General features: G+C 32.7%; 4 protein-coding genes across 9 annotated transcripts; all 4 read left to right on the top strand.

The window, feature by feature from the left end:
• The first annotated feature begins 51431 nt into the window (after nt 1–51431).
• LOC139512177 (DNA ligase 1-like) lies at nt 51432–74768 on the top strand. Of its 6 annotated transcripts, none has more exons than XM_071299590.1 (11): nt 51432–51505; nt 53390–53437; nt 57141–58254; nt 60023–60355; nt 61396–61598; nt 62200–62392; nt 63698–63824; nt 65557–65676; nt 68044–68131; nt 70145–70268; nt 73840–74768. In XM_071299590.1, exons 2-11 carry the CDS (start codon nt 53405–53407, stop codon nt 74766–74768), a joined length of 3264 nt encoding a protein of 1087 aa, XP_071155691.1. In that variant the 5' UTR covers nt 51432–51505; nt 53390–53404. The 6 variants fall into 6 exon arrangements, with proteins under 6 accessions (XP_071155691.1, XP_071155694.1, XP_071155695.1 ...); XM_071299593.1 differs by having other exon boundaries at nt 70145–70249; nt 73840–74334; XM_071299594.1 differs by having other exon boundaries at nt 70145–70311; nt 73840–74334.
• Nucleotides 74769–74932: 164 nt separating this feature from the next.
• LOC139510853 (dentin sialophosphoprotein-like) lies at nt 74933–76189 on the top strand. The gene has a single exon (XM_071297392.1). The coding sequence runs from the start codon at nt 74933–74935 to the stop codon at nt 76187–76189; it is 1257 nt and encodes a 418-aa protein (XP_071153493.1).
• A 7842-nt stretch (nt 76190–84031) lies between these two features.
• LOC139512176 (uncharacterized) lies at nt 84032–94010 on the top strand. Its single transcript, XM_071299588.1, has 10 exons — nt 84032–84406; nt 85287–85569; nt 86757–87091; nt 87435–87557; nt 87967–88078; nt 88766–88863; nt 89310–89532; nt 90093–90182; nt 92348–92596; nt 93369–94010. The coding sequence occupies exons 1-10, from the start codon at nt 84164–84166 to the stop codon at nt 93797–93799; spliced, it is 2187 nt and encodes a 728-aa protein (XP_071155689.1). The 5' UTR covers nt 84032–84163; the 3' UTR covers nt 93800–94010.
• A 4790-nt stretch (nt 94011–98800) lies between these two features.
• On the top strand, nt 98801–110984 carry LOC139512175 (beta-lactamase domain-containing protein 2-like). Its single transcript, XM_071299587.1, has 8 exons — nt 98801–98966; nt 101614–101808; nt 102158–102257; nt 103110–103215; nt 104353–104475; nt 106838–107022; nt 107425–107664; nt 110605–110984. Exons 1-8 carry the CDS (start codon nt 98833–98835, stop codon nt 110827–110829), a joined length of 1308 nt encoding a protein of 435 aa, XP_071155688.1. The 5' UTR covers nt 98801–98832; the 3' UTR covers nt 110830–110984.
• The last annotated feature ends 23548 nt before the right edge of the window (nt 110985–134532 follow it).

The following is a 134532-nucleotide window of genomic DNA, read 5'->3' as shown; positions in this document are numbered from 1 at the left end:
ACGTGTCTTGTGACTTCATTTCATGTTTAAGCAGTTCCGAATTAGTAAATTCTTGAGTATAAGCCAAGACGAGCATCATCTTTTCAACTTTTGTTTCCTTTTGAAGACTGTGTACCTCAAATGTTTTATCTGAATAAAATGTCTTTACTGAGAACCCCAGAGCTGAAACGTGCACACGTCAGTTTAGCAGGGACAATACTCTGTACCCCTGTTTTTGTCATTTTTGCACATGGAATCTTTACAGACACTGTCAGTGGTGAAGAGTAGTGCATGTCAACGACATGTCTAATAAGATAGTGAATGCAGCATTCGAATAGGGACTGTTCGATTCATTCTCAGAAATTTTGCAATCGTCGAAAATAGAAAACACCCTTTTTTATTCAATATAGATATTCTACATTATAAGGTGTCGACCTTAAGTTAGTAATGGAACTTGAAAAACTTTTTAAAAAAAAGTTGAAATTGGTACAAGACTTTAACAAGAAGGTTGCCACATATGTAAAATGATGGACACACCAACCTTCAAAAATAAGTCCCTTAATCCCATGTTGCTATCATCTTTTCATCCCATTAAAACTTTTAAATTTTAATCATTCCTGTTAAATAGTTTGCAAATGATGAAAATAATATTTCCTTTAAATTCTTCCATTCATATAGGTATTACAAAGTTGCAAAGATGAAGAGTTTGTTCAGCGGCACATATTACAGTCATGTCCAGATTCATCATTATACGATGCTGGAAAATCTCTATCGTCAAATTCAAATTAATATCGCCTTGTTTAACATAAATAAGATTTGTGTGTAAAACGTCTGAAATATACAATGATTGATTTATTCATTGTTGGCCTTTAACGCCACTTTAATCATTTGTTTGTTATTTCATGGCGGCAAGCTTTTTTATTGTGAAAGAAAGCTGGAGCGCTCGGACAGAGCCACTTACCGTCGGCTGGGAAACTGTCAAACATAGTTTTAGAGTCGAACTAAGATACCACGTGTACATGTAGGGTTTGAACCCTGAAATAAGCAATGGAGCAATTATTTGTACTAATGACACAAGATTTTTCTCATTTGATACAGTTTTCGTTTGATCGATAGTTTTTGTCTTTTTGAAATATAAATTGAATATAGCAAGACGTTTAAAAACGAATTGAAGAAAAAAAACGGTAACTGAAGGCATAGTTCTTTAAAAGATATTTTTGTCATTGAGATGCTGTCTCGTTGAGAGAAACTAAATGTATATATCTTGCTTACACTCAAACCAAGCATATATCCTTGATTATTAATGTTGCTAGGTTGCTGTCTAATTGGCGTTTACTTCATATTGTCACATTGATGCACAATACACAAGTATATATTTTAAATAAAACATGAAGTTAAGATGTTATGTCATGCATAATTAAGTGCAGAAAAAAAAGCAAAAAAAAAGAGACTCAAAGAACTAAATTAAAAAAAAAAGACGAAATGATCTGATTTTCAAAAGTGACCTGTTTGGTCGCTCGTAATCGGTTGTCTACAAATATAGTTCCTGGCATTGTGTATGTATCTAATCTTTAAGTACTGTGTTTTTTTACATATAAAAATCAAATGCTAAAAGTAATGGTAATGTTATTTCTTCTATAGTGAACTTGATGATATTTTTTTATTATAATTATGGTTTATATCATTGGGGCATTGTTGGACTATGTGTCAAATTGTATGATGGGCAACTCTGCCTATTCAAGCAGTGACGATTCGCACGTGTCTTGTGACTTCATTTCATGTTTAAGCAGTTCCGAATTAGTAAATTCTTGAGTATAAGGCCAAGACGAGCATCATCTTTTCAACTTTTGTTTCCTTTTGAAGACTGTGTACCTCAAATGTTTTATCTGAATAAAATGTCTTTACTGGGAACCCCAGAGCTGAAACGTGCACACGTCAGTTTAGCAGGGACAATACTCTGTACCCCTGTTTTTGTCATTTTTGCACATGGAATCTTTACAGACACTGTCAGTGGTGAAGAGTAGTGCATGTCAACGACATGTCTAATAAGATAGTGAATGCAGCATTCGAATAGGGACTGTTCGATTCATTCTCAGAAATTTTGCAATCGTCGAAAATAGAAAACACCCTTTTTTATTCAATATAGATATTCTACATTATAAGGTGTCGACCTTAAGTTAGTAATGGAACTTGAAAAACTTTTTAAAAAAAAGTTGAAATTGGTACAAGACTTTAACAAGAAGGTTGCCACATATGTAAAATGATGGACACACCAACCTTCAAAAATAAGTCCCTTAATCCCATGTTGCTATCATCTTTTCATCCCATTAAAACTTTTAAATTTTAATCATTCCTGTTAAATAGTTTGCAAATGATGAAAATAATATTTCCTTTAAATTCTTCCATTCATATAGGTATTACAAAGTTGCAAAGATGAAGAGTTTGTTCAGCGGCACATATTACAGTCATGTCCAGATTCATCATTATACGATGCTGGAAAATCTCTATCGTCAAATTCAAATTAATATCGCCTTGTTTAACATAAATAAGATTTGTGTGTAAAACGTCTGAAATATACAATGATTGATTTATTCATTGTTGGCCTTTAACGCCACTTTAATCATTTGTTTGTTATTTCATGGCGGCAAGCTTTTTTATTGTGAAAGAAAGCTGGAGCGCTCGGACAGAGCCACTTACCGTCGGCTGGGAAACTGTCAAACATAGTTTTAGAGTCGAACTAAGATACCACGTGTACATGTAGGGTTTGAACCCTGAAATAAGCAATGGAGCAATTATTTGTACTAATGACACAAGATTTTTCTCATTTGATACAGTTTTCGTTTGATCGATAGTTTTTGTCTTTTTGAAATATAAATTGAATATAGCAAGACGTTTAAAAACGAATTGAAGAAAAAAAACGGTAACTGAAGGCATAGTTCTTTAAAAGATATTTTTGTCATTGAGATGCTGTCTCGTTGAGAGAAACTAAATGTATATATCTTGCTTACACTCAAACCAAGCATATATCCTTGATTATTAATGTTGCTAGGTTGCTGTCTAATTGGCGTTTACTTCATATTGTCACATTGATGCACAATACACAAGTATATATTTTAAATAAAACATGAAGTTAAGATGTTATGTCATGCATAATTAAGTGCAGAAAAAAAAGCAAAAAAAAGAGACTCAAAGAACTAAATTAAAAAAAAAAGACGAAATGATCTGATTTTCAAAAGTGACCTGTTTGGTCGCTCGTAATCGGTTGTCTACAAATATAGTTCCTGGCATTGTGTATGTATCTAATCTTTAAGTACTGTGTTTTTTTACATATAAAAATCAAATGCTAAAAGTAATGGTAATGTTATTTCTTCTATAGTGAACTTGATGATATTTTTTTATTATAATTATGGTTTATATCATTGGGGCATTGTTGGACTATGTGTCAAATTGTATGATGGGCAACTCTGCCTATTCAAGCAGTGACGATTCGCACGTGTCTTGTGACTTCATTTCATGTTTAAGCAGTTCCGAATTAGTAAATTCTTGAGTATAAGGCCAAGACGAGCATCATCTTTTCAACTTTTGTTTCCTTTTGAAGACTGTGTACCTCAAATGTTTTATCTGAATAAAATGTCTTTACTGGGAACCCCAGAGCTGAAACGTGCACACGTCAGTTTAGCAGGGACAATACTCTGTACCCCTGTTTTTGTCATTTTTGCACATGGAATCTTTACAGACACTGTCAGTGGTGAAGAGTAGTGCATGTCAACGACATGTCTAATAAGATAGTGAATGCAGCATTCGAATAGGGACTGTTCGATTCATTCTCAGAAATTTTGCAATCGTCGAAAATAGAAAACACCCTTTTTTATTCAATATAGATATTCTACATTATAAGGTGTCGACCTTAAGTTAGTAATGGAACTTGAAAAACTTTTTAAAAAAAAGTTGAAATTGGTACAAGACTTTAACAAGAAGGTTGCCACATATGTAAAATGATGGACACACCAACCTTCAAAAATAAGTCCCTTAATCCCATGTTGCTATCATCTTTTCATCCCATTAAAACTTTTAAATTTTAATCATTCCTGTTAAATAGTTTGCAAATGATGAAAATAATATTTCCTTTAAATTCTTCCATTCATATAGGTATTACAAAGTTGCAAAGATGAAGAGTTTGTTCAGCGGCACATATTACAGTCATGTCCAGATTCATCATTATACGATGCTGGAAAATCTCTATCGTCAAATTCAAATTAATATCGCCTTGTTTAACATAAATAAGATTTGTGTGTAAAACGTCTGAAATATACAATGATTGATTTATTCATTGTTGGCCTTTAACGCCACTTTAATCATTTGTTTGTTATTTCATGGCGGCAAGCTTTTTTATTGTGAAAGAAAGCTGGAGCGCTCGGACAGAGCCACTTACCGTCGGCTGGGAAACTGTCAAACATAGTTTTAGAGTCGAACTAAGATACCACGTGTACATGTAGGGTTTGAACCCTGAAATAAGCAATGGAGCAATTATTTGTACTAATGACACAAGATTTTTCTCATTTGATACAGTTTTCGTTTGATCGATAGTTTTTGTCTTTTTGAAATATAAATTGAATATAGCAAGACGTTTAAAAACGAATTGAAGAAAAAAAACGGTAACTGAAGGCATAGTTCTTTAAAAGATATTTTTGTCATTGAGATGCTGTCTCGTTGAGAGAAACTAAATGTATATATCTTGCTTACACTCAAACCAAGCATATATCCTTGATTATTAATGTTGCTAGGTTGCTGTCTAATTGGCGTTTACTTCATATTGTCACATTGATGCACAATACACAAGTATATATTTTAAATAAAACATGAAGTTAAGATGTTATGTCATGCATAATTAAGTGCAGAAAAAAAAGCAAAAAAAAGAGACTCAAAGAACTAAATTAAAAAAAAAAGACGAAATGATCTGATTTTCAAAAGTGACCTGTTTGGTCGCTCGTAATCGGTTGTCTACAAATATAGTTCCTGGCATTGTGTATGTATCTAATCTTTAAGTACTGTGTTTTTTTACATATAAAAATCAAATGCTAAAAGTAATGGTAATGTTATTTCTTCTATAGTGAACTTGATGATATTTTTTTATTATAATTATGGTTTATATCATTGGGGCATTGTTGGACTATGTGTCAAATTGTATGATGGGCAACTCTGCCTATTCAAGCAGTGACGATTCGCACGTGTCTTGTGACTTCATTTCATGTTTAAGCAGTTCCGAATTAGTAAATTCTTGAGTATAAGCCAAGACGAGCATCATCTTTTCAACTTTTGTTTCCTTTTGAAGACTGTGTACCTCAAATGTTTTATCTGAATAAAATGTCTTTACTGGGAACCCCAGAGCTGAAACGTGCACACGTCAGTTTAGCAGGGACAATACTCTGTACCCCTGTTTTTGTCATTTTTGCACATGGAATCTTTACAGACACTGTCAGTGGTGAAGAGTAGTGCATGTCAACGACATGTCTAATAAGATAGTGAATGCAGCATTCGAATAGGGACTGTTCGATTCATTCTCAGAAATTTTGCAATCGTCGAAAATAGAAAACACCCTTTTTTATTCAATATAGATATTCTACATTATAAGGTGTCGACCTTAAGTTAGTAATGGAACTTGAAAAACTTTTTAAAAAAAAGTTGAAATTGGTACAAGACTTTAACAAGAAGGTTGCCACATATGTAAAATGATGGACACACCAACCTTCAAAAATAAGTCCCTTAATCCCATGTTGCTATCATCTTTTCATCCCATTAAAACTTTTAAATTTTAATCATTCCTGTTAAATAGTTTGCAAATGATGAAAATAATATTTCCTTTAAATTCTTCCATTCATATAGGTATTACAAAGTTGCAAAGATGAAGAGTTTGTTCAGCGGCACATATTACAGTCATGTCCAGATTCATCATTATACGATGCTGGAAAATCTCTATCGTCAAATTCAAATTAATATCGCCTTGTTTAACATAAATAAGATTTGTGTGTAAAACGTCTGAAATATACAATGATTGATTTATTCATTGTTGGCCTTTAACGCCACTTTAATCATTTGTTTGTTATTTCATGGCGGCAAGCTTTTTTATTGTGAAAGAAAGCTGGAGCGCTCGGACAGAGCCACTTACCGTCGGCTGGGAAACTGTCAAACATAGTTTTAGAGTCGAACTAAGATACCACGTGTACATGTAGGGTTTGAACCCTGAAATAAGCAATGGAGCAATTATTTGTACTAATGACACAAGATTTTTCTCATTTGATACAGTTTTCGTTTGATCGATAGTTTTTGTCTTTTTGAAATATAAATTGAATATAGCAAGACGTTTAAAAACGAATTGAAGAAAAAAAACGGTAACTGAAGGCATAGTTCTTTAAAAGATATTTTTGTCATTGAGATGCTGTCTCGTTGAGAGAAACTAAATGTATATATCTTGCTTACACTCAAACCAAGCATATATCCTTGATTATTAATGTTGCTAGGTTGCTGTCTAATTGGCGTTTACTTCATATTGTCACATTGATGCACAATACACAAGTATATATTTTAAATAAAACATGAAGTTAAGATGTTATGTCATGCATAATTAAGTGCAGAAAAAAAAGCAAAAAAAAGAGACTCAAAGAACTAAATTAAAAAAAAAAGACGAAATGATCTGATTTTCAAAAGTGACCTGTTTGGTCGCTCGTAATCGGTTGTCTACAAATATAGTTCCTGGCATTGTGTATGTATCTAATCTTTAAGTACTGTGTTTTTTTACATATAAAAATCAAATGCTAAAAGTAATGGTAATGTTATTTCTTCTATAGTGAACTTGATGATATTTTTTTATTATAATTATGGTTTATATCATTGGGGCATTGTTGGACTATGTGTCAAATTGTATGATGGGCAACTCTGCCTATTCAAGCAGTGACGATTCGCACGTGTCTTGTGACTTCATTTCATGTTTAAGCAGTTCCGAATTAGTAAATTCTTGAGTATAAGCCAAGACGAGCATCATCTTTTCAACTTTTGTTTCCTTTTGAAGACTGTGTACCTCAAATGTTTTATCTGAATAAAATGTCTTTACTGGGAACCCCAGAGCTGAAACGTGCACACGTCAGTTTAGCAGGGACAATACTCTGTACCCCTGTTTTTGTCATTTTTGCACATGGAATCTTTACAGACACTGTCAGTGGTGAAGAGTAGTGCATGTCAACGACATGTCTAATAAGATAGTGAATGCAGCATTCGAATAGGGACTGTTCGATTCATTCTCAGAAATTTTGCAATCGTCGAAAATAGAAAACACCCTTTTTTATTCAATATAGATATTCTACATTATAAGGTGTCGACCTTAAGTTAGTAATGGAACTTGAAAAACTTTTTAAAAAAAAGTTGAAATTGGTACAAGACTTTAACAAGAAGGTTGCCACATATGTAAAATGATGGACACACCAACCTTCAAAAATAAGTCCCTTAATCCCATGTTGCTATCATCTTTTCATCCCATTAAAACTTTTAAATTTTAATCATTCCTGTTAAATAGTTTGCAAATGATGAAAATAATATTTCCTTTAAATTCTTCCATTCATATAGGTATTACAAAGTTGCAAAGATGAAGAGTTTGTTCAGCGGCACATATTACAGTCATGTCCAGATTCATCATTATACGATGCTGGAAAATCTCTATCGTCAAATTCAAATTAATATCGCCTTGTTTAACATAAATAAGATTTGTGTGTAAAACGTCTGAAATATACAATGATTGATTTATTCATTGTTGGCCTTTAACGCCACTTTAATCATTTGTTTGTTATTTCATGGCGGCAAGCTTTTTTATTGTGAAAGAAAGCTGGAGCGCTCGGACAGAGCCACTTACCGTCGGCTGGGAAACTGTCAAACATAGTTTTAGAGTCGAACTAAGATACCACGTGTACATGTAGGGTTTGAACCCTGAAATAAGCAATGGAGCAATTATTTGTACTAATGACACAAGATTTTTCTCATTTGATACAGTTTTCGTTTGATCGATAGTTTTTGTCTTTTTGAAATATAAATTGAATATAGCAAGACGTTTAAAAACGAATTGAAGAAAAAAAACGGTAACTGAAGGCATAGTTCTTTAAAAGATATTTTTGTCATTGAGATGCTGTCTCGTTGAGAGAAACTAAATGTATATATCTTGCTTACACTCAAACCAAGCATATATCCTTGATTATTAATGTTGCTAGGTTGCTGTCTAATTGGCGTTTACTTCATATTGTCACATTGATGCACAATACACAAGTATATATTTTAAATAAAACATGAAGTTAAGATGTTATGTCATGCATAATTAAGTGCAGAAAAAAAAGCAAAAAAAAGAGACTCAAAGAACTAAATTAAAAAAAAAAGACGAAATGATCTGATTTTCAAAAGTGACCTGTTTGGTCGCTCGTAATCGGTTGTCTACAAATATAGTTCCTGGCATTGTGTATGTATCTAATCTTTAAGTACTGTGTTTTTTTACATATAAAAATCAAATGCTAAAAGTAATGGTAATGTTATTTCTTCTATAGTGAACTTGATGATATTTTTTTATTATAATTATGGTTTATATCATTGGGGCATTGTTGGACTATGTGTCAAATTGTATGATGGGCAACTCTGCCTATTCAAGCAGTGACGATTCGCACGTGTCTTGTGACTTCATTTCATGTTTAAGCAGTTCCGAATTAGTAAATTCTTGAGTATAAGCCAAGACGAGCATCATCTTTTCAACTTTTGTTTCCTTTTGAAGACTGTGTACCTCAAATGTTTTATCTGAATAAAATGTCTTTACTGGGAACCCCAGAGCTGAAACGTGCACACGTCAGTTTAGCAGGGACAATACTCTGTACCCCTGTTTTTGTCATTTTTGCACATGGAATCTTTACAGACACTGTCAGTGGTGAAGAGTAGTGCATGTCAACGACATGTCTAATAAGATAGTGAATGCAGCATTCGAATAGGGACTGTTCGATTCATTCTCAGAAATTTTGCAATCGTCGAAAATAGAAAACACCCTTTTTTATTCAATATAGATATTCTACATTATAAGGTGTCGACCTTAAGTTAGTAATGGAACTTGAAAAACTTTTTAAAAAAAAGTTGAAATTGGTACAAGACTTTAACAAGAAGGTTGCCACATATGTAAAATGATGGACACACCAACCTTCAAAAATAAGTCCCTTAATCCCATGTTGCTATCATCTTTTCATCCCATTAAAACTTTTAAATTTTAATCATTCCTGTTAAATAGTTTGCAAATGATGAAAATAATATTTCCTTTAAATTCTTCCATTCATATAGGTATTACAAAGTTGCAAAGATGAAGAGTTTGTTCAGCGGCACATATTACAGTCATGTCCAGATTCATCATTATACGATGCTGGAAAATCTCTATCGTCAAATTCAAATTAATATCGCCTTGTTTAACATAAATAAGATTTGTGTGTAAAACGTCTGAAATATACAATGATTGATTTATTCATTGTTGGCCTTTAACGCCACTTTAATCATTTGTTTGTTATTTCATGGCGGCAAGCTTTTTTATTGTGAAAGAAAGCTGGAGCGCTCGGACAGAGCCACTTACCGTCGGCTGGGAAACTGTCAAACATAGTTTTAGAGTCGAACTAAGATACCACGTGTACATGTAGGGTTTGAACCCTGAAATAAGCAATGGAGCAATTATTTGTACTAATGACACAAGATTTTTCTCATTTGATACAGTTTTCGTTTGATCGATAGTTTTTGTCTTTTTGAAATATAAATTGAATATAGCAAGACGTTTAAAAACGAATTGAAGAAAAAAAACGGTAACTGAAGGCATAGTTCTTTAAAAGATATTTTTGTCATTGAGATGCTGTCTCGTTGAGAGAAACTAAATGTATATATCTTGCTTACACTCAAACCAAGCATATATCCTTGATTATTAATGTTGCTAGGTTGCTGTCTAATTGGCGTTTACTTCATATTGTCACATTGATGCACAATACACAAGTATATATTTTAAATAAAACATGAAGTTAAGATGTTATGTCATGCATAATTAAGTGCAGAAAAAAAAGCAAAAAAAAGAGACTCAAAGAACTAAATTAAAAAAAAAAGACGAAATGATCTGATTTTCAAAAGTGACCTGTTTGGTAGCTCGTAATCGGTTGTCTACAAATATAGTTCCTGGCATTGTGTATGTATCTAATCTTTAAGTACTGTGTTTTTTTACATATAAAAATCAAATGCTAAAAGTAATGGTAATGTTATTTCTTCTATAGTGAACTTGATGATATTTTTTTATTATAATTATGGTTTATATCATTGGGGCATTGTTGGACTATGTGTCAAATTGTATGATGGGCAACTCTGCCTATTCAAGCAGTGACGATTCGCACGTGTCTTGTGACTTCATTTCATGTTTAAGCAGTTCCGAATTAGTAAATTCTTGAGTATAAGCCAAGACGAGCATCATCTTTTCAACTTTTGTTTCCTTTTGAAGACTGTGTACCTCAAATGTTTTATCTGAATAAAATGTCTTTACTGGGAACCCCAGAGCTGAAACGTGCACACGTCAGTTTAGCAGGGACAATACTCTGTACCCCTGTTTTTGTCATTTTTGCACATGGAATCTTTACAGACACTGTCAGTGGTGAAGAGTAGTGCATGTCAACGACATGTCTAATAAGATAGTGAATGCAGCATTCGAATAGGGACTGTTCGATTCATTCTCAGAAATTTTGCAATCGTCGAAAATAGAAAACACCCTTTTTTATTCAATATAGATATTCTACATTATAAGGTGTCGACCTTAAGTTAGTAATGGAACTTGAAAAACTTTTTAAAAAAAAGTTGAAATTGGTACAAGACTTTAACAAGAAGGTTGCCACATATATAAAATGATGGACACACCAACCTTCAAAAATAAGTCCCTTAATCCCATGTTGCTATCATCTTTTCATCCCATTAAAACTTTTAAATTTTAATCATTCCTGTTAAATAGTTTGCAAATGATGAAAATAATATTTCCTTTAAATTCTTCCATTCATATAGGTATTACAAAGTTGCAAAGATGAAGAGTTTGTTCAGCGGCACATATTACAGTCATGTCCAGATTCATCATTATACGATGCTGGAAAATCTCTATCGTCAAATTCAAATTAATATCGCCTTGTTTAACATAAATAAGATTTGTGTGTAAAACGTCTGAAATATACAATGATTGATTTATTCATTGTTGGCCTTTAACGCCACTTTAATCATTTGTTTGTTATTTCATGGCGGCAAGCTTTTTTATTGTGAAAGAAAGCTGGAGCGCTCGGACAGAGCCACTTACCGTCGGCTGGGAAACTGTCAAACATAGTTTTAGAGTCGAACTAAGATACCACGTGTACATGTAGGGTTTGAACCCTGAAATAAGCAATGGAGCAATTATTTGTACTAATGACACAAGATTTTTCTCATTTGATACAGTTTTCGTTTGATCGATAGTTTTTGTCTTTTTGAAATATAAATTGAATATAGCAAGACGTTTAAAAACGAATTGAAGAAAAAAAACGGTAACTGAAGGCATAGTTCTTTAAAAGATATTTTTGTCATTGAGATGCTGTCTCGTTGAGAGAAACTAAATGTATATATCTTGCTTACACTCAAACCAAGCATATATCCTTGATTATTAATGTTGCTAGGTTGCTGTCTAATTGGCGTTTACTTCATATTGTCACATTGATGCACAATACACAAGTATATATTTTAAATAAAACATGAAGTTAAGATGTTATGTCATGCATAATTAAGTGCAGAAAAAAAAGCAAAAAAAAGAGACTCAAAGAACTAAATTAAAAAAAAAAGACGAAATGATCTGATTTTCAAAAGTGACCTGTTTGGTCGCTCGTAATCGGTTGTCTACAAATATAGTTCCTGGCATTGTGTATGTATCTAATCTTTAAGTACTGTGTTTTTTTACATATAAAAATCAAATGCTAAAAGTAATGGTAATGTTATTTCTTCTATAGTGAACTTGATGATATTTTTTTATTATAATTATGGTTTATATCATTGGGGCATTGTTGGACTATGTGTCAAATTGTATGATGGGCAACTCTGCCTATTCAAGCAGTGACGATTCGCACGTGTCTTGTGACTTCATTTCATGTTTAAGCAGTTCCGAATTAGTAAATTCTTGAGTATAAGCCAAGACGAGCATCATCTTTTCAACTTTTGTTTCCTTTTGAAGACTGTGTACCTCAAATGTTTTATCTGAATAAAATGTCTTTACTGGGAACCCCAGAGCTGAAACGTGCACACGTCAGTTTAGCAGGGACAATACTCTGTACCCCTGTTTTTGTCATTTTTGCACATGGAATCTTTACAGACACTGTCAGTGGTGAAGAGTAGTGCATGTCAACGACATGTCTAATAAGATAGTGAATGCAGCATTCGAATAGGGACTGTTCGATTCATTCTCAGAAATTTTGCAATCGTCGAAAATAGAAAACACCCTTTTTTATTCAATATAGATATTCTACATTATAAGGTGTCGACCTTAAGTTAGTAATGGAACTTGAAAAACTTTTTAAAAAAAAGTTGAAATTGGTACAAGACTTTAACAAGAAGGTTGCCACATATGTAAAATGATGGACACACCAACCTTCAAAAATAAGTCCCTTAATCCCATGTTGCTATCATCTTTTCATCCCATTAAAACTTTTAAATTTTAATCATTCCTGTTAAATAGTTTGCAAATGATGAAAATAATATTTCCTTTAAATTCTTCCATTCATATAGGTATTACAAAGTTGCAAAGATGAAGAGTTTGTTCAGCGGCACATATTACAGTCATGTCCAGATTCATCATTATACGATGCTGGAAAATCTCTATCGTCAAATTCAAATTAATATCGCCTTGTTTAACATAAATAAGATTTGTGTGTAAAACGTCTGAAATATACAATGATTGATTTATTCATTGTTGGCCTTTAACGCCACTTTAATCATTTGTTTCTTATTTCATGGCGGCAAGCTTTTTTATTGTGAAAGAAAGCTGGAGCGCTCGGACAGAGCCACTTACCGTCGGCTGGGAAACTGTCAAACATAGTTTTAGAGTCGAACTAAGATACCACGTGTACATGTAGGGTTTGAACCCTGAAATAAGCAATGGAGCAATTATTTGTACTAATGACACAAGATTTTTCTCATTTGATACAGTTTTCGTTTGATCGATAGTTTTTGTCTTTTTGAAATATAAATTGAATATAGCAAGACGTTTAAAAACGAATTGAAGAAAAAAAACGGTAACTGAAGGCATAGTTCTTTAAAAGATATTTTTGTCATTGAGATGCTGTCTCGTTGAGAGAAACTAAATGTATATATCTTGCTTACACTCAAACCAAGCATATATCCTTGATTATTAATGTTGCTAGGTTGCTGTCTAATTGGCGTTTACTTCATATTGTCACATTGATGCACAATACACAAGTATATATTTTAAATAAAACATGAAGTTAAGATGTTATGTCATGCATAATTAAGTGCAGAAAAAAAAGCAAAAAAAAGAGACTCAAAGAACTAAATTAAAAAAAAAAGACGAAATGATCTGATTTTCAAAAGTGACCTGTTTGGTCGCTCGTAATCGGTTGTCTACAAATATAGTTCCTGGCATTGTGTATGTATCTAATCTTTAAGTACTGTGTTTTTTTACATATAAAAATCAAATGCTAAAAGTAATGGTAATGTTATTTCTTCTATAGTGAACTTGATGATATTTTTTTATTATAATTATGGTTTATATCATTGGGGCATTGTTGGACTATGTGTCAAATTGTATGATGGGCAACTCTGCCTATTCAAGCAGTGACGATTCGCACGTGTCTTGTGACTTCATTTCATGTTTAAGCAGTTCCGAATTAGTAAATTCTTGAGTATAAGCCAAGACGAGCATCATCTTTTCAACTTTTGTTTCCTTTTGAAGACTGTGTACCTCAAATGTTTTATCTGAATAAAATGTCTTTACTGGGAACCCCAGAGCTGAAACGTGCACACGTCAGTTTAGCAGGGACAATACTCTGTACCCCTGTTTTTGTCATTTTTGCACATGGAATCTTTACAGACACTGTCAGTGGTGAAGAGTAGTGCATGTCAACGACATGTCTAATAAGATAGTGAATGCAGCATTCGAATAGGGACTGTTCGATTCATTCTCAGAAATTTTGCAATCGTCGAAAATAGAAAACACCCTTTTTTATTCAATATAGATATTCTACATTATAAGGTGTCGACCTTAAGTTAGTAATGGAACTTGAAAAACTTTTTTAAAAAAAAGTTGAAATTGGTACAAGACTTTAACAAGAAGGTTGCCACATATGTAAAATGATGGACACACCAACCTTCAAAAATAAGTCCCTTAATCCCATGTTGCTATCATCTTTTCATCCCATTAAAACTTTTAAATTTTAATCATTCCTGTTAAATAGTTTGCAAATGATGAAAATAATATTTCCTTTAAATTCTTCCATTCATATAGGTATTACAAAGTTGCAAAGATGAAGAGTTTGTTCAGCGGCACATATTACAGTCATGTCCAGATTCATCATTATACGATGCTGGAAAATCTCTATCGTCAAATTCAAATTAATATCGCCTTGTTTAACATAAATAAGATTTGTGTGTAAAACGTCTGAAATATACAATGATTGATTTATTCATTGTTGGCCTTTAACGCCACTTTAATCATTTGTTTGTTATTTCATGGCGGCAAGCTTTTTTATTGTGAAAGAAAGCTGGAGCGCTCGGACAGAGCCACTTACCGTCGGCTGGGAAACTGTCAAACATAGTTTTAGAGTCGAACTAAGATACCACGTGTACATGTAGGGTTTGAACCCTGAAATAAGCAATGGAGCAATTATTTGTACTAATGACACAAGATTTTTCTCATTTGATACAGTTTTCGTTTGATCGATAGTTTTTGTCTTTTTGAAATATAAATTGAATATAGCAAGACGTTTAAAAACGAATTGAAGAAAAAAAACGGTAACTGAAGGCATAGTTCTTTAAAAGATATTTTTGTCATTGAGATGCTGTCTCGTTGAGAGAAACTAAATGTATATATCTTGCTTACACTCAAACCAAGCATATATCCTTGATTATTAATGTTGCTAGGTTGCTGTCTAATTGGCGTTTACTTCATATTGTCACATTGATGCACAATACACAAGTATATATTTTAAATAAAACATGAAGTTAAGATGTTATGTCATGCATAATTAAGTGCAGAAAAAAAAGCAAAAAAAAGAGACTCAAAGAACTAAATTAAAAAAAAAAGACGAAATGATCTGATTTTCAAAAGTGACCTGTTTGGTCGCTCGTAATCGGTTGTCTACAAATATAGTTCCTGGCATTGTGTATGTATCTAATCTTTAAGTACTGTGTTTTTTTACATATAAAAATCAAATGCTAAAAGTAATGGTAATGTTATTTCTTCTATAGTGAACTTGATGATATTTTTTTATTATAATTATGGTTTATATCATTGGGGCATTGTTGGACTATGTGTCAAATTGTATGATGGGCAACTCTGCCTATTCAAGCAGTGACGATTCGCACGTGTCTTGTGACTTCATTTCATGTTTAAGCAGTTCCGAATTAGTAAATTCTTGAGTATAAGCCAAGACGAGCATCATCTTTTCAACTTTTGTTTCCTTTTGAAGACTGTGTACCTCAAATGTTTTATCTGAATAAAATGTCTTTACTGGGAACCCCAGAGCTGAAACGTGCACACGTCAGTTTAGCAGGGACAATACTCTGTACCCCTGTTTTTGTCATTTTTGCACATGGAATCTTTACAGACACTGTCAGTGGTGAAGAGTAGTGCATGTCAACGACATGTCTAATAAGATAGTGAATGCAGCATTCGAATAGGGACTGTTCGATTCATTCTCAGAAATTTTGCAATCGTCGAAAATAGAAAACACCCTTTTTTATTCAATATAGATATTCTACATTATAAGGTGTCGACCTTAAGTTAGTAATGGAACTTGAAAAACTTTTTTAAAAAAAAGTTGAAATTGGTACAAGACTTTAACAAGAAGGTTGCCACATATGTAAAATGATGGACACACCAACCTTCAAAAATAAGTCCCTTAATCCCATGTTGCTATCATCTTTTCATCCCATTAAAACTTTTAAATTTTAATCATTCCTGTTAAATAGTTTGCAAATGATGAAAATAATATTTCCTTTAAATTCTTCCATTCATATAGGTATTACAAAGTTGCAAAGATGAAGAGTTTGTTCAGCGGCACATATTACAGTCATGTCCAGATTCATCATTATACGATGCTGGAAAATCTCTATCGTCAAATTCAAATTAATATCGCCTTGTTTAACATAAATAAGATTTGTGTGTAAAACGTCTGAAATATACAATGATTGATTTATTCATTGTTGGCCTTTAACGCCACTTTAATCATTTGTTTGTTATTTCATGGCGGCAAGCTTTTTTATTGTGAAAGAAAGCTGGAGCGCTCGGACAGAGCCACTTACCGTCGGCTGGGAAACTGTCAAACATAGTTTTAGAGTCGAACTAAGATACCACGTGTACATGTAGGGTTTGAACCCTGAAATAAGCAATGGAGCAATTATTTGTACTAATGACACAAGATTTTTCTCATTTGATACAGTTTTCGTTTGATCGATAGTTTTTGTCTTTTTGAAATATAAATTGAATATAGCAAGACGTTTAAAAACGAATTGAAGAAAAAAAACGGTAACTGAAGGCATAGTTCTTTAAAAGATATTTTTGTCATTGAGATGCTGTCTCGTTGAGAGAAACTAAATGTATATATCTTGCTTACACTCAAACCAAGCATATATCCTTGATTATTAATGTTGCTAGGTTGCTGTCTAATTGGCGTTTACTTCATATTGTCACATTGATGCACAATACACAAGTATATATTTTAAATAAAACATGAAGTTAAGATGTTATGTCATGCATAATTAAGTGCAGAAAAAAAAGCAAAAAAAAGAGACTCAAAGAACTAAATTAAAAAAAAAAGACGAAATGATCTGATTTTCAAAAGTGACCTGTTTGGTCGCTCGTAATCGGTTGTCTACAAATATAGTTCCTGGCATTGTGTATGTATCTAATCTTTAAGTACTGTGTTTTTTTACATATAAAAATCAAATGCTAAAAGTAATGGTAATGTTATTTCTTCTATAGTGAACTTGATGATATTTTTTTATTATAATTATGGTTTATATCATTGGGGCATTGTTGGACTATGTGTCAAATTGTATGATGGGCAACTCTGCCTATTCAAGCAGTGACGATTCGCACGTGTCTTGTGACTTCATTTCATGTTTAAGCAGTTCCGAATTAGTAAATTCTTGAGTATAAGCCAAGACGAGCATCATCTTTTCAACTTTTGTTTCCTTTTGAAGACTGTGTACCTCAAATGTTTTATCTGAATAAAATGTCTTTACTGGGAACCCCAGAGCTGAAACGTGCACACGTCAGTTTAGCAGGGACAATACTCTGTACCCCTGTTTTTGTCATTTTTGCACATGGAATCTTTACAGACACTGTCAGTGGTGAAGAGTAGTGCATGTCAACGACATGTCTAATAAGATAGTGAATGCAGCATTCGAATAGGGACTGTTCGATTCATTCTCAGAAATTTTGCAATCGTCGAAAATAGAAAACACCCTTTTTTATTCAATATAGATATTCTACATTATAAGGTGTCGACCTTAAGTTAGTAATGGAACTTGAAAAACTTTTTAAAAAAAAGTTGAAATTGGTACAAGACTTTAACAAGAAGGTTGCCACATATGTAAAATGATGGACACACCAACCTTCAAAAATAAGTCCCTTAATCCCATGTTGCTATCATCTTTTCATCCCATTAAAACTTTTAAATTTTAATCATTCCTGTTAAATAGTTTGCAAATGATGAAAATAATATTTCCTTTAAATTCTTCCATTCATATAGGTATTACAAAGTTGCAAAGATGAAGAGTTTGTTCAGCGGCACATATTACAGTCATGTCCAGATTCATCATTATACGATGCTGGAAAATCTCTATCGTCAAATTCAAATTAATATCGCCTTGTTTAACATAAATAAGATTTGTGTGTAAAACGTCTGAAATATACAATGATTGATTTATTCATTGTTGGCCTTTAACGCCACTTTAATCATTTGTTTCTTATTTCATGGCGGCAAGCTTTTTTATTGTGAAAGAAAGCTGGAGCGCTCGGACAGAGCCACTTACCGTCGGCTGGGAAACTGTCAAACATAGTTTTAGAGTCGAACTAAGATACCACGTGTACATGTAGGGTTTGAACCCTGAAATAAGCAATGGAGCAATTATTTGTACTAATGACACAAGATTTTTCTCATTTGATACAGTTTTCGTTTGATCGATAGTTTTTGTCTTTTTGAAATATAAATTGAATATAGCAAGACGTTTAAAAACGAATTGAAGAAAAAAAACGGTAACTGAAGGCATAGTTCTTTAAAAGATATTTTTGTCATTGAGATGCTGTCTCGTTGAGAGAAACTAAATGTATATATCTTGCTTACACTCAAACCAAGCATATATCCTTGATTATTAATGTTGCTAGGTTGCTGTCTAATTGGCGTTTACTTCATATTGTCACATTGATGCACAATACACAAGTATATATTTTAAATAAAACATGAAGTTAAGATGTTATGTCATGCATAATTAAGTGCAGAAAAAAAAGCAAAAAAAAGAGACTCAAAGAACTAAATTAAAAAAAAAAGACGAAATGATCTGATTTTCAAAAGTGACCTGTTTGGTCGCTCGTAATCGGTTGTCTACAAATATAGTTCCTGGCATTGTGTATGTATCTAATCTTTAAGTACTGTGTTTTTTTACATATAAAAATCAAATGCTAAAAGTAATGGTAATGTTATTTCTTCTATAGTGAACTTGATGATATTTTTTTATTATAATTATGGTTTATATCATTGGGGCATTGTTGGACTATGTGTCAAATTGTATGATGGGCAACTCTGCCTATTCAAGCAGTGACGATTCGCACGTGTCTTGTGACTTCATTTCATGTTTAAGCAGTTCCGAATTAGTAAATTCTTGAGTATAAGCCAAGACGAGCATCATCTTTTCAACTTTTGTTTCCTTTTGAAGACTGTGTACCTCAAATGTTTTATCTGAATAAAATGTCTTTACTGGGAACCCCAGAGCTGAAACGTGCACACGTCAGTTTAGCAGGGACAATACTCTGTACCCCTGTTTTTGTCATTTTTGCACATGGAATCTTTACAGACACTGTCAGTGGTGAAGAGTAGTGCATGTCAACGACATGTCTAATAAGATAGTGAATGCAGCATTCGAATAGGGACTGTTCGATTCATTCTCAGAAATTTTGCAATCGTCGAAAATAGAAAACACCCTTTTTTATTCAATATAGATATTCTACATTATAAGGTGTCGACCTTAAGTTAGTAATGGAACTTGAAAAACTTTTTAAAAAAAAGTTGAAATTGGTACAAGACTTTAACAAGAAGGTTGCCACATATGTAAAATGATGGACACACCAACCTTCAAAAATAAGTCCCTTAATCCCATGTTGCTATCATCTTTTCATCCCATTAAAACTTTTAAATTTTAATCATTCCTGTTAAATAGTTTGCAAATGATGAAAATAATATTTCCTTTAAATTCTTCCATTCATATAGGTATTACAAAGTTGCAAAGATGAAGAGTTTGTTCAGCGGCACATATTACAGTCATGTCCAGATTCATCATTATACGATGCTGGAAAATCTCTATCGTCAAATTCAAATTAATATCGCCTTGTTTAACATAAATAAGATTTGTGTGTAAAACGTCTGAAATATACAATGATTGATTTATTCATTGTTGGCCTTTAACGCCACTTTAATCATTTGTTTCTTATTTCATGGCGGCAAGCTTTTTTATTGTGAAAGAAAGCTGGAGCGCTCGGACAGAGCCACTTACCGTCGGCTGGGAAACTGTCAAACATAGTTTTAGAGTCGAACTAAGATACCACGTGTACATGTAGGGTTTGAACCCTGAAATAAGCAATGGAGCAATTATTTGTACTAATGACACAAGATTTTTCTCATTTGATACAGTTTTCGTTTGATCGATAGTTTTTGTCTTTTTGAAATATAAATTGAATATAGCAAGACGTTTAAAAACGAATTGAAGAAAAAAAACGGTAACTGAAGGCATAGTTCTTTAAAAGATATTTTTGTCATTGAGATGCTGTCTCGTTGAGAGAAACTAAATGTATATATCTTGCTTACACTCAAACCAAGCATATATCCTTGATTATTAATGTTGCTAGGTTGCTGTCTAATTGGCGTTTACTTCATATTGTCACATTGATGCACAATACACAAGTATATATTTTAAATAAAACATGAAGTTAAGATGTTATGTCATGCATAATTAAGTGCAGAAAAAAAAGCAAAAAAAAGAGACTCAAAGAACTAAATTAAAAAAAAAAGACGAAATGATCTGATTTTCAAAAGTGACCTGTTTGGTCGCTCGTAATCGGTTGTCTACAAATATAGTTCCTGGCATTGTGTATGTATCTAATCTTTAAGTACTGTGTTTTTTTACATATAAAAATCAAATGCTAAAAGTAATGGTAATGTTATTTCTTCTATAGTGAACTTGATGATATTTTTTTATTATAATTATGGTTTATATCATTGGGGCATTGTTGGACTATGTGTCAAATTGTATGATGGGCAACTCTGCCTATTCAAGCAGTGACGATTCGCACGTGTCTTGTGACTTCATTTCATGTTTAAGCAGTTCCGAATTAGTAAATTCTTGAGTATAAGCCAAGACGAGCATCATCTTTTCAACTTTTGTTTCCTTTTGAAGACTGTGTACCTCAAATGTTTTATCTGAATAAAATGTCTTTACTGGGAACCCCAGAGCTGAAACGTGCACACGTCAGTTTAGCAGGGACAATACTCTGTACCCCTGTTTTTGTCATTTTTGCACATGGAATCTTTACAGACACTGTCAGTGGTGAAGAGTAGTGCATGTCAACGACATGTCTAATAAGATAGTGAATGCAGCATTCGAATAGGGACTGTTCGATTCATTCTCAGAAATTTTGCAATCGTCGAAAATAGAAAACACCCTTTTTTATTCAATATAGATATTCTACATTATAAGGTGTCGACCTTAAGTTAGTAATGGAACTTGAAAAACTTTTTTAAAAAAAAGTTGAAATTGGTACAAGACTTTAACAAGAAGGTTGCCACATATGTAAAATGATGGACACACCAACCTTCAAAAATAAGTCCCTTAATCCCATGTTGCTATCATCTTTTCATCCCATTAAAACTTTTAAATTTTAATCATTCCTGTTAAATAGTTTGCAAATGATGAAAATAATATTTCCTTTAAATTCTTCCATTCATATAGGTATTACAAAGTTGCAAAGATGAAGAGTTTGTTCAGCGGCACATATTACAGTCATGTCCAGATTCATCATTATACGATGCTGGAAAATCTCTATCGTCAAATTCAAATTAATATCGCCTTGTTTAACATAAATAAGATTTGTGTGTAAAACGTCTGAAATATACAATGATTGATTTATTCATTGTTGGCCTTTAACGCCACTTTAATCATTTGTTTGTTATTTCATGGCGGCAAGCTTTTTTATTGTGAAAGAAAGCTGGAGCGCTCGGACAGAGCCACTTACCGTCGGCTGGGAAACTGTCAAACATAGTTTTAGAGTCGAACTAAGATACCACGTGTACATGTAGGGTTTGAACCCTGAAATAAGCAATGGAGCAATTATTTGTACTAATGACACAAGATTTTTCTCATTTGATACAGTTTTCGTTTGATCGATAGTTTTTGTCTTTTTGAAATATAAATTGAATATAGCAAGACGTTTAAAAACGAATTGAAGAAAAAAAACGGTAACTGAAGGCATAGTTCTTTAAAAGATATTTTTGTCATTGAGATGCTGTCTCGTTGAGAGAAACTAAATGTATATATCTTGCTTACACTCAAACCAAGCATATATCCTTGATTATTAATGTTGCTAGGTTGCTGTCTAATTGGCGTTTACTTCATATTGTCACATTGATGCACAATACACAAGTATATATTTTAAATAAAACATGAAGTTAAGATGTTATGTCATGCATAATTAAGTGCAGAAAAAAAAGCAAAAAAAAGAGACTCAAAGAACTAAATTAAAAAAAAAAGACGAAATGATCTGATTTTCAAAAGTGACCTGTTTGGTCGCTCGTAATCGGTTGTCTACAAATATAGTTCCTGGCATTGTGTATGTATCTAATCTTTAAGTACTGTGTTTTTTTACATATAAAAATCAAATGCTAAAAGTAATGGTAATGTTATTTCTTCTATAGTGAACTTGATGATATTTTTTTATTATAATTATGGTTTATATCATTGGGGCATTGTTGGACTATGTGTCAAATTGTATGATGGGCAACTCTGCCTATTCAAGCAGTGACGATTCGCACGTGTCTTGTGACTTCATTTCATGTTTAAGCAGTTCCGAATTAGTAAATTCTTGAGTATAAGCCAAGACGAGCATCATCTTTTCAACTTTTGTTTCCTTTTGAAGACTGTGTACCTCAAATGTTTTATCTGAATAAAATGTCTTTACTGGGAACCCCAGAGCTGAAACGTGCACACGTCAGTTTAGCAGGGACAATACTCTGTACCCCTGTTTTTGTCATTTTTGCACATGGAATCTTTACAGACACTGTCAGTGGTGAAGAGTAGTGCATGTCAACGACATGTCTAATAAGATAGTGAATGCAGCATTCGAATAGGGACTGTTCGATTCATTCTCAGAAATTTTGCAATCGTCGAAAATAGAAAACACCCTTTTTTATTCAATATAGATATTCTACATTATAAGGTGTCGACCTTAAGTTAGTAATGGAACTTGAAAAACTTTTTAAAAAAAAGTTGAAATTGGTACAAGACTTTAACAAGAAGGTTGCCACATATGTAAAATGATGGACACACCAACCTTCAAAAATAAGTCCCTTAATCCCATGTTGCTATCATCTTTTCATCCCATTAAAACTTTTAAATTTTAATCATTCCTGTTAAATAGTTTGCAAATGATGAAAATAATATTTCCTTTAAATTCTTCCATTCATATAGGTATTACAAAGTTGCAAAGATGAAGAGTTTGTTCAGCGGCACATATTACAGTCATGTCCAGATTCATCATTATACGATGCTGGAAAATCTCTATCGTCAAATTCAAATTAATATCGCCTTGTTTAACATAAATAAGATTTGTGTGTAAAACGTCTGAAATATACAATGATTGATTTATTCATTGTTGGCCTTTAACGCCACTTTAATCATTTGTTTCTTATTTCATGGCGGCAAGCTTTTTTATTGTGAAAGAAAGCTGGAGCGCTCGGACAGAGCCACTTACCGTCGGCTGGGAAACTGTCAAACATAGTTTTAGAGTCGAACTAAGATACCACGTGTACATGTAGGGTTTGAACCCTGAAATAAGCAATGGAGCAATTATTTGTACTAATGACACAAGATTTTTCTCATTTGATACAGTTTTCGTTTGATCGATAGTTTTTGTCTTTTTGAAATATAAATTGAATATAGCAAGACGTTTAAAAACGAATTGAAGAAAAAAAACGGTAACTGAAGGCATAGTTCTTTAAAAGATATTTTTGTCATTGAGATGCTGTCTCGTTGAGAGAAACTAAATGTATATATCTTGCTTACACTCAAACCAAGCATATATCCTTGATTATTAATGTTGCTAGGTTGCTGTCTAATTGGCGTTTACTTCATATTGTCACATTGATGCACAATACACAAGTATATATTTTAAATAAAACATGAAGTTAAGATGTTATGTCATGCATAATTAAGTGCAGAAAAAAAAGCAAAAAAAAGAGACTCAAAGAACTAAATTAAAAAAAAAAGACGAAATGATCTGATTTTCAAAAGTGACCTGTTTGGTAGCTCGTAATCGGTTGTCTACAAATATAGTTCCTGGCATTGTGTATGTATCTAATCTTTAAGTACTGTGTTTTTTTACATATAAAAATCAAATGCTAAAAGTAATGGTAATGTTATTTCTTCTATAGTGAACTTGATGATATTTTTTTATTATAATTATGGTTTATATCATTGGGGCATTGTTGGACTATGTGTCAAATTGTATGATGGGCAACTCTGCCTATTCAAGCAGTGACGATTCGCACGTGTCTTGTGACTTCATTTCATGTTTAAGCAGTTCCGAATTAGTAAATTCTTGAGTATAAGCCAAGACGAGCATCATCTTTTCAACTTTTGTTTCCTTTTGAAGACTGTGTACCTCAAATGTTTTATCTGAATAAAATGTCTTTACTGGGAACCCCAGAGCTGAAACGTGCACACGTCAGTTTAGCAGGGACAATACTCTGTACCCCTGTTTTTGTCATTTTTGCACATGGAATCTTTACAGACACTGTCAGTGGTGAAGAGTAGTGCATGTCAACGACATGTCTAATAAGATAGTGAATGCAGCATTCGAATAGGGACTGTTCGATTCATTCTCAGAAATTTTGCAATCGTCGAAAATAGAAAACACCCTTTTTTATTCAATATAGATATTCTACATTATAAGGTGTCGACCTTAAGTTAGTAATGGAACTTGAAAAACTTTTTAAAAAAAAGTTGAAATTGGTACAAGACTTTAACAAGAAGGTTGCCACATATGTAAAATGATGGACACACCAACCTTCAAAAATAAGTCCCTTAATCCCATGTTGCTATCATCTTTTCATCCCATTAAAACTTTTAAATTTTAATCATTCCTGTTAAATAGTTTGCAAATGATGAAAATAATATTTCCTTTAAATTCTTCCATTCATATAGGTATTACAAAGTTGCAAAGATGAAGAGTTTGTTCAGCGGCACATATTACAGTCATGTCCAGATTCATCATTATACGATGCTGGAAAATCTCTATCGTCAAATTCAAATTAATATCGCCTTGTTTAACATAAATAAGATTTGTGTGTAAAACGTCTGAAATATACAATGATTGATTTATTCATTGTTGGCCTTTAACGCCACTTTAATCATTTGTTTGTTATTTCATGGCGGCAAGCTTTTTTATTGTGAAAGAAAGCTGGAGCGCTCGGACAGAGCCACTTACCGTCGGCTGGGAAACTGTCAAACATAGTTTTAGAGTCGAACTAAGATACCACGTGTACATGTAGGGTTTGAACCCTGAAATAAGCAATGGAGCAATTATTTGTACTAATGACACAAGATTTTTCTCATTTGATACAGTTTTCGTTTGATCGATAGTTTTTGTCTTTTTGAAATATAAATTGAATATAGCAAGACGTTTAAAAACGAATTGAAGAAAAAAAACGGTAACTGAAGGCATAGTTCTTTAAAAGATATTTTTGTCATTGAGATGCTGTCTCGTTGAGAGAAACTAAATGTATATATCTTGCTTACACTCAAACCAAGCATATATCCTTGATTATTAATGTTGCTAGGTTGCTGTCTAATTGGCGTTTACTTCATATTGTCACATTGATGCACAATACACAAGTATATATTTTAAATAAAACATGAAGTTAAGATGTTATGTCATGCATAATTAAGTGCAGAAAAAAAAGCAAAAAAAAGAGACTCAAAGAACTAAATTAAAAAAAAAAGACGAAATGATCTGATTTTCAAAAGTGACCTGTTTGGTCGCTCGTAATCGGTTGTCTACAAATATAGTTCCTGGCATTGTGTATGTATCTAGTCTTTAAGTACTGTGTTTTTTTACATATAAAAATCAAATGCTAAAAGTAATGGTAATGTTATTTCTTCTATAGTGAACTTGATGATATTTTTTTATTATAATTATGGTTTATATCATTGGGGCATTGTTGGACTATGTGTCAAATTGTATGATGGGCAACTCTGCCTATTCAAGCAGTGACGATTCGCACGTGTCTTGTGACTTCATTTCATGTTTAAGCAGTTCCGAATTAGTAAATTCTTGAGTATAAGCCAAGACGAGCATCATCTTTTCAACTTTTGTTTCCTTTTGAAGACTGTGTACCTCAAATGTTTTATCTGAATAAAATGTCTTTACTGGGAACCCCAGAGCTGAAACGTGCACACGTCAGTTTAGCAGGGACAATACTCTGTACCCCTGTTTTTGTCATTTTTGCACATGGAATCTTTACAGACACTGTCAGTGGTGAAGAGTAGTGCATGTCAACGACATGTCTAATAAGATAGTGAATGCAGCATTCGAATAGGGACTGTTCGATTCATTCTCAGAAATTTTGCAATCGTCGAAAATAGAAAACACCCTTTTTTATTCAATATAGATATTCTACATTATAAGGTGTCGACCTTAAGTTAGTAATGGAACTTGAAAAACTTTTTAAAAAAAAGTTGAAATTGGTACAAGACTTTAACAAGAAGGTTGCCACATATGTAAAATGATGGACACACCAACCTTCAAAAATAAGTCCCTTAATCCCATGTTGCTATCATCTTTTCATCCCATTAAAACTTTTAAATTTTAATCATTCCTGTTAAATAGTTTGCAAATGATGAAAATAATATTTCCTTTAAATTCTTCCATTCATATAGGTATTACAAAGTTGCAAAGATGAAGAGTTTGTTCAGCGGCACATATTACAGTCATGTCCAGATTCATCATTATACGATGCTGGAAAATCTCTATCGTCAAATTCAAATTAATATCGCCTTGTTTAACATAAATAAGATTTGTGTGTAAAACGTCTGAAATATACAATGATTGATTTATTCATTGTTGGCCTTTAACGCCACTTTAATCATTTGTTTCTTATTTCATGGCGGCAAGCTTTTTTATTGTGAAAGAAAGCTGGAGCGCTCGGACAGAGCCACTTACCGTCGGCTGGGAAACTGTCAAACATAGTTTTAGAGTCGAACTAAGATACCACGTGTACATGTAGGGTTTGAACCCTGAAATAAGCAATGGAGCAATTATTTGTACTAATGACACAAGATTTTTCTCATTTGATACAGTTTTCGTTTGATCGATAGTTTTTGTCTTTTTGAAATATAAATTGAATATAGCAAGACGTTTAAAAACGAATTGAAGAAAAAAAACGGTAACTGAAGGCATAGTTCTTTAAAAGATATTTTTGTCATTGAGATGCTGTCTCGTTGAGAGAAACTAAATGTATATATCTTGCTTACACTCAAACCAAGCATATATCCTTGATTATTAATGTTGCTAGGTTGCTGTCTAATTGGCGTTTACTTCATATTGTCACATTGATGCACAATACACAAGTATATATTTTAAATAAAACATGAAGTTAAGATGTTATGTCATGCATAATTAAGTGCAGAAAAAAAAGCAAAAAAAAGAGACTCAAAGAACTAAATTAAAAAAAAAAGACGAAATGATCTGATTTTCAAAAGTGACCTGTTTGGTAGCTCGTAATCGGTTGTCTACAAATATAGTTCCTGGCATTGTGTATGTATCTAATCTTTAAGTACTGTGTTTTTTTACATATAAAAATCAAATGCTAAAAGTAATGGTAATGTTATTTCTTCTATAGTGAACTTGATGATATTTTTTTATTATAATTATGGTTTATATCATTGGGGCATTGTTGGACTATGTGTCAAATTGTATGATGGGCAACTCTGCCTATTCAAGCAGTGACGATTCGCACGTGTCTTGTGACTTCATTTCATGTTTAAGCAGTTCCGAATTAGTAAATTCTTGAGTATAAGCCAAGACGAGCATCATCTTTTCAACTTTTGTTTCCTTTTGAAGACTGTGTACCTCAAATGTTTTATCTGAATAAAATGTCTTTACTGGGAACCCCAGAGCTGAAACGTGCACACGTCAGTTTAGCAGGGACAATACTCTGTACCCCTGTTTTTGTCATTTTTGCACATGGAATCTTTACAGACACTGTCAGTGGTGAAGAGTAGTGCATGTCAACGACATGTCTAATAAGATAGTGAATGCAGCATTCGAATAGGGACTGTTCGATTCATTCTCAGAAATTTTGCAATCGTCGAAAATAGAAAACACCCTTTTTTATTCAATATAGATATTCTACATTATAAGGTGTCGACCTTAAGTTAGTAATGGAACTTGAAAAACTTTTTAAAAAAAAGTTGAAATTGGTACAAGACTTTAACAAGAAGGTTGCCACATATGTAAAATGATGGACACACCAACCTTCAAAAATAAGTCCCTCAATCCCATGTTGCTATCATCTTTTCATCCCATTAAAACTTTTAAATTTTAATCATTCCTGTTAAATAGTTTGCAAATGATGAAAATAATATTTCCTTTAAATTCTTCCATTCATATAGGTATTACAAAGTTGCAAAGATGAAGAGTTTGTTCAGCGGCACATATTACAGTCATGTCCAGATTCATCATTATACGATGCTGGAAAATCTCTATCGTCAAATTCAAATTAATATCGCCTTGTTTAACATAAATAAGATTTGTGTGTAAAACGTCTGAAATATACAATGATTGATTTATTCATTGTTGGCCTTTAACGCCACTTTAATCATTTGTTTGTTATTTCATGGCGGCAAGCTTTTTTATTGTGAAAGAAAGCTGGAGCGCTCGGACAGAGCCACTTACCGTCGGCTGGGAAACTGTCAAACATAGTTTTAGAGTCGAACTAAGATACCACGTGTACATGTAGGGTTTGAACCCTGAAATAAGCAATGGAGCAATTATTTGTACTAATGACACAAGATTTTTCTCATTTGATACAGTTTTCGTTTGATCGATAGTTTTTGTCTTTTTGAAATATAAATTGAATATAGCAAGACGTTTAAAAACGAATTGAAGAAAAAAAACGGTAACTGAAGGCATAGTTCTTTAAAAGATATTTTTGTCATTGAGATGCTGTCTCGTTGAGAGAAACTAAATGTATATATCTTGCTTACACTCAAACCAAGCATATATCCTTGATTATTAATGTTGCTAGGTTGCTGTCTAATTGGCGTTTACTTCATATTGTCACATTGATGCACAATACACAAGTATATATTTTAAATAAAACATGAAGTTAAGATGTTATGTCATGCATAATTAAGTGCAGAAAAAAAAGCAAAAAAAAGAGACTCAAAGAACTAAATTAAAAAAAAAAGACGAAATGATCTGATTTTCAAAAGTGACCTGTTTGGTAGCTCGTAATCGGTTGTCTACAAATATAGTTCCTGGCATTGTGTATGTATCTAATCTTTAAGTACTGTGTTTTTTTACATATAAAAATCAAATGCTAAAAGTAATGGTAATGTTATTTCTTCTATAGTGAACTTGATGATATTTTTTTATTATAATTATGGTTTATATCATTGGGGCATTGTTGGACTATGTGTCAAATTGTATGATGGGCAACTCTGCCTATTCAAGCAGTGACGATTCGCACGTGTCTTGTGACTTCATTTCATGTTTAAGCAGTTCCGAATTAGTAAATTCTTGAGTATAAGCCAAGACGAGCATCATCTTTTCAACTTTTGTTTCCTTTTGAAGACTGTGTACCTCAAATGTTTTATCTGAATAAAATGTCTTTACTGGGAACCCCAGAGCTGAAACGTGCACACGTCAGTTTAGCAGGGACAATACTCTGTACCCCTGTTTTTGTCATTTTTGCACATGGAATCTTTACAGACACTGTCAGTGGTGAAGAGTAGTGCATGTCAACGACATGTCTAATAAGATAGTGAATGCAGCATTCGAATAGGGACTGTTCGATTCATTCTCAGAAATTTTGCAATCGTCGAAAATAGAAAACACCCTTTTTTATTCAATATAGATATTCTACATTATAAGGTGTCGACCTTAAGTTAGTAATGGAACTTGAAAAACTTTTTAAAAAAAAGTTGAAATTGGTACAAGACTTTAACAAGAAGGTTGCCACATATGTAAAATGATGGACACACCAACCTTCAAAAATAAGTCCCTTAATCCCATGTTGCTATCATCTTTTCATCCCATTAAAACTTTTAAATTTTAATCATTCCTGTTAAATAGTTTGCAAATGATGAAAATAATATTTCCTTTAAATTCTTCCATTCATATAGGTATTACAAAGTTGCAAAGATGAAGAGTTTGTTCAGCGGCACATATTACAGTCATGTCCAGATTCATCATTATACGATGCTGGAAAATCTCTATCGTCAAATTCAAATTAATATCGCCTTGTTTAACATAAATAAGATTTGTGTGTAAAACGTCTGAAATATACAATGATTGATTTATTCATTGTTGGCCTTTAACGCCACTTTAATCATTTGTTTGTTATTTCATGGCGGCAAGCTTTTTTATTGTGAAAGAAAGCTGGAGCGCTCGGACAGAGCCACTTACCGTCGGCTGGGAAACTGTCAAACATAGTTTTAGAGTCGAACTAAGATACCACGTGTACATGTAGGGTTTGAACCCTGAAATAAGCAATGGAGCAATTATTTGTACTAATGACACAAGATTTTTCTCATTTGATACAGTTTTCGTTTGATCGATAGTTTTTGTCTTTTTGAAATATAAATTGAATATAGCAAGACGTTTAAAAACGAATTGAAGAAAAAAAACGGTAACTGAAGGCATAGTTCTTTAAAAGATATTTTTGTCATTGAGATGCTGTCTCGTTGAGAGAAACTAAATGTATATATCTTGCTTACACTCAAACCAAGCATATATCCTTGATTATTAATGTTGCTAGGTTGCTGTCTAATTGGCGTTTACTTCATATTGTCACATTGATGCACAATACACAAGTATATATTTTAAATAAAACATGAAGTTAAGATGTTATGTCATGCATAATTAAGTGCAGAAAAAAAAGCAAAAAAAAGAGACTCAAAGAACTAAATTAAAAAAAAAAGACGAAATGATCTGATTTTCAAAAGTGACCTGTTTGGTCGCTCGTAATCGGTTGTCTACAAATATAGTTCCTGGCATTGTGTATGTATCTAATCTTTAAGTACTGTGTTTTTTTACATATAAAAATCAAATGCTAAAAGTAATGGTAATGTTATTTCTTCTATAGTGAACTTGATGATATTTTTTTATTATAATTATGGTTTATATCATTGGGGCATTGTTGGACTATGTGTCAAATTGTATGATGGGCAACTCTGCCTATTCAAGCAGTGACGATTCGCACGTGTCTTGTGACTTCATTTCATGTTTAAGCAGTTCCGAATTAGTAAATTCTTGAGTATAAGCCAAGACGAGCATCATCTTTTCAACTTTTGTTTCCTTTTGAAGACTGTGTACCTCAAATGTTTTATCTGAATAAAATGTCTTTACTGGGAACCCCAGAGCTGAAACGTGCACACGTCAGTTTAGCAGGGACAATACTCTGTACCCCTGTTTTTGTCATTTTTGCACATGGAATCTTTACAGACACTGTCAGTGGTGAAGAGTAGTGCATGTCAACGACATGTCTAATAAGATAGTGAATGCAGCATTCGAATAGGGACTGTTCGATTCATTCTCAGAAATTTTGCAATCGTCGAAAATAGAAAACACCCTTTTTTATTCAATATAGATATTCTACATTATAAGGTGTCGACCTTAAGTTAGTAATGGAACTTGAAAAACTTTTTAAAAAAAAGTTGAAATTGGTACAAGACTTTAACAAGAAGGTTGCCACATATGTAAAATGATGGACACACCAACCTTCAAAAATAAGTCCCTTAATCCCATGTTGCTATCATCTTTTCATCCCATTAAAACTTTTAAATTTTAATCATTCCTGTTAAATAGTTTGCAAATGATGAAAATAATATTTCCTTTAAATTCTTCCATTCATATAGGTATTACAAAGTTGCAAAGATGAAGAGTTTGTTCAGCGGCACATATTACAGTCATGTCCAGATTCATCATTATACGATGCTGGAAAATCTCTATCGTCAAATTCAAATTAATATCGCCTTGTTTAACATAAATAAGATTTGTGTGTAAAACGTCTGAAATATACAATGATTGATTTATTCATTGTTGGCCTTTAACGCCACTTTAATCATTTGTTTGTTATTTCATGGCGGCAAGCTTTTTTATTGTGAAAGAAAGCTGGAGCGCTCGGACAGAGCCACTTACCGTCGGCTGGGAAACTGTCAAACATAGTTTTAGAGTCGAACTAAGATACCACGTGTACATGTAGGGTTTGAACCCTGAAATAAGCAATGGAGCAATTATTTGTACTAATGACACAAGATTTTTCTCATTTGATACAGTTTTCGTTTGATCGATAGTTTTTGTCTTTTTGAAATATAAATTGAATATAGCAAGACGTTTAAAAACGAATTGAAGAAAAAAAACGGTAACTGAAGGCATAGTTCTTTAAAAGATATTTTTGTCATTGAGATGCTGTCTCGTTGAGAGAAACTAAATGTATATATCTTGCTTACACTCAAACCAAGCATATATCCTTGATTATTAATGTTGCTAGGTTGCTGTCTAATTGGCGTTTACTTCATATTGTCACATTGATGCACAATACACAAGTATATATTTTAAATAAAACATGAAGTTAAGATGTTATGTCATGCATAATTAAGTGCAGAAAAAAAAGCAAAAAAAAGAGACTCAAAGAACTAAATTAAAAAAAAAAGACGAAATGATCTGATTTTCAAAAGTGACCTGTTTGGTCGCTCGTAATCGGTTGTCTACAAATATAGTTCCTGGCATTGTGTATGTATCTAATCTTTAAGTACTGTGTTTTTTTACATATAAAAATCAAATGCTAAAAGTAATGGTAATGTTATTTCTTCTATAGTGAACTTGATGATATTTTTTTATTATAATTATGGTTTATATCATTGGGGCATTGTTGGACTATGTGTCAAATTGTATGATGGGCAACTCTGCCTATTCAAGCAGTGACGATTCGCACGTGTCTTGTGACTTCATTTCATGTTTAAGCAGTTCCGAATTAGTAAATTCTTGAGTATAAGCCAAGACGAGCATCATCTTTTCAACTTTTGTTTCCTTTTGAAGACTGTGTACCTCAAATGTTTTATCTGAATAAAATGTCTTTACTGGGAACCCCAGAGCTGAAACGTGCACACGTCAGTTTAGCAGGGACAATACTCTGTACCCCTGTTTTTGTCATTTTTGCACATGGAATCTTTACAGACACTGTCAGTGGTGAAGAGTAGTGCATGTCAACGACATGTCTAATAAGATAGTGAATGCAGCATTCGAATAGGGACTGTTCGATTCATTCTCAGAAATTTTGCAATCGTCGAAAATAGAAAACACCCTTTTTTATTCAATATAGATATTCTACATTATAAGGTGTCGACCTTAAGTTAGTAATGGAACTTGAAAAACTTTTTAAAAAAAAGTTGAAATTGGTACAAGACTTTAACAAGAAGGTTGCCACATATGTAAAATGATGGACACACCAACCTTCAAAAATAAGTCCCTTAATCCCATGTTGCTATCATCTTTTCATCCCATTAAAACTTTTAAATTTTAATCATTCCTGTTAAATAGTTTGCAAATGATGAAAATAATATTTCCTTTAAATTCTTCCATTCATATAGGTATTACAAAGTTGCAAAGATGAAGAGTTTGTTCAGCGGCACATATTACAGTCATGTCCAGATTCATCATTATACGATGCTGGAAAATCTCTATCGTCAAATTCAAATTAATATCGCCTTGTTTAACATAAATAAGATTTGTGTGTAAAACGTCTGAAATATACAATGATTGATTTATTCATTGTTGGCCTTTAACGCCACTTTAATCATTTGTTTGTTATTTCATGGCGGCAAGCTTTTTTATTGTGAAAGAAAGCTGGAGCGCTCGGACAGAGCCACTTACCGTCGGCTGGGAAACTGTCAAACATAGTTTTAGAGTCGAACTAAGATACCACGTGTACATGTAGGGTTTGAACCCTGAAATAAGCAATGGAGCAATTATTTGTACTAATGACACAAGATTTTTCTCATTTGATACAGTTTTCGTTTGATCGATAGTTTTTGTCTTTTTGAAATATAAATTGAATATAGCAAGACGTTTAAAAACGAATTGAAGAAAAAAAACGGTAACTGAAGGCATAGTTCTTTAAAAGATATTTTTGTCATTGAGATGCTGTCTCGTTGAGAGAAACTAAATGTATATATCTTGCTTACACTCAAACCAAGCATATATCCTTGATTATTAATGTTGCTAGGTTGCTGTCTAATTGGCGTTTACTTCATATTGTCACATTGATGCACAATACACAAGTATATATTTTAAATAAAACATGAAGTTAAGATGTTATGTCATGCATAATTAAGTGCAGAAAAAAAAGCAAAAAAAAGAGACTCAAAGAACTAAATTAAAAAAAAAAGACGAAATGATCTGATTTTCAAAAGTGACCTGTTTGGTCGCTCGTAATCGGTTGTCTACAAATACAGTTCCTGGCATTGTGTATGTATCTAATCTTTAAGTACTGTGTTTTTTTACATATAAAAATCAAATGCTAAAAGTAATGGTAATGTTATTTCTTCTATAGTGAACTTGATGATATTTTTTTATTATAATTATGGTTTATATCATTGGGGCATTGTTGGACTATGTGTCAAATTGTATGATGGGCAACTCTGCCTATTCAAGCAGTGACGATTCGCACGTGTCTTGTGACTTCATTTCATGTTTAAGCAGTTCCGAATTAGTAAATTCTTGAGTATAAGCCAAGACGAGCATCATCTTTTCAACTTTTGTTTCCTTTTGAAGACTGTGTACCTCAAATGTTTTATCTGAATAAAATGTCTTCACTGGGAACCCCAGAGCTGAAACGTGCACACGTCAGTTTAGCAGGGACAATACTCTGTACCCCTGTTTTTGTCATTTTTGCACATGGAATCTTTACAGACACTGTCAGTGGTGAAGAGTAGTGCATGTCAACGACATGTCTAATAAGATAGTGAATGCAGCATTCGAATAGGGACTGTTCGATTCATTCTCAGAAATTTTGCAATCGTCGAAAATAGAAAACACCCTTTTTTATTCAATATAGATATTCTACATTATAAGGTGTCGACCTTAAGTTAGTAATGGAACTTGAAAAACTTTTTAAAAAAAAATTGAAATTGGTACAAGACTTTAACAAGAAGGTTGCCACATATGTAAAATGATGGACACACCAACCTTCAAAAATAAGTCCCTTAATCCCATGTTGCTATCATCTTTTCATCCCATTAAAACTTCTAAATTTTCCTGTTAAATAGTTTGAAAATGATGAAAATAATATTTCCTTTAAATTCTTCCATTCATATAGGTATTACAAAGTTGCAAAGATGAAGAGTTTGTTCAGCGGCACATATTACAGTCATGTCCAGATGCATCATTATACGATGCTGGAAAATCTCTATCGTCAAATTCAAATTCAAATTAATATCGCCTTGTTTAACATAAATAAGATTTGTGTGTAAAACGTCTGAAATATACAATGATTGATTTATTCACTGTTGGCTTTTAATGCCACTTTAATCATTTGTTTGTTATTTAATGGCGGCAAGCTTTTTTATTGTGATAGAAAGCTGGAGCGCTCGGACAGAGCCACTTACCGTCGGCTGGGAAACTGTCCAACATAGTTTTAGAGTCGAACTAAGCTACCACCTGTACATGTAGGGTTTTAACCCTGAAATAAGCAATGGAACAATAATTTGTACTAATGACACAAGCTTTTTTCTCATTTGATACAGTTTTCGTTTGATCGATAGTTTTTGTCTTTTTGAAATATAAATTGAATATAGCAAGACGTTTAAAAACGAATTGAAGAAAAAAAACGGTAACTGAAGGCATAGTTCTTTAAAAGATATTTTTGTCGTTGAGATGCTGTCTCGTTGAGAGAAACTAAATGTATATATCTTGCTTACACTCAAACCAAGCATATATCCTTGATTATTAATGTTGCTAGGTTGCTGTCTAATTGGCGTTTACTTCATATTGTCACATTGATGCACAATACACAAGTATATATTTTAAATAAAACATGAAGTTAAGATGTTATGCATAATTAAGTGCAGAAAAAAAAGCAAAAGAGAGACTCAACGAACTAAATTAAAAAAAAGACGAAATGATCTGATTTTCAAAAGTGACCTGTTTGGTCGCTCGTAATCGGTTGTCTACAAATATAGTTCCTGGCATTTTGTATGTATCTAATCTTTAAGTACTGTGTTTTTTTACATATAAAAATCAAATGCTAAAAGTAGTGGTAATGTTATTTCTTTTATAGTGAACTTGATGATATTTTTTTATTATATGGTTTATATCATTGGGGCATTGTTGGACTATGTATCAAATTGTATGATGGGCAACTCTGCCTATTCAAGCAGTGACGATTCGCACGTGTCTTGTGACTTCATTTCATGTTTAAGCAGTTCCGAATTAGTAAATTCTTGAGTATATTAAGCCAAGACGAGCATCATCTTTTCAACTTTTGTTTCCTTTTGAAGACTGTGTACCTCAAAAGTTTTATCTGAATAAAATGTCTTCACTGGGAACCCCAGAGCTGAAACGTGCACACGTCAGTTTAGCAGGGACATTACTCTGTACCCCTGTTTTTGTCATTTTTGCACATGGAATCTTTACAGACACTGCCAGTGGTGCAGAGTAGTGCATGTCAACGACATGTCTAATAAGATAGTGAATGCAGCATTCGAAAGGGACTGTTCGATTCATACTCATAAATTTTGCAATCATCGAAAATAGAAAACACCCTTTTTTATTCAATATAGATATTCTACATTATAAGGTGTCGACCTTAAGTTAGTAATGGAACTTGAAAAACTTTTTAAAAAAAAGTTGAAATTGGTACAAGACTTTAACAAGAAGGTTGCCACATATGTAAAATGATGGACACACCAACCTTCAAAAATAAGTCCCTTAATCCCATGTTGCTATCATCTTTTCATCCCAACAAAACTTCTAAATTTTAATCATTCCTGTTAAATAGTTTGCAAATGATGAAAATAATATTTCCTTTGAATTCTTCCATTCATATAGGTATTACAAAGTTGCAAAGATGAGGAGTTTGTTCAGCGGCACATATTACAGTCATGTCCAGATGCATCATTATACGATGCTGAAAAATCTCTATCGTCAAATTCAAATTCAAATTAATATCGCCTTGTTTTATCATAAATAAGATTTGTGTGTAAAACGTCTGAAATATACAATGATTGATTTATTCATTGTTGGCCTTTAACGCCACTTTAATCATTTGTTTGTTATTTCAGGGCGGCAAGCTTTTTTTATTGTGAAAGAAAGTTGGAGCGCTCGGACAGAGCCACTTACCGTCGGCTTGGAAACTGTCCAACATAGTTTTAGAGTCGAACTAAGCTACCACGTGTAGGGCATGTAGGGTTTGAACCCTGAAATAAGCAATGGAGCAATAATTTGTACTAATGACACAAGCTTTTTTCTCATTTGATACAGTTTTCGTTTGATAGCTAGACGTTAAAAAACGAATTGAAGAAAAAAAACGGTAACTGAAGGCATAGTTCTTTAAAAGATATTTTTGTCGTTGAGATGCTGTCTCGTTGAGAGAAACTAAATGTATATATCTTGCTTACACTCAAACCAAGCATATATCCTTGATTACTAATGTTGCTAGGTTGCTGTCTAATTGGCGTTTACTTCATATTGTCACTTTGATGCACAATACACAAGTATATATTTTAAATAAAACATGAAGTTAAGATGTTATGTCATGCATAATTAAGTGCAGAAAAAAAAGCAAAACAGAGACTCAAAGAACTAAATTAAAAAAAAGACGAAATGATCGGATTTTCAAAAGTGACCTGTTTGGTAGCTCGTAATCGGTTGTCTACAGATATAGTTTCTGGCATTTTGTATGTATCTAATCTTTAAGTACTGTGTTTTTTTACATATAAAAATCAAATGCTAAAAGTAGTGGTAATGTTATTTCTTTTATAGTGAACTTGATGATATTTTTTTATTATATGGTTTATATCATTGGGGCATTGTTGGACTATGTATCAAATTGTATGATGGGCAACTCTGCCTATTCAAGCAGTGACGATTCGCACGTGTCTTGTGACTTCATTTCATGTTTAAGCAGTTCCGAATTAGTAAATTCTTGAGTATATTAAGCCAAGACGAGCATCATCTTTTCAACTTTTGTTTCCTTTTGAAGACTGTGTACCTCAAAAGTTTTATCTGAATAAAATGTCTTCACTGGGAACCCCAGAGCTGAAACGTGCACACGTCAGTTTAGCAGGGACATTACTCTGTACCCCTGTTTTTGTCATTTTTGCACATGGAATCTTTACAGACACTGCCAGTGGTGCAGAGTAGTGCATGTCAACGACATGTCTAATAAGATAGTGAATGCAGCATTCGAAAGGGACTGTTCGATTCATACTCAGAAATTTTGCAATCATCGAAAATAGAAAACACCCTTTTTTATTCAATATAGATATTCTACATTATAAGGTGTCGACCTTAAGTTAGTAATGGAACTTGAAAAACTTTTTAAAAAAAAGTTGAAATTGGTACAAGACTTTAACAAGAAGGTTGCCACATATGTAAAATGATGGACACACCAACCTTCAAAAATAAGTCCCTTAATCCCATGTTGCTATCATCTTTTCATCCCAACAAAACTTCTAAATTTTAATCATTCCTGTTAAATAGTTTGCAAATGATGAAAATAATATTTCCTTTGAATTCTTCCATTCATATAGGTATTACAAAGTTGCAAAGATGAGGAGTTTGTTCAGCGGCACATATTACAGTCATGTCCAGATGCATCATTATACGATGCTGAAAAATCTCTATCGTCAAATTCAAATTCAAATTAATATCGCCTTGTTTTATCATAAATAAGATTTGTGTGTAAAACGTCTGAAATATACAATGATTGATTTATTCATTGTTGGCCTTTAACGCCACTTTAATCATTTGTTTGTTATTTCAGGGCGGCAAGCTTTTTTTATTGTGAAAGAAAGTTGGAGCGCTCGGACAGAGCCACTTACCGTCGGCTTGGAAACTGTCCAACATAGTTTTAGAGTCGAACTAAGCTACCACGTGTAGGGCATGTAGGGTTTGAACCCTGAAATAAGCAATGGAGCAATAATTTGTACTAATGACACAAGCTTTTTTCTCATTTGATACAGTTTTCGTTTGATAGCTAGACGTTAAAAAACGAATTGAAGAAAAAAAACGGTAACTGAAGGCATAGTTCTTTAAAAGATATTTTTGTCGTTGAGATGCTGTCTCGTTGAGAGAAACTAAATGTATATATCTTGCTTACACTCAAACCAAGCATATATCCTTGATTACTAATGTTGCTAGGTTGCTGTCTAATTGGCGTTTACTTCATATTGTCACTTTGATGCACAATACACAAGTATATATTTTAAATAAAACATGAAGTTAAGATGTTATGTCATGCATAATTAAGTGCAGAAAAAAAAGCAAAACAGAGACTCAAAGAACTAAATTAAAAAAAAGACGAAATGATCGGATTTTCAAAAGTGACCTGTTTGGTAGCTCGTAATCGGTTGTCTACAGATATAGTTTCTGGCATTTTGTATGTATCTAATCTTTAAGTACTGTGTTTTTTTACATATAAAAATCAAATGCTAAAACTAGTGGTAATGTTATTTCTTTTATAGTGAACTTGATGATATTTTTTTATTATATGGTTTATATCATTGGGGCATTGTTGGACTATGTATCAAATTGTATGATGGGCAACTCTGCCTATTCAAGCAGTGACGATTCGCACGTGTCTTGTGACTTCATTTCATGTTTAAGCAGTTCCGAATTAGTAAATTCTTGAGTATATTAAGCCAAGACGAGCATCATCTTTTCAACTTTTGTTTCCTTTTGAAGACTGTGTACCTCAAAAGTTTTATCTGAATAAAATGTCTTCACTGGGAACCCCAGAGCTGAAACGTGCACACGTCAGTTTAGCAGGGACATTACTCTGTACCCCTGTTTTTGTCATTTTTGCACATGGAATCTTTACAGACACTGCCAGTGGTGCAGAGTAGTGCATGTCAACGACATGTCTAATAAGATAGTGAATGCAGCATTCGAAAGGGACTGTTCGATTCATACTCAGAAATTTTGCAATCATCGAAAATAGAAAACACCCTTTTTTATTCAATATAGATATTCTACATTATAAGGTGTCGACCTTAAGTTAGTAATGGAACTTGAAAAACTTTTTAAAAAAAAGTTGAAATTGGTACAAGACTTTAACAAGAAGGTTGCCACATATGTAAAATGATGGACACACCAACCTTCAAAAATAAGTCCCTTAATCCCATGTTGCTATCATCTTTTCATCCCAACAAAACTTCTAAATTTTAATCATTCCTGTTAAATAGTTTGCAAATGATGAAAATAATATTTCCTTTGAATTCTTCCATTCATATAGGTATTACAAAGTTGCAAAGATGAGGAGTTTGTTCAGCGGCACATATTACATTCATGTCCAGATGCATCATTATACGATGCTGAAAAATCTCTATCGTCAAATTCAAATTCAAATTAATATCGCCTTGTTTTATCATAAATAAGATTTGTGTGTAAAACGTCTGAAATATACAATGATTGATTTATTCATTGTTGGCCTTTAACGCCACTTTAATCATTTGTTTGTTATTTCAGGGCGGCAAGCTTTTTTTATTGTGAAAGAAAGTTGGAGCGCTCGGACAGAGCCACTTACCGTCGGCTTGGAAACTGTCCAACATAGTTTTAGAGTCGAACTAAGCTACCACGTGTAGGGCATGTAGGGTTTGAACCCTGAAATAAGCAATGGAGCAATAATTTGTACTAATGACACAAGCTTTTTTCTCATTTGATACAGTTTTCGTTTGATAGCTAGACGTTAAAAAACGAATTGAAGAAAAAAAACGGTAACTGAAGGCATAGTTCTTTAAAAGATATTTTTGTCGTTGAGATGCTGTCTCGTTGAGAGAAACTAAATGTATATATCTTGCTTACACTCAAACCAAGCATATATCCTTGATTACTAATGTTGCTAGGTTGCTGTCTAATTGGCGTTTACTTCATATTGTCACTTTGATGCACAATACACAAGTATATATTTTAAATAAAACATGAAGTTAAGATGTTATGTCATGCATAATTAAGTGCAGAAAAAAAAGCAAAACAGAGACTCAAAGAACTAAATTAAAAAAAAGACGAAATGATCGGATTTTCAAAAGTGACCTGTTTGGTAGCTCGTAATCGGTTGTCTACAGATATAGTTTCTGGCATTTTGTATGTATCTAATCTTTAAGTACTGTGTTTTTTTACATATAAAAATCAAATGCTAAAACTAGTGGTAATGTTATTTCTTTTATAGTGAACTTGATGATATTTTTTTATTATATGGTTTATATCACTGGGGCATTGTTGGACTATGTGTCAAATTGTATGATGGGCAACTCTGCCTATTCAAGCAGTGACGATTCGCACGTGTCTTGTGACTTCATTTCATGTTTAAGCAGTTCCGAATTAGTAAATTCTTGAGTATAAGCCAAGACGAGCATCATCTTTTCAACTTTTGTTTCCTTTTGAAGATTGTGTACCTCAAATGTTTTATCTGAATAAAATGTCTTCACTGGGACTCCAGAGCTGAAACGTGCACACGTCAGTTTAGCAGGGACATTACTCTGTACCCCTGTTTTTGTCATTTTTGCACATGGAATCTTTACAGACACTGCCAGTGGTGCAGAGTAGTGCATGTCAACGACATGTCTAATAAGATAGTGAATGCAGCATTCGAAAGGGACTGTTCGATTCATACTCAGAAATTTTGCAATCATCGAAAATAGAAAACACCCTTTTTTATTCAATATAGATATTCTACATTATAAGGTGTCGACCTTAAGTTAGTAATGGAACTTGAAAAACTTTTTAAAAAAAAGTTGAAATTGGTACAAGACTTTAACAAGAAGGTTGCCACATATGTAAAATGATGGACACACCAACCTTCAAAAATAAGTCCCTTAATCCCATGTTGCTATCATCTTTTCATCCCAACAAAACTTCTAAATTTTAATCATTCCTGTTAAATAGTTTGCAAATGATGAAAATAATATTTCCTTTGAATTCTTCCATTCATATAGGTATTACAAAGTTGCAAAGATGAGGAGTTTGTTCAGCGGCACATATTACAGTCATGTCCAGATGCATCATTATACGATGCTGAAAAATCTCTATCGTCAAATTCAAATTCAAATTAATATCGCCTTGTTTTATCATAAATAAGATTTGTGTGTAAAACTTCTGAAATATACAATGATTGATTTATTCATTGTTGGCCTTTAACGCCACTTTAATCATTTGTTTGTTATTTCAGGGCGGCAAGCTTTTTTTATTGTGAAAGAAAGTTGGAGCGCTCGGACAGAGCCACTTACCGTCGGCTTGGAAACTGTCCAACATAGTTTTAGAGTCGAACTAAGCTACCACGTGTAGGGCATGTAGGGTTTGAACCCTGAAATAAGCAATGGAGCAATAATTTGTACTAATGACACAAGCTTTTTTCTCATTTGATACAGTTTTCGTTTGATAGCTAGACGTTAAAAAAACGAATTGAAGAAAAAAAACGGTAACTGAAGGCATAGTTCTTTAAAAGATATTTTTGTCGTTGAGATGCTGTCTCGTTGAGAGAAACTAAATGTATATATCTTGCTTACACTCAAACCAAGCATATATCCTTGATTACTAATGTTGCAAGGTTGCTGTCTAATTGGCGTTTACTTCATATTGTCACTTTGATGCACAATACACAAGTATATATTTTAAATAAAACATGAAGTTAAGATGTTATGTCATGCATAATTAAGTGCAGAAAAAAAAGCAAAACAGAGACTCAAAGAACTAAATTAAAAAAAAGACGAAATGATCGGATTTTCAAAAGTGACCTGTTTGGTAGCTCGTAATCGGTTGTCTACAGATATAGTTTCTGGCATTTTGTATGTATCAAATATTTAAGTACTGTGTTTTTTTACATATAAAAATCAAATGCTAAAAGTAATGGTAATGTTATTTCTTTTATAGTGAACTTGATGATATTTTTGTATTATATGGTTTATATCATTGGGGCATTTTGGGACTATATGTCAAATTGTATGATGGACAACTCTGCCTATTCAAGCAGTGACGATTCGCACGTGTCTTGTGACTTCATTTCATGTTTGAGCAGTTCCGAATTAGTAAATTCTTGAGTATAAGCCGAGACAAGCATCATCTTTTCAACTTTTGTTTCCTTTTGAAGACAGTGTACCTCAAATGTTTTATCTGAAAAAAATGTCTTCACTGGGAACCCCAGAGCTGGAACGTGCACACGTCAGTTTAGCAGGGACAATACTCTAGATCTGTACCCCTGTTTTTGTCATTTGTGCACATGGAATCTTTACAGACACTGTCAGCGGTGCAGAGTAGTGCATGTCAACGACATGTCTAATAAGATAGTGAATGCAGCATTCGAATAGGGACTGTTCGATTCATACTCAGAAATTTTGCAATCGTCGAAAATAGAAAACACCCTTTTTTATTCAATAAAGATATTCTACATTTTGAGGTGTCGACATTAAGTTAGCAATGGAACTTTAAAAAACTTTAAACAAAGTTGAAAGTGGTACAAGACTTTAACAAGAAGGTTGCCACATATGTAAAATGATGGACACACCAACCTTCAAAAATAAGTCCCTTAATCCCATGTTGCTATCATCTTTTCATCCCAACAAAACTTCTAAATTTTAATTATTCCTGTTAAATAGTTTGAAAATGATGAAAATAACATTTCCTTAAAATTCTTTCATTCCTATAGGTATTACAAAGTTGCCAAGATGAAGAGTTTGTTCAGCAGCACATATTACAGTCATGTCCAGATTCATCATATACGATGCTGGAAAATCTCTATCGTCAAATTCAAATTCAAATAAATATCGCCTTGTTTAACAAAAATAAGATCTGTGTGTGAAACGTCTGAAATATACAATGATTGATTTATTCATTGTTGGTCTTTAACGCCACTTTAATCATTTGTTTGTTATTTCATGGCGGCGAGCTTTTTTTATTGTGAAAGAAAGCTGGAGCGCTCGGACAGAGCCACTTACCGTCGGCTGGGAAACTGTCAAACATAGTTTTGGAGTCGAACTAAGCTACCACGTGTAGGGCATGTAGGGTTTGAACCCTGAAATAAGCAATGGAGCAATAATTTGTACTAATGACACAAGCTTTTTTCTCATTTTATACAGTTTTCGTTTGATCGATAGTTTTTGTCTTTTTGAAATATATATTGAATATAGCAAGACGTTAAAAAACGAATTGAAGAAAAAAAACGGTAGCTGAAGGCATGGTTCTTTAAAAGATATTTTTGTCGTTGAGATGCTGTCTCGTTGAGAGAAACTAAATGTATATATCTTGCTTACACTCAAACCAAGCATATATCCTTGATTATTAATGTTGCTAGGTTGCTGTCTAATTGGCGTTTACTTCATATTGTCACATTGATGCACAATACACAAGTATATATTTTAAATAAAACATGAAGTTAAGATGTTATGTCATGCATAATTAAGTGCAGAAAAAAAAGCAAAAGAGAGACTCAACGAACTAAATTAAAAAAAAGACGAAATGATCGGATTTTCAAAAGTGACCTGTTTGGTAGCTCGTAATCGGTTGTCTACAAATATAGTTTCTGGCATTTTGTATGTATCAAATATTTAAGTACTGTGTTTTTTTACATATAAAAATCAAATGCTAAAAGTAATGGTAATGTTATTTCTTTTATAGTGAACTTGATGATATTTTTGTATTATATGGTTTATATCATTGGGGCATTTTGGGACTATATGTCAAATTGTATGATGGACAACTCTGCCTATTCAAGCAGTGACGATTCGCACGTGTCTTGTGACTTCATTTCATGTTTGAGCAGTTCCGAATTAGTAAATTCTTGAGTATAAGCCGAGACAAGCATCATCTTTTCAACTTTTGTTTCCTTTTGAAGACAGTGTACCTCAAATGTTTTATCTGAAAAAAATGTCTTCACTGGGAACCCCAGAGCTGAAACGTGCACACGTCAGTTTAGCAGGGACAATACTCTAGATCTGTACCCCTGTTTTTGTCATTTGTGCACATGGAATCTTTACAGACACTGTCAGCGGTGCAGAGTAGTGCATGTCAACGACATGTCTAATAAGATAGTGAATGCAGCATTCGAATAGGGACTGTTCGATTCATACTCAGAAATTTTGCAATCGTCGAAAATAGAAAACACCCTTTTTTATTCAATAAAGATATTCTACATTTTGAGGTGTCGACATTAAGTTAGCAATGGAACTTTAAAAAACTTTAAACAAAGTTGAAAGTGGTACAAGACTTTAACAAGAAGGTTGCCACATATGTAAAATGATGGACACACCAACCTTCAAAAATAAGTCCCTTAATCCCATGTTGCTATCATCTTTTCATCCCAACAAAACTTCTAAATTTTAATTATTCCTGTTAAATAGTTTGAAAATGATGAAAATAACATTTCCTTAAAATTCTTTCATTCCTATAGGTATTACAAAGTTGCCAAGATGAAGAGTTTGTTCAGCAGCACATATTACAGTCATGTCCAGATTCATCATATACGATGCTGGAAAATCTCTATCGTCAAATTCAAATTCAAATAAATATCGCCTTGTTTAACAAAAATAAGATCTGTGTGTGAAACGTCTGAAATATACAATGATTGATTTATTCATTGTTGGTCTTTAACGCCACTTTAATCATTTGTTTGTTATTTCATGGCGGCGAGCTTTTTTTATTGTGAAAGAAAGCTGGAGCGCTCGGACAGAGCCACTTACCGTCGGCTGGGAAACTGTCAAACATAGTTTTGGAGTCGAACTAAGCTACCACGTGTAGGGCATGTAGGGTTTGAACCCTGAAATAAGCAATGGAGCAATAATTTGTACTAATGACACAAGCTTTTTTCTCATTTTATACAGTTTTCGTTTGATCGATAGTTTTTGTCTTTTTGAAATATATATTGAATATAGCAAGACGTTAAAAAACGAATTGAAGAAAAAAAACGGTAGCTGAAGGCATGGTTCTTTAAAAGATATTTTTGTCGTTGAGATGCTGTCTCGTTGAGAGAAACTAAATGTATATATCTTGCTTACACTCAAACCAAGCATATATCCTTGATTATTAATGTTGCTAGGTTGCTGTCTAATTGGCGTTTACTTCATATTGTCACATTGATGCACAATACACAAGTATATATTTTAAATAAAACATGAAGTTAAGATGTTATGTCATGCATAATTAAGTGCAGAAAAAAAAGCAAAAGAGAGACTCAACGAACTAAATTAAAAAAAAGACGAAATGATCGGATTTTCAAAAGTGACCTGTTTGGTAGCTCGTAATCGGTTGTCTACAAATATAGTTTCTGGCATTTTGTATGTATCAAATATTTAAGTACTGTGTTTTTTTACATATAAAAATCAAATGCTAAAAGTAATGGTAATGTTATTTCTTTTATAGTGAACTTGATGATATTTTTGTATTATATGGTTTATATCATTGGGGCATTTTGGGACTATATGTCAAATTGTATGATGGACAACTCTGCCTATTCAAGCAGTGACGATTCGCACGTGTCTTGTGACTTCATTTCATGTTTGAGCAGTTCCGAATTAGTAAATTCTTGAGTATAAGCCGAGACAAGCATCATCTTTTCAACTTTTGTTTCCTTTTGAAGACAGTGTACCTCAAATGTTTTATCTGAAAAAAATGTCTTCACTGGGAACCCCAGAGCTGAAACGTGCACACGTCAGTTTAGCAGGGACAATACTCTAGATCTGTACCCCTGTTTTTGTCATTTGTGCACATGGAATCTTTACAGACACTGTCAGCGGTGCAGAGTAGTGCATGTCAACGACATGTCTAATAAGATAGTGAATGCAGCATTCGAATAGGGACTGTTCGATTCATACTCAGAAATTTTGCAATCGTCGAAAATAGAAAACACCCTTTTTTATTCAATAAAGATATTCTACATTTTGAGGTGTCGACATTAAGTTAGCAATGGAACTTTAAAAAACTTTAAACAAAGTTGAAAGTGGTACAAGACTTTAACAAGAAGGTTGCCACATATGTAAAATGATGGACACACCAACCTTCAAAAATAAGTCCCTTAATCCCATGTTGCTATCATCTTTTCATCCCAACAAAACTTCTAAATTTTAATTATTCCTGTTAAATAGTTTGAAAATGATGAAAATAACATTTCCTTAAAATTCTTTCATTCCTATAGGTATTACAAAGTTGCCAAGATGAAGAGTTTGTTCAGCAGCACATATTACAGTCATGTCCAGATTCATCATATACGATGCTGGAAAATCTCTATCGTCAAATTCAAATTCAAATAAATATCGCCTTGTTTAACAAAAATAAGATCTGTGTGTGAAACGTCTGAAATATACAATGATTGATTTATTCATTGTTGGTCTTTAACGCCACTTTAATCATTTGTTTGTTATTTCATGGCGGCGAGCTTTTTTTATTGTGAAAGAAAGCTGGAGCGCTCGGACAGAGCCACTTACCGTCGGCTGGGAAACTGTCAAACATAGTTTTGGAGTCGAACTAAGCTACCACGTGTAGGGCATGTAGGGTTTGAACCCTGAAATAAGCAATGGAGCAATAATTTGTACTAATGACACAAGCTTTTTTCTCATTTTATACAGTTTTCGTTTGATCGATAGTTTTTGTCTTTTTGAAATATATATTGAATATAGCAAGACGTTAAAAAACGAATTGAAGAAAAAAAACGGTAGCTGAAGGCATGGTTCTTTAAAAGATATTTTTGTCGTTGAGATGCTGTCTCGTTGAGAGAAACTAAATGTATATATCTTGCTTACACTCAAACCAAGCATATATCCTTGATTATTAATGTTGCTAGGTTGCTGTCTAATTGGCGTTTACTTCATATTGTCACATTGATGCACAATACACAAGTATATATTTTAAATAAAACATGAAGTTAAGATGTTATGTCATGCATAATTAAGTGCAGAAAAAAAAGCAAAAGAGAGACTCAACGAACTAAATTAAAAAAAAGACGAAATGATCGGATTTTCAAAAGTGACCTGTTTGGTAGCTCGTAATCGGTTGTCTACAAATATAGTTTCTGGCATTTTGTATGTATCAAATATTTAAGTACTGTGTTTTTTTACATATAAAAATCAAATGCTAAAAGTAATGGTAATGTTATTTCTTTTATAGTGAACTTGATGATATTTTTGTATTATATGGTTTATATCATTGGGGCATTTTGGGACTATATGTCAAATTGTATGATGGACAACTCTGCCTATTCAAGCAGTGACGATTCGCACGTGTCTTGTGACTTCATTTCATGTTTGAGCAGTTCCGAATTAGTAAATTCTTGAGTATAAGCCGAGACAAGCATCATCTTTTCAACTTTTGTTTCCTTTTGAAGACAGTGTACCTCAAATGTTTTATCTGAAAAAAATGTCTTCACTGGGAACCCCAGAGCTGAAACGTGCACACGTCAGTTTAGCAGGGACAATACTCTAGATCTGTACCCCTGTTTTTGTCATTTGTGCACATGGAATCTTTACAGACACTGTCAGCGGTGCAGAGTAGTGCATGTCAACGACATGTCTAATAAGATAGTGAATGCAGCATTCGAATAGGGACTGTTCGATTCATACTCAGAAATTTTGCAATCGTCGAAAATAGAAAACACCCTTTTTTATTCAATAAAGATATTCTACATTTTGAGGTGTCGACATTAAGTTAGCAATGGAACTTTAAAAAACTTTAAACAAAGTTGAAAGTGGTACAAGACTTTAACAAGAAGGTTGCCACATATGTAAAATGATGGACACACCAACCTTCAAAAATAAGTCACTTAATCCCATGTTGCTATCATCTTTTCATCCCAACAAAACTTCTAAATTTTAATTATTCCTGTTAAATAGTTTGAAAATGATGAAAATAACATTTCCTTAAAATTCTTTCATTCCTATAGGTATTACAAAGTTGCCAAGATGAAGAGTTTGTTCAGCAGCACATATTACAGTCATGTCCAGATTCATCATATACGATGCTGGAAAATCTCTATCGTCAAATTCAAATTCAAATAAATATCGCCTTGTTTAACAAAAATAAGATCTGTGTGTGAAACGTCTGAAATATACAATGATTGATTTATTCATTGTTGGTCTTTAACGCCACTTTAATCATTTGTTTGTTATTTCATGGCGGCGAGCTTTTTTTATTGTGAAAGAAAGCTGGAGCGCTCGGACAGAGCCACTTACCGTCGGCTGGGAAACTGTCAAACATAGTTTTGGAGTCGAACTAAGCTACCACGTGTAGGGCATGTAGGGTTTGAACCCTGAAATAAGCAATGGAGCAATAATTTGTACTAATGACACAAGCTTTTTTCTCATTTTATACAGTTTTCGTTTGATCGATAGTTTTTGTCTTTTTGAAATATATATTGAATATAGCAAGACGTTAAAAAACGAATTGAAGAAAAAAAACGGTAGCTGAAGGCATGGTTCTTTAAAAGATATTTTTGTCGTTGAGATGCTGTCTCGTTGAGAGAAACTAAATGTATATATCTTGCTTACACTCAAACCAAGCATATATCCTTGATTACTAATGTTGCTAGGTTGCTGTCTAATTGGCGTTTACTTCATATTGTCACATTGATGCACAATACACAAGTATATATTTTAAATAAAACATGAAGTTAAGATGTTATGTCATGCATAATTAAGTGCAGAAAAAAAAGCAAAAGAGAGACTCAACGAACTAAATTAAAAAAAAGACGAAATGATCGGATTTTCAAAAGTGACCTGTTTGGTAGCTCGTAATCGGTTGTCTACAAATATAGTTTCTGGCATTTTGTATGTATCTAATCTTTAAGTACTGTGTTTTTTTACATATAAAAATCAAATGCTAAAAGTAGTGGTAATGTTATTTCTTTTATAGTGAACTTGATGATATTTTTCTATTATATGGTTTATATCATTGGGGCATTGTTGGACTATGTGTCAAATTGTATGATGGGCAACTCTGCCTATTCAAGCAGTGACGATTCGCACGTGTCTCGTTGAGATGCCATAGGCGGATCCAGGCCCCCCCCCCTTTTCGTGGGAAAAATTTGTTTGATTATATAGGGAATCGTTGAAGCATGACTGGAGAGGGGCCCCCCTTAGGTCAGTCAGCCCCCCCCCCCCTTAGGAAAAGTCATTGTTGACTATTTTTCACTTGCCGTCCAAGGTTCAAAAAATGTTTTGTCTTTTTCGTGTTTATCCATGACGTTGTTAGTTTATTTTTCCCTTTAGTTCCATTCGCATCTCTTTTGAAGGATCTTATTTTGATTCTGCCAAGCCAATGGTAATCAAACATTACCACAATTTCAATTCAAAAGTATATCCAATGAACTCGCTGACCAACACACAACAAATGTCTCAACTAATCAAGTACTGTTTAAACTATCAATATTTATAAACAGTGGAATATATAGTTTATTTTATTATTTCATAGTTATAACACAAATCATTGTAATCATTGTATGAAATTTAAAACCTCATAGGCGGATCCAGGGGGGCCTGGGGGCCCGCCCCCCCCCCCCCCCCTTTCGTGGGAAAAATTTGGTTGATTATATAGGGAATCATTGAAGCATAACTGGAGCCCCCCCCCTTTTAGGTCAGTCAGTGGGGCCCCTTTAGGAAAAGTTCTGGATCCGCCACTGAACCCGTAAGGGTCCATACTAAATTGGATTATTAAAGTATTCTTATTCTTATAGTAAAATACCTCCTTCTACTTCTACTATATAATGACACGTTGAAGTTTACGTCACTTGTACTGCGCATTGCTTTGTGAAGACATATATATAAAGTGAAATATAACAATTTTGTGATAATAAACAATAAAATTTTTACATAGTGGTAGTGCATATTTTTAATTTATTATTTTTATATTAAGATAAAATTGTTTTATATTATACGTACTAAAATACGCAGTAGTGTACTTTTCTCTTAGAATAAATGAGCTAACTATCTAAAAAAAATATATTAAATACAGCTATGAGGGGGGATAGGACCTTTATCGGGACTCCGCGCGCGTCGGGATCGGGTGTTTTTAAGCTCGGGATTTCTGGATTTACCCCTTCGGGATCCGGAAATTCTTTTTTTCAAATTTCGGGATCCGGGATTTAACTTTATTTATATTCGGGACCTCGGGATTTCGTGTTTTTAAGCCCGGGATTTCGGGATCAAGACCCCTCCTATCCCCCCTCAGCTATGATTTCATTTTTCCGGATTGATACACTCCGGGAATGGCTTTGAATGTTACCTTGTAATTTTTACTTCCGTTTGTTTTTCAGCACAGACAAAGCATTTTTAAGAAGCGAGCATCAAAACTGAAGTAAAATAACATCTTACGACCAAATATGTTTATATCACTGAATCATAATAGATTAAATTAGTATTACAAATCAAAAATATGCAGTTGTTACCCGTGAAAAATTAGAAGACAAAGTGCATGGCGAAATCTGTGGCGGGTCAAAAAATTACTGTGAAAAAAAATAATCCCACTGTAATTTCAGTCCATTGAAAATTGCGTTAATTTTCTTTTTAAAAAATATATATATATGAGGCAAATGCTACCTGTGCTATAGCAGAAATTTTTATTTTGATACGATTTTTATTTAAAAATTAAACTTGCAGGAAGGCCATCAAAAGAATTGAAAAATATGGCCTTCTTTCATTGTCTTTAGGTACGACACCAAAAGTTCCGCAATTTAGGATAAAAAAAACTTAATTTACATACTTTTTTCACTGACCCCTCTTAACTTAATTTGGAAAATTGAATGACCAATATCATGAATATGGATATATGTAAAATCGATGTCAAATAAACTTTGTGCAGAAACTACTTTATGTAAATTCAAAGGAAGCAGGACAAATCGCCCCACTGGCAAAACGCCCCACTATTAAAAAATTTTTAAAAATCGCCCCAACCTGGTTAACCAACTCGCCCCACTTTTTAAAAAAATTGCCTCACTTGTGAAAAGGGTTAAATCCAGTTAATTTTCCCCTGTCAACTCGGCCCACTTATTGAAAAAAGGGAAAAATCTACTTCTATATATGTAATTTTCAGGTCTACCAACTAGCCGCACTTAAATGAAAACTTATTTTGATTTTTGTAATCTACACAGAATACAACAACAAAAAAACGAAATTTATTAAACTTTTTTAACATTCTTAAAATATAATTGCAATTACATTTTTGTATCATTATTGGAGAATAACTTTATACTTGTAAGCTTAGTTATTTGTATAACAATTGAAAAGAAACCTGTTAATTGTATCATAATCATACTATTGATGCATGATTAACATTTATATATAACTTTATTGCAAAAACAGAGTTTTTAACAGCAATTTGATTTTATAGCACTTCACTTTGGTGTTCAAAGGTATTGATGTGGGCAGGGACAAAGATATACAACGGGATTGCATCTTTTTTATAAGTGGTTTATCTATTTGTCATGAGTGGGGCCAGTTGACAGACCGTATTTTCAGCGGGATTTTAACCCTTTTCATAAGGGGAGCATGTTATCATAACTATTTGCAATGGGAGTTTACCCTTTTCATAAGTGGGGCGAGTTGGTAAACAAGAGTGGGGCGGTTTTTTAGAAAGTGGGGCGAGCTTGTGAAAAAGTGGGGCGATTTGTCATGGATTCAGTACAAAGCTTTGATCATGTTGATAACTAATTTTCGAATTAGATTAATACATTTTTCATCAACCATGGTAAAACAAGATTTTAAAGGATGAACCAGCTGTAATAACTAGCATGACTAGGCTAAGTTATTAAAGGCTTGTAATTTTTTATATGAGACATTTAGGAATTACTGGGAAGCTTGCACAGAACCTTATTTCATGCTCTGATCATTATATCTTACAATAAATTAAAAATACATCGTGATTAAGCATGATTTACACACACAGACTTTGGTGGGATGTAGAGAAACCTTTCAGTTATTACAGACATATTTTTTTTCTGTAATAACAAAGGTGTACTACATGTATGCATGATTGGCAAACTATAAACTGTTATATATTTCTCAAGTTTAGTATTAACATGAAAACAATTATTATATCAACATGATCAATAGAACTTGGATACATTTTATCAAAACTAATTATGATTATTGGAACCTGTCATTTTTAACATGTACATGTAACCACAGTTCTCTGATTTTAATCAAGATATTTTGTAATTTTGTGATTTGTTTTCTTTTATAGATTTTATGCTGTTCAATGGCTTTCAACCCAGATGATACCTTTTCAGAGGTTTGTATCTACATTGTATAATGCATTGCTATTGGTATTTAGTCTCCCACATGACCAAAATAATCATTTGGACTACATTTATACATGTATATAGAAAAGAGGATGTGGTATGATTGCAAATGAGACAATGTTCCACAAGAGACCAAATGACACAGAAATTAACAACTATAGGTCACCATACACTCAGGCATACAGCCTTCAAGTATGACCAAAGCCTATACCATATGATAATTTCGACCCCATTTATCTAATTATTTTCTGCAGGGCCTGATTGGTGTAAGCAGTTATTATACTCTAAAGGGTCATTAGCTGTCAAATTATACTGAGTGCCAATGAAAACGCAACACTTTTGTTTTTGAAAAAAATCTTAAAATCTTTATTTTATTTATATTAGAACTTGATATAGTTGGTTGAAAATGACTTTTAAGACAATTGTCGACGATTTTACGGTTGCATGATTTTTGGAACAAATGCGAAGTAAGGGTTATTTTGAACGGACATAAACCGAGTTCACCGCTTTTCAACATACGCACCATTTTCACGATTTTGTCATTTAAAGCTTGGCTAATGTCATGAATTTTCCTGCCCTTATTGTTAAGAAACTGCAATAAACATCTGAGTAAATGCAAGGACTTTCTGACAACCAGCGACATGCAGTTTTGGGCATGATCCAATGAAGCCTTTCACAGCATACAATTACGAGAAGACTGAAGTTGTAGCGTCTACAATAACACCAATCATCCACAAATTCAACCAAAATGGATCTTTAATGATAAGCCACATCCCGGGGTACAAAACGCAAAGAAACGCTCAGCAAGACCGATACATTTGGTCTTTAACATATCCGATATCGACTCTGATAGCTGTCCAAAGGTCACGAGAGTTCAATGGTGGTCACCGTAGAACCTTTGGAGCAGTTTCAGTAAAGCACCATTTGCGCAGAATTGTTAAAGAGCACCACAGTCTTTCCTAAATGTTATCTAAACGGCCGTCTGGCGTAAACATTGAGTTCTGTAGACCAAAACTCATTCATTATGTATCAAATAACCGTCAGTGGTGGTTACGTAGACATTTAGCACCCGCTTTGGCCAAAAGTCATGCTTTTCGTCAGATTTTAGTCCGATCGAGCAAATTTTGCATCAGATTTGACATGGTTTAGACGATGAAAACCACCACCAATATCATAAAGTCAGCTTGAGTTTTGTTTGCGGGACAAGTGGAGAAACATTCCTCGGGATTACATTAAACGTCCGGGATGATCAATTCCACGGCGTTGTCGAGATTGCGCTGCACCACAGGGTTCGAACATTTTTTGTTAGGACTGTGAGTTGATGATTCGACATTGGATGTTTCGTTTACCTATTGCGTCTGAAAAATGACACGGAAACATTTTTGTTTGATATCGATCTATTGTTAAAATTGTTAATTTTCAAGAACAATTTATTTTGAAAGATTATCATTTCTAATATCAATTTTATTTTTGAAAAACCAAGTGTTGCGTTTTCATTGGCACTCAGTATAGATTAGACAGAAATTCTTTTAAAAGACTATTATTTGATATTAAGTTAACATACTAAAATTTATGTTCAAACTACAATAAGTCCAAAATAAACAATAATCTATGCATGAACTCAAAATAAATATATGTTATCAGTTCGTTTGTATTATTTTAGTCTAGACACCATCTAATTAACCCATGAGATGACTTTTGAAGACTGTCGACAGTCATATAATCTGATATGAACAAAAATATAAATAGATAGCGACAACATGCAGTTGTATTTTTTTTTTGTCTGATTTCATGTTTTTGGTTGAAAAAATAAGTTAATCATTGTTTTTATCTTATAAAAATGATTTTTAGGCATCAAATAAGTCAACGTCAACAAAATGGTTCATCAGTGTTCCAGCTAGGCCGTTTTCAGAGGGCGCGGCGCCCGCCCTTTTTCTAAGTGGCGCCCTGTGCCCTTTTTACAGTTTCCAGGGCGCCCTGCCTTCTTTGAAGATCGATTGCATATTAATTTGCGTATTGATATGATACGCTAATTACTAAATTTTTCCTGGGGAAAAGATTATGACTTTGTTTACCACCCCAAGCTAATCAATGGTTACAACTGGTGTCATAATCTGTTGTTATAGGTAATCCGTTTATCGGATGGGTCATTAATGATCATCAACATTAATTCTGCAAATAGAATCGGTCAGTCAGCAATTATCTTTGAAGAAATGTGCATACAACAACTTGGGCACAATTTGCGATGTTTACCGTAGTTTCATGGAAGAAACGTAATGACAGAAAGTTGGAAAACCATTATAAACTCGTTGAAGACATTGTTTTACTTGTTTTCTGTAAAATAAACAGAAAATTCAGACGTATTTGTCATTGACTGCCTTCATTTTTGATACGAAAATAACAAAATCGGCCGCCATATTGTGATCATATTGACATCATATTTACATACTGTTTATAATCTTCCAAAGAAGGAGCACACCCGAATAAAGAAAGATAACTCAATCTGATTTTTTTCCTAGCATTGAGTAACCCATTTACATATTCTAAAATGTGTCTCCATACTTCTTGCTTAAGAATATATATGTTTAGGTATTTATTTTGAGTTATGGGAAAAGTTGAAGAGGGTCTTAGTAGCAGTGTTGGTATGGTGCCTTGGTCATCTTTTTCTGTATTCTTTATTTTTGATACTATTTTTCACTGTTGCTTTATATCCTAAAATTGTGAATTTACTGAGCACAGCTGTTTTGTGCTGTATTGCCATCAAGCACAGCAGGGGTAGAAAGATGAAACTGGTAAAATGTGGTAGACCATAGAAACAGTATGAAACAGATCTCCTTTCAAAACATACTGCATATAAAGTTCAACTGTGCCAAGCAATGATAAAAAAACTTGTGTGACAAGCTGCTTGACAAGTTTTTCAGCCTTAAAAGTAGAAGATAGAGTTCTATATGGGCTAAAGATGTTGTTCTTGTATAACCTGTGATTCAACGAATAAACACAAATGTTTGATTAACATCTTTTATTAAAATATGCCCTTTTCATATTATCATATCGCGCGTTAAATGCCCTTTTTCAGGATTGGCACCCTGCCCTTTTGAAAACCTAGCTGGAACACTGTTCATCCATGTGTTGACATTCTTTTCCTTTTAATAGCTGAACATGCAGTGTTCATGCATAAACCCTGAATGATGATGTAGCCCTAGGACTCTGAACTTCACTCTAGAGATGCTCCATGGAGGAGTTTATGCCACCTTTCATTTTCTGAAGAGCATAATTATGATATGAAAGCCAAACAAACAAGTTTTAATAAGGAATTAAAATACATCTCTCTAAATCCAAGTCAGATAATATTCATATGGAAAAAAAGAAAAACGACAAATACATAAGTCTTAAAAAACAGTACACCTAAAACTAAAGATTGACTGAAAAATAGTGAGCAACATGATCCCTACATGTACCAATACCCAGGAGTGAAATGTAGCCCTCCTGTATGTTATTATGTGTGGTATTATAATGAACATACCAAATGATAAATGTACATACATGTATGTACATGTTGATATGCAAACATGAAAATGTTTTATAACTCAGACAATTTTTTCAATTCTTGAATATGGTATTAATCATATATACTTTGTGTACATGATGTAGTATGTGATCATATTGATATTTTTTTCTTTTTATATATTGCAGTTTTTAGAGTTTTGTAAACCTTACTTAGAACTACAAAAATCTACAGAACTGATTAAATTACTGCAGAAAAGGTTTAGTGACTGTCAAGAAGAATTCAAAAAGTCTTCAGACTTTGCAGATTTAACAGAAATTACCTGTGCCAAAATAGAAAGTGATAGTAAAAATATATTTATTCATCTTAGAGATTTTCTGGCCGAGTTAAAGTCTAAGCAGATTGACAAAAAAAGGAAAAGGGAGGCAACTCTTCATGATGAATATGATGCACCAAGTCCTAAATCTTCTAAAGGGGAAACAAGCGATGTTGATAGTGATGGGGGTTGGCATAAATTTATCAAAAAGACTGCAACTGATTGCAAAAAAGGTAGATCAGAATATCTAGACCTCAATAAAACAAAAGAAGTCATTTCAAATCAAGAGGAACAAATGTGTATAACTATAGATGATAGTGATGAGGAGGACACAGACAGTAGTGTTGTGAATTTAACAGTCAGGAAACCAGAAAATAATACATCGAAACAACCTGACAAATCCAGTGCTAAAAAGATAGATCTGAACGTACTAAATCATACCAAAAACAACTCTCATACAAATAAGCTCAAACTGGTGCAAAGCACTACAAAGTCTCAGGTCACATCATCAACTACAAATATCTGCAACTCAGGTCTCATACAAAAGTTACACAAAACTATTGAAAGTTGTTACTCGCCTGCTCAAAGTCAAAAACAGCAAAAGCATGTTACAAATGCGCAGTTGACAGAATCAGATAAATGTGAAAACAAATGTTCAAACAAGAAACCCCTAAATGACATTGAAACTATTGTATTAGTCGATGATGATGAAGATGAGGATAAAAATGAAGAAAGGTATGAAATTCAAAACATAAAAAGGACTGATAAAAATCTGACTTCAGTAAATCAAGAGAAGACTATTAGAAACAAAGAATCTAGTCCTCGAGACACCAATGTAAAGAAAGTTTGTGAAACTATAGACATAGTGAATAAAACAAAAGATCATGTTAATACAGAACCAACTAGAATACAAATCATCGAAAAGGAGACAGAAGTCAAACAATTAACAGACAAAGAAACAAATGACATAGGGGATGAAGTTGAAGGTATGCATGGTATGATAAATATAGTTTAGCTTTATCCACAACAGCTGATCCACAATTAATCAAACTGTTTGGTTTCAGGTTCAACTCAACAAAAAGCAGATAAAACTGTTTCTCCCAGCTCAGTAATTCTTATATCACATCTTTCAGACATCAGTCAGAGATATTACTGTATAGGGTTATTCCAGGAAATAACTTGTGTGTGTTATTACAGATACTTTCACCTTAAATTTTCTAAAACTGTAATAACATATGCTTGTTATTTGTAAAATTATTTCATTTATAGTGGGCTCTAGGGAACTCTTGAGACTTTGCGCAGAAACTAAATGCATAGTCTTGATAACTAATTTTTTAATTAAATTAATACATTTTTGATGGACCATGGTAAATCAATTAGTCGAGGCTATTAAGGGATAAACTTAGCTGTGATAACAAGGCTCAGTTATTAAAGGAATGTAACTTATTATATAAGACACTTGGGAATTACTGAGAAACTTGCGCAGAACCTCATTACATGCTCTGGTCATTATTTCTTACAATAAATTAAACTACATGTACATTGTAATTAAGCATGATGTATGTCTGATCAAATGCTTTGAAGTGATATAGAGAAGCTGTGATAACACCATATTTTTTCTGTAATAACATATAGGACTAAGGTGTTCTATGCAAAATTGGCAAACTATGAACTGTTATACATGTATCTTTAAATAGTTAAGTATACATGTACATGATGTAGAAAAAAGGTAATATCAATAGAACTTTTATACATTTTAACTAAACTAATGATGTAAATTGTCCCTTTGAAACATGTAACATACATATGTTATCACAGTTCTTTGATTTTTTAGTCCACAATAACAAATGTATGTTATTTTCCTGTAATAACCCTATAGAGTTATATCCCTGACTGGACATGTGCAGGCATTTTAATTAAATTAACCACATCACAATCTCTGAAGAAAATTTATCAGTCATGTCAGTGAGGTCACAATGTGTGAAGAGACATTATCAGACTTGGTTTACAAAATGTATTTAAGTGTAAACTAAAACTGTCTAAGGGAGGGAAAAAGATCAGTAATAGATGGATAAATAGAAGATAGGGTTTTCATACATGTACATGCAGACACCATAACACATCAACTGCTCAACACAATGTAAAACAATTTTTTCGCTAAACTCACTTACAAATGTACCTAATCATAGCTATTAGGATCACATGGTGGCTCATATTTTATGATATAAATACATGATGTATGTAGAAATCAAATAATCTATACTAAAAACATTATACAAAACCAGGGGTCAAGAAGATTTTGTCAGCTGGTGGTCCGGCGGACCAGAAGATATTTGTCCATAAAAAAAATACCAGCAAAATCAAGTACACGGTACTAGAGGGGAAAGGGATTTTGTTAAATAAGTGACGTTCAAATGCAAAAGGATGATCAGAATAAAGTTTATGAAATTGACATTTAGAAAATTAAATTACCTACTATCCTGGGAAAAAGATGGTGAACAATTTGCAGTGACAGACCTAGATAGAAAATGTATTTTTGTAACAGGATCTCCAAATTTGAAGTTAGATTCTGTAATTGCTCATGAACAATTAGAACAGCTAAAAAATCTAGGGGAATAAAATAAAGCATGAAAATAACCCACATTTGGTTTGAATTTTTCTTATTGTACAAAATGTTGTAAAACATGAACAGTGAACATGGCACATTTTCAATATATTTGTGATTTAGATGATTATGTACAATGTATTTTTCAGTTTCTGAACAGAAAACAGTGGCATGCACCCAACAGAAAATTCAAAGTAGTCCTAAGGTTGAAACTTCAGAGGAACCAAAATCAGAATGTAAGACAGATGAACTAACCAAGGATAAAGAAGAAATTCGAATATCAGAAGACTGCCAGGTATTGGTACCAAATGTAGATAAGGCACAGAAAGAAACTAGTGTGAAAGTTACAGAATCAAATATTCAGAAAGCTTCTGGAACAAAGGAGTCTAACGTTCCTGCTGATGAGCCTATCAGTTTGATTGAAAGAAATGAAAATTCAGAGAATGAAAACCAAGAAGCAAAACAGGAAGAAAATAAATCAGGTAATATACATGTTGATTAAGCAGTTATATTCTAGATATAATGTTGTTTTCACCTCATGGGTCAAGTAATGAGTGACAGATATTTTTATCGTTATATCAAAAGTTTTTTTACTCTTTTTTTCTGATAAATAGAGTGTTAAAACAATTTCATTTGTATGACAGACAGACATGTATATATAAGAAGATGCTTTATTTCCAAAAAATGGGCTCACAAGGAGCATAACATAATATCATTATAATATTATTCTTTTACAAATATAAGAAACTATACAGTATACATAGTTACAAACACAAATAAGAAACAACAGTTTTCATGTATTAGTATATATATAGGAGTATTTATAAAACCTTCGTCTCAGGCACACCTCTAGAAAGTAAAAATGTATATATGTTTATACGTTGACAAAACTTGGGAATATATAGATATAAGAAAATGTGGTATGAGTGCCAATGAGACAACTCATCCAAGTCAAATTAAGAAAAAATAAACCATTAAGGTATAAGTACAGCATTCAAAAGTCAAAACAGAACCCTGGCTCACACCAAACAGCTAGCATATATATGTTAAGACAGGTTTTACTGTATATGTTTAGACATAATATGATTATAATCTGTGACAAATATGTTAGTTGCTTTTAAATTAACATCTATGAATTTAACTGATAACAAATTAAGCTCAAAGTAAGGCATTTATTGTCACTTGTCTTTTTGAAATAACTACTGCCCTGGTGTCATGGCAGCGTTATGCCTCCAGTTCTAGTGCAGGAGGTTCTGGTTTCAAACCATGCTGGGCCAAAACAAAGACTTTGACATGGTGTATGCTACTTCACCGCAAAGCATGTGACATAATAATAAGGAGTAAGAGCTTAGTCTGGTTTTCTCAGAGTCATCATCATCATCATCTTTTTAAAACTTATGATGCTGTTTATATATTTAATCAAAAATACCAAATTGGACAGAAGCCTGCATCATCTACATTGATAAGCATTAATTGTAAATATGAATCAATTAAAAGTACTATAACAACTATTCTCCTGAAGGCACCAGTGACATTCCCAATGATCAGCAAGTAGCAAAAGAAATTTGCAATGGTGAGCATGCAGCAAAAGAAATTAGCAATGCAGAAAATGTTGAAGCAGGAAACGAATCTGTAGCAATTGAAGACAAACAAGATGAACAGAAAGCAGAAAAGACTAAAACTGGTTCAAAAAAACAAATAGCTAGACTTGAAAAACTACTAGAGGTATTTCATTGTGTTTGTTTTAATAAATTCTGTGTCAACAAAATAGGGATTTGTTATCTCCCAACACAAAAATCTACTGAATAATATCTTTGATCACCTTAAGCATGTTATGCAAAACTCAACTCATTGAAAAAAAAAATTTACATGCAACAGAGTTGTCATAGACCAAGTCAAAAAAATGTGTATATGGTTAAGAAAACAAACTTGAAAATAGGCAAGATTGGCCAGAGTAAGAAATGTGAAATGGTTAGAAAATGTCAATATGAAGAGATCTACCTACTGTTCATTTACACCAAAACTGTCAGACAACTTCTTGCAGGAGTGATTGCCCTTATATGAGAATTTTTTTTTTTTTTTTTTTTTTTTTTTTTTTTATTGTCTATTTTCTTGATAACTTTCTAGATGGAGAAAAACTTGTTTTGCATTATCTTGAAAACTATGATTAATATAGAGAAACTTTGAATTTTTTACAAAATACATGTAACTTTTTGGGAAAGTGAGGAAGTGTTTTTTATAGACTATTTCTGTGTACTCCTACATGTAACTTGAATTTTATCTGACCAATGAATTTTTCAAATTCAATCATAATTTATTTTCATAGGATTTGAGAAATAAGATAGAAGGACTTAAAGAGAAGGAGGTTACTCTTGATGAAATGGATGATGAGTGTTCTTCATATATTTTGGAAGACAAATACCAACAAAAGTTTGTCAAAGTATGGAAAAAAATATGTGAGCTGAAAAATAAATCAGCAGCCACTGGCCGTCCTATTGAAAGAAGGTTTAAGTATTCAGGTAAAATAATATTAATAAAAATTCAGATCACAGAAAATGAACTGTTTTACAGCTTTTCTATAAAAGCATGCAAAACAAAACTTTGATCGACTTGCTTGCTATGTTTGCAAACAATAGGTAGGCTGAGTTTCAGTCTGTGTAATATATACTGGGATTTGATTGGACAATAAAAATTGACATACAATATGGAACTAAAGCTTGAAATGAAGTAAATGTTTATTGTCCAATCAAATCACAGCATATAGTAAACAGACTGAAACAGACTACCTATCTGTTGTTTACAAACATCCAAACAAACATATATATATATATATATAGCAAGCAAGTTGATCACAGGTTTGCATGCTTTTATAGAAAAGCTGTTAAAGTTTTAACATTCTGACCTTATTTTCCCACTTTTTCTGTGGCTTGAAACCATCCAGCTTGGGCTACATCTAAATATCAATTTTGATGTCTTGTATTGTTGTTTGTGTCACACATTGATATTGTTAAATTGTAAAAAACCACAACTTCTTGAAAACAGTTCATCAAAAATCAAACAAACTTATACAGATTTTTTGGCAGGACATGAAATTGTGTGCAAGGGATATTTTATTTTTTATCTGCATGATTTTCTTTTCATCAAAAACATGTGCATTTCAGGAACACTTTGACAGAACAGAATATATAGAGCATGGCCTTTTTGTATGACTATTTGAGGGAGAGGATCAGGGCTTCCAAAAAATATTTGAGCCAGCCGGACATTTTAAATCTGATCCCGATTTTAATCCCTTAAGACTTAGTCACAAAAGGCAATTATGGTAAATTATCAGATGGCCATTCCAATGATTGACATTAGAATAAAAAAAAAAAACGATGTTTTCTTTGATATGAATTTGATGTTCTGATGTAAACTGTTAAATTGGCAGTGCACCATTCAAAGTGTGCATATCAGCGTGCTCATATATCTGCCCAAGACTCTTTATTTGTGCAAAATGACATTGTCAAAAACTTTACTTTGGTTTTTTTAAATGAAAATGTGCTTTATATTATTCAACAGCATGCATGAGATAAACAGTCAAGAGTTTATGTAATTTAGTTTTGTATCTGAATTTGCTGTCATCTCATGGCTATATGCCTCAGGAAAGGAAATGATTGCAACAAAACTGCAGTTATATTATAGTACAAAAATTTAACTTTTCATCTAACAAATTTGACAATTATTGAAATGCATTTGAATTTTGGTCTGATTTGACCCCAAACCATAACTTCTTTAATTTGAACTAAAAGTTAACTGTATTGTAGTTACTTGCATTATTATCACAGGGACACGTTACCCTGAGATAAACAGAAAGCTGGAGAAATTTGTCAACAAAAGAAAGGAATTTCCAGATTATCATGATGTTAAAGCTGTCATTACAAAAGTTAATCAAGACAAAAAGATTGGTTTAGGGTATGTATAGATATTCAATCTATGGTAGGGACATGTATGTTTGCTTGTGATCGCCATGAAGGATTTTGATACTGATCCCCCCCCCCCCCCCCCCGCCAAAAAAAAAAAATTGATTATTTTTTTTGAAAACTTTTCTTATTTGGTTTCTGTCATTGAAAAATTTATGCAACCCACAGATTGAAGACATACCAACAGTTAAAAAATCTGTATTCTTAAGATAATAACTTCAGACTCAGGAATGGATAAAAATTGAATTGTACAGTACAAACTAGAAATTATTAAGAAATAGTTACATATATTATTGTAAAAACCAAACAATAATAGCAGGGTTTCCCCTGGGTCAATTATTTTTTTCGCCACCTCTTTCGCCAAAACAATATATTTTTCGCCACTTTATTATTTTTTTCAACAAGTAACATAAATATATTTTTGGTTTAAAATTTTCCCTTTTTTACCCCCCCCCCCCCCACTAAATAAGATAAGTTTGCCCCATAGTTGTCTATGATTATTCCCTCAAACTTATCTTAGAGTCTACATTGTAATGAATAAACACTATACATTTACCTTTTAAAAAGAAGAACTTTATGGGGAAAATTGATGATATTTTGAACAACTTTGAAAGAAGGGGGCCACTTACTTTCAAAAATAAAGAAGATATAAGTCCTGGCATATAACAAAATTCCTGGACATGTTTTGACCTTATAATACCAGAAAGATGTACAGTTCTTTTGGAAAGTATCTTCAAAATAAAAATATGTGTCTTTTTGTACAAAGAAGTGGTTTTTATAACAAAACAAAAGTTTTTATCACTTGAAATTGATCCCTCATCTAAGGTGTAGTCATTGCATTGAAGGGTTACTCTCATTCGAGGGGTTGTTCCCAACCTTTTGAATAGATTTCTTCATAACAACAGTTTTCTTTTATAGACCATTGTGAATGAAAAAGTTCAGAAGTATGCTTGAAACACGTGTGTCACTGAAACGACTTTAAAGTCCCCACTAAAATCAATTATCTATATCAAAGCTAAAGGATAAAGTTTTAAATCAGAGACTTTTCTTGCTTCTGAACATTTTTCGTCATAACACAAGTTTTGTTTTCTGGACTATCATAAGAAGGAGAGGAGACGTCAAAATTTTGCTTCAAACAGGTGCGTCGCAATGTGGTTTATAAATCCTTTATGTGACCGGTGACGGTATCATTTTGTCAAACAATATAATCAACACCTTTATCAATTAGTCCTTTGTTGTCGATAGCTATAAAATGCAATCAGCTGATTATTGATTTTCTGTCAAAATCTTAACGAGTTCAAGGTGAATTATTGTCTGATCAGGTAAAGTCAGAGAAACCCGAAAAAAAAGTAAATAAACAAGATGGAAGAAAATAAATCGCTATATATACTTCTTTCGCCGAATTCTTTTGCCAATGACGAATTTTAATCGCCACAATTATTATTTTTTCGCAAATTGCGAAAATGGCGACCGCCAGCAGAAACCCTGATAATAGCATGGCGCTAATACACACTCATATTTAAATATCACCACTTCTACCTATCAATTTCAAAAATTGAAGTCCCCCCTCCCTATGATAATGAAGGAGACTGAGCACTGAAATGTTTTGAATGAATTTATAGAGGCACAGTTGTGCTTTTCTGTGAGATGGTTTGTTTTTTTGTAGATAGGATAAACTGTATTGTAGTTGCAATAACTTTTAGAATTTCTTTTTTTCTATAAAGATCTACAGCAATTGAGAGATTAGCAAGAGAAGCCTTCTTAGATGTAGGAGAATCTCTTCAGAAGAGACGAAGACAAGATTTGGCATACACCTCAGCTGGTCATGTTAAGGCTGTTGATAAGTAAGATGTTTACAAAGTCAGGACAGCTTTTTATATAAGCTATTTGTTTGCTTGATTTAATGCTAAATGTCGATAAGTGATTGGCAATTATGACTCAAAATTTTTACTGCAGTAGGATATTTTTATACCATATTTTGAAGTGATAATTTAAGTACCAGTTGACTAATCTATCTAAATCTATTGAAAATTGAACACTATGTAATGGATCATAAAATGAAAGTCAACTTCCATTTTGATGATTTAAACATATAATGTTTAAAAGTTATTCCCCTTTGTTACTAAAATTTGCATTATTCTTTTGTGTTTCCTGGTCAAATGAAAGTTTTTGAATTCTCGCTCATAAAAGCATCCAAAATATTAACAATTCTAATCTGTTTACATGGATAAATTAGAGGCAAGACAAAAAGTAGGGTTTGTTTATTCATTGTATCTTTCTGAGCAATGCAACATTTGAAAAGATAACAAAACAAAAAAACAATATCTCCAAACAAACACACATCTAGTTATATTACACTTAATTAATACAAGATGCTGTAAATAATATACTATGCAGAAAATTTTGTATTTAGAAGTTTCTATAAGCACTTCAATACATACTATGCAAGTATCATTCTTATATATATATATATCAAGGATCCGGAAATTTTTTCACCTAATTTCGGTCATTTTCATATAACTTAAAGTTGGTGCCACTTTTCAAAAACAGATTGTCAAAATCTCATTACTGCATGAGTATGCTCCTACTCGTAGCATCAACGAACTTGTTTAACTGTTGCATCGCGTTTACTTCATGATTCATCCTACCATTTTCCTAAAACCGATCAAGAGCAATTAAGGGAAGGCAACAGTTTAAGAATAAAATGATTTTAATGACTCAAAATCGTAATTTTCTCAGTCATCGCTTACGTTACTTTCGATTCTGAAGTCGAAATTCAAACCGGATGTAATGCGACAATACTAAAACGAACAATTCCGGACTTATTCCCGGGATTAGTTTTGTTTATCAAATTCACAGGAAAACATCGTTTTTTTTTAATATTTTACCTTTAATAGTGTAAGAATATTAATGAAAATAGTTGCACTTGCTTTATTTAGCAAGAAATCATTTTAAATTTACGATTTAGTGTCAAATCTGCGGAAGAGAATTTTAGGCATGCGTATCATAGTAAACAAAGCACGTGTGTTAGTAGTGAAAAAAATCTTTTTTCTACGTAAATTAAATCAAGTTTTAATTTAATTTTAAATCATAATTGACAATTGTCTTAGCTGAAAAGTAATTAAATAATGAAGACAGTTGGTATTGAATTTTAATTTCTTTATAATATTAGTTCGGAGCTTGTGATTAATAGCCAGGTGTGAATTAAAAACACAGGTAAAGAGATTATCGATCATTAGCCAATAGCTCCCCGAGGCAGTAATATAGCTATTAGGAGGGCCCTCAGGATTATAACACTTTACTGGAGTGGCAGTTTAATTACATAAAATCGATAACAAAACAAAAATATGTTTAAAATGGCGATTTGAAACTCAATCTCAACGAAATGACCGAAATTATTTCTGTTGAAAAATAAAATTTGACCTAAATCCCAATAAATGATTTAGGACTTTTGAGTTTCCAAATCGGTCATGTCTGGCATATATGACCGTTTCCGGACCCTTGATATATATAGCTATAGAACTCCCTAAAAGAAATATTTGTGTAGTACTAACACAAAGATTTATGATTACATTCCTATCAAATAAGTTCTTAAGACAGAAAAAGAAAAGAGAAAATTCAAATATAACAGGGAAAACAAATAAATTGTTTGACAATTTTATATAATATGATGAAACATAAAATAAGAGTCAAGTTGGGATTTAAATTTTGGTTTTGTTGTTTACTGTACATGTCATACTTTTTCTATGAGCAGGGGTATCTGTGTATTCTGTGATCACTAGCTCATCTTAGAATTGTACTAGAAAAATAAAAATATTGCGATAAATACAAATTGATTGATATCTTGCATGCATATATTTAACTGCCAATCCAAACTGGTATTTGGTAAGGGGAGACAATCTTTGTATTTATAACACATTATAACCATATCAGAAAGTAGACTGAATATGTTAATTGATCAGTTATTATCAAATAGTTTTACCTAGGGTTCTGGAAGCGTGAAATGTGCAGTGTACAATTTTATCTTTTGGCAAATCTATGAGATGAAAGTGAAAAGAATGTACTTTGTTATTTTAGTACTCTAGATAAGTAAGTATATAAAAAAAAATAGAAGGGGATCTTTGTTATGTTAGAACTCTAGATAAAGAAGTATAAAAATTTTTTTTTAGAAGGGGATCTTTGTATTTGAGATTGCATTCCTATTATTACAGACTACCAGAAGATCCTGCATCACATGACCCAGATCTTAAGAAAAAGTTGAATGAAAATAGAAAACATTACAAAGAGAAAATGGAACAGGTATCATTAGTTGTGTATATTCTGTTTAGGTATTGATTCAACACAGCATTTAAACATACTTTAAAAAATTCAAGAATTTATGTTAACTAATGTTAACCTTTCATTTTATTCATGACTTAATCAGGTTGAAAACTCTAAGATTTCCTGACATCAGAATATATTTGCATAGTAATTTCCCAAACTAAAGGCCAATATGGCCTTGAAAATCTGACCAATCGACTCAATGAACTACAATGCATTGTGGGCTACTACAAGTTTAATACCACTTAAAAGACGTGGAAAAAATAATGTTTACTGGCTTCACAATTTGACTTTTCTTTTTCGCCTTGCAAAAGTAGTTGAACAGGTTTTGTTCATTGTTATGTATTGAACATGTGCATTAATTTCACAACATGAAACAGTGAAATTTCCAATGAAGTGACCACTGTCCAGTAAGACAATCATTTGATCTCTTTTAAACCAGTATAATGCCATTCCAAAACATTGCTGCTTCGAAAATCGCAATGAACTAGCACTGAAACACACTTTAATTTCAAGGATCCCTTATTTTTATTTACTAATTATATGAAAGTTGCTGCCCTACTGTATATTACCATAAGCTATATATCTTATGGACAATTGTGTTTTTCACTGTTGTTTCATTGCTGTCTTGTGGATGAATACCTTAACCCTTTCACCGATTGCTGCCCAGACAGAAGCTACTCTGAGACGATGGCTTCCCTGGCTACTATTACTCAAGTGGGAGATTTTCATAATAAATGTCAATAAAAACTTGTTTGTAGTTATTTGTGTATTTATTTCATTCACTAACACCATGTTCACAGTTTTGTTTGTGTGTTGATAATTTTTTCTTCATAAAATATTAAAATTTGAAAATTTTTGGCATTATCTAGGTGAAATTCTCAAAATTCTGCTCTTTGACCCCAAATCATAATTTTTTAGCCCAAAACGGCAAAATTTTGAAAAATTTTATGAGGCTGTACAAATTCCTCACACTGAAAGATGTCCATTCCATGAGTTTGGTACATAAAACGACATTTTATGTAAAAAAAAGTATACTAGTTTGGCTTCAATTCTTCCATATTCTTTCAAAAAAAATGTTCCCTCATTTCAAATTCTCGTTAATTCCGTAAATTTCCTCTGATTTTGACACGGTTTTCAACAAACGGAAGCGCCATGTTTACACTTTCATCCGGGTATTCATCAAAGAAAGATAACTCATGTTTGCACTGTTTTGAGCGGGAAATATAAAAGAGGTATTCCGATCCCGGTAAAACGGGACTCATCGTCAGCTGTCTGAAGCGTGAATCCCGGTAAACCGGGACTCATCGGCGAAAGGGTTAAGTCTCTGTGTCATTCTTAATCATATTAATGGCTGTATTTCAGATAATTAAAGCACTCTTTTCTTCGTATAGAAACAACTCTTCGTTAATCTGAGCATGGAACAAATGCTTCATATCACGAACTATAAATAAAGATACAAAAAATGAAAAACTAAGCGAAATTGTAAATCCTGCAATACATGAAAAAATGCGTTGTTTTTCAGTAAATAACACAAATGGTTCTCGAATGATTGTAAACACATAGTAGTCCATCATGCATTGTTACTCATTTAGTGGATTGGTCAAAAACCTAGGTAAAAAAAAGTTGTGCCACAAGTAAATAAACAATCACATGTGTGAGGACATAAGTATGCTAATTCATGCATATCCATAAAAGGTAGAGTTGCTGAACTGTTAATATCTGATCTTCAAAGACCAACATTCATGCAGCTCGTTTCAGGAATCAGACTTTTGTGAATTTTCAGTTAAACATGTTAAATTTAATTTGCAAACAAAAATGTGAAAGATTGAATTATAAACAGAAATGTAATTGCCCTTCAAAGACTGTTTTTGACAAATTTTACCATTTTTACCTTTTTTTTTAAAAACTTTAACAGGTAGACAGAAAAGGCTTTATAAATGAAATATTAAAATGACTCCTATTTAACTTTTTTATAACATTTTTGTTCAGGTGATGAAGAAATATTCTGATATCGCTACAGCTACTGAACCCAATGAAGAAGAGAACCAATCAGAAGATGAAGATGATGAGGAGGAAACCAGTCAGAACATTGATGTACCAGAAATAACTACAAGTTAATATTTGGTGATAGATGTTGTATTTTCTATAGTAAAATGGTACAATTTAGGATACATACAGTTTTAATATTGCAGATTTCAAGTTTACGTTTAAAGATCCTAAATTCATTTTATCATTTCTTACAAACTTTTCTGGAGTAGAGATTCAAGTTTTATCATAAACATCTATTGAGAACAAACCCTTACTTTCAAAGAAAAAATATTAAATGAGATTTTCAGGATAGTTTTCCTATCGAAGATCAGTGGTTTTCTCCAGGCACTCCAGCTTCCTCTACCAATAAAAACTGGCCACCACAAAATAGCCTAAATGCGGTGCTTAAAAGTGGTGTTAAGGCCTAAAATAAAAAAAATGTTTGTTTTCCCAATCCCGGCCGACCCTGCAAAAATGGATGCTACTCATAAAATTTTATTGTGAAAACTATGTCGAATATTATTTTATTCATTTTGGATTATTAGGCTTGCCAGATTGTCCAATCATGTTTAATCTTTTTTGAAAAATAAAATTATTTCCCTACCTACCTACCCACACCTGGCTTGGCAGGGTAGGGTTGGGGAAACAAACAATATATTAATTTAGGCCTAAAACACCAAAAATCAAATCAAATCAGGTTCAAAAATCTAAATTCCTGTCCCTATCCCTATCCTATATACCTTCATTTACTACTACCAGTTGACTCCCTATTACAGGACTACCAATTATATATATTGTTTGTTCTCATCCTGAACATTCAGCAAACAATACCAATTTTGGCTCTAGTAACTTTAAAATAGGTTTTATTTTTTTGTTAAAGTTGATTTATTATATTTACTAACATATGAATTCATATTTTTATTTCCTTACCCTTTTGTGACTTGAAAACTATTTTAGAATACTGTAAATTCTGAAATTATTGCGATGCTTTTATTTTTGCAAAAAATGCAACAGGGATATAATCGCAATAACTTAAACTCGCATTTTGAACATTTTTTTATGAATTAAACACGATTTTTCTTGCAAAATTAACATTGCATTTTAGTCTTAAAAAGACAAAATCATGTGATAAATATACGCAATAAATTCTAAATTTACAGTTAGAAAAAATACTTAACCCTTTTGCCGATGAGTCCCGGTTTACCGGGATTCACGCTTCAGACAGCTGACGATGAGTCCCGTTTTACCGGGATCTGAATACCTCTTTTATATTTCCCGCTCAAAACAGTGCAAACATGAGTCATCTTTCTTTGATGAATACCCGGATGAAAGTGTAAACATGGCGCTTCCGTTTGTTGAAAAGCGTGTCAAAATCAGACGAAATTTATGAGAATTTGAAATGAGGGAACATTTTTTTTGAAAGAATATGGAAGAATTGAAGCCAAACTAGTATACTTTTTTGACATATAATGTCGTTTTATATACAAAACACTTGGAATGGACATCGTTCAGTGTGAGGAATTTGTACAGCCTCATAAATTTTTTCAAAATTTTGCCGTTTTGGGTTAAAAAATTACGATTTTGAGAATTTCACCTAGATATTGCCGAAAATTTGAAAATTTGAATATTTTATGAAGAAAAAATTATCAAAACATGAACAAAACTGTGAACATGGTGTTAGTGAATGAAATAAATACACAAATAACTATAAACAAGTTTTTATTGACATTTATTATGAAGGTCTCCCACTTGAGCAAAAGTAGCCAGGGAAGTCATCGTCTCAGAGTAGCTTCTGTCTGGGCAGCAATCGGTGAAAGGGTTAATTCATGGTAAAAATTGAAAAGATTAATTGTAGCTATTAAGAAACTAAAAAACTGAGGAAATTGTTTGCTAATTTAATGAAAGGAATAAAATTATATTAAATTATTAAATACAACAAGAAATCTGTTGGCATTCAAAGATCAATTTTGTTTGTTTTTTGGGTTGACTATTTTTTTTAGTTATGTCTGTTCTAATAACCAAATTTGTCCTATTTTGTACATTTTACTTGTGGAAATATATATTGCTTCACTGTTTTACCTGGTTTGATGCAGCTTATATAAAAACATAACTAAACAAAAGTCTATTGTGAAAAAGGTCTTCTTTTACAAGCATGCACATCACATTTAGGATAACTTAATCTCCTTTATTAGGGTAACTGACACTGAGATATGTCAGTTTTTAAGCCATTTCAAATCAGGTCAAATTAGTGGAGTAATATCTATGTATTGTTATGGCATGATGCATGGGTTAAACAGCTCTTTGAACATTTATTTAACATATTTTACTTTTACCAATTTACAATCCATTTGTTTGCCACCGATTTTTTACACACCAAACATAACATATGTTTAAGTTTTTAATTTCTGCCTTCAAATGTCTCATTTCAAATGGTTAGGTTTTAGCTTTCTTTATGAAGGTAAATCTAGGAAAGGGCCTCCAAAATCTTAAAATAAAAAAATAAAAAAAAATATTTTCAAGTTTCCTTTTCTGATTAGGTTGGTCTATTTAAGAATATTTGAATACTACAGACGTGCAATGACTCATATACAGTTGGCCTTTTTAACCTTTTTAGATTCGAGCGTCACTGATGAGTCTTTTGTAAACGAAACGCGCGTCTGGCGTATATACAAAATTTAGTCCTGGTATCTATGATGAGTTTATTTGCATTTGCATCCATCCGTTTTAGTACTTTCAATAACAGCACCATTCTCTACTAAATTGGCCAGTGTGTTCATGTTATTATCTTTTTTGACATATTGCATGTACTTTAGATAATTAAGTAAAACATAATGGATTTGAATTTCTATAATTTTAAAGTTGGCTGTTAATGATAAATTTAGGGAAGCTGTAGTTAGGTGTTATCAGAGGGGAGATAATTCAATATATCCTAAATTATTTTGTACTTATATTATTCAATTTATTTTTCACCTTATTTTTCATTTCATTTTCTTTTCTTTTCTTTTTTTCTTCATTCAATTAACATATAACACACAGTTCAGACATTGAAGGCATACAGCCTTTCTAGACTGCAGGGAAAACAATTTTTGCAAATCCTTTCTTTCATTTATTGCGAACCCAATTGTACCTTACCATAGATTCACCTGATATTAAACTTTTGGCAGTTCTATTGTCCCATTGAACAAATACATCAGGTATTGTTCTCTGTATAGTTTATTATGCAGTTTTTTTATTAATAGTAAACATGCTATTTCCATCAGTTTGGCAGATAAACTTTTTACTCGGGTAGATTAATCAATGAGTGATAGATTTCTCTTAGAATGAATTTAAAGGTCCCAGTGAATAAACTGTACAGAGAACAATACCTGTTGTATTTGTTCAATGGCACAAATGAACTGCCAAAAGTTTGAATGGACAGATAACTATCAGGGGAATCTATGGAATGGTATTATTGGGTTCGCAATAATATTACAGCAATTCTATCTGCTGTTAGATTTACACTTAATTGTATCTTTTTATCAGCTAAATATCGCATTGATATTCTGAAAAAATCTTTTAAAAAAAACACAATAAATCTATTAGTGGTCCATAAATTTCAAGCTTTATATAACTGCCAGAAATTTTGTCAGTGATGAGTAAAATCATTTGTTTTGCAGTCCTTGAAGACAGAGGAAGTCCAGTATTAGAAATCTTTGAGCAGGTATCGCCTACCACATGTAGTTCACAAGACAGAGATACAGATCATTCTGACGTTGAAATGGAAACAGGTTCTTTTATTATTGAAACTGATAATGCTGAAGAATTTTCTACAGGAACAGACTATAGTTCAATCACTGAAGAAAAGACATCTGGTGATGAGGATGCACCAGGAAGTCCAGCGGTATTATGGGAAATTGATGAAGACAGCATCAGTAAGGTGGCTATTCCTGACAAATCAGTGTGTTATGTAGATTTAGGTAGTCCTGTTCAGATTCACTCAGCTTCTGTTGAAAATATTTCAATTCATCAAAATTCAGAAATCATTTACGAAAGAAAATCTCACAATCAAAACGATGAGGATGAGGAAGAATGTCCAATTTTGTACACTGCAGTTAAAATTGATGACTTTGAAAAAGAAACAAGCTTGAAAAATGATGATAACTCAGCCAAAAGTAAAGTTCAAACTTTATCTGTTGATCTAACTACAAGTAAAAGCAGAGTAAGGATATTAACTGGGGATGATGATTTGTTTGAAATGTCTGGTGTAGAAGAAATGTCAGACTCGGACCAAGATAATGATAATTGCTGTAATGAAATATCAGGCATTATAGATAGAATAGGTTCACCTGTCAAAGATATTTCTGACTCACATGAATTACATAAACAAAAAGAAAATTTAAAGCAGAAATCCAGCAGTTCTTCAGATACAACTGAATTTGAAAAGGATTGTTCTGAATGCAATATACCGGTAGGCAAGGGAAATGAATTGACGCTTATTGATAAATTGTGTTCATGTGTAAGGTCAGAACAGGTGAAAAATAGGGTTAAAAATTTGTTACATTATCCTCAAAGTGACATAAAAAAAACATTGGAAAGGAAGGTATAGCAAAAGATAATCATATTTGTGACCAAAGTGTAAAACCAATTTCAGATTCTCAGAAAAATTTGGAAAATAAAAGTGTATTAATTTCCGATTCCAAAAGTGCAGCTCGTAAAGTTTTGTCTTTGAAAATTAGCAGAAATAAGGCAGAAAATAATCTTCATGATTCAATGAAACAAGGAAAAAATGATAATGAAAAAGGGAATTGCTCCAATTCGAAAGACTTGTCATCCAATGACATTGATGGTAATCCTGAGGTAGCAGCAGAAGTAAAGGTCACCAAAACAATGGGTGTATTGAAAAACCCTTTGGTACATTCTCCTAGTCAGTTATTAAATTCTGTTAGAGACTCAGCAGGTATTATTGAGTTAGATTCCGTTAGAGACTCAGCAGGTATTATTGAGTTAGATTCCATTAGAGACTCTGAAGGTGATATTGAGCTAGATTCATTTAGAGATTCAGAAGGTATTATTGAGTTATCGCTTGGAGGATCATTAGAGAGTGTAGAAAGTATCCAAGAAACGTTGGAAGAAGATGAAGAAAATGAAATTTTAACAAAGCCATGTGATTCAGAAAAACACAATTCGTTGTTAACGACAAATCAATTCTTAAAAATTGTTGATGTGACTAGTATTGATCTTGATGAATATAACACTGATTCTTCTGACAATCTTATTGGGAACACTGATTCTTCTGACAATCTTATTGGGAACACTGATTCTTCTGACAATCTTATTGGGAACACTGATTCTTCTGACAATCTTATTGGGAACACTGATTCTTCCAACAATCTTATTGGGAACACTGATTCTTCCAACAATCCTGCTGGAAACACCAGTAGCCATGGTAGCTCAAAGCATTCCGTATTTGAAACTGATACTCCAGAGAATCCTGTGAGGACAAAGACAAAGGTAGTGGAGTATGCAAAACCTCCCTCAGAAAAATCTAAATCTAGTAATAAGATTACAAGTTTATTTGGTAAAGTGGACAAAATTTCTAATTTTTTATCAGGAAAAGTGGAACAGAACTCCAAACAGACATGCAGCTCATCTAAGCAGACAGATTCAATACCTCAGCATTCTCAAAATAAGGTCTCAAAGAAAATTACTGGTGCTCAAACTATAGATCTTGATAAGTCCAAATTTAGAGCTACAGAATCAGACATTGCAGTTTCTTCTGTATCTTATTTGCAGGCTAGAGACAATAAAAAGAAAGAGAGCAAACTTTTTAACAAAGAGAAGTGGAATAAAGACGTTGTGAAAAATTCTATTTTTAAATTAAAAGGGAAATTACCTTTAGCAAAAAAGAACAATACTGATTCAGAAAGGAGTGACGAAGAAGATGATATTCAAATAATTCAGGAAGAAAACATGGATAGGGATTCTAAGAAGAAAGAAGAAATTATTGTTTTGTCAGACTCTGACTAATGGATTTGTTGAAAATCTATTTTATGGAGAATCTTTATTTAAAAAACACATAGTTGGCAATCATTATTTTTGTGAATTATCAGATAATTAAGACTATCATGACTATTCAGGGAATTTTAAGTATTATATATTTTTAGAGACCATATAAGAATATGTCTGGCTTGCAATGAAAGTCACTGAATGCAAAATGAAAGCCTAGGGTTACTACTTAGGTCTTTGTAAACTACTTGTAAAAAGCTTTATATTTCAAAGGGTAGAAGACTTCTTCATACCTAGTATACAAAATCTAAAAATGAAACTGCTTAAAAAAATGTATAGGTTTTTTTTGTCATGCAAATTTCTCACTTTTTAAAAGTAATAGCTATAGGATATCTATATTTGCTATATGGGTTTCTTGCAATGTCTACATTTTCTACAGACAGGGTTCACCTTACATAATTTCACAGATAAGTGATCAAGGTTAAAGTTACATGTACATGCTAATGTTTGTTACTTAGATACAATAAATAGAAGGTTAGCTTTATGTGATGTATAAACTTTGGATTCATTATTATTTGATGGCTACCAATTTTTGTTTATTTCGTGGGTATGCTTGTATGCAGACTTCAGCAAAATCACAAAATAGATATCCACAACATGCAATTTGCAATAAGAAAATAACGTACCATTGAAAATGGAATTTTTCCCCACATTTTTTAAATTCATAGTACTTTTAAATTTGATATCAAGTAGCATGATATTCACACAAAAAACATTAATAGTAGCCATTGCACATATTTAACAGAATACATGGAAACACAGTGAATACTGACAAGAAAGAAAATCTTTAATCGTCATAAATTATCCAATTAAATATATATAGAGTTACAATGTAATAAAGTTATACAATTTTAAACCCAAAAATCTCAAATATTTATGACTTTTATGGTTGTTTTAATCTTTTTTCACAAAACATGCCTTAATTGGTTGAAAGAATATGAAAAAACAGACTTTCAGTCTACTTTGTAATGATTTACACATTAAGGAAAGGTTAAACCCTTGATTGCCTCCCCTCCAGGATCTTGGTTTCTTGTCTCTGTCTCATTTTATTCATTTTGCATCAAGTTCTCATCATGTCATAAAATTCCACAAAATTATGATTAAAAGGAAACTGATCAACTTTTTCTTTGTTATATTGTTTGCCTCATTACAATGCTTATTCATATCTTTTGCCTTGTAAGCAAATATTTTGTTTAGAAATGTTTAGTAAAAGATTTCTATTGAGTGACTACAAAACAAATGGTGCTAAAGGGAATTGTGGGTAATTATTAAAAAGAGTATCATTCCAATGCTATTGATTTGCATATAAACTTGTAGGGTTAAAATGGCACAAATCAAATATTTTGTCGCAATGATTGAAAATGTTGAGCTTACAGTTTTACAGTGGTTATTTGATGTTATTGACATTTAAATTTATCATGACTTAATGTAATATAATTGTACATGCTCTTGCAGTATTTGTAAATTGTTGGGTGACTGCAAAATAGAAACTCTGATTAAATCTTACAGCTGGTTTACAACTTGGAAACATTTGGTATTTATGGATCAGTCTTACAAGAAATTGTAAACACATTTAAGGAATGACTGAAATATTTTTTCTGTCTATGAAGAAATAACATAAAAAATTTGGTGCACACTGAATAACACGTGAAGCAGGTTATTTAACAGTGTGCACCACATTTTTTATGTTATTTCGAATAGACAGAAAAAATATTACAGTCATTTCTTATAATTTAATTCTAAATTCCATTTTAAACCGTAGAAAACCATAAAAAACGTTGATGACGTCAGTCACATGACTAAATTATGTCTATGGGCTGATAACAAAATAACGTCAGCCAATCAGAAGATGCATTACATCCAAAATTAATTTATTATATATTAACCTTGATATTACTTGTTCTAAAGTAATTTTTCAATAGTTGGCCTTTTTTTTTCGCAGTGCAATTTTTCATTTCTCTAATTTATTGCCAAAGTACTTTTGAACAAATGGTTTACAATTTAATTGCCATCTTGATTATTTATATGGCAATAATTGTAATAATATATATATATACACATGTTCTATATTTTAATTAACATTTTATTGTGTCTACCTTATTGGTGGTCAGCAATGGAGAAAACAGAATAAACTATTAAATCTGACATCTTTTTAACTTAAAATAATTCAAGCCCTTACTGTCTCTTCTCTCTCTGCCTTATTGAAGAGGGTTAATGTTGTGATCACTAGTGAGAGTAAAATAATGACTGTATTATTGGAGATAAAATCATTTATGTTTTATTAGTTGGCACGTCATTGGCATTGAACATGGGTTGGCATGTCATTGGCATTGAACATGGGTTGGCATGTCATTGACATTGAACATGGATTGGCATGTCATTGGCATTGAACATGGGTTGGCATGTCATTTGCATTGAACATGGGTTGGCATGTCATTGGCATTGAACTTGGATTGGCATGTCATTGGCATTGAACATGGGTTGGCATGTCATTGGCATTGAACATGGGTTGGCATGTCATTGGCATTGAACATGGGTTGGCATGTCATTTGCAACAAGCTGTCAGAAAAATGGGGAATGTTGTCTCCTGTGAACATCAAATCATTGGTTGGCAATGCTTATACTCCTTAGAACACAGTTTTATTGATGTGTACTCTGTAAAAGAAGAAATATTGCTCTCAAGGTTTTCAAAGGACTTATTTAAAATTCAATTGATTGAAGGAATAGTTGTTACAGTGGAATTACTGATATGCAATATAATAATATTTAACATTCCTTTTTCTGATAAGAGGTTAATTGGATAACTAAGAAGTATTTGCCTTTAGGTTGCTGTTTTGTTAGTTTGCTGTCATATTGGAACATTGCTCCACAATTTCTTTTATTGATTTCAGAATTTATTTACATCAGCCTTTTCATGGTCGTAAATGAAATTTTAAAAGCTTATGATACCCCCAAAGAACGGAGTCCATTGGTCTATCTGTGTCCAAGTAATGTCCATTTTTTAGCTTAAGTTCCACCACCAGAGGTTAGAAGGCGTGTTTGCACTAACTAGACATCCCAATACTCAAATATACAAGTTCATTACAGAGCTTTTGAGTGCATTGAAAGATATTAGTTTTACTTGATATTATGGTTGCCTACCACCAGATTGGTAATGTGGATACAGTTGGAGTATCTGTCTGCAAGCTCATGGTCTCAAATATAGTTTAATTATAACAAAGTTGTGTCGGAATGGATTAATATTTTTTATAAATTAGAATTCCTTGAATATTATTGCTGATGCTTGATATCATTGTTGCTTACCACCAGAGGGTCTGTCTCCAAGATGAAGGTAAACAAACTTAGTTCTACTTAAAATTACTGTATTCAAATATAAAAAGTGGTGTCCCATTTTCGAATATACATGTATTTGCCATTGGACGTTAAGCAATACTCAAACAAATATACAAAGTTGTGTGACATCTATAAATACATTTGGATGCCTTGGCAGTTGTTAATGATACTTTATATAGTTTTTACCAACCACTGAAATGTGAGCTGTAAATAAGTTGAAATGCTGGTCTGTAAAGGTCAAGATCACAATTAACAGGGTTCAAATATTAAGTCATGTCGGACTCCGAACTTTTGAATGTCTTAAAGGATGTTAATAATACTTCACATTGTTGTTGCAACCCCCAGAGGGTTTGTCTCGGATACATTTGGAATACGTGTATAAGGTCAAGGTCAGTAATAAGATGAATACAAACCTGTCTTTTTTGTTAGCTTTACTTTGAAGAAGTTCTAGTTTACAGGGTAGAAACAATAATAAATTAGGGGGGCAATACCTTTTTATGTTAACCTGTTTTGGCACTTTTGCCAAAATTGAGATGTTGTTAACATGTTAAAATTAAATGACGGAGACCACGACTGAAGGAATATCAGACTCCTGTCTTTGGTACAAGCATTTTGCTATGAGATACAACTTTTTTTACACTAGTTTTTTTTGGGGTCCTTAATACTAGTGAGTCGAGGCTCTGTGTTGAAGACCGTACTTCGACCTACAAAATGTATAATGGTTAATTTTACAAAGTGTGACTTGGATGGTGAGATGTCTCATTACCACTCATACCACTTCTTATATTTATTTGTATTGCCAATGGTTCTGTTGTTGAACTGAAGAATATTGATAATCGCATCATAATGTTCTGCAGTGATACATGTACAAGTAATCACAATTTGCCCTTTAATGCTGGCATGATTTGAAGGATGCATTTTGGCTTCAAAGTTGTAGTTTATTAATTATTAAAAATTTTACTCAAGTTTAGGATGTTTTGTCATTCTTTCTATGCCCTTTTGGGTTTTATGTTTCCAAACGGTTCATTATTGGCCAACCCAATTCAAAGGGTGAGCTAATGCTATCAGCTGCGGTCCATTATTGAAGGCTCACTTTTACAAAAAAAATGCTATGAAACTTAGGTCAAGTAAATATAATCTATATATGTACACAATATAAACAACGAAACAGGAAACTTTAAATGACAAAACTAATAAAAATAGAACAGATTGACAAATAATTCGAAATTGTCAGTCGACTTTTTATTATATTAGATAAATAAATACCCTAAATTACGTGACGATTTTAAAGTATAGCATTTTTGTCTTTGATCTTGAAAAATAAATTGATGTGTCAAAAGTACACTCGCACTATCATTTTCTATGTTCAGCTGATCGTGAAATTAGGATATAAACTCTAATTTAGCATTGAAATTAGAAAGATCATATCATAGGGAACATGTTTTGAATTCAACTTCATCAAATTACTACCTTGACAAAAAACTTTAACCTGAAGCGGGAGAGACGGACGAACAAACGGACGGACGAACGAACGAACGGACGCACATACCAGAAAACATAATGCCCCTCTACTATCGTAGATGGGGCTTAACAAAACCACATAGCACAAGTAACATATTAAAATCGTTCATGTTGTTACTCGTACTTGGTACAATTAAGTCAAGTATCAAACTCGAATGTCCTCGTATGAAAGTCAAGGACACCAACTTGCAATTGGTTCCTACAATTAGTCCCAGTTCCACAAACACAAATTTCATCTCTTAGATAGTTGAATTAATACATGAATCTAAAAAAAAACCTTTACACTACCACTAAATAGCGAGTCCCGATTTAGAAGTGATGTCCATCTGAAAGGTAAATGTTACAAATTACAGGTTTTTTTTAATTATTATAATCCGTTGGTACACAGAGACGCGTTTACAGTGATAATGAAATTTATATGTCTCTGTCAAACCGAAGAGGTTATTGCATACTATTTTATGATTTCATATCAATTTCTTCCGTTTACGCCAACTTTTACAATATAATTGCGGTTTGATTTGCCGATACTATTTTCAATGATAGTTGTCCCTTTTTTTAAGAAATGGGTATGACCTCTTGATCTTGAATGATGTGTTTACTAGAATCTGCAAATAGTTTATATATCTTTTAAAGTGGTTTCTGGACGGTTTCCGGTGACTGGAGTGAAGTTAATATTGGGTTTGTTTATGTTCTCCTTAATGCTGGTAAATGAACAATTTGATTTATGTAGGTGTGCTGAAGTGGTATAAATGACGTTAGGGTTAGTTCATGTTACAAGTTATATCAGGCTTGGAGTTTTACAACTTATGCCACAGAAAGAAATAGCGTTCAATGATTCCCATTGCATGATAAGACATAGTTTAACAAATTTTCGAAGTCCTCTTTATCATGTTTATTTTACATATTTAGTCATTTAATATAACCCACCATGAATACATTGCATAAAAAGAAAAGCATGTCAATTTGTAAAAATGGGTATAAGAAGTTGTGATATGAGTTCAATGAGACAGCTCTTCATCCAAGTTACAATTTGTAAAAGACTTAAAAGAAGAAGAAAGACACTGATGAATGAACTGTTCTTCTGGAAGAATAAATGTAATTTTCTGGGTTTGCACCGGAAATTGGTAGACACCAACAAACTGTTAAGTCTTACTATAATTGGTAAAGATAAAAATGTCAAATGCTTTCTTTTGCCAAATTTCGCTATAAATCTGATGTTATGAAGATATATACAAGATTACAGGCATTATATTGAAAAATATGGAAAGAGAAATAGTTTTATTTTTATGTTTAAATTCACGACAAAAAATCACTGCACGCACTTGACAAAACGTAATGCAAAATAAATAAGCAACACGGATATATGTTATCCTCAACTGAGTCATGTTGAGACTTTCAATATTGACTAAACCTTATCTCTCTGAATATTTTAGATGTTTTTTGGTTGAATTATTTGCTATATTTCGATCATGGTTCATGAGCGTAAGACTGGGGTTTACAGAATAGAGAATAATGGGCCAATACTACAGGTAAAATTGAGAATGGAAATGGGGAATGTGCCAAAGAGACAACAACCCGACCATAGAAAAAACAACAGCAGAAGGTCATCAACAGGTCTTCAATGTAGCGAGAAATTCCCGCACCCGGAGGCGTCCTTCAGCTGGCCCCTAAACAAATATATACTAGTTCCGTGATAATGAACGCCATACTAATTTCCAAATTGTACACAAGAAACTAAAATTAAAATAATACAAGACTAACAAAGACCAGAGGCTCCTGACTTGGGACAGGCGCAAAAATGCGGCGGGGTTAAATATGTTTGTGAGATCTCAACCCTCCCCCTATACCTCTAGCGCCAATGTAGAAAAGTAAACGCATAACAATACGCACATTAAAATTCAGTCCAAGAGAAGTCCGAGTCTGATGTCAGAAGATGTAACCAAAGAAAATAAACAAAATGACAATAATACATAAATAACAACAGACTACTATCAGTTAACTGACATGCCAGCTCCAGACTTCAATTAAACTGACTGAAAGATTATGATTTCATCATATGAACATCAGGCACAATCCTTCCCGTTAGGTAACATGTTATAGGGAATGGATGAAAAAAGATAAAGAACAGATAATGATGATGTTTCAAAATATGAATAATAGAAAAAAATAGACAATTAATATAAAGAATAGCGATATATGACCGAAAAAAAATAAGAATACAAAGATGAAGAAACACCCCGACCCATATTTTAATCCAGATGATGTTACATGTACATCAATCAGTACATTAAAGCGGAGATCTTATATATCACCCAATTATTAACTACATCTAGCAAAGATATCTAACAAATGGTCTTTTAAAAATGTATACAAGATTCAAATTTCCGGTGGATAGAGATACAAGAGAACAAAAAAGTCATTATTCACAAACGAATCGTTCCAATTGCGCATTTTACTATGTTTACAAACACTCAGATGCAAACAGATATTGTTTGCTTGTTCAGAGATTGTAAAGTCCTGTTCAAATCATTATTCAATGCAAAAGATGTTAAACTGTGATACTTTTAATTAACTGTTCAACTTATTGAAGTACGCCCTTTGCCCTTAACTTTAGTTATCAATGCTAATTTGTATGAAAACTCCTGACACTGCAAATATTCATTCTACCCATTACTTTCCGCTTCTTAGCATCGAGGACCAAGACAGAAATGTATCGGGTAGGGTAATCTGAAGTACAAATAAATAATAATGTAACATACGTCTTATCGCCCAATGTCGTAACTCTGTAGTAAACATATCTCTTTAACGATAGTCCTGAAAATACCAGCGTTACCGTCACTTGTCCGTTGTAGGTGGAGGCTTAGGTAATTGACATTATCTATTTGCTTAGAGAATCAACCCTTAACGGGGGATATAAAACCATTCTATCGTTTAGCAAGCTTTGTCACTTTAACACCACACTTGAAGAGGGCAGCTTAACTTTGAAAACGTCTGGCTTTCTTGACTTGTGACCGAAAGTCATCGAAACTGTAGGTCTTTTAAAGATTTATTTAGAACATTGAATTACTTTAAAATTTAAACATGTTGAAACTAGGTGTTTTGACATTTTTCGTGGTGTGTTTCGTAAATGGACAATTAACCGACAAAACTAGAACTCCAAACGCATCTGGATCGGATGTCGTAGAAGCTGTAGTGAACTTGATCAGAGAGGCATGTATCTTCCCAAATGATAAATTGTACCTAAGAAGACTGGCCTATGTTGAGAGCATGGATGGTTTGGAAGCAAATACCTACAGAGCAAATTACTATGGAGGAATTTGGCAGGTTAGTACAAATGATGTAGCTCATTTTCTTTAAAATTCAAATGTTTAAAAAAAACCTATAATCTCCTTAGCTATATTAACTGCTTTCAAAAGAGCAATAATTACTTGTCTTTCTAAAAATTTCAGTACAAACATTCGCGAACTTTATATGCAAGTTATGATTTATGTAAATGTAGAGTATATCGAGTGAAAAAACCGCTAACATTAATACTTTATTTGAATGAGATTTTTGTCTATGAAAATAAGCACATGAAAACCAAGTTAGATTTATAAGGTTCATAAAAGAAGAAATGTCAAAATTGAAGCCCTCTTTTCTTTGTAGCTGTTCTGTAATATCCCTTTATGTGTAGAAATAGTAATTTTGGATTACCTGAAAGTAAATTAAAAAAGAAAAGGTTCAGTGGAAAAAAAGTTTTGTCTTATTGAAATTAATGAGATCTGGTGTTTTTGCACAATGATTTAGAAGTCTTTCTTCTTATCAAAATAAGTTTAAGCTGTAATTAATATGAAAAAAGAAAATTTTTGACGTACGTCAAAGAAGACGGAAATCCATTAACAAAAGACTACACAAAAGACATCTAGAAGTTTAATATCAGACGGTTTCTAACGATAAATAGTGTTTATACAACATGCAAAACTCTAAGAAGGGTAATTTTTATTTTATTTTAAGTCAAACAGGTGAAACTGTATGCAACTTTCGAGTTGACCACATTATTGAATTCATTCAAATACCATTTCGCAATTGTTTTGTCTCTTCACTGTTGACCTCTTTGCTGTCTGTCCGTTTCAGTTTTTCTACGCTCTTTTGTTTTGCAAAAAGTTAACTGGAACATTTGTTACACTTAATGAAATAAAAATACATATTTTATCAATACTTGCAGATAGACCAGGATATGTTCCAACAAATTGCAACAGCTAAAGTTCTGGATAATGCTAAAAAGATGATTAAACAGAGCATAGGTATCGATTGGTCAAAAGTACAGTGGGTAGATCTGGCAAGACCATTATACTCTGGACTCGCCGCCGCTCTGTTTACTCTGCTCAAAGCAGGAAACAATGGAATCCCACGTGGTATCGAATATCAAGCCAACTTTTGGGTCAACACTTCGAGACCAGGCCAACTTGCAAATGTTTTTTTCACAAAATCCAACAAATTAGAAACAGGTAAAGGTCTTAACAATTTTAGTTATGCAAGTATATTTCATATTGACCAAATATCAAGTGCTTTTTATTTTATACCCCGAAACTTGGTCAGATGAGTAATTGTGCTGGTAGACTGTAGTCCCCAAGCATCACCAGCAAAGAAGTCCGTGCTTCGGCACCGTCATAATTTATTACATGAATATAAATTTCTAGTATTGTACAGGGATATTAGTACAAAACTAAAGTCCCAAATATCTCATGAAAAGTTTGACTTTGGTAGTTTTAACTTTCTTTTCTTCTTTTCCTTTCTTTTTATTTTTAAAGCTGTACTATCATTATTCTATTCATTAACATGTTTCTAATATGATTGCCAAACATAGGTTTACATTTTGTAAGATATTTCAATGACTTATTATATTAATAATTTTATGACTGTAACTGTGCCAGGACCTATTTACACCCATATGAACTAGAATTATTTTCATTAACAGTTAGTAACAAATAGTTTTTTATTCCTAGCCTACCTCAGCAGAACGTTTGACTAAGAAAAACAACTTTTGATAATACAATTTACATGCATTTCTACTTTATTGTCGATTTAAAATAATGAAGAAACGCAAATTTTGGAGATATGAAGGCTCAGTTGGCTATGAGATAACGCACACACACAAAAGAGAATACAATTATATATAGAGGTTATCATACAGTATATTTATTTTTAATTCTTTTTTCGCAAATAATTACATTAGATGTACGTTTCATTTTAATACGTTATTCAGATTGGCTAACTGTACATCACGTGTTATTCCTTAAGCAATTGCATTACACAATAAAACTTTCCGATATTGCGAGGGATGTATATCCAGTCAAGGTTGTTAAACACTTCCAGTTGTTGTATAAAACTTATCATTCATGATAACACGTGGTCCTACAATAAAATTCACAGGTAAATTCAATAAAAAAAAATGATAAAATTCGTGTTTTGCATTATCCTAGCTAAAAAATGTAATAAAAGTATTGAATGTTTCTTTTTGTAACTTCATAGATTTGTAAAAGCGTTGACCGTACGCACATAAAAAGTACTTCGGTCAACGCTTTTACACCCCAATAAAGTTACAAAAAGAAGCATTCAATTCTTAAATATATATATGTTTGTAATTCTTTTTTGCACGTTTAAATATATATCTATTTGTTATTCTTTTAAATAGGATGTAAGAGAACAAATGCCTTAGATTTGGTATTTGCCTTAGACAGTTCCACTAGTTTAGCTCCTCAAGACTTCGATGTAGCAAAACAGTTTGTCAAATCTATTGTTGACTCATTTGAGATCAGTAGCGACAAAACACAGGTCGGCGTTATCCGATTCAGCACAACAGTTGATGGAGGGTTTAATTTGAACCAACACACTTCTGCCGATGGATTAAAGAAGGCAATCGATGGAGTACAGTACAAATCTGGGGGTACACACACTGCTGAAGCAATAGAGTACGCCATCAACAATTTATTTACAACCAATAATGGCGCCCGTTTAGGGTCATCAAAGGTACTTTTGCACATTTCTAAAATCATGTGATATGAATAGAATTCAGTTCGATCTTTTTTATATTGATACATGTTGTTATAATGGGTTTGATCTGATGTAAGAGGTGTTGGGTTTTTTCTCTTTCTTTTTAGAATTTTATGAATTTAATGTAATAAAATAATCAGTTACAAATTGTAACTTTTTCTAAAATGCTATAGATCTAATACAAATCAAATTATTACAACACGTTTGTCTTTCATCGGTCAATTTCGGAGACATGAATGATAATTAAAACGTATTTTTTGTTTGTCTTTATAAAACTTGAATTGCCAATTTAGTATCCTATGTTATTTTTATCAATTAGATCTTGATTCTTGTAACTGATGGGCGTTCTGAAAATGGAATTGAGACTTTAAAACAAGCCGCAGCTGCCAAAGCCAAAGGAATTTCAATATTTGCCATTGGAGTCACTGCACAGGTCGTCGAGGTAAGTTTCATTATTACCATCTTTTTTCTCATTGTTGAAGGCTGTACGATGGCCTATAGTTGATAATTTCTGTGTCATTTAGTTTCTTGTAGAGAGTTGTTTAATTGGCAATCATACCACATCTTCGTGTCTCGTGTGGTATAACAATGTAAAACTATAGTCATATGTCTATATCTGTTATCTGTTAAATGTAATTTTGCTTTACAGTTATATCTAGATATCGCATATCATCATCGGCTATCATGCTAATGCTTTTGCATTTGGCATACTAATTATAATTCCCTATTTACAGTAGACGACAAAGGTGCATTAAAGACAAACTCATAAGCAGTATTGCCTTTAAATGTAATACAAAAGTTAAAAGTTAATAAAAAAAATCAATAATGTTGTTACAATTTAATATTTTCAGAGAGAATTGAATGCAGTCGCTAGTCAACCTACATGCACACATGTCCAAATTCTGAATTCATTTGCCGACTTAGATTCTTTGAAAGCAGAAATAGAACAGGTGTCATGCAAAGGTAATTTTCATTATTCATTGACTTGTTACTCCGGAGTTGTTTAATTTATTCTATCTATTTATGAGTAGCGGTATACTACTGTTGCCTTTATTTAGTTGAGCAAAGTTTGCTATAAGACGATACGTCAAAGGTTCTTACATAGATGTAAGATTATCTAAAAGTTCATTGTTAGCGTTATAACAATAAGGAATATCTTTAGGTATAGTTTTCTTGCAAAATTAGTAACTCGTGTTATCTATAGTTTAAAATGAAGACACGTATAGCACGTTTAGAAGAACCAAACAATGTTATTGATATAACAGCAAAATCTTGCATTAGTAAGTTTAAGTAGATGTAATCAAGCAATACAAATCCTCAGTTTATATATTTTTCATATTTATATTTGATTTTATTGAACACCAGCCAGTGAATTTGTCCTTGATGGACACAAGAGGGCGTCAATAGTCATGTATACTATATGACGACATCAATACTTTCAAAAGATGTGTTTTCCATTCGTTTAATGTGTTTGAGCAGAGACTCTGGCTTGAGCTTTATATTTTGCCATTTGATAAGTGACTTTCCGTTTTGAATTTTCCTTGTAGTTTATTTGTCAGCAAAGTAAATCACGTTTCATGTTTCATCTTCTTTATATATAAAACTGAAATACACATGATGATAAATACTATAATCTTTTTTTTCTTTTAGCCCCAGCAGTATTAACGCCAAACAAATACGTTTACGGATGTAATAGTGATGTTGCTGTTCAAATTTTACCAAATGTAAAAGCCGGTACAACTGTCACAGTAAGCATTTTGATAATATTAAGATAATTATGATAATCATCACAGCATATGTAATGTTGATTCAAGTTAGGGGGCCTGTAGTACAGTGGTTTTCGTTAGTTAATGCATGTCATTTTGGTATTCGTATATTATTTTGTTAAACATAATTGCCGTTAGTTTTCTAACTTGAATTACTAACAATTTTCATATCAGAATCTTTTATGGCAAACTATACCATACGTTTTTTTTTTATTCTTATTGTTGAACAAACTGCTCTTTGATTTCAAGGAACAATAATGAACAAATTTTAATAAACTCCTCGAGATAAATTTACATAATTAAAAAAAAAACTTAATTTTTGCTACCCAGAAATTCCAAGATATATCTCAATATTCTATACTATAGTAATTATTTAACAATCAAAATTAGTATATACCATACGTATAAATGTCATTTATCTTTAACAGGTTATGGTTGATGAAGGACAGGTCAATGTGTATGGATCCCTTGCAACTTCAAATCCTAACGCCATTATCAATGATTTCAATTCCCTAGCAACACTCAGTGCGTCTACCTCCTTCTTTATTAAAGGAGATAAAGCAGTTTCCCTAGCATTTGTCAGCAACAAAGCAGTTTCTTGCAAGACAAATTTCACAGTTAATGTTGAGCAAGGAATGATGGCCCACAAAAGTAAGACTTATACAAACATTCTACAGTTATTTTTCAATATACATGTATATATTTCATGATAGTTTTTCCAAAAATCTTTTTTTTTTATGTTTAAAAAGGTCATTTAAATCGTCAAAATAACACTGATTAAGGAAAACAGGGAAATTGTTGCAACAAGTTGATTAGCACAACCTCATTTTAAAAGACCACACATTTCTTAGAATTTGTGCGACAGTTTTAGCTTCAGAGATGGCTGGAAAATTGCGCTTTTGGTTTTAGTTTTGCGTTGTATGGACACGATGTGATGGTTAGTTTGCATTGCATTTAAACATTAAGCTTTCTAGCCATTCTTTCCGACTAAATCAGAAGCATTTCGGTTTGGAAAAAAAACCCAGAAAGCATCTTTTGGTTAGATTTTCAAACTAAAATATAATACCTTCAGATGAATATGCAATAGGTCTACTGTTATTTAAAGATATTTTAGAATTCCACTGCTGTTTAAATAAATACTGTGGGAGTCGGTCCTATTATTGCAACATATTGAGATACAAGTCTGAAACTTTTAATTGGATTTTTTTCAGATGTGCACTTACTATGCATAGAAGATAACATCATTCAGAACTGTACAGCAGAAACATTACAGAAAAGTCCTTACCTTATTCTTCCACCAGGTAAGTTACTTATGTCAGAACTGTACAGCAGAAACATTACAGAAAAGTCCCTACCTTATTCGTCCACCAGGTAAGTTATATATTACAAAAAAGTCCTTACCAGCTTATTCTTCAACCAGGTATCTAAAAAAAAAAAAAAAAAAAATTATTACACCAGGGTTTTCGATATCACAAACTAGTCAAAACATTTACTAAATTTTATCATCGGTATAAAGACATCATTCGTGAATATAGTTCAACATGCAGACTTCTAATACGTTAAGGTATTTCACATCCAATTTTTTATGGAAATATTCTTTATAAAGCACAAAGGTGTCAGTATTCACCTCAGAAACTTACAAAACCTTTGAATAGACTTATTAAGAAGGGATATAATTACGATACTGTTGTCAAGTCATTAAAGATTGCATATTTTGGCGTTAATGTTGAGTCACTGATAAGGTCTTTGCATCGGAACTAAACACATTTATTCTAAAAACAGTTGTTGGCATGACACGGGTTATGTTCTTCTCATATATGTTATGATGGTATGATACTAAACCCCTAACGGGAAGGATTGTGCCTGATGTTCATATGATGAAATCATAATCTTTCAGTCAGTTTAATTGAAGTCTGGAGCTGGCATGTCAGTTAACTGCTAGTAGTCTGTTGTTATTTATGTATTATTGTCATTTTGTTTATTTTCTTTGGTTACATCTTCTGACATCAGATTCGGACTCCTCTTGAACTGAATTTTAATGTGCGTATTGTTATGCGTTTACTTTTCTACATTGGTTAGAGGTATAGGGGGAGGGTTGAGATCTCACAAACATGTTTAACCCCGCCGCATTTTTGCGCCTGTCCCAAGTCAGGAGCCTCTGGCCTTTGTTAGTCTTGTTTTATTTTAATTTTAGTTTCTTGTGTACAATATGGAAATTAGTATGGCGTTCATTATCACTGGACTAGTATATATTTGTTTAGGGGCCAGCTGAAGGACGCCTCCGGGTGCTGGAATTTCTCGCTACATTGAAGACCTGTTGGTGGCCCTCTGCTGTTGTATTTTATTTGGTCGGGTTGTTGTTTCTTTGACACATTCCCCATTTCCATTCTCAATTTTATCTTACATGTCGTGAAAGGGTCATCGGTCATCGTTAGGAAGAAAATATTTTTTTCGATTTGTGAACAGTCGTATTCGTTTGTTCAGTCGCATCTTTATAGCTAATTTCTACTTAATTAAACAACTAAATTAATCGAAGTTTAACCCTCCTTTAATAGTAGACTAGTTCGACAGATAACCAATGTATCTGTCTGTAGGACTAGGCTACTTCAAGAGAGGGTAGTATAGTTAACCTTATAATGATTTCACGGTTCAGCTTAACAAGCAAACTAACAAGCAAACTAACAACCAATAATACCTTTACCTACACACTCAAGGCATTTTGCTGTAAATAAACGCATCATAGATATCAGGACTAATTTGTATATACGCCAGACGCGCGTTTCGTCTACTAAAGACTCATCAGTGACGCTCGAATCCAAAAAAGTTAAAAAGGCCAAATAAAGTACGAAGTTGAAGAGCATTGAGGACCAAAATTCCTAAAAGTGTTGCCAAATTCAGCTAAGGTTATCTATGTCTGAGGTAGAAAAGCCTTAGTATTTCAAAAAATTCTAAATTTTGTAAACAGTAAATTTATAAATATAAACATATCAATGACAATTCATGTCAGCACAAAAAATGTGAACCGACTTCGATTCATTTAGTTGTTTAATAAGTATAAATTGCAGTCCTTGAATGAAATTGCATTTTTTTTTCATGCAGAAGAAAAGAAAACGCCAAAACTTTATTTTATTATGTTAGTTATCGGTTACCAACATACCATATTTATCAGCCTACTTGTAAATTATTTCAATTTGCATGACATAATATTCAATGGACATGTATTAATAAATTTTTGACCTGTCTTATTTTGAATGAATTTTTATCCAGAAAAGCGCTTCGAGTTAACGATGTTGGTATTTTACATAACCGCTATTGATTTGAAATGAAATGTAAATGCATGGATTTTTTTTTCTTCTTTTCATTTGCTTACCCTTTTATTTAAAAATATGCTATGATAAGTTTGTCAAATGTAATGAATTTACTTCATCCTTAATATGTTTGATATATATCCTCTTTTTGCTTTTAGGAAGGAACAATTACCTTGGTTTATGCAATGCCATCCCAGAGTTCTTTGTCTTCCCAGAAAGAAATGATAGATTTATATTCTGTGATGGTCAAGGTCACTACTTTATTGTTCTTTGTCCTCTGGATTCTATCTTTGACTCCAATGTACTACGTTGTATTCCCGGAAGACTGTTGTTGACTCCAATAACAACCACTTCTATGCCACTGACGTCCACTCTTACCCCCGTACCAACCACCGCAGTTCCAACAGGTTAGTACAAAAACCAAAATAATATGTAAAACCATTGTGTATTTAACGAACCAGTTACCAGTTCATTTTAAAAAGTCAGAAGATGCCGAGATGGGCAATTAGAATCCATTATTCAAAGAAAAACGGACAAAACCGTAACCAACACCAAAACGACGAAACGGCAAACATCGGTATATAAAACACCACACTTGAGCGACTCCAATCCTAGTCCGAGATAACTTCGAAGTCTGATGCCTTTTCAGATGTTGGGCGCCAGGGCTCTTATTCCAAAGAGATGGCAACTCCTTGCCTCAAATCATACATTGTTCATGTCAATATTTGTTTTACTCTAGGAGGATCATAGTATAACACCCAATGACACGTCCATATATTAGTATACAAGCGAAAGCTTTCTTTCCATCAATGGTCTATTTGACTTCCGTTTACAAAATAAAGTACACAGTTTCCTTGCAGTCAGATTAGTTTCTTGCAATCAGTTATTTTTTTTAATTTGATGTACAAGAGATACATACATTGTATGATTAAATGAGTTTGATTGTATATTTTTACTTTCAATCAGATATCAATTTTATGAATCACAATCTGACCAAAAGACATATTCATGTATACTTTTGTTCTAATTGTTATCTGTCAAAATAGTTTACTGAAATTTTATTTTTTAAATTTGATACCTGAACGTTTTTAGTGAGATTTTCGTGATTTTTAGAAATATGAATTTCAGTAAGGATTCACACCAACGTTACATAGTTTAAACTAATTTATTATATTGCAGGTGTTGTAGTGCCAACTGGTACCCCAAAGAACCCGTGTACACCACAGAATCTTGCACTCGGCCTATACTTTTTCGAATACCCAGGAAACAACCAGTTGTTTATTGAGTGTTACAATCTCCCTTACGTAGCCGTTGTTAAGAGTTGTGATTCCCACCATTATTGGGACCAGAGAACCTTGACCTGCCTCTACAGACAAGTCGTCGTCGATCCTACAAAGGGCGTTTACAGTGGCGGCAGTAACCCATGCAATACTATTCCAAAACTCTTCTATTATCCATTACCAGAAAAAACAAAATACATTCATTGCGATGATTTCGGAGATGCATTCGAGAAGACCTGCCCTAAAAACTTTATCTGGAGTCAACCAATTTTACAATGTATTCCAAGAGGCGTGATATTCAGTGCCCCACCCCCAGTTGTTGGAAAGTAACAGAAATATACTCATATTATCTATAAACACTTTTTACATGAAACCTGATATATGAATAGATAAACATTCAATTTAAGGAAAGTCGTAAATATTCACATTTACTCCCGTATATGGATGTCAATTCGTAAATGTTGTGATTGTGTTCACAAAGAGATGTCTACATAATGAATTGTGCATTTTGTGTTGAAAGAATAAAATTCATATAAACTTTTCTGAAGAATTGCTTTATTATATTAACACTTCCCATTGTGAATGTTACCTTTCCATAAAAAAAGGAATCATGAAAACCAGATACCCGTTAATTGAATTAAAACCAAGGACCTTTCCAGGGAAAGAAGAGTTAACTTGGATAATTTAGAATTACGTCTTTAAAGCAACAAGCAAATACAACAAAATAAAACAATCAAACAAAATAAAACGAACAAAAAAAGTTGAATGATTCTTTTGTACTTTTCTATCATACATGTAACATAGGCCGGTAATGGACATACTATGTTAACCAGTGGAAGCCCTTAATATGTTCAACAAGAGTGGCTGTTTGAAATTTATCTCGAACGACTTAATTAGCTTAAAGTTTCAGTGCATTTGCATATTGAGAGTAAGACGAGAATTCGCATTAACATTCTATGCTAAGTTCCAAGAAAAGTTTGGTTCCAATTAGACAAAAACGCCATCAAAGATAACAAGCATATACATTTGTACACCAGACGTGCATTTCGTCTACAAAGAATCATCAGTGGCGCTCGAAATAAACAGAAAGTTTAAAAGGCTTAAAGGTGAACTTATCAGTGGTTTTCTTTATCGACAAAACTATTTTTTGAGTTAGCTTTTAGTAACTACGTGCATTTTTATGCCCCATTTGCTCCATTTATGGGCATCATATTTTCTGGTCTTAGCGTTTGTTCGTCCGTCTGTCACGCTTCAGGTTAAAGTTTTTGGTGGAGGTAGTTTTTGATGAAGTTGAAGTCCACTCAACTTGAAGCTTAGTTCACATGTTCCCTATGATATGATCTTTCTAATTTTAATGCCAAATTAAAAAAAAAATACCCCATTTTCACGGTCTACTGAACATAGAAAATTATAGTGCGGATGAGGCATCCGTGTATTACGGACGCATTCTTTTTTACACTGCTATTAGTTGTCCAACTTAAAGTTAGATAAAATTGAGAATGGAAATGGGGAATGTGTCAAAGCGACAACAACCCGACCATAGAGCAGACAACAGACGAAGGCCACCAATGAGTCTTCAATGTAGCGAGAAACTATCGCACGCGGAAACTCGTTTGAAGTACACATATTATTGAGTTTTTCTCAACTTCGTATCAACTTGTACTTTCTCTCTACTTTTGTTTCCTTTCACTGGCTTGAAATGGAAGCTTAAGACTAGCTTGTTATTAAAAAAAAAAGGTTCATTCACAACAACTGTTATTGTGCTATTATAGAGCCAGGGACTTCGTCAGTTGTTGTCCTGGTTTATATCTGTATGTTCTTACAGAAATTTCATGTTTTAGACATATCTTTGAAATCTTTGGAAATACTCATGACCTGGTAAAACACATATGGGTAAATATAACGTCGATTAGTTTTATGAAACCATACAACACAAATAAAACTAAAACATATAGCTTGAATTGTTAAAAAAAAAACCAAACAAACACCATCTGAACGTGTCTGTATCCCTCTGATTAGCAAAAGGACCACTACAAACTATTAGAAATTACACAAACGTTCGTTATTTGTCTTTTTAACTACGGTAAAGCATGTTTAAGTAAAAATATGTTGACTCAACAACTCATATTTAAATTTCCTTTTCCTGGAAGTTTCTAACTTAGATTGCTATGAAAATTTAAAACAAAAGAACATTTTCATCTTTGAGAATTTTCGTGTAAATCATCAAATATAGAATTACTAAAAAAAATCTACTGTCAATGGAGGTAATACTAAATTCCAAATTATACACAAGAAACTAAAATTAAAAATCATACAAGACTAACAAAGGCCAGAGGCTCCTGACTTGGGACAAGAGCAAAAAATGCACCGGGTTAAACATGTTTATCTCAACCCTCCCCTTTACCTCTAGTCAATGTAGAAAAACAAACGAAAAACAATACGCATATTTACTCCCTACACTACCGAGGGCCCTCATGGGGTTTTTGATTATGTGATTACTTGGCCGTTTTTTTAATGATTATTTGATTATTTAGCCAAATATTTCATGATTATTTGATTACCTAGGACTGTATTTTTAGTTTATGATTATTTGATTACTAAAGATAAGCAAATATTTAATGATTATGTGATTATATTGGAAAAAAATGGTGATTATGTGATTACTAGGACCCCCCCCCCCCCCATGAGGGGCCTCACTACCGCTCACTATTTAGCTCACCGGGGCCCATGACTTGGCGTCCGTCGTCGTCTGTCGTCGTCGTCGTAAACTATTTCAAAAATCTTCTCCTCTGAAATTTTGGGCCAAATACCTTCAAACTTTAACTGAATGTTTCTAAGGTTATCTTGTTCATAATTTGTATCCTAAGTGTTGATCAATCGACAAACATGGCCGCCATTAAAGCAACGATGACGTGGGGTAAAATTGTTCAATTGGCCAAAATCTATCAGCCCTGAAATTTTCAGACAAATCGAACAATCCATTGTTGGGTTGCTGCCACTAAATTGGTAGTTTTAAGGAAATTTTGAAGTTTTTGGTTATTATTATAGATAGATGTAAACTGTAAAAAGTAATAATGTTCATCAAAGTCAGATCTACAAAAAAGTTAATTGACCAAAATTTTCAATTGACCCCTGAATGAGTTATTGCCCTTTAAAGACAATTTTACACAATTTGTTCATCAAGTTTGCTAACATTTAAAATTCTTCTCCTCTAAAACTACTAGGCCAAATACCTTCAAACTTTAACAGTATGTTCCTTATGGTATCTAGTCAAGTTATAAATTGTATCCAAAGTTTTGATCCATCGACGAATGTGGCCGTCATGGCTAAAAATAGAACATAGGGGTCAAATGTTGTTTTTGGCTTATATAAAAAAACTAACGCTTTTAGAGCAAATCTGACATGGGGTGGAATTGTTTAATTGGTCAAGATCTATCGGCCCTGAAATTTTCAGACGAATCGAACAACCCATTGTTGAGTTGCTGTAACTAAATTGGTTATTAGGAAATTTTGCGTTTTTTGTTATTTATTTATCTTGAATATTATTATAGATAAATATGAACTGTAAACAGCAATAATGTTCAGCAAAGTAAGATTTACAAAAAAGTTTACATGACCAAAATTATCAATTGACCCCTTAAGGAGTTAATGCCCTTCAATGACAATTTTACACAAGTCGTTTGTATTTAACTTAAAAAATCTTCTCAAATGAATCCAGTATTTATTTTGTATTTTATTTCCTTTTACGTCAAGAAACATAGACACTATATATATGGATAAAATGGAACATATGGGTCAAATGCATTTATTTGCTTTTGAAGAAATTATGACAGATACAATGAACACATCTACGTCAAATGGCATTTTTAAGCCACTCATTAATATAATTGAAACGCAAAAAAAAACATTGATGACAGATTTGAGCCAAAAAGTTACAGGTGAGCGATTCAGGCTCTTGAGAGTCTCTTGTTTTAAGATCTTTTAAGTACCTGTTCCAAGTCGGGAACATGCGATTCAGTGGTAGTCGTTCGCTGTTGTCTGTAATAAATTAATGGTACTTATTGTCTAAGTCTAAATCAGACATGGGTTTTATCGTTTCATTTGTGTTTAACAATAGTCCATGTCGTTGCCTTTTATATCTTAATGTAGAGTATTGGTTTGCTCATTGTTGAATATTGTATAATGACCAGTATCAGCTTACATCTACGTCTTTTGGTATTTGGTGTATAGTTTTTTCGTTGTGAATTACAAAACCGCTGGTCGACCTGATACAAGACTGATTGCCTCTAATGATGCTTTAACTGTTTTTTTATTCTAATTTTGAAAACTACAATAGATAAAGAGAAACTTTTCATTGGAAAAAAACAAAGCATGGCATGATTTACAAAATGATTAGCAAAGCAATATCTACAAATAGTTCAACAAGGGCAAATATTGTCAATAAAAATTGAAAACAATGCGTGATAAATGTCATGCGTTCGTAGCGCTTTTCTGGATTTACTTTCAACAGGAACGTTCAGAGCCGAATATTTGAAAGTCAAGGATGATTAAAACCGAAATAGTTAAAGAGTTATATAACTAAAAAAGACTGACTGCTTAGTATGATTAAAGAATCATTAAATGACATATCAGCATATTGAAAAATTTGAGATTATTATGTAGGCATAACAAAAAAGTACGTAAAACTGTGTGATTTCAGAAGGACGTTTCGAAAGACGAGAGGACATAATGGCGAAATGACGGACATGGATAACAAGATATATAATAAGAAGAAGCCATCAAGTAGCGGGAGTATACCTTCAATGTTTAAGGATTACGATCGAGATGTGCGAAATGTTTGCATAAATACCAAAAATAACTTTGTATTATGACAATCTCATATCAAAGGTTGTGTAAATATTGATTCAAAATTGAAAAAAAGGTTAAATAAATTCATAAACATTATATACAAGTGTTATCTACTGTGTCAAATATTCTTACCTACAAACCAAAAATTGCAATAATCAAAATAGGTTATAAATGAGTAGATCAGAAATTATGGAAAAAAAAAGGTTTTATACCCCAGGAATAGATTACCTTAGACGCATAGGAAATAATTTGCTTTATATGAATACCACTTTTTTTCTTTCTTACAGCGCCTGCAGAATAGTTTTTTTTTTAAATTTTACCTATATATTATAAGTGAATGCATAAATGGAGTTGATATACTTTTAAAATATTATATTTGCCTTTTAACTCTGAACCTCGACGTTCGGGAGTGATACTAGATTGTTTACTTTTCAAATAATCTATGCAAATATTAAACGATAAATGTTTAATATCACGTAAAGTACTATTTCCTGACCCCGATCTCTTGAATAAGGATGTCACCCTCGGCGTATATTGTAGCATTTATAGCAATATCTTTATATTATTTTCAATTTCATCACACACACTTGCCTCCTGCATATGAAGGAATATTTTTACCAGAGTTCCGTCCAGTTGCTGAGTTATTCAGGTATGTCGCTATTTTTTAAAAACATTTTCAAATGCATATTTTATTCGATTTACTATTTTGATTTAGATATTTGACAAATAAGGAAATTGTACCTAAATATGTATCTTGTTCTGTTTTTTCATATTTTATTATGGTTATCCATGTAAGAGGAGGTTTGTTAGAAAATCTTTCTTATCAGATATTTCAGTTTATCATGATGAGTATCAAATATATCTGATTTGAATCATACAGAAGCGATAAGGGCCATTCAAAAAAAATATGTCGTAATTACATAATTTTTTTTTTAATGGCCCTTATCAGCTTCCGTAGAATCACATTAATATATGACGTTTATTGAAAATTTGACCAAAATTGACGTTCAAACACAAACAGAATGAAATTCAAAACAGTGTGGCTGTGGCCATTGATTGACACATTAAATTCATCCATTGACTGGTACAATTTACGTGAACGTTTGTCTGTAACGACCACTGTTCACGACGTACCTACGATAGACATTTAAACTGCGGCATCACCAAAGGTTTCTTAACGCCTTTAATTATAAAATAATTCGAAAAATTAATCAGGAATAACCTTTATGTTTTGATTTATATAATTGATATAAATCAAAACATCGTGTTATTTCTGATTAATTTTTCGAATTACTTTATTAAGGTGTCGAGAACCTTTGGTGACCCCATAGTATAAGTGTCTTTAAAAAGTACATAGTGAGCAGTGGTTGTTACATACAAACGTTCACCTAAATTGTCCCAGTCAATGGATGAATTTAATGTGTCAATCAATGGCCACAGCCACACTGTTTTGAATTTAATTCTAAATGACGAAGTTGGTCATTACTTTATCATTTATAATGTATGAAATTTGTAGTACTTTGGCTAAAATAAGACAATTTGAAACATCAAAACCTATGGACAAATTTTAACCCTTTGCGAAATTTCTCCTTACCATGCTGTAAGATAATTGCTTATATAAAACGAAGACAGCTGTTTTTAGAAACGATTGAAATGACTTATTGACTATGTATTATATATATGAAAAAAAAGTTTTGAGGAAAAAAAATATTGAGGAAAAAAACTTTTGAGGGAAAAAAAATTTTGTGTTTCAGTTTGGACTTATTTATTTTTCAAAATTTGAATATCGAAAAAGGAAAAAGGAAAAAGGAAACAACTTGTGTCTGGTTTATATATACCACGCTGTTCACGATTTAAAGGGGCACTAGCTACGATATATATAAAAAAATAAAGTATGATTTTTTTTTAGATCAATCATTAATCAAATTGGAATAATGAAATAATAATTTGCTTTTAGCAATCAATTTCCTTTAATTTTGTTGAAATAAGCGATTAAACATAATTTTTGACTGATTCACTTGCAAGTGAAAACGTCATCATCATTCTAATCGGTATTCATGTGAACTTCAAGTTAACCCCTAGCTAGAGATTGACAACGCATGCATTGTACGTGTACTGGTTATTTAAAGAAAAAGAATGTCAACAATGAAAGTGAAACTACGGTAAATCATTTGATTACTAATTCGATGCACATAAAATCATTCTTATATGGTTAAAAACAATGAGAAACATCTATTTTTAATCTATAAAATAAAATCAAACAGACCTATAAAAATGCAATTGCACGTGTTGGTTTAAACTATTCGTATTTTTATTTTTGTTTACATCGCTTATATGGTCATCTGAGGTCAAATCGATAGTTAATTAGATGGCGTCTAGACTAAAATACACACGAAACGAACCTATATATTATCTACCCCATGCTCTGTAAACTGTTTATTTTAGACTTTTGATAGTTTGAATAAATGTTTTACATTGTTATAAACCAAATATGAGAATTTGAGTCAAATCGGTTACAATGAATTTGACAGCTAGTGCCCCTTTAACATATTTACGACGAATCCGCAGGATGAGTTAGTTTAAATATGTTAATGAGTAAGGCGTGGTGTATATGTTTTGTAACATCATTCAAAAGTTGACGGGTGATTTTTTTATCCAAATCGATCCAGTCATTTTTTCGAAAAGCAGCCGATTCATTCAGAAATACTTGTGTCGTGCATTCATTTAACTGTCAGTCACATGGAGTCGTAACAAAGAGGCGGGTTTAAGTCATGGTTTAACATGAAAAATTTCAGATTAAACCATGATAGTCTAAGCTCCGCCTATCTACATGAAGTTGCAAGAACAAAGTACGTCATGATTTTTTTTAATGGAATAACATATAAATCTTTATATTAAACCATGGTTTTTCAGAAACCAAACTATTAAGCAGATTATCACGTAAAAACTTCAAAGGAAAAATGCCGTATTATGTTACAATCATGTGTAATTGGACATGTGTGTTGTATCAATAATGTGTTGCTTAAGTTTCGGAGAAGCATTGGATTTTTATGGAGCATAATCTCAGATTTACAGTTGATAGGCTTTACCAATTGTAGGAATGATGTTAAGGAACATCAGTCAAAAAAGATTAAAAAGTAAAAGTTAAACAGTAACGCTTAATGTTTAAAATAAATGTGCCAATTTTTATAGAATTTCTTTGTAAAATGTAGGAAATTTGTGTTCATAATCATTTGTGAGGAACATGCGGACAGACAGAAGAATCAATTAAACTCAAAATTCAAGTTTCCTTTCAGATCCCAGGTTGAAAGTGGGCAGGAAATAGGAGGAACATTTGCCGTTTACTATAAAGGGCGCCTCGTAGTTGATCTATGGGGAGGGTACGCAGATAGGCAATACGATCTGCAAGAATGGAGGAACGACACTTTAACAATAACATTTTCAACTACAAAAGGAATGGTATCTATTTTAGCAGCAAAAATGGTAGATCAGTGAGTGAGACTTAATCATAATTATGTTGTTAATCATAGTAATCATTATATCATCACTGTTAATTTGAATTATTATTTTTTAATGTTTTTTTTTCTCTTTTCTTTTTTCTGGGGGTTCTTAAAAAAACATGATGTTAAATATTGGTTACGCAAGCTCTCATCAAGTCTCAAACCACACAATCAAGAGAACAGTTGATACTTTTCATATGTCACAAACAACCCACCAACACACAAATTAAAGATGATAGCACCTGATATAACTATTACTTTGTTACCATTATTTTCAAATGAATAAAAAAATCAGCTGTATGCTTTGTCATTGCAATTTACAATAAGTCTATATTTACAGGAAATTACTAGACTATAATAAACTCGTGTCCCACTATTGGCCTGGATTTGGTTGCAACGGGAAAGAAAATGTCACAGTAGAAATGTTGCTTCATCATGCGGTACGTATAGTTAAATCTTGTTTGCTATTGTCTGCTAATTTTCTAAGGGGTAACCAAGTAGTCTTTGTTAAAATGAGTTATCATGGATATGGTCATAAATTCATAATCATAAATTAACTGTTTATAAAACTTTCAATTTTTCGAAATGCTAAGGATGTTCTAACTAATGAACTTTTTTGTCAAAATATTGTTTCAAGTAATAATATTGTCCTTAAATGTAACCACGATAGACTTATTTCAATGAGCTTAGGAAATGAACGCTCTCATCAAATACATGTAGTTATATAATAGGTCATTTTAAACGATTTTGATGTCACGCTTTGAATCTACTATTTCAAGCTTTACTGTTTCTATTTTACAAATTATTAAACAAATACTAGTAACAGTGGGTTTTTTTTAACGAAAATAATGATAGAGGAGCGTTGGTTAAAATACTGTTATTGTTAAATCGAATAGATATTTGCAAGAATACGTTAAAAAGAAGGAAAATAGTTAAGATACTAAATAAGCAAAGAAATTTTACTTTAACTTATTATTTCTTTTAATTTAAAAGGAGTTCCCAAAGCGCATGCAGATACAGTCAAATTATAATTTATCAACTATATAGGTACTGCCAAGTACATCCATGAATGAAAGCTTCGATTTTAAGTCGTTATATATGCGACATATTGGATCCACATATACTTTTGTTTGCACATCGAACGTAAATTTCAGCATGATATGCAATTTAGCCTTTGTTTCTGCTATATACGAGAAACAAAAGATAGCTATATAACGTTCGTCTGGGTTTAATTACTAAACTACACTATTATCTCTCAAAAAACAAACCTATAATATAAATTTTCAATGTAGGCAGGCCTTGCTTACCTGAACAAACCTTTCAGTATGCTGGAGTTGCATCATAATCCAATGAAGGTTGAAAAGGTTTTGGAGAAAGAACCGCCAAAATGGCCACCAGGTGAGCTACGTTCGGAAAAACAAAAACACGCTCACGATCAACCAACATTCTTTTGATATTTTATGAGGGTGCAAAAGACCGAAGCACATTTTGTTTGAAGCGTGGAAGCGTATTTTTCTAAAAAAAAAAAAAAATGAACGCACGATCAAGGCTTTTACAACCATATGAAATTATAAACAGAGACATGCAATTCTTATATTACATTTTATGCTACTTTTTTTTATCAAACTTTTCGATTTTTTTTCTATGTATTCTTTAGCATTGTCATAGATAGCAGTGCCGTCATAAATAGTGGGAAATACAATTAGATATCGGTATGGCTCATGATTATTTTTAGTCAATCAAATTCGAGAATTTAAATGAAACATACATGCAATGTAATTATTCCAAAATAAGTTATGAAACACTCAAACATCAAACAGCGCAGTTTTGGTGTTTAATTCACACTTTAAGGGGTCGCATAGGAAATGTCAATTTTTAAGACAATCTGTTAAATTAACTTTTTTAACAAGCAAAAGTACACAAATCCTTATTGTTTGGTATCAAGTGTTAAATTCACTTATATAACATATAAAGCATAAAACCTAATGCTCTATAGCATGTGATGTATGCATATGGACGGCATGTTGTCACTATGACGGAGATATCACAAACAGTTTGAATGAGCAGTGATTGGACTATGATTTAGAAAAGCGTATATGCATAATTTTCATGATTTGTTTAAACAATCAATTCGTTTTTGTAAAATGTATTAAAAAAAAAAGTACAATTCCATCGATTTTGCTTTGGCAAGTTTTTGGAACTATATATTTCTGAGATATGTACTGTGGATTCATTTATTTTCGTGGGTACCAATTTTCGTGGATTAGGGAAAACTTGCATTTTTGATGATATTTGATTTTGTGGTTTTGCCAATTTCTGCATACAAAGCTTATAAAAAAATTGAATTCGTGGTTCACCTGTAGCCACGAAACCCATTTAAATTGGTACCCAACGAATATTAACGAATCCACAGTGTATTGAATTCTGTATTCATAATAATTTAATTGTTTTTGTAAAATATTTATATCTCAAATGCTAAATTAGCTAAATTAATAATCTCTTACATAGCTCGTTAAATATTTTTTCATATTGTAGGTACTGCTACAGCATATCACGCTTTGACTTTTGGTGCTTATGTAGATCGTTTATTGACAAATGCAGATCCAAAACATCGACGAATAGATCAGTTGTTTGAGGAAGAAATAGCTCAACCATTTGGTAAGAAAATCCAAAGGAAGTTACCACATTGATCAAATTAAAAAAAAAAACGGAACTTGGGTGTTATTGCTCCTTTTATATATAAAAAAGGAACATGTGGTAGATTGCCAATTGGACAACTCTTTGCAAAAGACAAATAACACAGTAATTATTAGCTACGATTATTTTTTTTTTGTCTCGGAGTAATGCCCTTTGAACATAGAATATTGGCCTATGTAACAGTTTGTCATTGCAACTCCTCTGAATCTACACGACAGTTTCTTCAAACTTTGTAGATTATTTGGACATAAAACGTACATGGGCATACTCACAAGAAATTTCTATCAGTTTACCCAGTTTACATTATGAATTTTTGAACTTAGAAATCTGATGATATGTCGTTTGCCCAGTGACAATGTGGGAGGGTAGAGTATGTGAAGGTTCTTTAATTTGTTTATATTGAGATAGCAGACATGGTCGCAATGGTGTAAACATTTCGATACTCAGCACACATGAAAACGTGTTTTTCAACGATATATTTGTCCTGCACATGGAAATTGGTATCTTACGTTGTTATCGATGCATACACGTTATAACATTGACGGTTCCAATATTACTACACCGGATGTGCATTTCGCAGTGATGAATGTTTGATGGACTAAAACCTTACAATAACGTCGATGATCTGATAAACCGAAAAAATGCTCCTCCAAAAAGGAAAGTCAAACTTATACAAGGAATCAGAGCTATGCACGAGAGAAATACATTCAAAATTTTTAACAGCATTTTAAACAAAACATTCTGCTTAAAAGATTGTCATTTGATATTCCAGAAACGCGTCTTATTGAAATCATTTAGTGTTTAAGTTAGATGTTTTACTGAATCATAAAAAATAGAGATTTATATGAAATCGAAATTTCTTGTATAATTTATGACAACCAAAAACAAATGGCCTTGATTGAATAAGCATTAACCCGAATAATTCAGTCGTTATATTCCGCTGATCTACGAAGGCTACATTAACGCCTGAACGTCTTCCTCGATCAAGACCGTCAACCGGAAAATTCACACCGCTTTGCAATATGGGAATTTTGATTTAAATTGACAGCTAAAGAAGGAGGAGTTCCGGATGTTAATTGATGATAAATGATGTAAACTGATGTTAATTGATGTTAATTAATTATTATCGGATTTGTGTTAATTGAACAGACGTGTTTGGTAAGACAATTTCAAGAGAGTTGCGCAGACTCATATCCTGATCGCCGCTGATTGGCTCTCTCTCACAGAGAGCAGGCGACGCGGTCAATGATCACAAGGAGTTCAAGCCCTCGTGTGGGAGAAAATCGGACACGGAAAGGGCTTGAATTATTCGAGTTAAATAAGCATCCAATCTAATTAAAAATTCTCATCGCTCCCGTTTTCTGATATGTCGCTCCCTCCCAAGCGATATATCAGAAAACGGGAGCGATGAGAGATCGGTTTTTAATTAGATTGATAAGCATCTGCAGTCGCAAGGCAAACGTTGTTTGATAACCTTTGATTTTGCTTGGTTGATAGGAAGATAGGACTTTTAAACAAAAACCATTACCAGTGGCTGATTCATAACTTTTTATAAGGGGGCCCGCTGACAGACCTTGGGGAGGGGGTCTGATCCCGGATCCCGCTTACTGTTTTGTCAGATTCCCGTATCCCGCTTACTGTTTTGTCAGATTCCCGTATCCCGCTTACTGTTTTGTCAGATTCCCGTATCCCGCTTACACTTTGTACGTAAGCAATTCTCATTTTTTTGTAATTTCCCCACTTCATTTCCTATTTTCACGGCACAATAATTTGACATTCAGAAATTCGCGTGTCACGCTTACAAAAAATCGGCAATCCCGCGTCATGCTTAGACCCTAATGAGACCCACCTAAGGGGGGCCGCTCCAGTAATGCTTCAGTGATTCCCTATATAATTAACCAAATTTTTCCCACGAAAGGGGGGTCTGAGCCCCCCCCCCCCCCCCCCAGATCTGCCTATGATTACAATAGTCAGTGAAAGAAAAGTTTTGAATTCCATGAAGACGAGACTTATAGGAGACAGAGATGACAAAGTTGAAAGCTTTAAAGGGTTGTGCATCTAATTTTAAATATTGGTTACTTTAGAAAATAATCGTTTTTCCTCGAATTAAATAGTAGTTTGAGACTTTCGGTGAGCTCGTTTATTTTTTGTTATACCAGTTCTTCTACATTCGTATTTAACGTTAATAATGAACAAATATTGTGGCGTCGTCATAACCGAAGATACATTATTTGTCGAAATACCCATCTGCGAAAGTAAAATGACAATTAAGAATGACCATCTACATGTACCTTCATTTTTGTAACTATCAATACATTTTCAGACATAGATTTTCGAATTGGACTTCCGAAGAATTTGTCTTACAGAGGAGCACGGTTTGAGCCTTTTGGAATCAATGAATTTTTAAGAAATGCCATTAAAACACCATCGATGTGGATGCTTGTAATTAAATTACTTTTAAATCCAAACAATTTACTGAGTAAGGCATCAAATGCAGTTACTAGCCAGGTAAGTGACTAACACTTTATATAATATGAACATATAGATGTTTTCAGTTTATCAAAATATAATGAGAATGATAAACATTTGGAAACATACTTTCAATTGACATACATTGAGTGTATCTTCTTCAATCAGTCACCTCGTAAACTTGCGAATTTAGTACTTATTTAACCAAAAATGAAGAACATTTTTATTAACCGCCGCAGCGGAGGGAATTTGAAATACTGCACTTGTCCCTACGTACGTACGTCCCAAAATTAGTTTTCGTTCTCTAGTTTTAATTTGCCTTTAATTGTTCTCGACTTATGTCCCTTTAATTGTTATAGGCAATCATAGACATCACATGTGTCCCATGGACGCATTCTTCATTTGTTTTTATATGTTAAATAATTCTGCATTACTTTTCAGATAACAAATGATCCTTACATGAGAGAAATCGCTATTTCATCTGTAAGTGGGCATGGAACTGCTCGAGGTATGGCAAAACTGTATGGAATTTTAGCTAATGGAGGAAAACTTGGAAATAAACAGTTTTTGTCACAAGAAACAATAAAATCATTAACAGATCCGAAAATGATAGGCGAAAGTTTGAACTATGGAGGAAAAATAAAAATGGGAAGAGGTCTATATTACTCGAAAAATCCAATGGTACGTATCTGTGTTACATATGATTGACAGTTTCGCTATTCGTTGATTAATTGATTATTTTTGTTTTGGTATATCACTATACCCAATGGAGCATCTGATGAAAAAAATTGTTGTTCGGACTGCAGAGATTATTAATAACACATGGAAACTTTCCATCATCCTAACAAAGCTGGTATAAATCGTATAAACCTTTCTAAATTCCAGGAAATCCTTGAAATTATACAGAATCAAAGATTTCAACTTCTTCAGGAAAAGTTTGATAGTTTTGTTGTACTAGTTTTTGTTGTACTGTTACAATGTACAACACTGTACCATGTTAAGGAAGGATTGGGATCCCGCTTACATATAATAAATTATTTCATAGATACAAAGATTTGATTAGTAAATTTGACTATAATACCTGTAGAAAACTTATTAAAATGGTATTTCACATCCTAAATTTTATGGTAATATTGTACTTAAAGCGAGGAAATCACTATGTGATCCGTGGAAACTCATCGAACCCTTAAACAAACTTATAAGTAAGGATTATCGTACCAATATTGTAATTAGATCTCTGAATATAGTTTACATCTTTGGCACTAATATCGATTTTGTCATTAGCAAATTAAAACATAACTAAATTGTATCTTCTTTTGATGCGGGATGTATAGAGACACAGACACGTTAATTTTTATCTCTATAGAAGTCGCTCCTCACTATCCTACTACCTGTCGATACATTTATTTTTGGCATATGCACAAGTCATGTCTTCTCTGACTGTTCGTAACGTTAAATTACTAAATCCCTGGGATGTGTTTTAGTTGATTTTAGTCTCTGATGCATGATTTTTTTTATTATTAATTGTTTTTGGCTTTTAACTAGCTGTCAGTAACTGCGAGTACTCTCAAATCGTATTTTTAATTCGACCTGTTGATAATGTTTATAATGCTTTTTTGTTATTTTATATTTATATGGATCTTTTCTATGTACCAGCTTTGAGTATTTGGTATATCACTTCTTCTTACTACATTTGTATAAACTTCAAGATTTACCTGTATTTTTTTAAAACCAGGTTTTTTTTCTAAAGTGAATATTTTCGAAGGGTTAAATATTTCGCAGTGGTGTCTTGACATGGCTTTGTTTGGACTTGTTTGTTTGCTTTTTGGCCTTGAATGTTTGTCCCTAATATTTTATTAACTGTGCATTTGCATTCAGATATCGCAGATCGAATTTATTCGTTTAAAGTGTATTAATGTACATTTTTTTATTGAGTTAGGCCTGCCAATTGATAATTTATTGTGTGTTTTTCCATGTTGTGATGTTATGGTATTGTTTCAGAAAAAGGGAGAAGGTTTGGATCCATTAAAACGTTGAATCCCGCTGCAAATGTTTGCACCTGTCCTAAGTCAGGAATCTGATGTACAGTAGTTGTCGTTTGTTTATGTAATTTATACGTGTTTCTCGTTTCTCGTTTTATTTTATTTTAAATAGATTAGACCGTTGGTTTTCCAGTTTGAATGGTTTTACACTAGTAATTTTGGGGCCCTTTATAGCTTGTTGTTCGGAGTGAGCCAAGGCTCCGTGTTGAAGGCCGTACATTGACCTATGATGGTTTACTTTTTTTTAAAATTGTTATTTGGATGGAGAGTTGTCTCATTGGCACTCACACCACATCTTCCTATATCTATTAACCCCGCCATATTCTCAGTCTGTATGTATGTGTATGTCCTAAGTCAGGAGCCTGTAATACAGTGGTTGTCCTTTGTTGCTGTGTTATAAATTTGCTTTTAATTCATTTTTAGGACATAGTTAGGCCGTTTCTTTCTCGTTTGAATGTTTAATACATTTTTTATAGCTGTATAGACTTTGCATGTTGTTGAAGGCCGTATGGTGACCTATATTTGTTAATTTCTACATCATTTTGTCTCTTGTGAAGAGTTGTCTCATTGGCCATTATACCACATCTCCATTAAATATTGACTATTATTTGTTTGCCCTTTTTGTCATGTAGCTCTTCAACTGTTTCGATTCATGGTTAGTTTTCAAATATTCGGCATTGAGCGTTCCTCATGCAGGTAAATTCATAAAAGCTCTTTGGAAGTATTACATTTATAAAGTGGTGTGTTCATTTTTTATTCTATTAATACATATTTTAAATATCTCGTTGTTACATTTAATCGCATTACTCGCACATATAAGCATTTAATCTGCAATTAATCTTTTTACTATATATACAAATACAGTTGTACTGATAACGCTAACTTTAAGTAATAAACGTATATAGTACTAGAGCCTACGTATTTACAATGATTTATAGCTAACAAAAGAAAAAAATGTAAAAATCAGATGCAATATGATAGATCTTTCGATAGAAAAAAAATAAAAGATTGAGAGAAGACACAAACAATCCCTGATCAAAAGGATCTTATAATTTTTAATTCTTGCATTCAGACATCTGTTTTTAAATATGTTTCACGTTCTTATTAAACAGGTGTTTATTTTTCAACACACATTGAAGTAGAATTACACGAAACTCTGGAAAATCCCTTCTGTTATCAAAGGTTGTGTATTCATAAGCTGCCAAAAGTATTATGGTTTGTCTTTCTAGTAATACAGATTAGTCCTTTCATTTCTATGACATAACATCAACAGCACGACTTATTGGTGGCTGATTTCTGCTCTTTAGTCGAATTGTTGTCTCTTCGACACATTCCCTCCCCATTTCCATTCTCTAATTTATTATTGGACGAATGAAATTATTTCATTCATGTTTTATATAACACAACAATACAATCTCCATGTTTGTCATCGCTACAAATACATAGTTCCTGAATGTTAGTCAGACATTGCAATCCCTTGTATATCCATTGGTAGGATCAATGAGTATTTCTTATTGACGTACATCATCCTTTATACATACATTGATACATACTAGTACCTGAAACTGTTTCATTTCAGGATGAAGATGTATATGGACATCCCGGGTATGGTGGACAGATGGCGTTTGGTGATCCAATACATAACATAGGAATGGCATATCTTACAAATGATTTATCTGCATTTGGTTACGGAAACGATCCTAAGTTCTTAGCCTTGCAGAAAGAATTTTATAACTGTTTAAGTAAGATTGAAAAATCGAAAACTTCCTTGGGTACACAGTTTGATATGCTATCAGCCTCTTAGACATGTGGACACGAACATATGAGCAAAACATACACCAAAACAGGAGATACAAGGAAGTGGATTGACCTATTTTATTTTGTTTTCTATTGAATTAGAATTTTAAGATCTGTTATTCCACCTATTTCATGAACATTAAAAGATGTAGTTTGCTATTATTTCCTATGATAACTTTTCTGTAATATTTTTGATGTGTTGATATTAAAAATAAATTTATCTTAGTTCTTAGCAAATAGAAAAATTATAGTTCAAACAATAGGAAAATGGTATACATTTTTTTAAAGTTGGCTTAAAACTCTGTTGCTGTTCCACAAAAACAATTCTAAACAAAAAGATTTTGATATAAAAAATTTACCAAATGTAAGACAAAAGCTGTTGGTAAAAAAATTGTTTGATGCCACTCTTTCCTATGTTCCGTCCGAATTTCACGGTCCGAATTTCTTTCATTTTTATGATATTCTGTGGCACATTTCAATGGAACATAACTAAGACGTAAAACAACACAGACTTTTTGGTTTATAACACAATTTCCACGACACAACTAGCATCAAAAATCGAACAAGGATCAAATAACAGGAAGACGAGCAAAAAATACAATAATCATCAGTGGCGGATCCAGCCATTTTAAAAAGGGGGGTTCCCAACACAGAGTAAAGGGGGGGTTCCAACTATATGCTCCCATTCAAATGCATTGATCGGCCAAAAAAAAAGGGGGGGTTCCCTGGATCCGCCACTGATCATACATAACTGGTTTCTGAAATAAACACCAGTCATTAAGCGACCGTATGAGTTGCATGTATTATGTTCATGATTTTTTTAGAAACCATTGTCCATATAGTTCAATACCTAAATTTTATATTCTTGTCTACTTCGTTGAAATTTCTTAGCCAATTAGAACCAAATTAAGATGAAATGGTCCTTTATTGTCCTGCTTATCAGAAAATTTGTTCTAGTAAAATTATATACGATTAAAATAAAGTAGCTAAAGGACTTGTGCCCCCGGAAATAAATCTTTCAAATTTACGACCCCCTTCCCTCTCATTACAATTTAATATCAGTATATATTTTACAACTTCATATAGTACCAGAACTGGTAAACAATTAATATTTTATGTAAGGAAAAGTCGGGTGACTATACACAAATATATAGATATTTTGTTTTTATATCTCCAACAGAATATACAAATATTTTCGTTGTTACATCAATACGAATTAAGGTCTGTTTTTTTAACATTAACTTGCTTTTAATTCCTATTAAGAATAATTAGAATGAATATAAACTTTGAGATAATCCTCAATGAAGGTAATTTAAAATATTACACACGATGACCGAAAGTTGTTAATTTCTTCGTCATTTGTTCTTCTTATTGACAATCATACCACATCTTCTTATTTACTGATCGAAATGATATAGTGCATATTTGCAATGGTGATTAATTTCGAAGCTTCAAATAAACTTACCACAACATCTTAACAAAATAAGGGTTTCCCAATAAAAAAAACCATTTATTTAAATAATTGGTTGAAATTAGAAAAAAACCTAAGACTTTCAAATTTTAAAACATGTAAATCGAAAATATTACATGACTTTATAAGAGCGGAATGTCGGATATTTGTCCTTTTCTCCTTTTACTGTTTCAAAACTGTTCTTCAGTTAATTAAACTGTAGTTGTTTAGCTAAGCTGCTACTAAACAACCTGACGGCAAATCTGATTGGTTGAACATCGATACAGGCGTGAAAATATGGATACTGTGTCTATGAAATTTGCAGTGATAAGACTTGGAACATCTTTTTTGAAATTCCGGAAGTTATCTTCTTCGTGCATAATATTTGAGTTTTATACTGCACTCGTTCTATTTGAGCAGTCAAAATGCGTTGACTATATATTTCTATGTCATATACTGTAACAGTCACTGACCCGATATCACTTTTCCTCATGAATATTTAAATAGAAGTTGCCGAAATAATCTTTAATTATTCATACGACCTCTTCAACCTGTTCTTGTTTCTGATGCATATGCGTGGAACGATTCAACCTTGTATCTTTTGCAATTATTGGAAAAACATGCACAGCCTCGCATTTCCCCGTTTCTTAGCCTCATCCTTATATCGTTGATATGTCAAGTCAATGCACTATATTACTGTCTATTTTCCATGCTTTTTTATAACATTATGGATATACACAGCTCTTCGAAGGTTATACTGGGTTTTGAATAGGTAATCATTTTAGCCTCGTCACTGAAGAGTCATTATGTGTAGAAATATACATCATTTACAATAACATTGGCAGCGTTTCGTGTTATCAATGCTTTCATATTGGAATCGTATTACTTTGACATTGGTACAGTTGCTGCAGTTGAACTGCTAGGCATTGACCCTAAGGAAAGTGCACGTTCAGAGTATGGTCTTTGAATCTGCCTTAGTTGGTATCAAATGAAAACTTGGGGACTTGTGAATATTGAAGAACCCCTGCTTGAAGTTTCTTTTGAATAATAAAAAGGGATATAGAATTATAATTTGGAAGGCACATTTGGCCAGTTGTTCAGATCGGAAGTCCATGTTTTCCAAATTAAATGTGTACTGTCAAACTACCGGGAACTAGTACGTTCTTATATGCAATTAGATATAAAAAAAGGAAAATTAAGGACGATTACCAAAGAGACAACTCTCAACAAATCAAATCAAATCATTTTATTGGTGTAAAATCCAAATATTGGATTGTCTACAAGAGACCAAATGACACAGAAATTAACAACTATAGGTCACCGTACGACCTTCCACAATTAGCAAAGCCCATACCGCATAGTCGGCTATAAAAGGCCCCAAAAATGACAATGTAAAACAATTCAAAAGAGAAAACTAACGTCCTTATCTACATGTATGTACAAAAAATGAACGAAAAACATGCATGTAACACATAAACAAACGACAACCACTGAATTACAGGAAGTATGTTTAATAAGTCAGAATAAGGTACAGTTTTGACATAAAAATGACTGTCTCTTTATTTGAATTTTAGACGGCAAAGTAGCCATTAATGCTTTAAATTGCAGACTTTAACGTAGAAAGCAATGGGGCTTTGAATAAGTGGTTTTATACTTATACACTGACGACATATGGAGGATGATTGCTGATCTGAGATTCCTGATAGTTGACTTGAGGAAACGTGGTTATTTCTCGGTGCCTGTGATAAATACATATATACAAGTTTTCGAGGTTTTGAGATGTATTGTGATACGGTTCCAAAATAAAACCCAAATATTCTTTTTATGTCGATTTGAACAATAAAGATGGCCGCCGATAATAGCCATTGGATAATAACTTAAACTTATATATACTGCTCGTTGTTTTGCAATCTGGTGTCCAGTGAAAAATATCATTAAAAACAAATGCATTTGGTCATTCTGGTCAGAATTAAACGTGTCCAGATATCATTATACATAGTTAGCTATTGCATATGCCGTATTTGGCACAACTTTTTGGAATTTTGGATCCTCAATGCTCTTTAACTTTGTACTTGTTTGGCTTTATAAATATTTTGATATGAGCGTCACTGATGAGTCTTATGTAGACGAAACGCTCGTCTGGCGTACTAAATTATAATCCTGGTACCTTTGATAACTATTTACACCACTGGGTCGATGCCACTGCTGGTGGACGTTTCGTCCCCGAGGGTATCACCAGCCCAGTAGTCAACACTTCGGTGTTGACATGAATATCAATAATGTGGTAATTTCTATAAATTTCCTGTTTACAAACCTTTGAATTTTTCGAAAACTATTAAGGATTTTCTTATCCCAGGCATAGATTATTTTAGCCGTATTTGGCACAACTTTTTGGAATTTTGGATCCTCAATGCTCTTCAACTTTGTACTTGTTTGGCTTTATAAATATTTTGATATGAGCGTCACTGATGAGTCTTATGTAGACGAAACGTGCGTCTGGCGTACTAAATTATAATCCTGGTACCTTTGATAACTAATTATACACAGCTTTTTGTGGAAACTATGCTACACACTGTCGTTCTAATTGTTTGTTCAGTTTTAGGAGGAATTTTCTCTTAGTGAGCGAAAAAGGAACATGTATAAAACAGTCAACACTTTTTTAGACTTCGGACGATTTTGTCGAAGAGCTTGGCTAATATAGACACATCATGTCTATTAATCAAGACTATATGAAAATATAGAGATGTGTTACATGTATGATAGCCAATAAGACAACAGTCCACCAAAGTTCAAATGAAGCGGCTGAATGAATACTTATGGTATATGTATTATTGTGTTGATGTTTCAGTGGCGTGTACCCTACATCTCTTGTTCATATTAGTATTAATTTAACGATGTAATATCAATTACCCGTTATTAATTATTAAAAAAAGTGTATGTACACTTTAACAGATGGTAAGCAGTTTTAGATATACATGTATGGGGATAACAATTTACGGTGTCTTCCCGATTGTCCCACTTTTTGAAATTACAGGTAAAAAGGTAATGAAATTTTGTGGGACAATCGGGAATATGTTTGTGGGACAATTGGGAAGTTTAAATGTGGGACAATTGGGAACTGTTTTTATAATGATTAATTTGTTTTTATAGCGTGTTGCAGTTAATCAAAGGTTAATAACCAATGTAACTTATAAAATATGAACAAAATAAGAACAAATAATAATATTTACATATTTTATTTTGCTCATAGTAGGTACAATTGAAGTATCATATGATATAATATGAAGTCTTTTAAAAAAAAATTTTTTTTTTTTTTTTAGTCTAAGATGCATATTTTTTTTATTGGCTTTGAACTAGCAGTCAGTACTGTGAGTACTCTCAGATCTGTACTTAGTGTCTTTGTTGTGGTTATGTCCCAAGCCAGGAGCCTGTAAGTCAGTGGTTTTCGTTTGTTGCCGTGTAACATATTTGTTTTTCGTTCATTATTTTGTACATGAATTATGCCATTAGTTTTCTCGTTTTACATTAGTCATTTTGGGGCCTTTTGTAGCTATGTGGTATGGAATTTGCTCATTGTTGAAGGCCGTATGGTGACCTATAGTTGTTAATTTCTGTGTCATTTGGTCTCTTTGGGAGAGTTGTCTCATTGACAATCATACCACATCTTCTTATTTCTTGTGGAAGTATTGCTCTTCTTTATAATTGGTGAAGAGTCCTGTTGACTGCAAAAACAATGGGAAAATTGGAAAAACAACTTTTAATAGTGATTCTTGGAAAGGCTGATCTGGAAAAGTTCTAGACAGCAGCAAATTTAGAGAAAATAGATGGGGGTACAAGAAATGAATTTACCAGAAGCATGTGCATTCCATATAAAAAAAAATCTTTCAAATTTTTCAAATATGTATTTTTTCAATCAATTATAACAAAGAAGTTGAAATAATAAGATTTGTGTTCTAAAAAAAGAGAAAATTCCAAAATTGACAAATTGACAGAATGGTCAATAGTGATTCAGAATAGTCAATAGAATGGTCAATTTGACACAAAAAAGCAATAAAATTTTATAAAACTTTCTTATATTAACACCTACTTCTAGGTTTTTTTAAGTTAGTTCTATTCAGATTGGTCCACCCTATCTTTATTGAAGTATAAAAAAAATAAAGTTTAATTGTGAAACTGTGATTTTTTTCATGATAATAGCCCAAAAATGGATAACATTTGATGTATAAACCCAAAAATCAGGTTCAGAAAAAATTTAATTCAAGACCTTAAAAGATCTATTTCATAAATCAGAAATATTATATTTTTTTAATCAAAATTGTATCAATCTAATGATTTAAAAAACATTTTTTTTATACTTTTATAAAATTAATATTAAATGTGCAATAATTAATTCTTGTTCATTTAGCAAAACAAACAACAGTAGCCTTGTTTATCTAAGAACATTTTACTACATAAAATAATGTGGGACAATCAGAACTTTTCATGTGGGACAATCAGAACTCTAAAATTTTAAAAAGTGGGACAATCGGGAATAAACCCAATTTACATCTGCATGCAGACGACAGGTGGAGTTGAAGCACTCAAGAAATGATTGGAAAAAGCAAAGTAATAAAACAAAAACTTCCCAATAAAATTTATGATTGTGAATTATATAATATATAATGACATTATAATAAATATTTGAAAGAACAAAATTGCGTAATACTGAATTGCATATGAGTTAGTACGGCTTATTTATTTAAAATTGAATAATATAAAGTGTAATCTGCCTAAACCTACATATGTATAGGAGTTAAGTCCCCATCTTCGTCAATTCTGTCATGTTTTGAATAATGATGGTGTTTGTGGCAAACATTTGGTTCCAATAATCTTTCTGTGATTCTGCGCACATCACTTTTGGTTCTTTTGAATTCATCCCTAGGACTCTCCATATCAGATTCATATTCATTAAAACTTTTCTTATAATGCTGACATTCTCTTGGGTTTTGTTTTGTTTTATTTGGTTTTGTAAGTCTGGATACCATGCGTTCTAAATTATACTCTGGTAACGTGCGAAATGCGGGTGCTCTTGGTAAAACAGTGCCGTATTCCGGATCATACGCCATTAATCTCTTACTCACATCTGGTCTTTTCCTCATGGCATATTCATATGACAGAGATGGTGGATTGTAAATTCTGCTCCTTCGATATGGATTTGTATGAACACTCTGTCTTGTTGAATAAATATGTCTGATGTTTTTGGTTGCTAATCCATGATAAGAAACGTTGAAAGACATATCCAGTCAAAATAAAATAATTCACATAAAATTGCACAATATATTTAAGTATATAACTCCTTAGATTCAGTAAAGTGTACCATAAAATGTCTTTTGGAAACTTCAAGAAGCATTTAAAAGTAATCCGTCTCGTCACTCAAATCTATGTTATAACACACCGTTTGTTATCCTGAGATATATGTACACAGTATATTTAATCTTTTTATTAAAGGCAGGTTCCTTGTCAAATATGTATTTTATCTTGTGTCAACGGTTTTTGTAAAACGGTATTGTCCGAAGTCTATAAATTATCATGAATGTTGAATGCAAATATTTGTTACGAAAATGTCTTCATAATAAGAGTGAAATCTCAATGTCATACAATTACTCCCCAACTGTGTATAAGTAATCCGTAGGTTTTGTTAAAGTTCGGCAGCCTATTAGCTATATTAACTTCTTTTTACACTACATTTAAATTCCTTCAACGATAGAAAATCTTTAATTCAAAATAACAATACAATTTATAGTCAAAATAGATACGATTATTTTCTTTATGTGATAAATATCCAATACACAAATAAACTAATTCAATTTATTCACAAGATTGGTCATTTATTTAAAGGATTGTGTACCTAACAGTTATTTGTCAGAGATAATTATCATCTGTTCGAATTAGAAAAAAACCTAGTATATAAAAAATACAACTTCGAACCACATGCACAATGGTTGAAAAAAAGGTTTCAATATTTTGCATGTATGGCCAGCTTATGTTCAGACAAGAGATTAGAGGACTGGTTTCTATGTTCCACAATTTAAAAAGACTGGCTTTTTTTTAAAACTCGCTTTGAATGAGAGAGTTCGTGAATTCGATCCACGGTTATGTCAATATAAAAATTAAACCAATATTTACTGCCTTTCTCCCTGTAGTTTGGACAGTTAGTGTGAAACTTTTGTTCTTTCAAAATAGTTGTATTATTGAACTCATTAACTGGACTTTGTACTCGACTTGGGAACTTGGGACAATAAGAATTGTATAATTTGTAAATACAATAATTGTATTATAACATGTTAAAAACAAGGCAGACCCATATGTTATTGTACTGTGGTTCAACTCATAGTCTTAATCAAGTTAATTTTTTTTGCAAAATAACATCCCCTAAAACACACACAAACACACACACACATATTTGTCATCTTGTAACATGAACAGAGCAGTATTCGTACTTTATGACAGACTTGATAGAAAGACATGAACTGTGGATGAAGAAAACAGTTAGATTTTTTTTTCAATGAAATACTATATGTTATAATTAAAAAATGTATATGACAAAAACGATTTATGCTATCCTTTTTCTGTTCAGCCTTCATATTTTGAAACGATTTTTACTATGAACTCGAGTGTTCACAGTTAGAAGATTGTCAAATTGGTGTTAATACTTTATTCCCCCTAGGCAAATTAAGCCCCCTTAAACTTTAAAACTTCCTATCCCACAGCTTAACACTGAAAAAAACGTAATTTAATCGAAGATATTTGGTCTCTATCCGTCACTGTTGTACTGTGGTTCAACTCATTTAAAATCAGTATTTAAGTTATTAAAGGTTTTTTTTCACTTCAAGGCTTAATTCCTCAAAGAATTAAAAACCTATAAATCTTGTAATCGTAAAATCAAATTTCATTACCATTTTAAATGCTTTTAAACTTGGATGACGTAGGAAGTGACCAGTTAAGAGATTACATGAAAATTTCAGAATATTTTGCTACTTTTTAAAAAATTAAATCATGTTTTCATAACATGTAAGTGTTTGGTAATGTGTAAAACTTTGAACTTTCACCTTCGAATGGTTTGCTGGATACGTATATATTGTTGTGTGTTTGTTTTTTCTACATTGACTAGAGGTATATGGGAGGAACATGTTTAACCCCGCCGCATATTTTCGCCTGTCCCAAGTCAGGAGCCACTGGCTCTTGTTAGTCTTGTACACATTTTTATTTTAATTTCTTACATGTATTTTAATATGACGTCCATTATCACTGAAATAGTACACATTTTTGTTTAGGTGCCAGCTGAAGCTCTTTGGTCGGGTTGTTGTCTCTTTGAAGCACTCCCAATTTCCAATTTCCATTCTCAATTTTATATATATATATATTCTCACTCCACCTTTCTCCAATCAGAATTTAAACGTTTAATCCAATGATAATAATAATAAAACCTTACTATTAAATTTATTGTTTAATCTGTTTTACCCGGAATATCCAAGACTAATTTGTCACTGAACGTTAAGTAAACAACAATTAGCCAGTGGATCAACCCATCTTTTCGGTCAACCTTGGTTTTCAGGAATGAACAAACTTAAAATCAACAATTGGTGATGCGAAGTATATGCAAATGAAATAGCTACCCAACAACTCAAACACAAATCATAGATACGTGTATGTACAATATGTAAAACTCTAAATCATCAATAGACTAGAAAAGTTGTGAATTACTTAAACATACTATTAATAGAGATCGTACATCAGTATTCGTGCCGTTACCACCAACCATGGTTTTTTTTTGTAATTTTTTGGTACAACGTTTGACATTTTTTTCGGAGTAGTCGAACGATGGTGGTTTTTGGGGATTTGTAGTTCTGTGTGGTATTTTTGGCGCTTAATTCTTATTATCTATAAGGTCTTCCACTGTTTCAAAACATCAGTTGAAATAAATACATGTATTTTAAAATCCTGCTGAGAACATTTTGCATACTTTCCAACTATTGGTAAAACGATGCATTATTTCTTTTGAAAAATTCTTATTTCCGACTCAATTAAGTTTTCTAGCTTTACACATCAAATTATATGTTTTTAAACAAACCCAAAACTTCTTTTTGTGGTTAATTGAATCTTAACTTTTTGGGACAAGAGGAATCTACTGACAATTGATTTTTGAATTATGATGACTTCCGCATCTTATATGGCAACCATTATTGCTGGAAAACAAAACAAAAAACATAATAAATCAAAGTTCGGAAATTTCTAGACAAGGGCTAAAATGTACAAATTGTGAAGAAATGCAGTTAGGATTTTAGGTTACTATGGTAGACAACCCAATCAATTCTGTTTCTTGCCATATACACTTCTAACAAAAATAAAACTGAGAAAACAAAAGGTTCAAATAATACCTTTGAGAAAAACCTAGATGCAGAGAAATTTTTGAGTGTATATTTACACGAATCGATATAAAAATCTTCAGAATATTTTTGAAATACGCTCAATGTACGGTGGCAGAATGCGGCCATGAAAGAAAAAAAAATTATGTTGTTCCCTCAAGATACTATGTCGTTCCCTCAAGATGCTATGTCGTTCCCACAAGATAGTTATCTCGTTCCCTCAAGATACTATGTCGTTCCCTCAAGATAGATATCTCGTTCCCTCAAGATACTATGTCGTTCTCTCAAGATAGTTATCTCGTTCCCTCAAGATAATTATCTCGTTCCCTCAAGATACTATGTCGTTCCCTCAAGATGTTATGTTGTTCCCTCAAGATACTATGTCGTTCCCTCAAGATAGTTATCTCGTTCCCTCAAGATACTATGTCGTTCCCTCAAGATAGTTATCTCGTTCCCTCAAGATACTATGTCGTTCCCTCAAGACAGTTATCTCGTTCCCTCAACATAGCAATACAATTATATTGATTTATTCTTTATTAACAACTTCGAAACGGTGGAGTAAAGACGTGGAGTTACTTTCAATTCACTTTTTTTGTCAAATGCGGAACAATGCAAGAACGAGAAATTAAGAGCACCGACAAGAAACACGGAAAATAAATAAGGGGAAATACGAAGCACGCACATCGAACCAAACACGATAAAACGAGAAAGAAAACACCAAATCACGAAAACACGAAAATGAAAAGGCCGAAAACGTTGCACAAAAATAACCCTTTACCACCTCTTAGAAAATAAAATTAAAAATGAGCCACAAAATGTTTTATCATCTCCTATTCCTGGATTTCTAATACATTAACCTAACTGTTTGTGTTGTACATGTGCATATGTATGTAATCAGTACCTTCCTTAGATTTAATTTTTAAATGTTAAAAGGGTGACAAATAATTCCTTTTCTGTGTATCCATGGCAACATTCTGCATTTATTTACCATAAAATATTGCAAAAAGGGGGTAAACATGCATGTCACATATCCCCCAAAATTTGGATCAAACTAGAATTTCAATGCCTTTGAGTGATACCTTTTTAGACACTGTTTTCATAAATCTTCCTAATGATCAAATAAAAAATGGATGTCTTTCGCCTAATTTTTTCGTAAAATCTAATCACAAAGTTCGTGCGACAAAAAGTTGGAAAAAAACATTACAAAAATTGCCGGACCAATGTATGTTATGGACATACAAATACGGACTGTCATACAGAAAACAGCCTATATTACATACATTATATGATCTTGATGTTCATATAAACCCAATACGAAGGCTATTTTAATACTCAGCTATCCAAAAATGATTTTTTTTGCACACTAGCTCTTTTATTTGAAAAATCCTCAGGGGCCAAAATGCGAAACTACACATCTAACTGTGGAGTGCTACCTTTACTGGGACTCCGGGATCGGGTGTTTTTAATTTCGGGATTTCGGGATTGACCCTTTCGGATCCGGGAATTCTTTTTTTCGGATACGGGACGTCGGGATTTACTTTATTTAAATTCGGGATTTCGAGATTTCGTGTTTTTAAGCCCGGGATTTCTGGATCAGGACCCCTCCTATCCCCTCTCAGTTATTCTCTTTAAATACAGAATTATTATATCATTATTATTATGCAAATATTCTACTTTTGGGATCTTGCCACGTCTACAGTTCCGCTTCGAAGGGCGAAATGAATAATATATCAATACAATTTTAAAATCTTGAGGGAACGAGATAATTATCTTGAGGGAACAACATAGTATCTTGAGGGAACGACATAGCATCTTGAGGGAACAACATAACATCTTGAGGGAACGACATAGTAACTTGAGGGAACGACATAACATCTTGAGGGAACAACATAACATCTTGAGGGAACGACATAGTATCTTGAGGGAACGACATAGCATCTTGAGGGAACGAGATAACTATCTTGAGGGAACAACATAACATCTTGAGGGAACGACATAGTATCTTGAGAGAACGAGATAACTATCTTGAGGGAACGAGATAACTATCTTGAGGGAACGACATAGTATCTTGAGGAAACGACATAGTATCTTGAGGGAACAAGATAACTATCTTGTGGGAACGACATATCATCTTGAGGGAACGACATAGTATCTTGAGGGAACAACATAATTTTTTTTTCTTTCATGGCCGCATTCTGCCACCGTATCAATGTCAAAATAGAAAAAATAGGGTACTTTTCGATGTTTTGACAGATCAATTTAAAGTTTCCATTCGATTGAGATATTTCTTTTTTGATTCTATATAGTGTGTTGTTTGTTTTAAAATTGTTTGAGTTGTGTTTTTTTTCTCTCTCTTTCAAATATGTTACTTAAACTGACAGACCAGACGATCAAGGGTCTTTATGACTTTCAACATTGTTTATTTAACAGAAAAAAATACATTTTTCGTTCTTTGTCTACAATTATGCATTAGCAAATATGTCTTGTATATCCTGGACAAGAACTAATAAAACAATTTAAAAAAAAATGTTTTTCAAACATGTTTAACCAGGATAAATGGCACGACAGGAATTAAATTTAACAAGATGGTATGTTGGGTAGAATAAACAATTTCCTTTTCATAAATTATCTACAGAACACATAAACTGTCTTTTTGGCTCACCTGACCAAAAGGACCAAGTGAGCTTTTCTCATCACTTGGCTTCCGTCGTCCGGCGTCTGTAAACTTTTACAAAAATCTTCTCCTCTGAAACTTCTGGGACAAAGTTAACCAAACTTGGCCATAATCATCCTTGGGGTATCTAGTTTAAAAAAAATGTGTCCTATGACCCGGCCATCCAACCAAGATGGCCGCCATGGCTAAAAATAGAACATAGTGGTTAAATGTAGATTTAGGCTAATATCTCTGAAACCAAAGCATTTAAAGCAAATCTGACAAAATAAAATTGTTTATCAGGTCAACATCTATCTGCCCTGAAATTTTCAGACAAATCGGACAATCCATTGTTGGGTTGCTGCCCCAGAATTAGTAATTGTAAGGAAATTTTGCAGTTTTTGGTTATATATTATCTTAAATATTATAAAAGATAGAGATAAACTGTAAACAGCAATCATGTTCAACAAAGTAAGATCTACAAATAAGTCAACATGATTAAGGAGTTATTGCCCTTTGTAGTCTGTTTTTAACCATTTTTTCTAAAATTTTAGTAATCTTTTTAAAAGATCTTCTCCTCTGAAACTACTTAGACAAATTTAACCAAACTTGGCAACCATCATCTTAAGGGTATGTAGTTTCAATAATGTGTCCAATGACCTTCGTTCACAAACCAGGATGGCCGACATGGCTAAAAATAGTACATAGGGGTAAAATGCAATTTTGGGCTATTATCTCTGAATTCAAAGCGTTTAGAGCAAATCTCATTCATTTAAATATGTTCATTAAGTCAAAACTTTTGCAGTTTTTGGTTATTATCTTCAATATTATCTTAGATAAAGATAAACTGTAAACCACAATTATGTATAGCAAAGTAAGATCTACAAATAAATCAACTTGACCAAAACGGCCAGTTGACCCCCCTCTTTATAGAAAATTTTAAACAATTTTCGTAAATTCATGTAAATTTTTGTAAACTTTTACTACTGAGCCAAGTTCATTATAGATAGAGAAAATTGTAAATAGCAAGAATGTTCAGTAAAGTAAGATCGACAAACACATCATCATCATCACCATACATAATTTTCTCATGTATTCTATTCTCATCTATTATGTATATCCTTTGTTTAGTATGATGATAGACCAAGGAGAGCGACACAGGCTCTTTAGAGCCTCTAGTTAATTATCTACATGCAGAGAGCGAGGTATTTTTTCGACATTGGTTAGCAGATTTAACTCAAAATTCCAGCAGATGCTAAAAACTGCAAACGAATACCCACTGAAATCACCAATATCAAAACTCATAGATGTCGAATGGGCAAATTTGTAAACCTCATGAGAAATATGTGTGTAACCCGAATTAACATGGTTGCATTCCTTTTGCACTAGTGGTTAGGCAAAATAAATGATAACCAAGAGGCTATAAAGGATTTTCAATATTAATGCATAGCAGCTCAAAAGGACTGATGCAAACTTAGTCCGACAATTAATGTGCAGAGAAAGATGAAAACTCTGTTTCATGGTCAGACGAAAAATTTAAAAAAGATTTTTCAAAAATACAAGAATTTGAAGTATTAAAAAATAAAGTTTTATTTATTAAGACGCAAATGATACTATGGACTCTGAACGTATTACTGGCGCAAATGAGTTGTTGGTCATTGGGCGCATTTTCGGAATGCAGATTTCTCCAATTAATCCTGGAATGCATATATAAGGAAATATGATAAATCCTAATTAAAGAAATAATGACATTCCTATTTAAAAGCACACCTGCGCATGTCTGCGTTTATATCCATATCCAACAGAGATGAATAAGGTTTAAATTATTGTTTAGAACCACCAGTGAATCAAAAGATCATCACCTCTACATGATCCGTTCAACACTTTGTAAATAATCAAAACAATTGTATTTAAAATCTTAATGTTAATGTGATCTCACAGAGTCTAATCAGTACATTTTTATCAATTGATCTTTACAAAAACTCAACAGTATATTTAATCGTGTATCTGTTTAAATATTAACCCAAGTTAATATCCATTGAGGTACAAAATCTAAACATGAAGTATAACTTCTCAATGAAAATTACTCAGTATGAGAAAACCCGTGATTCCATTGTATTATTTTCTTGTCCAGCCTGAATTGTCAGCATGTGCTTTATTTTGGTGTTATAGGCAACAAAGAGTGTCATAGAAAATCTAGAGAGAGAAAAAAAAGTTTCATTACTTTTTTTACTTTATGACATAAAGAAAAGTTAAGACAACATACTTGACAAGGTTCTTGGTAACTCAGTCTCAAGTTATGTAATAACGGTGATATAATAACATCACCTACCCTGCATTATGTCTCTATTAGTGACTTGCTGCCATTTATAATAGAAGCCGTTAGGTTCATTACATTCGCACTAAAGTTATTCATTACCCCTTTCAAAACCTCATTCTCTGTTCAATTTATGTTTGGAAACCACTTTTACAAACCCTCATTCAATATTCACCAATACAAACTTACAGCTATCATTTCGGATATTGCAAGTCACAAAACTTTTCAAACCAGTAACTGAGATTGATTGTTTAATTTGATTTTACACTTTTTCAAAAGTGGGGCGAGTCGGTTTTATATCTACTCATCGTGTTTGGGGGTCATAAAGGGTATTCTACGGAAGCCGGTTAGTGTCAGAGTGGAGTCTTATTTTTAATTCGTAATAACGACTTAACTAACTTGTTATGATGACTTAGCTAAGTTGTTATAACGGACTTAGCATATTTTTGTTATAACGACTTAGCATATTTATCTTGTTATAACAACTTAACTAAGTTATTTTAACGACTTAGCTTACTTGTTTAAACAACTTAGCTAAGTTGTTTAAACGAGTTAGCTAAGTTGTTTAAACGAGTTAGCTAAGTTGTTCAAACAAGATAGTTAAGTTGTTTAAACGAGATAACTAAGTCGTTTTAACCACTTAGCCAAGTTGTTTTAACAAGATAGCTAAGTTGTTTAAACGAGTAAGCTAAGTCGTTATAACAAGTTAGCTAACTTGTTATAACGAGTTAGATTAGCTAAGTCGTTATAACAAGTTAGCTAAGTTGTTTAAACAAGTTAGCTAAGTCGTTATAACGAGTTAGGTAAGTTGTTTAAACGAGTAAGCTTAGTTGTTTAAACAAGTAAGCTAAGTTGTTATAACAAGATAAATATGCTAAGTCGTTATAACAATTAAGCTAAGTCGTTATAACGACTTAAAAATAAAACTCCAACCTGACAATAACCGGCTTCCGTAGTATTCATTATACTGTAATATATAAAATATATTATAATGGTTGTGTGGCGTTATAAACTAGATTTTATAAATTGTAAATAGTTTTTCGTCTCTGGCCCCCGGCCATCGGGGTGATCTTACACTGACAAACTGCGTCCTCGTGGGATAACTATTATTCAAGGCCGTAACTACCCTTGAGGCAAGTGAGGCAATTGCCTCACTAAAATTTCGACACTGATTATTTTTTTTATACATATATACAAATAAAATAGTCTTTTGTTGTTCTGTCTCAACCTTAATTTCTATAACTTGTCATCATTCCTTTAAACTATTCTTCCTGGATATAACTCAGCATCTCAACGGGTGATGTTTCTCAATTACATTAACCTAGTAACGATAATCATCATGGATCTCTGGTTAAAAACAGGCTCTTGCAGAAAAAGGAAAAGCGACACTGAAGGTAAAGAAGGAATAATTCTAGTAAACTAATTTGTTTGTGAACGTAGTCTGCGTATTGCATATAACTTCATTAGAACAATCCAAAAACGATAAGTAGACTGACAAATCAAGTAGTGGGCATCGCAAGGGGGCAGTCCTGTCTGTGTATTCATTTCTCCGTTTCATCAACTTTAATCTTTCTCTTTACAGATAAATAAAATATAAATAATATGAAACATGCATGGATTAGTTTTTCATGATCCATGTTTCTTTAACCTTAAAAATTGAAAGAACATCCCATATTCCAATTTGACATTATTGAGGAATGGTATAGAACCTTTATCATAGGATTTTGTCTTTACTTATTCGGGACTACGGAATTTCATTTCTTTATATTCGGGGTTTCGGAATCAGACACCCCCAACCCCTAACCCTAAATTTATAGATTCTGGAACTAAAATACCACCGACTATTTCCAGAAATAATTTGAAATTACGGACCTACATGTAAACGTCAAAACTCCATTTTAATTCCCCTGTACCCATATCATATATACTTACTCTATAGATAGATCATATACATGTATCTTATCTCATTCTATCCCTAGTTTGTTTACTCTTTGTCAGCATACAAGCGAGTTTAATATTTTGTAACTGAGACTGTATGATGATGCTAGCCTTTATAGGAAAGCTTAATTCCCTTTTGCAAACAAAACTGTTACTACCGATGCTGCTACCGAATTGCTGATGGAGAAGTAATTGGAAGAAGACATTGATCATTGTGTTGATGATAATGTGCTACCTTTAGAAACACAAACTGCCCTGAAACGACTGAAATCTAGGAAAAGAGCATACATGAGTGGCGAGAGGTTGTGCGGTCTTGCCATGCTCCATGTTCATCGCGATAAGGATATCAGCAGACCAAAGTTATGATTCTAAAACAATTTGACTGAACCCATCATAGAAATAATTGAAATTTGAATTTGACGATAGAGATTTTCCAGCATCGTATAATGATGAATCTGGACATGACTGTAATATGTGCTGCTGAACAAACTCTTCATCTTAGCAACTTTGTAATATCTATATGAATGGAAGAATTTAAAGGAAATGTTATTTTCATCATTTGCAAACTATTTAACAGGAATGATTATAATTTAGAAGTTTTGTTGGGATGATAAGATGATAGCAACATGGGATTAAGGGACTTATTTTTAAAGGTTGGTGTGTCCATCATTTTACATATGTGGCAACCTTCTTGTTAAAGTCTTGTACCAATTTCAACTTTGTTTAAAGTTTTTAAAGTTCCATTGCTAACTTAACGGCGACACCTCATAATGTAGAATATCTTTATTGAATAAAAAAGGGTGTTTTCTATTTTCGACGATTGCAAAATTTCTGAGTATGAATCGAACAGTCCCTATTCGAATGCTGCATTCACTATCTTATTAGACATGTCGTTGACATGCACTACTCTGCACCGCTGACAGTGTCTGTAAAGATTCCATGTGCAAAAATGACAAAAACAGGGGTACAGAGTATTGTCCCTGCTAAACTGACGTGTGGACGTTTCAGCTCTGGGGTTCCCAGTGAAGACATTTTTTTCAGATAAAACATTTGAGGTACACAGTCTTCAAAAGGAAACAAAAGTTGAAAAGATGATGCTTGTCTCGGCTTATACTCAAGAATTTACTAATTCGGAACTGCTTAAACATGAAATGAAGTCACAAGACACGTGCGAATCGTCACTGCTTGAATAGGCAGAGTTGCCCATCATACAATTTGACATATAGTCCCAAAATGCCCCAATGATATAAACCATATAATACAAAAATATCATCAAGTTCACTATAAAAGAAATAACATTACCATTACTTTTAGCATTTGATTTTTATATGTAAAAAAACACAGTACTTAAATATTTGATACATACAAAATGCCAGGAACTATATTTGTAGACAACCGATTACGAGCGATCAAACAGGTCACTTTTGAAAATCAGATCATTTCGTCTTTTTTTTAATTTAGTTCTTTGAGTCTCTCTTTTGCTTTCTTTTCCGCATTTAATTGTGCATGACATAACATCTTAACTTCATGTTTTATTTAAAATATATACTTGTGTATTGTGCATCAATGTGACAATATGAAGTAAACGCCAATTAGACAGCAACCTAGCAACATTAATAATCAAGGATATATGCTTGGTTTGAGTGTAAGCCAGATTTATACATTTAGTTTGACAGCATCTGAACGACAAAAATATCTTTTAAAGAACTATGCCTTCAGCTACCGTTTTTTTTTCTTCAATTCGTTTTTTAACGTCTTGCTATATTCAATATATATTTCAAAAAGACAAAAACTATCGATCAAACGAAAACTGTATAAAATGAGAAAAAAGCTTGTGTCATTAGTACAAATTATTGCTCCATTGCTTATTTCAGGGTTCAAACCCTACATGCTCTACACGTGGTAGCTTAGTTCGACTCCAAAACTATGTTTGACAGTTTCCCAGCCGACGGTAAGTGGCTCTGTCCGAGCGCTCCAGCTTTCTTTCACAATAAAAAAAGCTCGCCGCCATGAAATAACAAACAAAATGATTAAAGTGGCGTTAAAGACCAACAATGAATAAATCAATCATTGTATATTTCAGACGTTTCACACACATCTTATTTTTGTTAAACAAGGCGATATTTATTTGAATTTGACGATAGAGATTTTCCAGCATCGTATAATGATGAATTTGGACATGACTGTAATATGTGCTGCTGAACAAACTCTTCATCTTAGCTTCTTCTTCTTCTCTCCGTATAAGCTTCCTTTATAAGGAACACCAAGGATTATCTCCAAGTAAAAGTACTATTTACACATTAAAATATATGTATGTTATATATATTTTAAAAGTTAATATCCACCAGTATAATACACAGTACAAGAAAACTCTTTCTATTTACACATAAAATCCGAGTGTCTTTTATAAACGTTAAAACACAACTTATACGGAATAAAAACTGTTTGTTTCAGACCGTCAACCATCCATTGCCTCAAGCAACTTTAAGCGTTTGATATACAGTTTATAACACATCTCCCTTGTTTTGGTTTCTATCATATTCATTATCTTGTCGTCTCTTAGTGTTTGTGAGAAATGCCTACAGTCTATAATTAGCCTGATGATATTTGATTTAGATTGAAAGACACTGTGCCAGACTTCAGCTGTTATATGTTGAGTAACATATGTCTTGATTGGTTGAAAGTATGTAATTCTAGTATTTGATAAAATTGGACACTCCAGGAGAAAATGAGAGATATTTTCCTCAGAAAGATTACATAGTTGGCAGACTGAAGAAGGTGCTTGATTAAATTTCGCTCGATCAGAATTCAGAATAAAGGTTCCTGAAACTATTCTAGCTTTAATAATAGCTTTCCGAACTTCGGCTTTTGTCTTGTCAAATATAGTCCATACTGGATGATTTTTGCCAACAAGAAGATGTTCAGTATCCATATGTTTTAGAGTTGATTTAGATTCTGCGTCGTCCCTTAGTGTATTTTGCCAGTATGTGTTCAGATGCTTCGTCACAAGAGATTTCCATTTCAATTTTGAGGGAAGAGTTTCTTGGAGAAGATGAATTGGAGGCAGTCCATACTTTAACAGGATTTCTCGAATTTTTGAGAAGAAGCTGTTCGGGTTGTCATAGTTGACCGACATTTGTCTGATGATGATATCATCAACTCTTTGAACATTTGAAGACAGTAAATTATGTAGGAAAGACAGTTGCTTTTTGTGTAGTTCAGCCTCTATTAGCAATCCACCAATTAAAAGATATATTGCAGCTATAGCCGTGCGTTGAGGAAGAGATTGAAAATGTCTTAAATTCTTTCTATGAAAAGATTCCAGCTGTGATATATTAGTCTTATTTAGAGGAATGGCTTCCAAACCATAAAGGAGTCTTGGTAGAACGTATGTGTTGTAGATTTTATAAGATGTTACTGGATCTAAGCCGTTTGTTCCATGCACCCCAGAGCCCATTAATGCATACAAAGTTCGTCTTGCGAGCTTTATTCTATTGGCCACATTTATTTCTCCTTCCTTTTTCCAACTTCTAGTTATACCTAAATGAGTTGCTTCTTTTGATATTGTAACCGGAGTATCGTATAGAGTCCAGTCAGCATTTGTAACCTTTCCACATGTAACAATTTTTGTTTTTGTAGGATGAATTTTGTAGTGATGTTGTTTAAAATATCTTTCCGAAACGTTGAGCATAATTTGAAGATTGTCTCTATTTGTTTCAATAAAAGCCATATCATCAGCGCATGTAGGAGTACCAACAAAAATATTTCCAGTATTTAAACCTAGAGAGTTTCTTTCTAGTTCTAAAAGTAGGTCTTGTACAAATATTTTGTAGAGATGAGTAGACAAAATCCCACCTTGTCGTACACCTTGGTGAACCGAAAATTTTTCACTAAGATCGCCTTGCCATTTCACTTTTGTTGAGAGATTAGAATATAGATCTTTAATTACCAGCCAAAGGAAAGAAGGAATATTTAAGTCTAATAATTTATCTAGGATAATGTCATGCTGTACCACATCAAAGGCTGATTTAACATCAAAGAAACCCATATAAAATTCACTGTTTTTCCTTGTTTGATCATTTTTTGATTCCGATATAATGAAGCTAGAGATGAGAGGATTTAGGCCTTTAGTGAAGCCAAATTGTAAGTTCGTAATGTTTTGCAGATTGAGTTTAGGTAGAATGCAGTATTCGAAAACTTTTCCTATGACTGGGGTTACTGTAATACCACGGTAACTGTTGACATCAGAGGGATCCTTGTCCTTTTTTAAAACGGGGAAGAGAATGCCAGTCTTGAAAGTGCCTGGAGTCTTTAGAGTTTCTATTATATTATTGAAAAGTTTTGTAAGATAAGGAGCTATTTCATTTTTGGAGAATTTGAGATGTTCAGCACATAATCCAAATTCATCAGGACTTTTATTCATATTTAATTCTTCAATGACTTTGATTATATCAGCTAATGTGAAATAGTCAGACGGTATTTCCTGGTCTTCGAGTGTTTTCAACATTTGTTTTTGACGAATTTTGCATAAATTTACATATAAATCATCAAATTGTTCCGGTTTAGGGGCACTCAAATCTTCATAATAGTTTGCGAAAGCTTTCCTTTGGTCTTTAGCCAGAAAAAGATATTCATTTTCATCAGTTTTTATACAGTTTATTGCAGATTGGGAGTTATCACCCAAATTTCTTCTGATGAGTCTGTGGAACATCTGTGAGCTAGAGGTGTTCATAATTTTATTATGGATGGTATTTCTGTCGATGGCTTGTTCCATTCGCTGACGTTGACGAAGCTTTTTTTATGGATTTTTAGTTCAAGAGATAAGGGATGGCCAATTGGTTTCCCTAAGTCTGCCCATTTGTTGTAAATAACTTTACACATCCTGAGTAAGACTGTAACTTCAGGGGTAGCTTTCCATTTAGGGCCTTTCAGCTGAGTAATTTTTGACGGAATGGATTGTTGTTGAGCGTTAAGAAGCGAATTTGAGATAATATCTATTTGTTTATCAATGTCCAGTGTTGGAAGATCTTTTTGAAGCAACTCATTTAGGATTGTTTCCCTGTATTTCTCTTCATCTCTTTGCTCCCATAAAACTTTCGTTTTAATGGTTTTCTTTTGATTTGTATTGCGGACAAGAAGAGGTATGCTGATATTTGTATGTAGAATGACTGCACAATGTACCGAGGTGTTAGCATAGGATTTGTCTAGAATGGAATACTTTTTAGATAAATTATTCCTGTTGGAAAGAATATAATCTATCTGTGACGAACCATGGTGAGCATGATGAAAGAAGGTAGGTTGATTGCCTAGATCTGGTCGAAAAAGAGAAACTTCCTGAACAAATTCCTTCAAAAGTTTATCATGTTTGTTTGTTCTACTCTGAAGAAGGGAGCCATTAAGATCACCAGCCAGAATTATAATATATTTGGGTTGATGTTTTTCAATGATGTCGAAAATTATATCCAGACATTCAGAATATTGGATTTCAGAGTTAGTATTTATTGTAGGCATATATGCATTGATGATACAGAGCATAGGTTCTGTTGCTATTGTAATAGCAATGATTCGTTCATTTCCTACTTCAAGTTTCTTAATTTTGCTTGACCATTGTTTGGGCCACAAGATTGAGACCCCAGCTTGTCCTCTTGGCGCTTTAAAATTTGAAATAGGTTCACTAGTATCGTGACATCTAGTAAAATTATCCAGAGATGGTATTAACTTTAGCAACTTTGTAATACCTATAGGAATGGAAGAATTTAAAGGAAATGTTATTTTCAACATTTGCAAACTATTTAACAGGAATGATTAAAATTTAGAAGTTTTGTTGGGATGAAAAGATGATAGCAACATGGGATTAAGGGACTTATTTTTGAAGGTTGGTGTGTCCATCATTTTACATATGTGGCAACCTTCTTGTTAAAGTCTTGTACCAATTTCAACTTTGTTTGAAAGTTTTTAAAGTTCCATTGCTAACTTAACGTCGACACCTCATAATGTAGAATATCTTTATTGAATAAAAAAGGGTGTTTTCTATTTTCGACGATTGCAAAATTTCTGAGTATGAATAGAACAGTCCCTATTCGAATGCTGCATTCACTATCTTATTAGACATGTCGTTGACATGCACTACTCTGCACCGCTGACAGTGTCTGTAAAGATTCCATGTGCAAAAATGACAAAAACAGGGGTACAGAGTATTGTCCCTGCTAAACTGACGTGTGCACGTTTCAGCTCTGGGGTTCCCAGTGAAGACATTTTTTTCAGATAAAACATTTGAGGTACACAGTCTTCAAAAGGAAACAAAAGTTGAAAAGATTATGCTTGTCTCGGCTTATACTCAAGAATTTACTAATTCGGAACTGCTTAAACATGAAATGAAGTCACAAGACACGTGCGAATCGTCACTGCTTGAATAGGCAGAGTTGCCCATCATACAATTTGACATATAGTCCCAAAATGCCCCAATGATATAAACCATATAATACAAAAATATCATCAAGTTCACTATAAAAGAAATAACATTACCATTACTTTTAGCATTTGATTTTTATATGTAAAAAAACACAGTACTTAAATATTTGATACATACAAAATGCCAGGAACTATATTTGTAGACAACCGATTACGAGCGACCAAACAGGTCACTTTTGAAAATCAGATCATTTCGTCTTTTTTTTTAATTTAGTTCTTTGAGTCTCTCTTTTGCTTTTTTTTTCTGCACTTAATTATGCATGACATAACATCTTAACTTCATGTTTTATTTAAAATATATACTTGTGTATTGTGCATCAATGTGACAATATGAAGTAAACGCCAATTAGACAGCAACCTAGCAACATTAATAATCAAGGATATCTGCTTGGTTTGAGTGTAAGCCAGATATATACATGTAGTTTGACAGCATCTGAACGACAAAAATATCTTTTAAAGAACTATGCCTTCAGCTA

This window comes from Mytilus edulis, chromosome 2 (genome assembly GCF_963676685.1).
Source record: "Mytilus edulis chromosome 2, xbMytEdul2.2, whole genome shotgun sequence".
Taxonomy (NCBI): Eukaryota; Metazoa; Mollusca; class Bivalvia; order Mytilida; family Mytilidae; genus Mytilus; species Mytilus edulis.
The sequence above is the reverse complement of the archived record's forward strand: the minus strand, read 5'-3'. Positions and strand labels throughout refer to the sequence as shown.

Bases quoted from the DNA above. Each gene is read 5' to 3' on its own strand.
- LOC139512177 (XM_071299589.1), top strand. From the start codon at position 53,405: ATGGCTTTCAACCCAGATGATACCTTTTCAGAG. The intron at 61,599-62,199 runs GTATTTCATTGT...TTATTTTCATAG, and splicing joins GACTTGAAAAACTACTAGAG to GATTTGAGAAATAAGATAGA. The intron at 62,393-63,697 runs GTAAAATAATAT...TTATTATCACAG, and splicing joins AAGAAGGTTTAAGTATTCAG to GGACACGTTACCCTGAGATA.
- LOC139510853 (XM_071297392.1), top strand. From the start codon at position 74,933: ATGAAACAAGGAAAAAATGATAATGAAAAAGGGAATTGCTCCAATTCG.
- LOC139512176 (XM_071299588.1), top strand. From the start codon at position 84,164: ATGTTGAAACTAGGTGTTTTGACATTTTTCGTGGTGTGTTTCGTAAAT. The intron at 87,092-87,434 runs GTACTTTTGCAC...TTTATCAATTAG, and splicing joins CCCGTTTAGGGTCATCAAAG to ATCTTGATTCTTGTAACTGA. The intron at 88,079-88,765 runs GTAATTTTCATT...TTTTTCTTTTAG, and splicing joins AGAACAGGTGTCATGCAAAG to CCCCAGCAGTATTAACGCCA.
- LOC139512175 (XM_071299587.1), top strand. From the start codon at position 98,833: ATGTCACCCTCGGCGTATATTGTAGCATTTATAGCAATATCTTTATAT. The intron at 98,967-101,613 runs GTATGTCGCTAT...GTTTCCTTTCAG, and splicing joins CCAGTTGCTGAGTTATTCAG to ATCCCAGGTTGAAAGTGGGC. The intron at 103,216-104,352 runs GTGAGCTACGTT...TTCATATTGTAG, and splicing joins ACCGCCAAAATGGCCACCAG to GTACTGCTACAGCATATCAC.